We start from the raw sequence: 119,990 nt of genomic DNA, 5'->3' as shown, positions 1-119,990 counted from the left end.
TTTTTATCTTAGTAGCGTGAAAAACAATTACGTAAAATGCAGATAAAGCAATTAAGTATGACGATTGCGTGCGTAAAGTTTACAGATAAGCCACAGCGTGGGCAGTATTTACAAATTGGTAACTATTTGAAGGTCAGGGAATGTTCATTCTGCGCTATTGTATAGTCTATGGACGATGATGCAATAACATTCACATTTGCAAGTTCAAACCGTTAGGTGCGTACACTGGAATGGGGGATAAAGCTTAGGGGTTGAAAAATTAACGATTACAACGTCACCTCGGCGTACAAGTCGGTTGAACTTAAACATTTCTACCCGTGATGTTATATGATTTCAATAAAAAAAAACATGTTTCCGTTATCTGCATTGTGATTGTTTTTTGTTTTTATATAAGGTTAAGATTTATTAATAATATATTATATCTTAGTTTATATATATTTTTTAATACTATACGTATAAATAATATGTTAAGTGATGATTGCAATTGATGAACATAATTAATTATACACTTAAATCAGTTTTGAGCACCGTTAAGATTCGTTAACTAGTCTTGTTGCTAATATTCATATGATACATAACGTAGATACAATTATTATAAGCATGTAATTATAACTTTTGTACGCAACAAGAACAAGTAACATTACAAAACTGTCGGTATTCGTAAAACATAAAATGGTAGGGTATAAAGCGTTCTTAGATATCCGTCCGGATAGTGAAGATACAAGCGGTTTTCTGTACATACATATACGTGTGAATATTTGTAGAGTGTTGATTATTTTTTTTGTTTTACTTAACCTTAGACTTCTAAGATTAATATAATATATTAGTTTTAATAAAATAACAACATGGTATACACTTACGTAATTAATAGAGGAATGCTCGACATGTATCAGAAAAAAAAAAACTATACAATGACTGATTGCTCGATGGCTGATTTAGTATCTGGTAAAAATTAATAAAGATACATACAAGTTAACTATGGCAATAACAGTAGCAATATAATATCAAAATTAAAGCGATAATCGTTCGTGTGACGTTCAACTAAATATAATAAACCTGACAAGAGTTTCTAAATATATAACAGCGGATTACGTCCAACATGTTCAATAATTTACCAAGTTCCACGTGCTTATCTTGAAGTCTATTTTGAATAATAATAGATTTTTCAAATGCGTCAATTTACAATAAAGGTACGTCTTAACTATTAAATTAGATTGGTTATAAATATATATGTGGTCGCCTACGGATTCGCTTGCGTTTTAAGGTTTGGTCGTTAGGTGTTAAGTATAAAAAGTAACCTGTCCTTTCAAGCTCAGTTCATTCTAATTTTTATCATATTCAGTTCATTGGTTTGGCTATGACAGCGTAACAGACAGATTTACTTTCGCAATTATAATGACTCAACCCTTGATAAGGTTTGGAGCTTATCGCACCACACTGCTCCAGTGGGAGTTGGTGGATATAAGATGGGCAACATTCAATGATGAATTTTAATGAAAAAATGAGTTATAAATATAAATGATATTGCGTGAAACTCTAAAGAACCTTTCTCCGCCCGAAAAATGAATGACAAGCATACCATAATAGCACTATTAATGATTTAGATGCTCTAGCTTTATTAATGATTTAGATGTATGTAATTAATTGTTTAAATATATTTTAATGCCGTACATCAACTCACTGCTATTCTAGAGGGCATCAGTTATAAAATTAAATAAATAACTCAGTTCATGCCTGTTGAACCGGTTACCATTTTTCTAGAAAAAATCTTTTTTATATATGATAGGTGGAAAACGAGCAGGAAGCTCACCTGATGGAAAGTGACTACCACCGCCCATGGACATCTGCAACACCGGGGGGCTTGCAGATGCATTGCCGGCCTTTAAGGAAAGAGTATGTTCTTTTTTTGAAGGTTCCCAAGTCGATTTGCGTTCGACTCGAATTGAGTTTGAGCCCCTCGAAGGGGAAAAATCGGTTAAGTTTTATAAATTTCACGCGGGTAAAGCCGTAGGTCCACCTAGTTACAAATAAATTCCTTTCGTCAATTTCGTTACATAACGTAAATTTTGAAGTACAATATTATTATGATAATGGTTGAACAAAATTGGTTATTTTTAGTATTATAGCACATATATGATATGCACGTGTATGAAACATAAAGTGAAATCTATACATCAATATTTTACGTGTACCAAGAACAGAGGTCAATTAAAATTTGTTTCTTCATTAGCTTTTTATGAGAGGCTTTCACAGAATCATTTTTTAGTTATAAAGCTGTATACTATATAGGCTATTTGGCTAAGATTTTTTTTATTAATATACATATCTTGTCTACGAATTAAAGGTGTGGAAAAATCTAGTGTACCGCCTCTTAAATTAATGCTCAGTTTTGTTTATTTATAATATGCAGCTTAAACAGCGTAATTGATTTGAATGCTATCTTTGCTTGAAATCCATTTTTTCTATAAATTAAAAAAGACATGTCTGTAACCTTTTCTGACACACACTTACAAACAATACTCTGACAAACAAATAATTTATCTAATTACAGTCTCAAATAAAACAAAATATCTAGTATACAATAGATAGAGGTGTATTACAAGATTTTAGAAGATAATTTTATTATTGTTTTAAGAAGTTTAAAAAAAAAAGAAAAAAAAACTTCAACTACTACAGAGCTTGAAACGGGAAGTCGATTGTTTGGTAAACAAAAAGGCACCCAAACAATTTTTTTTTAATAAATAGGTTATCATTATCAATTAAGGTTGTCACCTCGACGCATGAGATATTGACGCCGTGAAGAATAAAATATGTTATTACTTTAAGAAATATATTATATTATTTAAAAGTAGTAAATTGTCTATGTCGAAATTTCATTGTCATTGATATATATATGTATAATATTTGATAGTATTCTAGATGGCTATGTTAAAGTCTATGTCGGGGTATTATGTAGTAATAATCAATTTACAGTGCGATAAATCGTTACGCAAGACCATGAACTCACAAATGATAATTAAACAATAAAAGTACAAAGAGTTCTAAGATTCATCAGATGTATAAAATTATATAGCCCATATTATCTGTTTGGCAAGACGTCGGGAGTAGAGAATGATACATATTGTACAAGAGAAATCAATGTAGGTACTACGAATACAATGCAATTGTATTAGCACAGTGTCTTATTAATGAATGTCTTTAAGTATTCGTATCACAAGTACGCAAGCCGGAATACTGTCGCCGCTAAGAATGCTTATACTTACAATTCGTTGTAAAGTTTTTACTGTCAATGATACTGTTATTTCAATGACACACACAAGCATTTCTTACGCTAAGCTCTTCGTTATTGTTCATTTGTACGTAGGCGTGGTATCAATCTATCAGTGTTTTTGAAAATGTGGGCCCGAACTCCAAAGCCTAAAAGGTCACGAAGCGTTGCTCGGCAGGTCGAAGAAAAATACTTTTTGTATTTCCTACACTGGAATAAAAATAACATATAAATGTGAAGCCTATGCCTGTTTATTTTTCATAATAATTTGAGCATCACGGGTGATGAGTCATGGGTCTTTACAAATTATTTTGAACGAATGTTGTGTAGTTTGAAAAGCGTTACGTACATATAATAGTGACCACGATTTGGTCACGCATATTTAAGAAAGTCATTATTAGTATAAGTTATATCTCGGCAATTATATCATACATAATATATATAATTATATGGAAAGAAAATAAATAATCGGGGGATCGCTAGAATATTTTGACTTGAATTGCGTTCTCAAGATGTTTGAAAAACGTACTTATAAAATAACTATTCTGGCTTCGTATGGATTAAATAAGAATCAATTTTTTCTTTTAAAAAGGCACGCAATAACAAAAAAAATTATCATCAAAATCTGTCGAGCCGTTTAGAAGTTCAATGACATACATACATACAGAAGAATTATATATAAGTTATGACTGCGCGCAACACAGAATATATTTCCTTGTATTGATTAAGCTTAACTCGCGCATGCCTGCTTAATAAAAGTACTTAATTATTGTGTAGCTATTTGTTTCTAGAATGCTACATAGCGAAGCAAGCAGTTACATCTTTCTTATATTACCCAAGGTGAATGTTCATTTTTGGGAATAATTGTTGTATCATACAAAATCATATACTTATAATCAATCAATAACCTGATGATTTAACAAAACTTAAAATAAAATTTAAAGACTATAAAAATCTAATGTAATTTCTTTTTTTTTTATTTTATTTGAATAATGCCAAATAGATAAAATCAGCAATCCTTTATTCGTTTTTTTTTAATTATAATAAATATAATTTTCGATAATATTTATAAATATACTTTAATTTCATTTTTTCCTTTAGACTACGATGACATCTATAGGTAAATAATATGTAGGTTACTTTTATTTATGACTCTTTACTTTAACTTCGAAACGAACCATTTTAAATGCTTTTAGATGTTAGTATTTCACAGTACAAAAAAAATTACAGAGGTGTCGCTGTAAAAAATGCAACTAATTTAGTCGCCAGTGCCATCTACAATTGTATAAAAAAAATTAATTACAAAGTTCCTTATTTAATTTCAATTGTTTTTTAGTTTGGAATTATGACAATATTAAAAAAATGCGTATTAAATAAGATAAAAAATAGCAAATTAAATTTCGTAAAATTCCTTGTATACTTGATAATATAATTTCATCAGTTTACAAATCGTCAGCGTTTAGAATTTCAACCGCAACGTAAATCTAGCCTTACCTACCCACTACCGCCCGCAAATGAGAAAGTATACACTATCAAGTACTATTCTTGGATTTCGTGGTACCCACTTACAAATTATAATATTTTTAGCCAAAGTCTTCTCTCTGTAAATTTGATACACAAACTAATAATTCAACACCAAATCACCACGTGACGTTTCACACGGTGTCTGTTGTTCTCTAGATTACAATCTACAATGTTATCGTAAAATTTTGTTACGATAAGCATTCAAAGCTCCTTTTATACTAAGTATACTTTGATAAGATTCTTTTCTATTGCGCACACAAAGCGTCTTTGTGATGTATTTGTAAGGATCCTTTTTCTCTTCATGAAACCGATTATTTGCTTAACAAATAAGTTCACAAAGGCTGCAAAATTTGAATGAGCATGAATGGTGATGACTTATTGAAAAGCGAATCGCTGATCTTACGACCTCTCGCCCGTTTTGCGTTTTGTTACTCCTCGATACTTATACATTATTCACGTTAAAGATACCGTTCATTTGTCTGTTGTGAACTTCAAAGTATTAATGTAACCATGCGAATTAATATTTTTGTAAGATTTTACAGAAATTATAGAGAGCTCAAGCTTATAAAAAGAAACGCTAGAAAGATATAGCAAACACGCCGTCTTAGATATAAAATATTATACGAGGAATATTAAAAATATTATATTAATATTATATTAATCTTTATTAATATACAAAATTCGTAATAACAAAGACGCTACGTACCGTATATATATATAGTTGACTAGGATCAAAACTATCTTAGCTAAGCTATCAAACTGAGCCAAAAACATAGACGTGTTTGTCTAGCGATGTTGTTACCCTATGACTACACATGAACCGAAAATTTGTCAAAATATTGTTACAGTAAAAAATACTACAGATCGAAGTGTGCTTTGTAACTTACAAATGAACGGAATATTTACGGACCGACTATTTATAATATTTACGAACGGTAGGTACTATTTACGGTTTTAGGTATATTTGAGCAAATATAATCAAACATTTTGTCCTTATGTTGTCGTGTTCAAATTATTAATGCAATTATGCGCACGGCGTGATGTAGTTAAAGTGAAGTCCATAATAAACAAATCTATCAGTATATCGTGAGGCCGTCCCGGCTGCCGTCCTCTCTCTTTAGCGTCTACGGCCCGCATGAGTAGAATGAGGTTCCATGGGGCCTTTGATTCAAGCAGGCCCCAGCGAACCACAAACAATGGATTTCAAGAAGGCTTCATAGATAGATCCTCTTCGACAAATCAGTCGCACCACAAAAAAAAAAATTTAAACTTTTATTTTATTATTTACGAAGGACAGCGAAGTATATGATCATATATATGTTATAAAAACAATAAATGCTTAGAGGATCATACTCAGTTTATTCAACACAACTGCAGATATTGATTGTTTTGTATTTAAACTATAACGAGTGATTAAAAATGAATTGCAATTACAGTTTTAATTCAATTATAATAATTACCCAGCTTTCAGGTGACTACAGCCGACTGGCCGACTTATGTCGGTCCTTTGCAATCGTCCAAGATTTTTGCAATGATGCGGTTTATCCGATTTAATGTAAACGTCAATGCTATTAAAAAAGGTTATAAAATAAAAAAGTGATAAGGTTATTTTCTTATAATTGTCAATATTATAAGGCGTTTATTATGTATTTACTGTTTATGCTTAATATGATTTAGTATAACATATATAATTTGAACAGCTCATCTTATCTTAATTTTTTACCTTACTATTATTTTTATATTTTTTATCTCTTATTTGCTTATTTCAACTAGCAAATATTTGATAAGTCATTAGTAAAACAAATGTGTAATTATTTTTATCGAATTTATATAACGACGAAATGTTTTAACAAAAAACTTTAATTTTTACTTCGAATATGGATGTTTATCTTTCATCATTAACAAATTAAATTTCCAATAATGTTGCATCGTAGTAAGATGCTTCAGTCAAAGTCAAAGTCAAAAATCTTTATTCAATATAGAAGTGTTTGCACTTGCTTATTGATTGTCAAAAATCTACCACCGGTTCGGAATTTAGCACCTCGGACCTGAGAAGAACCGGCGAAAGAAACTCACGTATTAAACAAATAATATAATAATATCATTTTTGTTTAGTTAGCGACTCCTTAATTTTCTATCAAATTAAGGAGTCGCTAACTAAACAAATATATACATAGGCAAGTTATATGTCTTATCCGGCAAACTGTAAATTTACGTTAAGTCTTGTATAAGGGCGATTGTATAACTTTACAGTAAGCGGTGAGTCTGATCGCGACTGTAAATCACTCTATTGTTATGCGTCGTACGGCTGCGATGAATACGAAGCCTAACATCAGTGTCATATAAAGTATCAACGTGTGTTGTAGGGCGAGCTAGTTAGACGCCTGGATAGTTAAACGGCTCAAATACTCAATTAAGACCGAAAGGTTAGCCGTGCATGACATATGAAACGATACGCACGTGGCTTTGCTATATCATATTATAATATTGCTTGAATTTCATGACAGAGCGGACGGTGACGGATGCTTTTGGTACTCTACTTGTAAATAAATTTATACAAATAACGCAATACTAATAGGATTTAGTCGGTATATAATATGAAAACACTATTGTTTGATATATTGTCGTCCATCGGTCTGTATATGCATTATGATGTGCTGTTATGTTTGAAAATATCATAAGACTAGCGGTCGCCCGCGGCTTTGCTCGCGTAGATAACGGTTCATAATCAGTCTTCTAATATCCCTACTGCTGAGGCACGGTCACAATTGAAGAATTACTGCAACCGGCGCTTGGATCTATTGTGATAAACCTCAAATTCGTGATCACAACACCTCAGCCAGACCAACATCAGCCACGAATCTGATGAGGTTCTTAGGGTCGGAGGCCATTATGCCCTCTAAGGACCGGAGTGGCCGTTCTAGGTGTTTGGAGTGGCCGTTCTAGGTGTTTGGAGTGCCTCTTAAACACAACAGGGCAATCGAGCATGTGGATGTTCTAGTTATTATACTCTTTTTCAGCTAGCATGGGTTCGGTGACAGCTGTCAACCACGTATTCTTTTTCAACGGACGGACGTGCAGCAGAATAATATTTTAATTTCGCCATAACTTAAAAACCAAACGTCCAATTTTAATCATTCAAAGACCAAATATTATCTACATAAACTTTTCTTAGTGATGAAATAATTTATTTTGATAAGGATTAGTAGCATGAGTAAAATAAACGCGTTTTAATGTAACCCAAAAAAAATTCAATTTTTTTAAATAATAAAATGGTTGTTGTTCTTCACCCGACATAGATAGGTATAGTGTGTCGCGGACTTTTTTGTAGATATTAATGAGATCTACACTTAATTAGAACATTTTATAGTTCTATCTTTTATAGTTTAGGCATCATACGCAAAAAATCAACTTTTCTGGTAGTTTTTTTCCTTTTTTGTCCGAAAAACCCAAAATATCTTACGGAACCCTATTTTTTTTCAAAATAAAATATAGCCTATGTTATGCGGGATTAATTTAGCTTTCGAATGGTGAAAGAATTTTTAAAATCGGTCCAGTAGTTTTTGAGCCTATTCATTACAACCAAACAAACAAACAAAGTTTTCCTCTTTATAATATTAGTGTAGATATTCATTGTTGTAAGCTCTTTACGGCGACTTCAAACTGTTCTTTAATATTTCTGCCACAATTATAGATACTTACAAACTCTTCTCTGTTATATATTCTGCATTGCGCAGCTATACTCATCTTATTGAGAATCAATTCAAAAAAATTGACCGATTTGCTATTGCAAATATAACCATGTTCTATTAAACTATTAAGCTTCCTATAAATCTTCGCCGGAACCTGCAACACACTAGTAGTAACACTAGTTCTACTTCTTATTTAAAGGTAAAATTTGCATTACTTCGGGATCATTTCTTATCGGAATCTATGTGGAAGCTTAGTTATTAAGTGCAAGTATTATTGAGGAAATAATTTGTATGTCAGTGACTGACCACCTCTTTAGAACTGGAATAATCAGTTTTGGCCTGAAAGAGATGAATGGAGAATAAATTAGAGATTTTTTTTGCCTCGGTGGTTTGAAGGTCCCCGATAGATCCCCGAGAAGACCCCGAGTCGCTGACTGTAAACTCCGGGTTGAACCAATTAAAGTTTACACTCCTTGCCTTGGAAAGCACGTAAGCCGTTGATCCTGCGCCTGAACTTTTTCCGGTCGCGTCGGATTCCTCATCTGTGATTGCGCACACAGTTGTGCGCTTTAATATGCCCTGGCCCTGGTCTCCCTCGGGCTTAACTGGCGCGGTCGATATCGGTTAGGACGACGCGTTTGATGTTATTGATGTTATGATAGTATCTTATTATTATATTCGAGGCTTAAAAAACAAAACACTAACATAGTGTGGAATGTAACCGAAGAGGGTCGCGTTTTCTAATCTGAGCCAGACTATTGAGTTTTAGTGTGTTTAATGATTACTATAAAGGGTAGTCAAAATGAAGGGATTAGTGTGGTAGAATAAGCTCAAAGAACTATCCTGTAAATGTCTAAAAAAAGGTCATATTGATACTTAATAGTTTATTAAATTTGTATTTTTTTAATGTAATATTCTGTATTGTTAAATATTGCGGCTTTGCAAAATATTCTTTATTGGCTTTTATCACAGAAGTAGTGGCACGCGGCAGTACTGAACGTGGCACTTGCCAATAGATATTGGCATGTGCCACGTTAAAAGTTATCATATTTAACTTTAAATATGCAATAAAACTTGGGGTGCTAAACAAAGCGAACACTGCTTAACAAAAGTAACTTTACTAATGTAGAGAACTGTTCTAATCTTTGGCCTGGGGCCTATTAATACATCTAGCCACACCCCACCCCGACCACTCAAGATCATACATATACGCACGTGCAGCAAGTGCGCAAGATCATGATGTTTGGCGTTCTATGGAGGCTTTCGTACGGCGTGGATGGCTAAAAACTGAATATATATATATATATAACCATTAGGTTTATTATATATTATTACTATTTATTATTAGGTTTACACTTAAACATAACTTTGTATAATTTTTCAATGCATCTTTTGCATCATCAGAAAAAATAACTTAAAACCTTAAAACATGTTATAAATAGGAATTATGAGTTTTCTTTGTTCTTTATTACCGACATAAATCACTACATAGCTAACGGTGATGTATTGATTTTATTTGTTCTGCGTAGGTGCACCAGGTAGGCAACATCCGATGGAGGTCGGTGGAGGATTGTGGAAGCAGACACCTTTCTCCATACCCATACCAAAATAGGGAGATGCAATGGGGAGTAATAGGACACTAAAATCAATATCTGCACTTGTAGGATGTACTCGAAATTTCTATGCAACTGCATATAAGTTCGTCTCTCTCTGACGAGCTTGGGGAGGTGCGCGACGTCATACGCGCAGATTAAATAAAAGCAATCAACATGTAACTAGGGAGTATATCTAGGTACACTAGATACCGAGGGCAGCTGTATTGATTTATTTGAAATCTGGGAGAGGTCACTCACTAAAGGACAAGGCGTGGTATTTTCCACAGCCGTAACAAAGGATGTACATTCTACATTTTCACAGTGACATTTAACGTCTGAACCCACGCAGCCTTTCTACGTATCACATAAAACAAAAGATGAAAATAAGGTATATTATGTTGAAGTCGTTATTTCCTAAATGATTTATAAAATCAACGACAACATTTTAATAAAAAGCCGTACATTAAATGATTACGTTGTAGAATGTTAAATTTAACAGTAAAAACAATGTGCACACTGTACTTAAAACTTAAACTTTTTATAAGTATGATAGTACTGCTATGATGATGTTACAAGTTCATATAAGGGTAACTTGTGCCTGCCTGTTGCATATTGAGGGCTAGGTCACTGAACCGATTGGATACAATTTAGTACGGAAATATTCAGAACCGTTGGGCAAAGACATAAGACTGTTCTTAACAATATCTACCACATTAAAAGTCGCGATTTAAAGTTAGTCAAGCATGTTTAAATTGTAATACCCATAATAGCTGATGAAATGCTACTATTATATGAATATATTATTCCAATGCCGAGACAAATAGTAAAGTATCAATAGATTAATGGATTCTTTTTTTTTTGTTTTCATTTGCATTTAACCTATAATAAACATTAAGCCTCATACAGGATGGTATGCAAGTCGAGATTAAATGTTCATTGTTAATTTATCAAGGCTGAGATTTCTGCTAACACGAGCTATATTTAAATGCATGTGGTGTCAAAAGTCAATGTATAATTTGAACACGTGGTTAAAGATCATATCATTCTCTTTTGTAATTTGAAGACGATATGTTCGATTTGCGTTAAGTTTGTTTGCAATCGTTATTGTTCGATTTAATTTTATTTCCATATACAAAATGGCGGACGATATTGTTAAATGTTAACATTGATCATTGCGTACGATTTCGATTATCAAGTATTCATGTTTATGAATAAAAAATAACTAGTTACAAATATATTCAAATTATATATTGTAATTAAAGTAAGCAAGGCTGGCTATAACACTTTGTATATATTTTTTTCTTTGAACAAGCAATAAGTGTCAATTATAAATCTATGAAGATCAACGAATAATAACGGTGTAAATGGAGCATGATTTATTATGTCCATGAATACAACTGTCACATAAATTTAAAAAAAAATATCTTTTTCTAGAAAAGTAAAGGAAACAATTATATTTATTTTTGTACGTAATAATTTTATGTTCCAATCGATTTATTTAAATTCATTCATCAGAGGTAATTGTTGTACAAATATAACGTAACAACAAATATTACGTTTTTTTTTTAATTATGGATATATACTCTGTGTATTTAGAAACAACATTTGGTTTGTTTAATCTTTTTCTTTTTAGGATAGACACGACGACATGTTCTGCATGGCAAGCAACAGGGTATTTCATCTTCTTCGCATTGAATTTGTTTGCACGCGTGACTAGCTGGCTTAGCTTTGGCCGGCGCTCGAGGGGTTACTAATTCTACCTGAAAAAATTATTTGTGTTTTATAAGACAAATAAACACATATATACAATAACAATTTTTATTATTTCTTCTTTGATACCTCTATATTGCCTGTACGGTTTGGCTCATCGGTTTGTTTGCCAATTTTAAGCAGGAATACATCTTTATCTGGATGTAGTACTTTTTGTGCTTGAACACCCTTTGGAGCATCACTAGGCGTGACGTTGCAAACGTTACATAGATTATCATGTTCCTCTTTCTTGCTATAAATAAGTTCTGAATTAAGGGCAGTTCTGTTAGTAAGCGATTCGCAGATATCGTCAGGAATCTGTGAACAAGATAACGAAGGTTAAAAATATTCGAACAATTCACCTTCGTTCCTTCGAGGAAACTCCAAACGTCAAAATTACAAAAATAAATTAGAATATTTTTACTAAATTATTCATTCGAATTTTAATTTCACAGAAATGATCTGATGATATTTATATGGACATGCGTGACTTTCGTTTATAATTCCACAGCAACAAGGCTAATTTCACACTGAAAATATTTTGTTTGTGTCTTATTAATGGCCAATGGATTGCGAATTTTCATGCAAATCATATGTTCCCCTCTTTTACTTTTATATACCTCAATAATACGACTTTAATAAATTCCACTTTTTTTTTTATGGCATTGGTTGGCGGACGAGCATATGGGCCACCTGATGCTAAGTGGTCACCACCGCCCATAGACAAAGGCGCCGTAAGAAATATTAACCATTCCTTACATCACCTATGCGCCACCAACCTTGGGACCTAAGATGTAATGTCCCTTGTGCCTGTGATTACACTGTCCCACTCATCCTTCCAACCGGAACACAACAATACAGAGTACTGTTATCTGGCGGTAGAATATCTGATGAGTGGGTGGTACCTACCCAGACGGGCTCGCACAAAGCCCTACCACCAAGTAAACTTAGGATATATTACAATCATCGACCAGAATATGACCACATATTTTAAAATGATTTTAAAATTGAACCTGAAAATTTAGCCTGTTAGCAGGACCGCCGTCATATTCTCCTGGAAAGCCACACGTCTCCGAGCATATTGATTTGTCGTCATCACAGGTGCACTGGTTTTGTAACTTCATTTGGGAAGGAGTCAATTTTGGCGGCTTTGTAGTACTTTTCGGAATTCTTATTTTGACCTTTTAAAACGATAACATGCAGTTACCATTATAATATCCTTCGTAATTCTATACTAACTAATATATTTTTTTATAAAATCATTGTTTTATTTACGAGTCTATTGATAAATAATGTAATGAAGTCAAAATAGTTTTTTATATTACATACTTCGTTTCCATTAAATATAGCGCCGATTTCTTCATACGGTTTTTTTCTCTGGGTCCCATCACCAGCTTTACCCATCATTTTGTAGTCAATGTTAGAAAAAAAACAATACTATGTAATTTTGAGCCAACAGGATATTTAATGAAATATGTCACGGTAATGATATTCATAGAGTACGAGAAGGAATTAAGAACATTAGAATAAATTTATTTTTTATCTGTGAAATAAAGGTTTTTGGAATTAATACATATTTTTATATTAAGCTTCGGAAAAAAAATCTTCTGTTCTACCCAAGAAAATACTTATGCCTTCAGTAAGTTTGTTTTACATAATTTACAATGGAAAATTGAATACAATAATAAATATACTATATAAAATAGAAAAAAATTTATACTTCTGGGAAATAACAATATTTTTTATTACAATTTTTACGAGAACTTGTCTATATTCCGTTCCCCTTATCGCAAGATAGTGTACATTTAAATTATTTTCATTAAAATGGTTACCGTGGTAATAATTAATTTTAGTTTGTGAAATTGGTTAATTTCATTCCCTATAGAAATTAAGATTTTCTAACGTGATCGCTCCGTTTGAACAACATTGAAATAGAATATTAAAGAGTACAGCCTTATTATCTTACATACCAGTGAAAATGTTTTTGAATTAATATTTTTTTTGCCTTGTCGGGTCATCGGCGATGGACTCAAAAATGCTTATGATAGGAGCCCACTAAAGGGGTCAGAAAGTGTCAGGTACTACTACACCGTCTAACCGTCTACGGATAGTCATAAACAAACATGTTATCATTGTTTATTTTTGTTTCGGTTGTTATTCTGAGGGCGGTAGAGGACGTTGTGACGCCTACGAGTCGGAAAAGAAGACTCCGGGGAAATACGAGCAAGTATTTAATGTTTGGCTTCGAGTGCCTTAAGACTTTCTCTAATTAGTATATCGAGATTTTCTTCATCATTTTGGATATGAAATCATGTCGGAACTCTCTATGGAAATCTACTTTACGTTTGTACCACGGATATCTTATTAATTAAATCTGAAAATAACTGAGGTGGGTTGGGATCAAAACAAGCGATCGCTACATCAAACATATAAATTTGTCTCGACGTCTAATATTGACTGAAATAAAGCGATCAAACGTTACTGTGCAAAATGTAGCAAAATATTCCTTTTTATCTATTTATTTTAATTTTAATAAAAAGGTACACATTTATGTTATAATAACATATTTATGAATGGTTTTAGGATGATATATTTAGGGTGATTATTTGCAAATATTGTAAAATGATATAATTATAATTATTAATAGTTGAAAAATAGATGTATACTTGGTGAAAGAGTTTTGTGGTAGGTCGTCAATGTAGGTACCACCCACTAATCAATTATTCTATAACCACTTATAGAGCCATGTACAGCTATGCTGTGTTAAGTTTTGAGACAGTGTATGTACTGGCTAACAAGGGAAATAATGTTATATTAATTGTTCTCATGGTTGATGACGAATAAAAAATGTTAGAACTGGTGTTAGAATTAGCTCTTATTGTGCTAATTTATATGGAACATGGTTACCAGATACTATCATTTGACGCATTCGCCTTCCTATTTTAAACAATATATATATTATTTGTATAAAACTCATTCATGATTTTTCGAAAATAAATTTGGAATAACAATTTTTTGTTAATCGCCGTTTCGTATAGTATTCACTCCTGATCTAAAAACTTTTTATTATTGCTTTAGTAGGTTGGTACTTTTCTATACAAAACGGTCCAGTTATATAAGGAAGACAACTATTACTATTATAATATATAAATATATTTATAATCAAACCACACATCGCGAAGTTACGAGTGACAAATCAACTCGAATACTATTAAAACGGTACATAATGTCTATTACAGAAAACATAACAGGAAGAAAATAGAACAGTGTAATTTTAGGATTATCCTATGTTTATTGTTGAACATTGTAATAGACATAGACTGTGTAGGTAGAATTTTTATCGATCAACTGAAGGCAGACTGAGACGGACTTATAAAGATAATCATAACAAAACCCTTAGGAAATGCAATATGAAAATGAATGAAAATAGCCCAAATAATTGAATAAAATTGTATCGTATATATTACTCTTGTTGTTAAATCTTTTACATTTTTTTCTTCTTCTTTTGTTTTATACAGCAGCAAGGCGTCGATTCCGGTTCGCATTGAGTCTCCCGAGTATCGTAACGATATGGGCTTCTCTTATCGGGACCTTTGGGTGTCACCAGTTCTAGCTCCATCTTGCATCGACGGTCACCATTAGGGCCCACTTTTGCTACCTTATAAAACAACAAATCTTGAGAATCGTTGAACAAATTATAAAAGCAATGTAATTTATCCTTTACATTGGTTACCTTTAATAGAAATACATCCTTTCTCGGGTGCAAGACGGACTGTGCTACTCCAGGGCCAGGTACATTTTTGGGAACTAGGTTACATAAGAACGGACATAGTCCAGGTTTAGTTGAAGATTCCTTGACTTTGGCTTGGACTTGGGTACCCTTAGCGCTCATAGCTTAAATTTTGATACAACAGTCCAAGATTATGTTAGTAGGATGGATGGTAATAATTGTGATAAAACTGACACTACTAAATTTTGTTATTTCTAGAAGACAAGACAGTAATCAAACAACACTTTTTTAAATTGCGTGTGATAGCCCATGACTGTGTATTAAATTTTCTGCCAAATGTCAAATTGATATCATCAAGGAGAATATTGGTTTTAATTATTTACTCTGTAGAAATATAAACAAAATTGTCGACGAATATGAGGATTCTGTACCACACATTAATGAATTTAAAAATCGAAATTTCTCTTATAAATATCAGCCGACTCAAATATAGTAAAAATAATTAATCAATTGTTCAATAGGCAATTACACATCGAACAAAGAACTATTATTAGTCTATTTTTGACACAACACCGAATGTTATATCCTAACATCCTTCCACAAAATACAGAAACAATCGTCTGTATACCCTCACAAGAAGATTTTCATTATATATGGTATATCGGATTTCTTCTAATATCTACCAACTTGAAATTATAACTAACCAGTAAGTTTAGACAGATTAAAAAATGTTACATATTTATGTAACGAACTCTACATACTGGAGAAAAATGGTGAGCAACAAATTTATTTTTTCCTCAACAAAAATGAACCTGATGAGTCAACTATGTCTACTGAGCCATACTAGCCTAAGTAACTTAAATTAAGGCTTACGTTGAGTCAGTTGCTGACTGTTTAATGATTATTTAAAGTACAATACACAATACAATTTTCAGGAACGCTTACAATCCTGCGGGATGGAATCATTTTAAGTAATGGATATTATCACTACATAATATTTTCAGTCCAGGGGCTCGGAACCAACTCAGAAAGCGAATTTGCCAATGTATTATTTATGATTTATGTCGCTCTAACTAGTCTTACAAAAGCCGTTTTAACATATTTTTTTGCCTTCATTTGTTCGTGAATTGTAAGGTATGAAAATGTTATGAAAATCCTCAAAAGGTTACATTGCATTTTGCATTTGCATTCTGCTCCTCTAATATGATAATTATGATGTTAATACTATAGGAACAACATACGTCTATATATAAATACGTAAAGCAGTAACTTTGTACCCCTTATTTACCAAAAAGACAGACAGAGGTGTATAAAATTCAGTACTTTATGTGGAGAGGAGTGCAGAAAGTTACATAAAAAATTATAAAATTTGCTTTAGAAATACGTTTAAATAATTAAAGAAGCGTTACACACACTACGATACGCTTAACACACGCATGTTTATCTAAAAATATTCATATACATATACATGTATATATTATAGTTTCCGTTCATACTACAACCCACGTCATATCAAAGATGAAAGTTAATGACATTTTTTACATTTGAATTTTTTATTTTAGTAGTGACAAGGTATCGTCCTCCGCCTCATTTTTCTGACTTAAATTTCGAATTAACGCATCTAATATTTTTTATGTTTTTATTTACGGTCGAATTTCGAACAATGGGCGACCATTAGTTCTTTTATTTAAGATAATAGTATAATTATCTTTTACTTTAGGTTCATCATTTTGACCCAGTTCATCCTCTTACTTCCGACCGGATAATTCAATTTACTCAATTATGTATTGGTTATTTAAGAAGTTTTCATTAGGTGCATATCTATTTAGGTAAGTTACATCACATTACCGAGAGCATGTGATTCAGAGTGGTACTTTAACTATAAATCGATGATGACATTAAAGATTTGCCACTTGTTGGAGCTAATAATTATTTAATACAGTGACGTATACAATATAGACATATATACAGTCGAACCTATTTTAAAAGTTATATGTCTTAATAAGGCAAAATGTTGCTCTGAATAATCTCCAAGATTTTTTTAGTTACTTCTGCAGTTGTCTAGTGTACAATAACTGTGAACTGAATGGTATAATACTGATGGGGTAGATATAGATATAATGATTCGCTCCAGCACCATTTTAAGATGATATCTTTATCAGAGCCGTCTCCAGCTATGCAGAGGCCCTTGGGCACCAATGAATTTGGGGCCCTTTTGATAGATATTTACTACCATGGACAAATAATTGGCTTATAGCCAGGCCTTAAGTAGTTTCAAATAAACGGTGCGGTAATTTTCGTAAATTCGTAGGAATCTCGATTGGTTGTACAATCTTATGGCTATAGTTTATATATTTCTATCATGATGAGCACGTCTATAGCTTTCTACTTTTAATATCGACTATCGTCACAAACCTTATGATAAATATGTTAGATATTTCTTACAAATATGGCAATTTCGAATATATACACAGCAGTCAACGTGAGCACAAACATGTGGAAGAAAACGAGGTTCTTCAGGGCCCTTTTAGAATGGGAGCCCTGGGGACGTGCCCCATGTGCCCTATGGAAAAGATAGTAATGATCTTTATTATTGATCGATCCTTGTCACTTACAAAACTAATTATGTAAATATACTAGGAATTACTTCTTAATTTATATTATGTAAAATATATTCAAATAAAATAAAAAAAAAATGTTTATTACTTCTCAAATTGTCACCTTTATATATAAATAAAAGGGCAATATAAACAAGACAGCGATATAACAACATACTCGGACTTTAATTTCACTTCCAAAGTTTCTCTAACAACTTTGTCGATGTTCAAAAAGTCACTATTCCACGATGAATATCGTTGTTTATTCAAGCTCTCGAAGAATCTCGCGTCATTTCACCGTCAAATATTGTTTATTTGTCTTTTGTTACACGATGCCAATAATATAGTATCAGAACTGGAGAGGTATTATGTATAAGAAACTCGAAACTCATTGAAGAACACGAGCGAAAAATTCCAGAATGTGATACCCGACAAATATAATTGTAAAATGTATAGTATGTATCCATCACCTTAAGTCGATTGTCACTATTTCACGTGATACGAACCGAATCTACTGTTGACTAGTTTTTAATTTCAAGTCAATAAACTTGCGATGCTAGCTTAATAATTGAGAAAAAAATAAAAAAAACTACTTCGCACATTATAAAATATTTTAATTATTTGCGTCTCAAAAGTACATTTTATTTATAGATATGTATGTATGTAGGAACTATTTTTTATCTATCCTGTTTTATTTTTTACTTAGCAGTTTTACGATAACTTTGTGTACCCTTAGTTTTAATAAAAGTGCTAGTTGAACTATTTGCAATAAATAATAAAAGGGTAAGGGTTGATGCAGAAAATCTATTTATTTTTTATATTTAGCCACAACAGGAAGAACAGCTCTTCAAAGAACATTCTAGACTCGGGAATTTACAGGGAAGAGCTTTACTGCAGCTTCGTGGTAAGCAAAATGGAGGAATACCACAGTACATAGTACACGGCCCAGGTATACTGCGACATCGAACAACAGGACAGGCCTTTGCACGATTATAACAGGGAGAAAGTTTCTTGCGATGAGATTTAATCTTTGGCTGACTTCGTGATTTCCGGGGACGTTTACGCCCAATCGGGCAAGGTTTCAAGCATGGTGAACTTTTGCAAGGTATAGCACAAGGCGTCTTACAAGGTTGAACGCATTGACTACACGGTGAGACTGGACAGCACGATGGTGGTTGTGGAGGACATGGCTTACACGGGCGACACGGGCTCCCACAGCATGTAGATTTGCAACAACTTTTACATGGAAGTATTCGACAACTTGTCTGTCCACATGGCTTTTTTCTGGAGCATTTAGGTCTACAGGGTGAAGGTCGGCATACTATTAATTTGCATTTTGAATGGCGACAAGATCGAGATGGGATATAAGATATTGGACAAGGCACATTACACGGCGCTGTACGAGACGGCGGCGGCGTCCATTCTAGCATTAATTCATTTTTTGCTAAAGGTGCCCCTGTAAGTTTTCGAATAACGATTTCAAAGACACCTTTCCTAGGGTTATTTATATTAGTAACCTTCACTAATCCCTGTTCTTTTCCCGAAGAGGCCAATACACACTTAGGACCTTGACAAGGATCATTTCCATGCACGGGACATGTTTCTTTAGGCCCAATTTTTATATGCGAAACAGTAGCCGTCATATCCCCCTTTGTAGTTCCTCCCAATGCTGGACAAGGTTTTTGTGATTTTTCGTCTTTTATTGTAACGGACTTAGAATTACCAGAAGCGGTTGTTGCTCCTTTTGAAGTTTTTGGTGTGAAATTAGACTTTACGGCAGAACTATTACGCCTTTTAATACTAGTATTTGAACTGGATTGAACACTTGATTTTGAACCACTCTTTACAGCAGTACCTGAAGTCTGACTTGTTTTATGTAGTTTTGCGTAGGATTCCTTTGATCCCATCCCCGTTTTATCAGAGCGTTCTTTCTTCTTTCCAAAAAAATAAATTTCAGGATGAAGTAAATTTCCAGATACTCGATCTCTATATTTACGAAAAGGAACAGTCGATAATGAGCAGGTTGAACAGTAATTTGAAGTAGTCTCAGTCTCGCTTTTAAATGATGTGTTCCATTCCTCAGAAACTTGAAAAGATTTATTAATGGAAGCGGTAGCTTGTGTACCTAATGTTTGAAGACGGCCATAATTATGAGAAAGAGACATGTAAACAGACGTGTCTTTTACTCCAAAAAAGGCAGTCTCCTTTAGATCCTTTAAAGAACCCCAAGATTTCCAAGTACTTTTAACGTTGTTAAAAAATATATCAGTGTGCGTTTCAGATATTTTAGTTTTCACCGAAGCATTATTTGTCGAGTCTGATGAAAAAGATTGTTTACTGAAAACTTGGAAATCATAAATGATATGTTTTATTTTCCTCGATGAAAACTCTCCGACTTCCTTTGTCTGTTCCAGCATGTTTTGTAGATTACCTACGATAAATTAATAAAAACCATTAGTTAAAATAAGCAAGTCATAAAACCACAACCATATAAATATAATTTATTAATTTAGCAAACATTTCTTACAAAAATTACAATAAGAAACGTGAATGCATCAAGGAATTTTTAATTTCTAGTATTAAAGGAGCAGCAGTTAGTACACGCTTGTGCACACTGCGCTGTTCGCGCCTCTCTTACTGGCACTATCTTTTCATGTGTTATCACTGGTGTTATAAATTGATATTCAAGTTTTGACTTCCTTCCCGGCATTTCAATCGTCTTGCCGATTCTCATTTTTATTATTTGTCTAGGGAAATCATATACAACTCCTGGGTAGTGTTCTGAAGTTGTTGAGGTAAGTTGACCTGGCTCATCTCTGGCTAAATCACCTACTCCATCTGAAGTGAACTTGAAGTGCGCTCTTTGCTTGTGGCCGAGTTCACACGAATCCGAAGGCAATTGAAAAACAACCTTGTTTCCAGTCGGACAGCAATCTGCACAACAGGGAATATGCATGCATTTTATAATTTCAATAAAAATAAATTATACTTACAATTTACAAGCAATTCATTCTACTATTTTAAAGTATTTTATAAGAAGTTTTTGTAGGTAAATTTTAACTCCATTTTAACTTCATCACGGTCCATGTGAACGATTACAAAAAAATTAAGCTATGTTTTGCTACAAATATTAAGTGTAAGATATCGAGCTGACCACTGCTATTTTATTAGTGTAATAAATATTAAGGCTTAGATAATGACATATGCATATTCCCTACTGTTTAATACATTTTTTGTTAAATTCATTTGGTAAGTAAGTCATTCGGTAGCTAAAAATTAACTATATGGTAATCCTATGAAATTATCGCTTCTTTTTTCCTTTTGGTTTTTTTAATCTTCGAACACAACATTCACAATCAAGGTCGGACTGTAGACACGTATTAATTTTCTTTATCGGTGCTTTTTTATCTGGTCCTTTTGGAGTTGCTAGTTCGAGTTCAAATTTGCATTTCTTTTCATTTAGAACGGCTGTCTTGGCTACTTTTAATACAAAAACATCCCGGTTAGCTAATTCATGTTGCTTGACATCTCCACGAGCCAAAGCTGCTTGTTGACCGTGTTTTGACGCTTGAAGGCAACCTTCAGTTAAACAGGTGAATTGTGTGCCAGTAGGTTGTGCGCCTTCACAACAAATGTCTTCACAAGGCAATGCTAAACTTATTTGGTTTTTCCCACATGGTGGTTCACAAGGTCCAGTGTCTGTGTTTTTGGAGTAAGGACATTGCATAGAGCAATGTGTCTGACTTATTTTTTTTATAATAGAAGCACTAGCAGGGACTTTTATCTTAAGCTCGTTGCCACCAAGGTTTGTACCTATTTCTTCGAATTGCTTACTGCGACCTGGTCATCAAAATTTTTGATTTTCATACCTAAATATCCTATTAACAATATTTTATAACTTAATTATTTATGCTCACCTTTAGGTACGTGTAAACAATATTGATCAGTATTTCTGCAAACCATCGGTTGTTTTGGTTGTGGTTTAGGGCCAGAACAGTAACAAGGGTCGTCAAGGTCCATACAGGGCATACTGTTATAAGGGTCTTTAGCTGTAATAGTACATATAGTTAAAATAAACTTTTTAAAACTAATATTTTTTTTGTGTTAAGATATAAATCAATATGCATTTTTTTTTAAATATAATCAATGTATATATGGTTAAATAAATCATTTCAAATATTTATATTCATAATTCACTCTTACCTGGTGGGCATACACCACTTCCTCCACCAACATTACAGGGTGGTCCTGCGCTACCTGCAACTCCACTATTAAAATTGCCTCGTGCTGCTCCGCACGCGCATGGATCTTGGATGCTTTGGAATTCTCTTGTAGGAGTGCATGATCTGTCTACGATTGCTGAATTTTTACCGGCTGCTAAATTTGGTGGGCCACCCGGGCCCTGAAATCTAGTAATAATTAATTTTCCAAAACAGGATATACGTAAAAACATTACGATTTCTCCGGTCTCAGAACCATCAGGTCCAACGATTCGAAATGAATCTTTAAGAGCTTGGTAGCTGACAGTGGTTGGATCTTCCAAAAAAGTTTTGCGTGCTTCAACAAATTCTTTTGTCATATCAATTTCACATTCCCCCATTATTATTTTTGTCGGCAAACATCCACACGGTAGAGACTTGTACACACAAACATTTATAGGATATTTAGTCATAGCAGTAGTGATTTCAGATTCATTTAAAGAAAAAAGGCATGATTTCCCATTGTTAAAGGATTTGATAAATGGGCCGGTATTCTTCACTAAGCAAACTCCTGGTTCGTCGTCACAGATCTCTAGTGGTTCAACACCCGGACATTTGATATTAATACACGTCCTAAAATCCTTATCAGAAAAACAGGGACTTTTAATGAAAATTATTTTATCAATAAGGACCTCTAAGAGGAAAAGCCCATCGTTCTGTTTCGTCATTTTCGGTTTTATTTTGGGGATGGGATCTTATATTTTATTTGATTTATTAATATATGTTTATAGACATACTTAAAATTTTGAAAGTGATAGTTAAACAAAAGAATAGTACGTCACGTACATTGTTTTTAATTTCATTTCTTCTAATGGTATATATTGTTCTATCGTAAATGAAACTTAAGGTTGCATATGCTTAGGTCCAGTTAGGTATTCACATAGCTATATCTTAATATTATTATTTTAATATTTATCTATAAGTCGCTCTTAAAAGTTAGGACGGAATCAGAAATCGGAGCGCTTTCACTTAAATATTATTGGATATTTAGTGTTTGCTATTGATTGAAATTTATGTAGTTGCCAGTTTAGAATGTTATTCACCAACGCTTGTTGACCATACCAAAGTCTCGAATATTAGTTGTAAGATTTTCTTGTCTGCTTTGAATAATGAATCTGTTAAACCCTTATATTTTTCCCCAGTATATAGCAGCAGTTCCCAGTAATGGTATCTGACTATTCTGAATAAATATACGTAATTTTACTAAACTTTTTAATAAACGTACTTTAAAGTATGTTAAGCAAACGTGACATTAAAATGACAACAGAATGGTGGCTCACTTTAATAAAAATAACTCTTAAATGTTTTTAATTAAGGCATACACAATAAATGTATGTCAATCATACTTATGGAAATATCATATTAAATTATATTGTATAAAATATACAATCTCTAATATTATTAGACGCAAGTCCTTACAATGATTACACGGGTAGTGGTGACAAATTATTAGATCGCCTTTTTGCTTTTCTGCTTCCATGATAAAATTTCATTTGTAGAATTGCACTTCGACATTTGATCAGTAATTTCATTAAAAAAAATAAACTGTTTTGTTATTCATGAGTGGTGTAAATTTTTATCTGTTTCATATAATAATTTAATTAATTATCATCTCTTGCCCTTATCCCAATTTTATTGGGGGTCGGCAAAAATTAAAAAAAATATATATATAATTTAAGTTTAACCTATGTCAATAGTTAGCTGAAGATGTTATTGTGTCGTGTTGCAATAAAGGCACAGATTTTTTTTTAATTTATTTGTATGTATGTATGTAAAGTAATTATACTAAATGTATCGTATTATTCAGTCTAGTCAGGCCTAGCGCAAATTTAATTCTAGAATATATAAAATTATATGGAGCTTCCAATATTTCATATGACAAATTTGTACTACCAACCAAAGAAATTCAAATTTCTGAAAAATAAATTAGGAGTAAAAATTATTTAAGAAATGAAAATTTACGCGCATAAGTATAGCTTTAATTTTATTTAGAAAATTTACGTATTATACAATCATATTTTACTGAGGGATAATTTTTATAGTACCAATTACAAGCTTCATTCTTAAACGGTCTGCCAACCCTGAAAAAAAAATATACGTAAGCAATTTAGATATTAAATTTTTAGTTTTTGTTAAATAAAACCATTTAGTTTAAATAAGTATAGTTACTTTAAATATGTACTGTGCTCCATCATATTTTTTAATTTGAATAAAACCTATAAAATTATTTTACAATCCGTACCAGCAAAAATAAGCCAAGATTATTCTTATCAATAATAAGGAAATAGAAGAAGACCGTACATAATAATTAAAGAAAACCTTAGCTTATTTTTTACAATATGAAATCAAACATTTGTTAATTCTCGATAATATTGGTCATACTCATTCATCATCAGCTCTCGAATTTCTTTAGATGATAATGTTTTCGTCAGGTCTGGATAATATCTCCATCGCTTCTGCGTTGAGCCTGAAGTGGATGCTGGAGATGGTGCTATTTTAATGTCAATCTTTTTATCACATTCCCGACAATACGCAGCGACTTGTTTCTGTAATATACTCTACTATTTACAGGTAAAAATATTTAAGTCAAGTTTGTAGGTGAAGTTTTCCATCCGGCGCAGAATTTAATTAATGGCATGAAATAGATATTCCATTGATGATATAAGGAATGATTAATGTTGCTTAAACTACCAGTGCATATGGCAGTAGTGACTAATTACGATCAGGACACATTTGCTAATCGGTTTAACTATAACACATAAAAAAAAGTTGAATAACATTTCTTATGTAATGTAACTTTGCATTTTTCAGCTGCGATATTTTTTGGATTTGGATGGATTTACGAAGTAATTTTCAAAAATAAAAAGCGATTCAAATTTTTCTAGAAACAATACAATAACATATTTACCTACAGAATACTAACGTAATCGCTATTAATTAAAAAAAAAAAACTGTTCTCTTTATCTTAACATTAAGTTCAATAGAAAATGTAAAAACCTGTACTCCCTGTGGCTGTTTCAATCCATCACAAGCGTGCTTGCGCCTATACTTAACGCAGTCAAGGTCATACTGATAGGAATGAGGAAAGACGTCCTGATGAGCTGTTAAATAATAATTGTGACGACAGTATGAAAACCTCATAGGATTAAGGAAGGAAATAATTATTTAATTGTATAATATAGTGTACAGTTAGTTACCATTTCATATTGTATTACCTAAGTACATATTTAGATGAAGCATTAAAATTAACGTTACATTTTATCTTATAATATGTTTAACATTGATACATTATTTATGTACCTAATATAAACACTTATTTCAAATACTTTCACTTTTTTTAATCAAGTAAAAGAGTTTTGGTTTAAAGAGAAATGAGACTGGAAAACTGATTGTAGGGTGAGTACATTCGAAACATCATAACGAACTTTTTGGCCTATACAAAATGGAGCTTGCTCTTTCATTCTGTGTTGTTTGTACTCTAAAGAATTATTAATATTGTCCAAATTACATAATATAGAAATGGTTCCTGCAATACTTACGAGTCGACACCTTTTCACTGGTCATACCATAATTGTAATAGGCATCGTGAAGATTGTATGCATTGGCTCCAGGTTTATCAACCCAAAATGCTTTGTCTTTCTTTACCATATTTTCAATCACTGCATCGGGCAGCTCGTCTATGGTTGGTCTGTTTTTTTTTTTTGTTTTATAATTTAATTTTCTAAGTAAGAATACAGTTTTAGCTAACACAAATATTTATTTAAATATAATATAAACCTTGGTGGTATCTCTACCAGTTCTCTAGTTAAAGGCTGCAGAAATTTTCCGATGGTGCGCTGAGTCAACGATGGAGGTTGGTTCGGAGTCAAGCTCTCATCAGTACACAAGGTTGGTGAAACATCATCAATAGCATATCTGTGGTATTGTCAAATTAATATTAATTTATTAGTTAATATTAATAATACGGTGCGCTTTAGTAGCGCGCGTCGATTAGATTTAACTTCTTTTTTTTTAATAAAATGCGTACGATATATTAATGTTCTTACGTTGTTAACATAAAAATATTGTTTATTTTAAATTTGTAATTATTTGCTACGCGGGTTAAAATAAACAAATTGACACAAGTATGGTTGAATTGTATGCATAAAGCTAAGTTATACTTACTTTTCTGGATGATAAGCTTTAAACTTCGCAACATTGCTGCGAGGACAACTTGGATGTGACATTGTTGAGATTTCACTACCTAATTATACCTGATCTTTACATACATACATACATGTATAAATTGAATATTACAATTATATTTTAACACTCTTTTTACGCAAAATGACTAAATTACGAAAGCAAATTTAATCAAGACAACTTTAAGTTATTAAAATATTGTAACTGACTGAGTTTTGTCTGTGTTAAGACTTTTATGAACGCTATTTACCTATTCAACAATCCTAACAAATTATCCTATTTTGATAATTATTTTATTTGTAGATCAATTGACACGAATTGAAATTAAACTTCATATAAATAAAAAAGTAGGATTAATTGGGTTAGGAGTACGACTATCAATGGGGTATGATTGTACCGATCAAATTTTACCGATTGTTGATCATTGCCGATACCAGCGGATTGGAACAACTTTCTATATGTTGGTCTCCAGTCAATAGAAGCAGTTTTATTAGCTTATGGCGTCTGAAACAAAAAAAAGGTACTCGAAATTGTCAGAAATTCGATCGGTACGATTTTACCCCAAGTATATTTAAAAAGGAAATATTTTATTGCACCGTAACGTGAGATATCACATGCTACAAAGTTAAAATAAAAATTTTAGAAGTAATTTTATCTGAAATTAAAAATTTGAAGTTTAAACCGAAAAATTGCAGTTGAATAATACAGATAATACTAATTAAATATCGAAATCGGAAACTGATGTATTTAATTATCACGTGTGATTAAAAAAAAAATAACCAATAATATTTTATTAAAAAACTAATAAAAAAATATAATCTAATCAAAAACTTATAAAAAGTTTAACATTATGCTTTAAAATGTACGCTACTGTCACTATTCAATTACTTATAAGGCCTTGTCGTATCGTACGGATGTACGCACTGCCATTACCTTTCCTGGATGTTTCCTGGACCTACTTTTTATACAGTAGTAGGTATTGTTTCATTCCTGTCAAGCGTTATAAATTTAAAATTATAATTATTTTGAAGAGTGCCCGAAGCACATAATTGACGACCTCATATCATATTGTGATTCGCTAAGTGACCTGCTGTGGAGTTGTGACATTGACACACAGCGTATTTTAATGACTATTTAATTATATTGACATTACAACAATACTTAATATGTAAATTAAATCGGTTATATAAATAAAAGCTACACTGTGATTTTAATATCTATGCTCAGCGAGCATAGATATTAGCAATAAAGCATAAATATTTAATTTTAATAAATCCTCGTTTTGTGAGAGTGTGATTCATACTTTTCTCGTGAATCCATAGAAAATAATAAAATTGTAGTAGGAGAAGTTCTTAATAAAATCCTCAATACTTAATGCTAACAAATGTAATAAATTTAGGAAGTATCTTAACGAAAGCTATTAATTAAAAACCCACACTTTTAGAGGTGCCTGAAAAAATAACAAAATATATTATTTAAGTATCATGAAAGAAACAATAATGAAATATATAAAATAACCAGCTACGAAAGTTTAAGTATTTGGAATTAAGAGATTGAATGGTCTTATAGAATATCTTGTAGTGATGGGATATTATAAAAATCTACAAAACCATTCACGCTCAGTTTATAGTGTAAATTTATTACACGTTAGTTATTCTATTACTAGTACTAAAAATTGACACTATTATAATATGTATAGTTATATATTTTAAACATATTGTTTTATAATGTTAGGACAAGTATACTTACTTAATATTGCTAAAAGAGAATTATAAAACAACATAATAATAAAAAATTGCTGTCTTAAGTTCAATTAATCGTAAATAATTTTTAATATACCACATCACTAAACTTTTGTTCATAAAATTAGATTTTACCGGTTATTCTATTATTGATTCGGTAGTTGAAAGTTGACATTACACTATGTTGCCTGTAACGTGCCTGCGTTTTAAGTAGGAAAGTTTATAATTATCTGTGTTAAATTCAGTCGGTGTCTAGATTCGTGAGTAAAAGGAAATCCATTCATTGGTGTGCGTTATCATACTGTACGTAAATAAATTTTATTCTCTGACTCATAAATTCGGGATAGGCTTTTTTAAAAAAAAAATGTCTAAAAACATAGTGTTCGAGGGTTGGCTTACGAAATCACCACCTTCGAAACGTATTTGGAGAACTGTAAGTAAATTTAATAAACTTCTTTTTATGTTTTAGTTTGTTGACAGATTGGAATTTAGTTGGTTACTTGCGGTAATTTACATTTTAGGAAAAAGTTATTATTTAAAAAAAAAAGTATTTTTTTACGTAAATTTACATGTTAATACATTTTTTGTTGAATCAGAAATGGCGGAGAAGGTGGTTTGCCTTGCGACAGTCGGGTGAGCTCCCAGGGCAATATTTCCTAGATTATTATGCCGACCGTAATTGCAGACGGCTCAAGGGTACGATCAACTTAGATTTCTGTGAGCAGGTACTTATCAGTAACCAGTACACATTTAAACTTAAGTATGTGTAGCTATATAGTTCATGCTTAGTGCATAAATTTTCAGCAAGAATACTTATTATTCAGAATTTATTCATGACTTTAGTATATGGAAATCATATTATCTGAATAAAGTTGTTTACTGTACAATGTTATTGTAGGTGGATGCTGGATTGCATATGGAACGTACAAATCAAGGAGCACCAGACCCAAAGCTACGTGGCTCTGTATTCACAATTCAAACGCAAACACGAACATACCATCTTGAAGCTGATTGTGAATCCGAAATGGAAAAATGGGTCGATGCAATCTGTAGTGTATGTGGTTTACGTGCAACTGATGAAATGCCAAGTTTTTCTGGTAAGTTATAATATATTAATTTCTTCTATTCAAGATTTGTTTTTTTTGTATAAAGAAGTTTCTATAATTATGTTTTAGAAGTGTTTATTAGTAAAACAATATTGAACTAACATAAACATAATATGTACAGTATCAGGCTTGGTTTTTTACATGAACAACATAAAACTTTTATAAAGTAATTGAGCTTTACAACAATATTGATTTGGTTACTATTAATTAAAACATATTCATATTTAATGTGCATGCTTTGATGATTTTTGCTAATTTGATTTTAACCTAACAATGGATAAGTTTGAATTCAATAAAAATAAAAATGGATTGAATATAAAACATAATTTATTTGCGAAGCAAGTTGTTCTTTACGAAATGTAAATAATGTGTAGTTAATAGCTATCTGACAATTTAATATTTTGAGATATGCTACTGCGACTTTTACATCAAACTATATGGATGAAATATTATTGTTTGCAAGTGAATCAAGTTACTAACCTTATTGTATGTTCCATAAACAAATACTTGTTGCTCTTTCAAAATATTTGTATTTTTATAGATAAAAATGCATAACTCTGCAATTGCACATCTTAAATGAATACTAATAATTTTAAGAAATAGATTTAAAAACATATTTGATGTGATTCGTGATGAACTTTTTGGCTTGATGCGAATTAAATTTATAGTATGCAATTTGATATGTTATTATAAAGCTTGTTATTATTGTTTATTACTAGCCAAATGTGAATAAGAAGTGAAAATGAATATTTTTAGGCATATACCAAAACCATGCAGTGGCTGTAGACAATCACCCGCATGCAAGGTCAAGATCTAATTCAAATTTCCAACCAGCAACACCCGCTGTCAATGGTCAAGCTAGCTCATCACCAGCTGTAAATAATGTTCACTACACTGCTGTAGCTACGAATGACCAACATAATTCCTTGGTATCTAATGATCAAGAAATTGCCATTGCCCTCGCAAATGATCAGTATGATTGCGGTGAAAGCACTGGACCATATATTCCAATATCGGAATGCATTACAGGTGTTCGTGCTCCGGTAAATAAATTTTTATTTAATTATTGGATATCTATAAATTATTTTCTTGATTGTAAGATAATTTTTTTTTTATAGGATACTCAAAGAGCATTCACATTTGATCCTAAAAATATTGTAACCAGCACAAAAACCTTTGATAAGTCTGACGCTAGCAACAAATTCAAAACATATTCGTATCACGGCACACCTCAGATACGCATTAACAATGTTGCAGTTGAATCGGAAAACGATTCTAACAGTGAGGACGAATGTAGATCACTGAACGCTAGTCAATATAACATAGGTAAGAAAAAACTCGATACAAATCCTTATTTTTTTTAATATCTTTGCCAGTTTTATAATTATATGAATTTTCTAGGGGAGGTAACGGTGGCGAAAAGTTTCACAAGGTTGAACATAAATTCACAACGCAATAATGGAACTGGTGATGATGGTATATTATTTAGCTAATAATGTAAAGAAAATTATAGTTCGTGTGATTTATGAGTTGCATTACATTGCAAATTATCTCTGACAGGACCGCCGGTACCTCCGCGTCCACCGAAAACGTTCTCATTGAACAAAGATTTAGCGCATCGTGAATCTTTCCATGGACCGAAAGTTCAAGAACCAATCGAATTTCAAGAAAATACTGTAAGTAGTAACTTATACACCTTCAGTATTAATATTATAGAGAGATATTTTTATTGTTTTTTTTTGGATTCAATTTAAAACTGCTTATACAATTGATTTTTATAAATCGAACTTTCCCGTTATGACAGATTACAGTATTTGTGTATGTCTATTATTTATATTCATTGAGAAAAAGCCTAAATGTGTTTACACCAAAATTGGTATGTAAACTTTCCAAATTGTCCTTGTAAATGACATATAATTTTTAAGAGTTTTGTTTTGAAATATTGTCATATATATTTTCTGACTTGGGCCAGTATTTATGACATAACAAGATATTTGAATAAATGCATAATGAGGGTTACAGGCGGTAAGATTAGCACAGTTCGTTCGGAAACTAGTTACAGTGAAGGCGCCTGGTACGAAAATTATTGTTTATAATTTAATTGTTGAAAGATAATATCGTAAATTAAGGTATAATTTAATTTTATTTACCGAATCTCGTTATTATTTGGTTCTATATAACTAAAAATCGTACTTTATTTTAGAGACCGTGATAGTTATTTATCTTAAAAAAATATATTACTTCGGCTAAATTCATATTTAACTATATTTCTATTTAGTTATTGTGTATAAATGTTATTATTTGCCCTTCCTAATGTAGTATTTTCATGTCGTTGTGCTATAATTCAATAAATGCATTGCAACGAAACTGTCACGTTGAAAATAATAGGCACTATTGTAAATAAGTGGTTCATTAAAAATGACTTCCCTTGCCCAACACGGAGACGGCCATCACATCGTTATAACTATATTGATTAATGGTATAATAGATGGTGTTGTGTGTTTTCTCTCTGTATATATAAAGGTGCAGGCAGTTCGGGAAATTCATTTTGAAATAAAACTCGACGTGACGTTACTCAGCGCTACGTCGAGTTTCATTTCACATTTCTAGGTAGAATTCATAGTCGTGGTCGGTTTTGGTTGAATTGGTTTTTTTTTAAACATTGTTTTCTTAAATATCTAATTGTATTTTGAAGTTTATGGATTGATAGTTATTTTTTTGTTTTTATTAGTTCGTCATTGGTTTATGTTTTCACGTGGTTGGCAATCGGTTTTCGAATACGCGATGTAATAATTAGGATGCTATAAGTTAGGACTAACTAGCTTAGTTTGGTTTGGTAAGTTTTACTAGTCGTCCCTAATATTTCTTTTTAGAATTTATAATATATATTAACGTTTAGAATTTGTTTTTTCGTTATTCGGAACGAAATCGAACGAATCGAAAGCTTAGCTATGTTCAGCGAGATAATAAATGTCACATTTATCCTTTATTCGTTCTTTTTTTGTGTTACTTTAGTGCTACTTCAATTTCACCAAATTAAATACATAAAACTATTCCTTGCTTGATAATAATCGAATTATCTTTATTTTCTTCTAATAGCAAAATGTATTTAAATACTCTATAATGGTAACAATTTGAATCATATACGTCTTTTGGGAATCGACTAAATTAATCGATTTGGTTTCGATTGCTGCTTTAATTCCAACAAAACGCGGTTTCTTTTTCCGCGAAGAAGACATAATGGTTTATGTCCTTATTTTTTACTAAGTTCATATTGTTGTTTCTAAATCCTAGTTTATCTTTCAATTTTCGTTAAAATCTAAACTTTAGTTTCTGGAGATCAACGAAATACTTATAACTGATGAGTATCGAAAAAAATTCGATTATTGCTAACACGATGATAATCGAATCGTGATTTCTCTGAATTTGATTTCAATACTATTAACACTAGGCCTCTTAATCACCGTGTAAGTTCTTAAAATATTTCTCTTTCTATAAGCCAACCTCCAAACAATTGCATAATCTTTAAAGAAGATTTTTTTAATTAGTCATAATGTCAGTCTTAACAATGATGGTCATCCTTTAGTCTCCATTCCCCTGGATTTGCTTGCCACGTCAAACGCACCACAACACGGCGCCTTCGTCTCCCGGCCGTTCCGTCATCAGCCACTGCGTCCGGACCACGGATGATGAAGATGATGCCGCTATGGGACATGTGAGTTGTTATATTATTATTATTAAAAGTTGTTTTTTTTTTGATAAAATGAAGAGTTTTTAGCATTGCATCGATGTTGATAACACGAAGTGCTCAGTGCGTCATGTACATATATGATGATAATCTATATTCCACGACGACGAAGGCGTATAGATAAATAAATGCAAGATTTAAATTTATTTCATTGGATTTGCTTATAGTTCTCCTATATTATGCATTACAAACAGTTCTTGATCAATGTGTCTTAATCTATTCTCTATTTATATTACAACAATTCCCCTTAAATCCTTATATCCATTTTAATTTTGTCTCCAAAATTCCGATAGCAGCATCGTCGACGTTCAGAATGTAATTTTTTCGAATACCAGGGATATACGAAATAAACATCTATCCAAAATCGAATAAGATAAAAATAATGTTTATTTAAAAAAATATATATATATATTTTGCATATTGTTGTAGTAATTTGTTATTATACATAATACAGAAATAGTAGCCTACAAATAAAGTCAAATTGTTACTTTTATTTAAGATGTCGCGTCGATTCGATTTCAAAGTTGTTTATTTGACTTTACTCATTTTTTTTTTCATTCTATATATAAAATGCATTGTATTTTTGTTGTGTATTGTATTTTCGCGAGACGGTCTTGAGGTAATAGTCTGTATACGTGTGTTTATGTAAGCCTGTAGGTTTTTGTGCATGTGTGTTGGATTTGCAGTGGTTTTGATGCTGCTGACTGAAGTACTTGGTTATTCAGTATATTTTCAGTTTTGAGTGTGACTTATTCGTTAAGGTTTACTGACATAGATATGTCTTTGCAGTCAATGCAGTACTGCAATCTTTCGACGCTACCGCCGGCTGTCGATAGGGCGTTAAAACCTCGTCATTCAAGTCACAGCATCGGCAATATGTACAACTTCTCTGGATTGGTAATTTGTTTAAATATTTTTTAATTTTTTTTTTTTTTTTTGGTTAAGAATTTTTGAACAGAACAAGTAATCGGAGATGTATTTACAGGGAATATGTGACGAATCGAAACCGGATGTATTGCAGTATTTAGATCTCGATCTTCATACGTCTACACCTCCTTCGTCTAATGTAAGTAATCATAATATGAGAAAAACATGTTTGAAGTTGATTAACTCTTTTATACACTTGAAACGTACTGACATTATCTTTTCTCTTGATTAGTCGCAAGACTTCAAGAAATTAAGCATTATACACGGAAAATCGCATTCCTCTGCTGATGCCGATTCTGCGTATAAAACCGTGGACTTCTTGAAGACAGAGGCGTTCAACATCACACGTCAGGATGCTGAAGCTTCTCGGAGCGTGCAACAATGATTGAGCCCTGACATGGGTAGGATCTATAAACTAGTGATAAACCCTAATGACTTGTTCATACGTTAAGAGATGGACGCTCTCTGACTATGAGACGAACTCTTGGAATTGTGTTGTGTAAATATAGGATATGACCGAACGCGAGGGAACGATCGCAACTGTAAGTTTTATGTTTTATTATATCGACGAGATACCTTAAAGTATTATTTTACATGTGTGCAAATGTTTATCGACATGCATAGTTTAGGACAGCACTAATTGCGTTTTGCCTATTATGATATTCAAAGGTACTTGTAATACTACTTGTAATAAATGTTTGGATTTTGTTCCTTATTTTTTTTCCGAAATTCAGTTGTTTCTCGACCATGATTTTATACTACGAACTTGATCTTTGATTCTCGTTTGGGCAAATTGTTATTAGTGCGTATTTATGACGTCATGTGTGCTCTCTCTTTCTCTCTCTTTACATATTCGTACATGTTGATATTTCACTTCGATATTAAGCACTTTTAGTTCAATGACAATTTATCTGAGTGTAAATTAAAGAACGGATAATGAGTTTCGTGTAATTACGTCACAGAGTATAATAGCATCATATTTATTTAGATTTGTTGAAAAATTTTAAGCTATAATTTTTAATGTTATAACGTTCTTTATCATCAAATTACGATATATAAATTCAAAATTGAAAATTATTTATGCTTTTATTATATTCCGTGGAAGATAAATGATGGCGTATTGAACATCGTTTAATTGGCAACTTCAGTTCTGGCGTCTACTCGCTGAACACAAGAAATGCTTTTAACGGTCTCTTTTTTAGCAATTCCCAGTTTTTATTATAAACGTTCTCTTTGTTCAAATTGTATTGTAGCTGGCAGGATATTCATCCAGATTCTTATGTTCTCGTGATATATTAAATATTTTACAAGACAATTTTACTAACAAATTATTTTATCAAATCATTCAATACAAAACAAACAGACTGAATAAAAATAGATTCTAGTTAAAACGGAACAAGGTTTTAAATCTATTATTCAAACACGAAATGGCGATTGTGCAAAAAATCGTTTTACATAATTGAATGAACTCCGATCGCTTCGACTGCAACAACATCGATCTAAAATCTACTTCATTTTCTTATCTCGAGCTCGCGTAATCGTATTAATTAAAATCGATTCCACGAGATTAAGTTTCTAAAAAAAAAAACTAAAACATATTGGACAGGTTTTTTACGTTCGGACATTTTTTTTCCAGCAACTATCCCATTTTTATAGAAAACTTAATACAATCAATGTAGATTAAAAAACAAAAAGATAACGATTTTTGTATTTTTTTACACCATCAATAGTAATTCTTTGCAAAAGAAAACGTTTCAGTATTACAGAAAAAGATCTTATATGATGACTTTGGTCTCTTCACTTTTTAACGTGGGAGCTGAAGTGACTCCTCCAGTAGTTGTATAATATTGTTTCGAGCAACTAATAAAATGTTCGTATCGATCTATGCGTTTTTTAGTGCATTGGTACAGTTCGTGCGTCCGAAGTAAATTAATAAAAAGTAATATAAATAGGCGATGTCTAGTTTAATTTTGCCTTTGCAGAGGTAAAATAATTTACAAATCTTGTAGCCTCGTTTTAAAAGGGCCAAAGTATATTTCTGTGTAACATTCTAAACATATATTTCCATTTGCCAAATAATTTGAAGGATAATGCATATGTTTATGCTTATATGGCATAACCAAAACATTACTAATCCCAACTATATTACGCATTAAGTTATGTAAACAACCAACATAGTTATCAGAATAAAATCAATGAACAGACATTGAATTTGTTCTGATAACACTAAAGTACTACCCTTACTTTTTTATATTGGCCCTTTTAGGATCAGACCACAGAAAGACTTACTCAGATAAAGCAATGATATTCTCTTCGATTTCTCAGTATTTTAAAGAGTATAACAAGCGCGTGTACTTTAAATATGTAATAATATCGTACAAAATATTTAATTATCAGTTACTTTTTTATATTTTAATGTGTATATTTCACCGTAAAATTGTAAATATTGTTAGATTATAATCTATCTCGCGAGATTATAAACTATCAAAAGTTTACGAACGGTGATTTAGTTTACAATAAAAACGAACACAATTTCGATAGTTTATAACGATACCTTTTGGTTAGGTTAGTTTTTAAAATCTAATTGACTTAGGTAGATTATAATCTACTAAAAATGATTCGTTAATTAGGAAGCAGTAGGTTACGGTTTTCAATCATTCGACAGTTTACAATCTCGCGAGATAGATTACAATCTAACAGTAACATCATAATTATATATCAGTACATTTGACAATACCAACTCCTATATAATTTTATTTTGAGTTATATTCTGAGATTTACTTTGAATCGATATTTAAACTTAACTGTCATTTAGTCTATTAGGGTTTAAATTACTTCGGACGGTAAGAGTAATCTCTTAAAAACGTTATTTGACAATGATATTTATACAAAAAGTTAGACGACGCGTCTTTCGTTTTTTTTTTTAAAACAAAATTCGTCTAGCATTATTTTTATTTTTATCGCATTTGAATGGTTTGATGGCAACGTTATTAATTCAAAATTATTATGTATCTGTGGGACATGGTGTTGCCAGTGACGTTCCTTTTATGTTTAAACAAACATTGAAACATTATACATATTTTATTACTACAGCATTAACACTCTATTTTTATTTATATACCTTCTCGCACTTATATATTTGTCGCTTTGAAAATATTTTAAACTATACTTGTACAACAAAAATACACATTAAAATCATTATATTATTATATAAATTCGATGAAATATTGTATTATAAATATTGTAGTTAATAATTCGTGTGTTATTAAATAATTGAATATAATTATATGTCTACTGTAATTAATATTAAAGCGCTAATATCATAGGACAATATATGTTATATATATATAGATCTAATCACTCGAGAAGCTCGCCGGTCCACGTTTAATTGTTATTTTTTAATAAAATAAATTGAACAAAAATAATTTAATTTGTACTTTACGTTTAAGTAGTCTCACACAGACGAATACCTCTTTGTATAACGCACGCCGATACAAATTTAACGTGGAGAGGAGCGCCTTTGTGATTGAATCGATCTATGTATATGATATATATTCACGTTCATATTACGTTGAAAAGCGATTTTTGACGGTATTAAAATATATCAGAAATTATTGTGTAGATGTATAATGACGTTATATATTTAACAATTGGCTTATTATACATTCTTAGGTTCAGGATACAGATGACTAAAATAAAATAAATAATAACATTTATTACATAATATTATGGCAAAATTGATTTTGGAAAAAGCCAACACGATTTTTGATTTGAAAACATTTCGTGAAATTTAAAAAATGTAAATTCTTAAAGATTGGAGTTTTTCACATATATTTCTTATAGTTTATTTTTATTAAAATCCCAATAACTCCGAAATCAAACAAAATACTTTATCAGATATTTTTGTTGCTTATTGCGTTTCCACACGATGTTTATGGTCATACTTTAAACGTATATATTATATGTAGTTAATATTTATTACATTATTATTAATAATACTATCGAATCTATTATTATTCATGTTATATCTAAGTAATAAATAGATTCATATATAACAGTATATTATAAATGTATAGGTACTAATTGTCTTAAAATAATGTCACGGTTAATATGGCATTGTTGTGCCTTAGATATGTTAGTATCATTTCTATCTATTGTAAATTTAATACACCACTATTATTATAGTTTATATTTATGTAAATATGAATGAAAAAGTGAAAATGTTGTATTTGAGTAACAGATGTGTAAAAGTTATAATATTAATAATATCGACGAAAACTATACAACCGTTCTACCAAATTAATTCAAATAGTGTGTATAGTAAGTTTAAAATTTAAATTAGGGATAGTTTTATAGAACGCACATAAATGATGTCCTACACGATTAAAAACTTAGTATTCGAAGTTGTTAAGTTCGAAAGCGGGTTTCGATAACAGATATCAGATATGCCCCCGATCATTAACGATTCTATCTCGAATTATTTCTTCTATACGGATTCTTGAACGATGATTTTAACTTTTTAATTCGAAAACGATACGATTATTCATATCTAGTAGAGAACGTAAAATAAAATTATTGTACATTTTATGTTTTGATGAGAAGGGAGCACCAGTAGTACAGACTCCAGTTGATCAACTCTAGTAATCTTAAATCTTATATCGTATATATAACATTTAAATTTACAATTTTAATGATAGAAATGAGGGTATGCAACAATTCTATAGTACTTAAAAATATTTGAATGTCTAACATAGACATTCTGAAATAGTAGGCTTGACTATAGCGTACAATAGTTTCGTAGGCCGCAATACATAGTTCTATGTCTCAAATTCAGAATAAACATTAATACATGAATATACCATATATATATATTTCTTCATGTCGATTAAAAGGTGTAAAATAAAATACGTTTGTTGAGTATACGTACAATTATTGTAAAGCGATTTATGAACGTCGATTTGTAGTGTCTTCGTGTGTACCGCGATCGTATAGCGCGTGCACATTTGTCTAAAGTTATACGCTGCGATTTACACGTAACAGATCTATGCAAACTGTCATCATCATCAAATTAGGTAATAAATATATTATTTTGTCGAGTGTGTGTTATATTGTATGCTATGCGATCAATTTAATAAAGATTAACTAAAAAGTCGACCGTATGAATGTATTGTATATAAACTGTAACTAATATTAGCCTAAAATTAATAAATACACACAGACTTAGGTGAACGAAACATAAGTTCGTCTAGGTTATCTGTGAATGCAAATCGCTGGCATGCACAACTATATCGTATATCTGACATTTCACCTGTTACACATATATACAAGTATTCACTTATAATAAAAACATGCCTAAACTCTATTTATACTTTTGTATATAAGTATTACTCCAGTATTACTCCAAATTGACTATTTCACAATAGAACATTTGAACGTTAAGAACGATAAGTCGACAAATCTATATATTACGTGATGAGAAAACTTTGTATCACTTTTTAATCAAATTGTGCGCACAGAGGTGTGTGTAATTTGCTATAGTTAAAATGTATAGGGAAAAGCTGTTCAGAAAACTAAAACGTCTTTGTGTGTGATATAATACTTAATGAACTAAAATATTAAGAGTTTATGTTAAACTTAAAAATCAATAACGAGTTTTTTTGACATTTTTTTTTTTATTATATAATTGAAAAGGTATCGTGTAACTGAGCCTCATTTTTTTTCTTTCGAATAAATGTATCTTATATTTTTATTAACAAATAATTAAATAGAGAATTTAACACTTTTTCAACGGTTACGAGTTATTCTCGTATTACATATATTTTAGGTTCGTTATGAATTTACTATTTAATTACCTTGTTTCTGGTATTTAAAAAAAATACAAGTTATTTAAAAAAAATGCAGGATAATTAAAATCAATGAAGCATTCTCAGTCAGTTTTCCGGTACTTACGAGTGATCTTATGGATCTTTGGCTATTGAAATTGAAAATTAATTTAGAAAAAATTGTTACGCGGTATAAATATATCATAATTTTTTTTTCGAGTATTTTAAAGAGACTAGATTCGATTTTTTTACGCACAATCTTAAAATATTTTTAATATTGTGTAAGACACGTTACAACATCACACACAATACTTATTTATTAATATAATATGTGTGTTTAGTATTAGTCTTTTGAAATCTAGTAAAATTAATTGGTTAATTGTACCATGGGGCTTGTAGCATTAATACTTAATTTTTTAAAAACATCATGACATTTTCGTTGGATGGGTTAGTTGTTAAACTTTAGAACTTGTATTATTTATTTATAATGTTAATAGTATTAGAAAAATATTTAATAATAGGCGTTCGTTCCGGTATTAACGGTGAAACTGTTTAATGATTAAATATAATATATATGCTTTTGTGAATATAACAAGTCCCATGAATTGCAGCTTTACTTCAGCTTTACGATTTTAAATAAAAAAAGAAAATGAATCATTTCATCGGAATGAATATATTATCATGTCATGTTTGGAACATAAATATTAATGAATATAATTCAATAAAAAAAAGTAATACTTTTCGAAACATTAAAATAAAAAGGTTTTTTTTTTTTAATCCAGTGTATAATTTTAATGATTCTTCATTGGAAAAACGTATATGGATAATACCACGTTAGACATGATAATAACGACATGAGATTGTTATAATTCGCTCAAATTATTGCAATATCGTTAAAATCGTATCGTCTAAATAGACAAGCGATAAAAAGGGATTCCAACCGATACATACCATTGCATAAGTTTAATAAATTACGTGAATTCATTGGTTATCGTAATCTTAGTAGTCGCCAATAAGTTGTTGTGCAATATCTAATATTTGTGGTTCGCTGTTTGATATAGAAAAATATATCCTGTTAGGACTTACTCTATTTAGTATATTTGTTACTGTACAAGCTCGAATTACGGTAAATCTCAAGGTTTAAGATTAAGTCTTAGGATTTACCGACATGAGTTGGTAAATGTAAGTATTTCTGAAAATGGTTTTTCGGGTTTTTACCATTCGAATTCAGTATATACTAGGTTTCACCGCTGTCAGCTTTTAGATGTTGGTTTTAGGAATAAAAAGAGTTTTTGAACTATTCGTCAAAACCTTAGGTAAAAATGGGTATCAAACGATAGTATTATTTTTTCAACATTTACCGTGCCCTTGATGTAAATCCTGAGATTTACCAAGTGAATGGTGGTAAGAGTTCGAATCCGAAACCGTTTTCTACATATATCATCACGAATTGGTAAATCTTAGGTTTTACTGGAAAATCTTAGGAATTTACGTAGTTCGAGCTCTTACAGTAACATAAATTCTTGACCCTTTAATCTTCACTCTTCGTATTATATGTTAAAAATACTTCGCGTATATTACTAAATTATTATTATTTAGTAATATTACTAAATAATAATAATGTTACTGAAAATGTCTATAGTATTGACTATTAAAGTATGTCGATATCTTCCATAATCGTTTATGAAAATCTAATTTGCGTGTTTTAAATGTTCTCATTAAGAGGTCTAGGCGATGCTTACTGTTTCTTATTATATGTAATTCAAATTATATTATACGTAAATGTGATTTTCGATGTATTTGATGTGACTAGCACTTATTGATGCCGCAATAACAATATCTATTTAATATTATTTTATTTCGACCTAGTTTAGTTTTGAAAACGTCAACTGTATATTTTATATCATTAAAATTGACTTGCATTTTTGTAATTATTTATGTTTAGTATGTAATACGTAAGCATATATTTTGTTGTCTAATTAAAAAAAAAAAACATATTTTCAGCAGCCTAAATTCTAATGTTGTTCGATAGCAAAATATTTGTTTAATGAAGTAGTTTAGGTGATTAGCAAACTATTAAATGTTGGTATTGTTTATTTATTAATTAATTATTATTAATTATACGTTAGATTAGTATAAGGGCAAGAATTGTATTAATTAATTTTATTTGAGCGCGGATTTATTTCGAATTGTAATTAGTTATAAGTAAGTTGGACCACACATTTTTATGATTTAAGTTGTATTTTGTTATTGAGCTTTATAATTATAATTGTTTATTATTATATAATATATATATTATAAGTGAAATTGACTTGTTTATTATGTACCATTCAAAGTGAATAATTATCCTTGAAATAAATATTGTAGTGTGAAAAGTTGTTTTATTTTATAATACGTGGCGATTGTTACGTCGATAGTCTAAATTTAAACAGGTGGGTATGTGATGCGCCCCCTCTTACGTATAAAATAATATTATACACTTTTCCGAAACATCCTAGTATAATTTTTTTTTTTATTTAATTTATTGGTCTACAACAAAAGATGCACACTTAATACATATTCTTAAACAATATAAGGATTACAAGTTGTGTGCTCCTTCATTTATAAGAGACCACAGAGTGCACTATTAAGCAAAACATATTTTAATACAGTTAAAATAAAAAGTGAAAAAATAATACATAGCAGTAAAAATCAATTTTAAAATAGAAACATTAAAATTAAGAAAAAGGTTTGTTAATTAAACGTTTTTCTTGTTTTAGCTTAAATGTTTAGTGAGACACACTCTGAATTTGGACAAGCTGTTACTAGAAAGCGTGTTATATTGTCTACAGAGCCTTGGAAATGCAGCGTTATATTCTAAGTTTAATTCAAATGTAGGAATATTAAATACATAGGTTATATGCTTTTATATGGGGCATGCGAGAAGGAGCATTAACAAACTTGATTCTTTTGTAGCAGATTACTACAATTTATTTTACGCAGAAATATAAGATCTGTAATATTCTAAAAGAGGTTATGTGATAATATTTAAGTCTGCCGTTTTAACTCGCGATATTTTTAGTCTGTAAATCGTTGAAAGAGATACGGTAAAGAAAGCGTTTTTGATCTAATCTATTGATGTGGACATCAAACTATTGATTCCGTATTATTGCTATTGTATTCCAGTTTGGGAAGAATTAAAGTGATGAATATTTTAATTTTGGTAGATATTTTCTTGAAATTCTTCCTTTTACGGAGTATAAAATTTAAACCCCTTAGATACAATATTAAACATATGTGTGTCGTATCTCAGTATAGAATCTAAAGTAACTCCAAACTCTCGTATACAGTGGAATGGTGAATTTTGTTGTCTGTTAATGTAATATATGCTTGGATCAGCCTTTATATTGCGGGTAAACGTAACGTAGTGACATTTTTTATATTTAGTATCATATTGTTAGCGCTACACCAAATCTCCAATCAGTTAATATCTTATGAGCAAATAAATCTATCTATCAAAGCAAATAAATAGCTTTCGTGGTAAAAACCTAGTAGTAGTTATGTCATTAATAAATACGTTAAAAAATAATTGGTCCGAGATGTGAGCCCTGCGGAAGGCCCGACACCACTTCAAAGTTAACCGAACAATGACCACTGATGACAACCTTAAAAGTTCTATCTTCCCTGCATATATAATGTAAACCAATTGAGGAGCGCTCCATCAACACCGAGAAATTTGTGAAAGTTTGTGCATTAAAAGCAGTTCGGTTATCAACATTCTCGGATAAAGCAGTAGTAAAACTCAATAAGTTAGTAGTAGTTGATCTGGACTTTATAAATCTGTGTAGGTGGGGATTGATTTGATGTTTCAGATACCATGATAATCTTTCAGAGACCATATTTTCAAAAACTCTGCTTAATGTTGAAAGAAACGATATTGGTCTGTAATTACATACTAACATGCAAAAAAGATGTGATTTTGCCTTTTTAGGTCTAATACCTAAAAAGGCAACTTCACATCTAGAATTCATCCGCTAGAATTAGAATTTTATACAGTTCTTATTTATTGAATACCACCGGCCATCGACCCAAACTGCAAGTGCAATTCATTAAAAAAGTAAATCAGAAATGCATTTAATAAGAAAATATGAAGTGCTTTGGTGTGATTATTTAAAACGTTTATTTATTTATCAGCTTATGTATGGCGTAATGTGTTATAAGAAATACGAATTTCGTAACAAATAGTTCGAGTCGTTATTTTGTTGTGAAACACTGATCAAAATCGTCGATTGCTTTTAGATTCAAATTTGGGTAATTTTAGCTCCAAGGATAAAATTTAATTATTATCACGTAAGACGGATTCTTTTAAATCTAACGTCTATATTAGCCAATTACAAATCACTGCTTGACATAGGCCTCTCCGAAAGTGCGCCAAAGCTCCCAATTCTTCCGCATCCAGTCGGGTCCCGCCACCTTCTTCAGGGCAGCGGTTACCTGGGTGGGGGCATCCTACATCTACGCCATCGGTCCTATAACATACGTACATACCTGCCTACTGCCTTACTATAAAGTATTCATTCGAACAATGCTTAAGTGTAGAAAACTATTTAATCTATATTAACTGTCAAAGGTTCCTAATATTTATCTCAAAAGCAATTAATAATAAATTGTAGAAAATCGCTTCGCAAATAACCTTGATTTGACTAATTTGTAATAAAAATAGTTATTCAGATTGTACCTTAAAAAAATGGTTCCATGCTATTTTTCTGCTATCTAGGCAACTTTTCTATAGATCTTTTACAGACCTGCATTTTTTTTCTACATTGTTTTGAGGTATCACCTAAGGTTGAGAGCCAGCGTAAGCGTAGAGAAGAAGATACAGAAAGGGACAGAAAGTGACTTTGTTTTATGCTATTTATGGAGCTGGCAAAAATTTACTTCAATTGAAAAGTAGAAGCGAAATTTCTTCCTGACATTTTCAAATTTCATCCAAAGGTTGAGTTATGCGTAAGAGCGCCTCTTGTTTTTTAGCATATTTATTTTCCTCATCTAGAACAATATTTATTCTTCAAAAGTATAATAATAAGCTATGTTTCAAGGTTTCTTGTGCTATTTTTATGGAAAAAATATGTATTCCAAATCCATGGCTATTTCCAAACATCAAGCCAAAGTTATCGTTCACGCATTTTATGAATATTTAAGTGTCATCTATTTGATACTTTTTACAAGAAAAGACTGTTCTTACTTCACCTGATATGTTCTATCCATCTAAAATAATATGGTAGATCCAAAATCTACAAGACATAGGAACTTTTTCAAAATGTTTTCTACTTAGAGCAATGTTCCGTGTACTGAGTTTCCTATTTAATTTTCAATACTTTGTCGTATAACCATGGGCCCAGTAACAGATGAGTATTGATATTTGTATTTATATCAAATCCCTATTTTCACCCTGTTCGCCATCCACCCACAGTCGAATCCACCCGACCCCACTTCCATCCCAATCGCCTTCCGCCCACTTATATAATGCGCTCTGCTAGACTTGCGCATGTCTGGACCTACCTATGCCCGGGTTAAATCTAGACATTCTACGTATCTGATTCCCAAAGTGCTGACGTGTAAATGTTTAAAATATTGGATATTACATGGTGTAAATTAAACAAATAAGTGTACTGAAGTTCAGTGGTAATTGGTTTGGGATATCGTAAGTATTTTTGTTTAAAATATAATTTAATTATGTTATATTTAAATTCCATTTGCTATTGCTTATTTATAAAATTCAAAAAATAGTTTTTAACTTATATAAGCTGGCTGCAATAAATCGTGCGAATTAATAGCTTGCTGTGTTTTTTAAGAATACGCCGCTCTAGCGAATATATTTTCATGTCAAAAAGTTAATAATTTAAGTTGACACAGACGGAACCCGTTACAATACAAACGCCTGTAATTATAACGAAGCCATTATATTTTATTTTGCTTTGACCGTTTATTTCTTCTCATCACTGTTCGTACTTAGACGGTCGCTATTAACAATCGTTTCATTTTTAGGTCGAGAAAAATGACTGTTTATAGAAAACAGAAACCTGTCAAAAAATTGATCATTCCCGCTAAGCGAAATATGAACCATACTGTGTATACTGGCACCACCGACTTTAACCGAATGTTGGTCGGCTATCAGCAGATAATGGAATACCAGAGGAATAGCGAAGGTATAAATCGTTGTAATATATATATACAATACAGATACAAGCGCGCATGCGTATATCCTTAGGGTCACACACCTGTCAGTTTACAGTACACGTATGCTCATGCGCGTGTCATGTATCAATAAATACATCTCTAGGATGATATTGCAAAATAGATTACATCGCAAAATCAGCCCGTATAATATTTTCGTGGAATAAAGGCCCTCAAACTCATTGAGTAAAGTAGTTCAAAGTTTTCAACATTCAGTGAGATCTGCCTCTCAGGTTTATCTCACTGAATTTGCGCAGAATATAAAAACATCTATCTATTTCAGGGGAAGCGACTGCAAGTCAGCATTTCAACCAATTGGCTATGGAATGGAGTGAACATGATGGTGAAATTCCATGTATGTATATTTAGAGGACGAATATTATGAATATTATTATTGTTATTTCAAAAAGCAAAAAAAAAGACAATTTTACTTAAAATGGTAATTCTTACAGCATCTTCGACATCCCCTTATCCCGCACGGCAAGTATACAGCATGGCTGCTTACAAGCATCACTTAATTGTCGAAGGAAAAGTCAACGATCTCGTCACGGCTTTTGACAATATAGTAAGTAGTATTTTACACACAAACACATAGACACCCTCTCACACACACACATTTATATAATTATATATACATAATGGTTTATCGAGCTGCTGAAACAATATATTTCTTTGTTCAACCGTCATCTCTTGGTCGTCCATCCACCTGTACCTGCAGGTGACTTGAAAATGAAAACCCTCGAAAATATTTCGTTACAAGTACTGAACAGGATATCTTTTAAGATAACAAATATAAATTTATATTAATAAATTAAACTTGGAGATAATAGTTTTAATGCGTGGCGACACCGAAAAGCGTCCTCGTCAACGTTGTTAGGCCAGAAATAAATATATTTGTAATTATTCGTTCTAGATTACAATTTGACAACATTACATAAATAGTAAATAAAGTGCCTTTTATAGATAGTAGTTGTTTTAATGTTAAATACTTAACAAATTATATAATTTAAGGTACTGCGACAATCTACGCGCCCAAACATTAAGTCTGCGGTCTGCGCCTCCACGAATTAGGATACAAGGTATTTATACTTACTGCCTCAGTTATCACGTTTTTTTAAATCACCTGTTCTCCATCAAGAAATTATTTTTATTTTTAAAATTATTTTAAAAGTATTATTTTTAGCTGGACATTTTTAATTCTATCTAATCAATATTAGCGCATCAACTAGCTGTCATTATGATTGGAGTCAATGAACGATTTCGATGTTATATTTTTGATGTTTGTTATATTCGATAATAACAAAATCGCAGCATACAGTACAGGGATTTTTTTTAATCAATACTAATAAAAAATAATAAGAAAAAAATAATCGCATATTTAAATAATACACGCGTTAAAAGTTCTTCGTATGTATATCGTGCTGTCTTTTTTGACGTCATTTCATTCCGCGATACGTTAGATTTAGTCAAAAGTATATACTATAGCAATAAACAAGGAGATGTTTTTTTCTAAAGCCTAACTAATATTTAAAATTATAAAAGTTTTGACCAGAAGATAAATAAAAACAAATATATATATATATATGCAGTTTCCGCTTTCAATTTGGACTTGACAAGCATATTTTTTATGATGATGCCTAGATGCGCATACGCAGCGATAGTTTTATTTAATCAATCATCTATATGATTTTAGGCGATGATATATGTGAAATCTGTTACGTTAATTGATTATATTTAATTAAATTTCATCAAATTCGGTTCAGTGCCTTGGCCGCGAGGAACAAACAGACAGAAAGACAGCGTTACTTTCACATTTATTATATTAGCATATTTAGGAGTTATGATTGAATATCACGAACATTTACAAAATAATGATGTTTGTAACTATCTGTGGGTTTTTGTTAATTCATTCATTGACTCTTCACAATTATATTTGAAGTAAAAACAGACATACCTATAACTTCTTATGTCTAAGCAGTAAATAAATTCGTTTGTAGATTAATAAAATCGACCACCGGCTTGAAAAGGATACCTAGAAGGAATTTGGCGAAAGAAACCAGCGCAATTTCGTTTACTAATATAATTCATTAAATAAAAAACAGTTTTGTCTTCTAAATATTTCAACTAGAACAACCAATCTACAAAAGATATAACACAGTATCTTAAACTACAAATTTGTTTAATAATTCATTCAAAGCAGATAAGTAATGGATTATATTTGTAATCAACGATTATTTATCTTTGGACATCTTTAGTTTTCTTCGAGTATTTGTATATTTATCAATATGTATAAGACTAATAGAGCTTAGTAACGTATTGATGTACTTAAATTGTATTAAACTGGAGATTAATGACTATTGCAATTATGATGTTACTCTTAAATATTACTGAATATATACTTATGCCGAAAATGTATAAGTAAAATTTGCAACAACTGACCTCAGTATAATACAAATGTAGTAGGTACTATATAATGTAAACTATAAATATACTCTGCATATACTATACATGCGTACCAAAGTTACTTTCGACTTTTCGATCATACGAATGACAGCGATATCAGTTTTGAAAAAATGACAATGACGGAAATCTATCATATATTTTTATTTAATTTGATATATACGGGTTTATTCTTAATTTGAAATCCATTCAATTCGAATTTATTGTTTGTAGTTTCAGCTGGTCATGACAATATTCTAATACTCAGCGACAGTATTTTGTATACGTATTACGTCAAGTCACGGTTATCTGCGCACGCGCAGTGCGCAAACGCGTATCTTGTTTTATGCATTTTGTATACGTACTTTTTTAAATATTGAAAACATCGAACGTCAAAGTGAATTCAAAATGCATATTAAATATTATATTCTGATATATTTTTCATACTGTAGATGTTTGTCATCAATAATTATATTTTTATGTTGTCTAAGACGATCCATATATTGTATATAAATCTGATTGGATTATTGTTAATATCTGACAGAAATTTTACAGTCACTTTTATATTTCGAATTCCTTTCGGATTGAATATTTGGAATTGAATCGAAGTTCTGTAATTTCTATTTAACGAGTTGTTGGCTAAGCTAAACATATTACTATTAGTAGCATTATCTTCCTTTTGGATAGACAGTCCCCCCAAACTTTAAGGTGGCCCCTTAGCTTTCATAATTTCGTCCTAACTACTATCTAATTTGCTCTTTCATTGACATTAAGCGTACGTATCAAGTACCTCAAGAAAAGTTATATACACGTATACTCTTTATTACCGACAAGACAATTTTAATAAAGATTGTACATCATCAATTTACATTTGGACTATTTATTGTAGTAGAATAGTAAGTCTATATATTTATGTTTTTAATGTTATACTTTCCAATGAACCAGCAGTGCTAGTTTCTAATTTTATTGAAATATTTTTCACAGTCAACGACGAAAAAAGTCCCGAAGGATCTAGGATTATGAGTACGATGCCGGCTTTACGAATACGATCGATCTAACAATCCAATAACTTTAATTTATAAAATAGTGTTTTAAAAGTAATATAGACAACGAACATTATAACAAATAGGGATTAATATCTATCATATAATATGTTTCAATAATACAAAGAAAAATGAATTGAGATTCAGCATAGTATGTAATTAACATACTTAATACAATTACCACTTACGATTATGGGTGCATTATATTATTGTATACTAAGCTTAACCTTTTAGCTAAGTAGTTATAATTATCAATAATTTAAATATAAAAAAAAAAAAAAAACAAAAAAGAAAAACAAAATAAAAAAATACAAAAATTAAAAATATATAAAAAAATATGTAGTATGTACATAGTTGTTATAATATTAATAAGATCACGCAGTTACCGAAGTCTGAGCGTGTGAATTTTTAAGAGGGTGAATCAAGTCGTTGGAAGTGCAGTAATTTATTACTAGCGGAGCCTGCGGCTTTACCCGTGCGAAATTCATAAAACTTTATAATAACTAATAACACACAAACCGTCACACCCATGTAGGTCCACGTCGGTCGTCGGTCCCTACTTTTATATTAGTACAAATTTGAGCCGAGATGGCCCCGTGAGCCGAGATGGTGGTTAGAACGCGTGCATCTTAACTGATGATTGCCAGTTCAAAGCTGGCCAGCACCACTGAATTTTCATGTGCTTAATTTGTGTTTATAACTCATCTCGTGCTCGGCGGTGAAGGAAAACATCGAGGGAAACCGGTATATGTCTTATTTCAACGAAATTCTGCCACATGTGTATTCCACCAACCCGCAACTGGAACAGTGTGGTGGAATAAGCTCCAAACCTTCTCCTCAAAGGGAGAGCAGGCCTCGGTCAGCAGACTGTTAATGGTAATGTAAGCACACACCATACGTCCGTTATCACGACGGTTGGCAATCTATTTCCGAAGAGAAGTTGAGAAGTTTTTTCTTTATCTCTGCTGTAATGTCCTAATCGATGGTCTACAGCTGTAGACTATCGATTGGGAGATTACAGCAGATTACAGATGATTACAGACATTACCGAAGTTTCGTAATAAAACTTTTTTGAATACTGCTGTATTAAAAAAAGTTTTATTACGAAACATGCACATGCACAATCACATGATTGTGCATGTGCATGTTTCGTGACGCATACAAAATAAAATAATTCAACACTCGAAAATAAGTCGATTTCGCCTTATGCGGATAAAATTAAAAAAAATCAAAACTATATCATCAAAAATAGGAAATTAAGATTGCGAATTGTTATGTTACAAGAAAACTGTTACTCAAATTTTTGAAATCCACTGCATAAGGCAAACATTGATTCAACAATAAAAGGGTATTTAAAGATTCTTCGTCATACATAATAATACAGAGACCCAACCTGACAATGACTATTCTTGTTTGGCAATTTTATCCTCGAAAATTTCTTTATTACTAGATATCAAGATTAAGATTAATATAGTAGAAATAAATTAAGCTAAATCGATTTGACCTGAGGATATACCACCCGCCAAAACGTGTTGCCATTTAATTATATTCTAATTATAAGCGGTAGTGAAGTAAGTACTTGTGAAGTAGCTATAATTACTATTTCATAAATACTTATAATTTAAAAAAAAAAACGGAACACTAAGTAGTAGATATATGAGAACGTGTTATAACTTCTGGTGGTAGGGCTTTCTGAAGAACTGCCCCGGTAGGTCCCATCAGATTATCGGATAATGTACTGTCGAGTCGAGCAATATCGTGCATTGATGTGACTCGACCACCAGAGACTGCATAACGCCTCTCACGGTGACATCAAAATAATATTCAGGCTAGTCTTTCTATGAAAGTATATTTGCAAAATCATTGCATGTATATTTTTTAAATTAGCGATAAGAAAAGATAGGTAAGTATATATATTAAATAGTTGTAGGTAGGTAATCATGTTTTAATAATTTTTAAATTTTACCCCCGACAAAGGTCAATGCTCTGTGCCCAGTGCATTTATTAATTTTACCTCAACTTATTTTATGAATACCTTTCATCACTGAAATAGTCTTTCTATAATCCTAACGGAACATGATGCTCACTATCTGTGTCATTACACACTCTACTTTAAACACCCGAGTAAGCGAGCTACTTTGGTTAACAGCTAAAGAACCTTAAAACATCAGTTAGATATACGCAGAAAGCAGAACATTTGAACCAAAATTAACTAAAGGTTTTGAACTTAAATAACTATTTTTGAAAATTTAAATATTGTCTCCGGAAATCTCCGTTCTTTAACTGATTTCGTTCTATTTTACCATTGTAACATGCGCAGTCTATGGAAACCCATAGTGGTTTAATTATGATCTAAGCATAGTACAGCTAAAGCAGATGATTGGGCGTTCCAATAATTACGAATGCTACGGTTGATAAAGACAATTATTTAATTTTAAAATAAATAATACTTTTAGTTGTTCTTTTCGTTTATATATATTTTGACATCCTGAAGTTTTATTCGATTTTCATTACTTTGGTATAAGTTATTTGCGTTGAAGTTCGTAACTAGAAAAACTAGTTTATGTTGTAATAAAAATTAAAAGAGATATATTTTTAGAGCAATAAAAACCCGATAGGTTTTCGAGGAAACCTGCTTGGGTAGGTACCACCAGCTTACATTTATGTACCGTCGAACAACAAGCAATACAAAGTAAAGAAAACATATGGGAATTTAGTATATAAGCGCATGTTTATCAATGTACTGCAATTATCTATACTATAACTCTGTTCTTAATATTACTGACGACGTCTATACCAGTTTAACGTTTAGAGGTTATGTGTGAATGCGGTTGTGAACGGGGATGTAAAATCTGCCTACTTTAGTTCTCGCTTAGTTTGAACTGTCCATGTGCAATCATTTTAGATCAGAATTCACATTGATGTAGTATTTCTAGAAAAATCTCATCTTTGGGTTCAATGTCATTCGTTTTGTGATCATTGTTCAACCACGTTGTAAGTCAAGATTAATAGAATCTCCTGAAATCGAGCATGAATAGTAGGAAGTGAGTGTGTTATTCCCACCACTCACTAATCACGATTAGCAGTGCATTAGTGATTCGAGTTAAGTAGTAGAACGCTATTCATGCATATGATATGTACTTAAAGTAAATCGTTGTTATGAGAGGATGAAACGTGTTGTATTTTTAAAGGTATATTGTTATATATTATTTCCTTATTATAAGATTTAATGACATATATATATATAATACGATGAATATGATTTAGGCGGCTCGTAAGTTACCGCTTATCAAGTTAAATTTTGATTATACGATCGCGTGAGACTTAATAACTGAAATATGTTTCAAAGTAATCATGGCATCGATGTTATCTGTTTATGTTTATGCAAGCTGTGCGAAGATTAGATATTTGTATTAATTAAATATACACATTACACATTAATGTGTTTGTGTTTTTTTTTATCCGAAATGAAGCATAAATGGGTCCGTTGAGTATAATTGCAGGCACTGCAGACAAGACTAGTAAGTAGATTGTAAGACATGTTCTATCTAAGTTATACTGACGAGACGTATTGTATGTCTACTAACTTATTACTAATTTAAGTTTGGGTATTGATATTGCATAAACACAAGCCACTCAACGTCTCATACGTCATAGAGTAAAGCTATTTGAAAAAGAATTCCATTTAATGCCCTTTGGAAATTCCGTGGACGTGGACGTGGTTATTTATTTCTTGTCTGTGGTAGACTGATAATAGTACTTAGAATTCCGTAAATGTCGTCTTTAGTAGTTAGTCACATTTTAGAGGCCATGTAGTATAGTAAATATATCTTCGAAATAATCGTTACGTCCATGGAAACTAAATACATTATTAAGTACGTTGTGTTTTTTGCAAAATGGAGGCAAAAATCTCGAAACCGCGGATGTCATAAAACACGAAGTAAATCTTATCAAAGCGGTCCTAGGGAGGGGTGGTTATGTACTGGCGGCCGCCGGTAAATCTGTGAAATTCTCTCGTTTGCAACATCACGCGTTGTATCTGAAATAGACAAATACTCTGTATCTAATTGTTCTGGATCTAATCACTCACAAGCAGGTCATGTTATGGTAACTGAACCACTATGATACAAGATACAAGCACTTGTGTGTACTACACATAAACATGAACAACAATTTATCAGTGGAAATAATATGTGAGATGTTCTTTTGTTTTGAAAATTGTCTTTACTTAATATTTTTGCCGTAATTACTTTAAAATATATTTAAATATAACAACAACGATAAAAAACAAGGGATTTTCGCTTTTAGAGTACTTTGAAGGCCTGTCTGGGTAGAGGTATCCTTCACTCAATATGATTTATTCCATACACAATCACACTATATGTCTTTGTGTAGTGACGTTGAGTGAGCCAATATGGTTACAGGTACTATGTCACTTAACATCTTAGTATTTACAATAGATATCTCTAAATTTATATTGTTAGCTTATAATTATGGTTATATAACTTGTCGCTTGTGTTGATTAATGATGAATAAATCCAGCAATAAGGCTGTTTATATTAATGGTGCTATATAATATATCTTACAATTGGAACACACAAATAGAATGTATTGATATTAGAAATCTATAAACACAGTAGTAATCATTTACACTGAAGTTTCCTGTCTATAATGTAAAGGTTTAAATCCTTAGAGTAACTGTTCGGACTCTGTGAAGTTGTGTAGTTACTCACTCGCTGAGTCTAATTATGAAATAAGTTCGAGTGAGTAAATAAAAACCCTTTTTGTGGTGATGTCGCTGGTTTGATCCACACTTTTCAAGGTATTTTCGTCTGTACTCCTATCACAAGTTTTATACGTAAAACTTATGATAGTGTGTGTAAGCAACATTCGTAATTCCTCGAACATCGAAAAAAAAACAAAAAAAAGATCGATATCGATAGTCATCGAGTATATTTATTCAGTGATAGAAATAAGATGGTAATATAGAAAACGTCCTCGGGAACTTTCGTCATTGACATTTAAAATTGTGTGAAATTATGTTTTCGAAATATTACCTAACATGATGAAACATTAACCTTTCCGTTTCAATATATTCCTCCTTAATTCTGATATGTTCTTCATATATTATTTAAAAATAGGTAGGACATGCAAATGGGCCACCTGATGGTAAGTGGACGCGCCCGCCCGTTGATATTCGCACTGTAAAATTTAAACTGTATGTTCTTATAACACAAGTTAAATTAAATTAAAAATATTATAATAGAAATAGCTGGAACTGACTACATAATCGAATCGTTAATGGAAATATTATAGATCGTCAAAGTAACTTTGGTATGCGAAATTATTCAGATCAAACTTATTATAACACATCTATGGACGGAAACCGTAAGACATTAAGATTACTACGTAAAATCAAAATATGTATTACGTCCTTCGTATTCGTTTTTCCTACTTGAAATGTATTTTTGTACACGTGATATGATAATAAAAACAATAATCACATTAATAATAAAGAAAAGAAAAGTAACTTTTATTAATTTCACTAATTCTGATGATAACTCATATGTTTTTCGCAATTAAAGTACCTCTTTTAACTAAATTGCAATGAAATGTCCTAACTTTAAATCGTAACTTGATAAGTTTTGCTTTAGCAGAGCTCAATCAACGCTAATCTAAACTCTTAATATTGTGTTAGAGTACAATGAAAAAGAATGATTAAATTCTTGAATTTTTTATATTATATAATTTAATTCAATCCGAAGACTCTTTAAAATTAAAAGACCTATGTTAAATGTTTAATTAATTACGCATTTCTTAATCAAAAATAAATGGATCGTGTGTTTGTTTTTATTAACATGTTACCCAATATTTGATTACATAAAATGTATTTGTATACGAATTTTACAATTATAACATAAATTTTGTAATAGTGTATATAGGATTTTATGTAGTTATCAAATGTTTCTAGACGAATTTGTAAAAATGTATTATTCGAGTATTATAAAAACGGTCACTACAGCACCTTAATGAATTTATTATAGATAGCTACTGAATTATATGTATAGTATATATACTACGTAAAACTAAAAACAGTTTCCATATTTCAATTTATTTCGTATAACGTTAATTGAAAAAAATGGAAATTTGAGACATAATTTTTTATTTAATTATAATAAAACAATTTGTATCTTAATATTGTATGAATAATAATAATTCGTTATAAACCATTAAAACGTAAAAGTATGTAAATAATACTATTTGTTGGGTATTTACATTATAAAATATAATTGTATCTATTAAAGTATTAGTCAATCAATGTCTATATGTATTGGATATAATTAATAAAATAAACGAATCTTACAGTAATCTGTGTGACATTTAACTTATTATATATAGTTAAATAAACCACGCGCACTTATTAAATTTTTAGTAAGTATATGTTTTCGTCGTATTCACGTAATATTTTCCTTAGATCGGCCCATAGCGCAAGCTAAGATGTTATACGTTCTAAAGGCCTATGAATGCCACCTTGTGGTACTAGTATTTATAGTCCATATAATATCAATATCGTTGTTTTTGTGTCATTAACGTATATATTACAAAATCAGTAACATTATGATACTGGTAGTTTATAAGAAATAGTATAGGAACTCTTTCAATTACATTTAAAAAAAATAATTTAAATACGAGCTGAATTACTCGTAAGTGTATCGTGATTGAAATTCCATATCCTCGATAACGTCTTTGGAATGATTGACATTAATTAATAAAATGATTTGTTTGATTTTAAGGATTAATGTATTCTAATTTGTATTATTACGTAGGAATGAAGAATTATGTTTAACTTATTAATTATTATTGTAATTCGCCTTATTCTATTGTTTCCTTCTAAGTAGGAATAGTTCTTGTTTGAAAAAAACATGTGTTATACATTTGTACGTCTGTTGAAATGATATTAAATGACAAAAAGAAAAAAATACCTACTAATATATTCATTTGTTTTATTTAATTTTTCCTTTGGAAACCGCACACTAGTTATAGAATTTTTTTAATATCTTTTAAATCGAGGGCGAGGAAAATAATTTTGCTCAACATATTATTGATTGGTCTTGATATGATAATCATACTGACTTTTGATTATCATGTGTTTTCTAGTAATTCCATTTTCAAATCATGATATTGCGATGAAGGCTAGTTTAAAGATAAAAGAATATTTTTTCATCTTAAAATTAGATGTGGCTATATCAAGATATATATACATATATCTTGATATAGCTTTTATTTAACTTGTAAATCAATTTATTAGCATCTCTTTAACTGTTTGAGCTGAAATTTTATATACACGTTCAGTTTGGAAGACAATGTATGGTTAAGTGTGTAACGTCATTCTAAATTCAACATGGCGGCATATCCCAGAAGGCGTATATTTTCAATGCACTCCTACAATATGGGTATCAAATAAAAGGGCTTGCTAACAATAACTCGAAAAATAATGTGACGTCATTCTTAATTCAATATAGCGGACTTCTAAAGCTTGAAAATCAATTTTGAAGCAAATATCTTTAATACATATGGTAACTTATTGTGGTTTTCCCAGTATTTGTCGAATTAAAATATTAATTGATAACTCTCCTAACCAAAGACTACTACATAATATAGTACATTCTTTGGAAAAATATTTTTAGTATAAAAACAAATTATTACTTTACCATTAACATTACAATTAAAATATTTTTTGGTAAATATAATACTCAATCCTCCATCTATATATTATACATCTATAGCCCAATACACATACACTTACTTGACATGTCCACAAACAATTTGTTTAAATTCTCAAGACATTAATTACATGTTTTAGTTTTTCACACAAAATAATCACTTTGACTCTCATTTAATTTCTATATTTAAATAATGCTTTATTGATGATTACTGGCGAGTAACATGAAATACAAGAGAGAGGAAAAAATGGCTATACGTGATTGTACAATTATGTGTTTAGGTACAATTCGAAGAGAGAATATTACTTTAAAAAAGTAAATACAAAAGTAAACTGAGAGTATACTATAGAGTAGTACGACCCGTAGAACGGTGAAATGACATCAAAGTGCTACGCTTTTTGGGCGTAGCCCGTAGTTCTACGCCTCTACAAATGAACGAGTTATTTTTTTGGAGTGGTGGTGGCAGGTTTGTTCTTAGTCACTCACAAACACTCAACCAAATATTGTTAACTTTTAAATTAAATAAAATAACAAAATCACTAACATAACAGAACATGCAGCGTGTTTCGGACAAAGTTTTAGAATATAGCACATGATCAAACAGACCAAAATCTATCGATGGTGCTTACTTGGTGGTAGGGCTTTGTGCAAGCCCGTCTGGGTAGGTACCACCCACTCATCAGATATTCTACCGCCAAACAGCAGTACTCAGTATTGTTGTGTTCCGGTTTGAAGGGTGAGTGAGTCAGTGTAACTACAGGCACAAGGGACGTAACATCTTAGTTCCCAAGGTTGGTGGCGCATTGGTGATGTAAGGAATGGTTAATATTTCTTAAAACGCCATTGTCTATGGGTGGTCGTGACCACTTACCATCAGGTGGCCCATTTGCTCGTCCGCCTACCGATATGATAAAAAAAAAGATGGTTTTATATATTTTTTTTCACAAAGGAGGAATAAATAAGACAAATGCTTGATTTAACAATACGATTTTTCAATGTAGTGCTTTTTTATCTGTGAGAGTTTTTCTCATGCCGTTTGTCGAAGCCGAAGTTGACAGATAATAATTTGTCACAAGTTATTGAAATAATTTAAATGTTTTTCTCGATACTTAGTTATTGATTATATACTATATAAAGCAATGACATGACATTCACTGTTCCCTTAGCCATCATTAAATATGAATTCGAGAAAATTAATGTGGGCTGAAACCAGTTAAAAAAAATTATGAAACCGATAGTCAGTTCCGTAATGTACCGCTAGATGGCTCTCCCCAATGAATAATAAAATTTTATTATTTTAAATATGATAGATTATGTAAACGATTAAATATATATAAATATTTATTTCGATAATGTATTATTTCTTTAAGAGTGGGTGGATAGAATACTTAATATTTATACACTTATCCTCTTCCAACTTATAACAGCTTGTAAATGTCTTAGCGTAACAGCTTTGCAATCTTTCATAAATACACTATGAATCTATCTTTCATCCCGGCTTTGTGCGGATAGAATAAAGGTTTATTTCGTAGAACGTAATATATGTTTCTTATGGTTTAGGCGGCGCAAGCCTGTAAAGCCGTTGATTAGTATGTTGTCGAGTTAAGGAGATTAGCTGAAATACCCAAATTCCAACAGTTCATAAATGACCGAAACAGACTAGTGTGCATTCGTAAATGTTTGCTAATAGTGGATTGATTAAAAAAGTCTTTGGATATCTTTCGTCCCGCACTTATTTAGACATAATTAAACTATAACGCAGAGAGAGACATATAAAATACATTAACTCTATAAGATACTTTTTTTTATCATCTAAGAGTTCATCACGGATCGGATTGCAGAACAACAGATTCAACAGAGTATGTGAATTCCCTCCCACGCTCGCTCGACCTACGCTCGCTCGTCCCACGCCCGCTCGTCCCACGCCCGCTCGTCCCACGCCCGTTCGTCCCACGCCCGCTCGTCTCACGCCTGCGCGTTATCTTGCACCCCCTAGTGACCGTTCTCTAGCTAATGTAGTTCAACAAGTAGCAGCGGCGTTCGGTCCCAGGTTCAAGCAGGTTGTGTATTTTTGTGGAAATGTGTATAAAGACTTACTAGTACGGTCAGAAGTGTATACTGTTGTACACCGATGAACTATTTTGCCTGATTTAATGGCTTACTTTGAATTAGAAAGATCAAACGAGGGTCATAAGACAAATAAGACAGCTAGTTAAGTAATAAAATCCGTATAAAAATCTCTGTACTCATAATGTAATTAAAACCATTAAAACAGCAATTTTAATCTTAATAGCCTTTTTTTGTTCTGTTCGTAGTTTTTAAAGTTATAAATTTTAAAACAACAAACCAAACAATATTAACAATAACGTGTATTGTTGGCACATCACAGGCGCGTGGTAAAATACAACTGTTGCTTCTATTGACGACGTGTAAATACAAAATAAACTAAACTAATGATTTTCTTATATTAAATTCAACAACTGTCTTAAATATATCATATTTTATTGTGTAGTTAATAGTAATATTTATTATAATAAATTTTAGTTAACCTATTAATGACTTTTTTTTGATATTCCTTAAACACTCAGTACAATAATATCCGCGACTATGGACTACACTGTAGAACTCATTCTAACTAATTATAAATTAATAAATTTGGGTGACTTTGTTACACTTTCACGAGTTAAAATAATTAGTAATCTTAATAAAATGAATTACTTTATTAGGGGTGCAAAAGAAGATACATGGTACCTAACACCTGACCTACCCCACACACGCGGGAAGAGCCGCGGCCGCAGACTATTTTAGTATAGGGCAGACTTTTGTTCGCACAATACAAGCTTGATTGATAAGCTTCATTTGTTTTTAGCACTCGCAAATTTAGAAGTACGTAATGATATATTATATATGATATTCAAATAAGTAACTATATCTCAATTTTCCGCCCTCAGATTGCTTTGTATTGTATTGATTTAAAGCTAGACATGCGCAGACTGACGACCTGGGTCTAGCTCGCTAGCCCCGGTGAAAATCTAGGGATTGCTCATTCTACCTTCAAAGTATGATGACGTGTGGTTAAATTCTCCCTTGTTTTTATTAGTGCATAAAATAAATACCATCATCGAGTACCTAATATAAAAAGAACCTCAAATAAGCTTTTATCTTCGGCAGACGCTTAGCGACGGTTGGATTTAAATACTGCAAGTATTGACTTTGTGATTTTTAAAAACAACATATATTTTTAAATACAAAATCGATGTTCTTGTTGTCTTTATTATAAACATCTATTTTAAAGATATATCTTTCTAAGATTTATCAATCTGGTTAAAATTATATTCGTTGACTTTCGATTTGATAATTTTGGTGAAGGTGAAATTAGCTTTTGCGAAATTTATTCACATTCAATCTATTCAGATCTAGAAATTGCGAATTATTATTAAATCGTCAATATAGATGAAATTAATTAATATAAATAAGAGTACCTAAGCTATGCCTTTGTTTAATATAATAATCTGAAGCGGTAATCTTTCTGCATATATCTAGATAGAGTACGTATCCGTTTTGAGGGTTATATCAAAAATTTGCAGACGAAAGAATTGATTACTATGTACTTGTTGCGCGAATCTTGGTTTGTCTTTGTATATAAGAGGCACGTTACACGACATAGCGTGTTTGTGACGTTTGAGCCAACACGTTTGACATTTGTGATATTATAATATACTACCTGCTTTATGATATTTGCTTAATATGCACGAATACAACAAACAACACAAATAGACTTGCCATACTTTGTTTAGTAGCTTTGCATTGTCATTGCAAAATAGCATTTTTTAATTATTTGCGTATTAACAAGTATTTGTAATGTAAACGGGGTACAAACAAAACGGTATCACTACGCGAACACGCTAGGCTACGCGATGTCTCGTATTGATGTATGATTCCGTAAAATTGACGATTTACATTTTAATTACAGAAAATGGCGCGAATAATACTAGAGGTGAAGCAGGAGCTTCCTGATGATGACTATGGTATGCATTTTAGTATATTTTATATATATTACGGTATTCATAGCTAGAAATATATTTGTAAATGGTATACATATTTTTTATTGAAAAAATATTGGAAACAAGACTTTAAAGTCTATTAATAATTTTTGGCATAGCATTAAGTGTGGCCATATAAATTGTCCGCTAAATTTCATGTCATTTTTATATTCAATTAACAGTGTTTATATATACAGTTCTATAAAGCTAATGAAATTATATGATTCAAGTTACGATGACGTCCAATTCTTCCGCAACATCAAGTGACACGGATGATACAAAGGATAACATCCGCCTTCCGATCATGGAGAGATTGGATAGAGTTTTTAAACAACTAGACGAAATCGTACGTCTCATTTTATAATAATTTCTCATAAAAAAACTTTAATAACTTTAAATATTTCAATAATGTTTCAAAGGTTAAACCAAACACTCCAGAACCACGCGAATATTTGGAAATGGTCGATGATCCCGATTGCGATATAGCACAAACAAGGGTAAATAATACATAGGTTTACTATTTGTAATGCTCAAAGTAAATATGTAAAATAATCAAACCATTTCTATTTAACAGGCCGAAGCATGGGCGAGACAGAATCAAGAATACCAAAATAAATGCCCCGACTATGAATGGTTCCACAAATATAGGGAGCCACGACGACGTAAACAAACTTAAATTATAAAATATATTTAATTTTAGAACGAAATAAACAGTAGTACATTAAAATTATGTTTAAATGAATTATTATTAAAAGATCATAATTTTTCAGAGGCTGCGTCACCTCCCCCGCAGCCAAGAAAAGGGTGTGACATAAAAACCAGTGCTGACCGGGAGGCCGCTGTTAACAAGATCTATGCTTTGGTGAAGGACATAGATAATGTAGTATGTATCTTTTCATATACTTTAATGCATAACAATTATTATTTTACTAGATATCTTCAAAACGTAGTCTAAGGGTTGTTTGTCATTTCAAGTATAAATTTTCTTTCACAGATATACCGTAAGCCCAACATAAAGATAAATCGCCCTCCGATGTACTTCAGCTCACGTCACGGTGGCTCGAACACGGCCTCGACCTCGACGTCGACTCGCCCCCGACGTGATAAGAGACATCTGAATATTTCTCCGGCGTCAGTAATTATACATTGTTCTAAATGCAAGTCTTTAAATAGACACATCACGTACTTACGGAATCGGTAACAATTTATTAATTCAAGATATTTATTTCGTCTACATTTTGTGTAGAGAAGGAGTAATCATATATTTTTTTTCTTACAGACACCAAGCTAGCCGACGGAATAGGATATTTTTTTAATCATCGCACGGTAACAAACAACAACAAAGATATTAGACTTTTGGTTATACTTAATTTTGAAATTGACCTCTCTTTTAAATAATCACATTCTAGGAACTAAAAGCTACATATTTCTTACTCTGTAAAGGTAAGTTACTATAAGATGTATATAAATAGCAGTCGAAATGGAGTTGGAAATCGCAGCGTTTTAAGTCGTGGATATACGTCAAATTGCTTCATTTAAGATTGATCCCTTTTTTCCTGGTTGTTATTGGAAAATCTTAAATATATATATATATGCTAACTTACATGTTATTATTGTTATTAGCATTTTATATTAGAAGTAATAAATTAATATGCAAAGTATCCTTTGAATTTGTTTTTCTCATTTTTACAAAACTCGAAAATTGTTTTCATTTACATCGGAGTGTCAGGTTACACAATAGTAAACTTGGGCTTATTTTCGCAGAATACCTTAACTTATATTTTTTAATGAGTTTTTACGAAATGAATACGCGCAATTTGCAATCAGCTTAGTTGCCTAATCAATCAGTGTGGGATGAAACTATGTGCTGAAAGGTTCTCCGCAATTACAGGGCACGGAAGATGATGGTAACGCCTAATCGAGCAAGATCAACGACGTATATCCACCTCTTAATGAAAGCAATTAAAATTAACCAATACATTGTATATTATATTTTTTCACAGACTGGAGACATATTGCCTCGTCATCAATCCGCTATTACCTGAAGATTCGCCCGTAATGTAGGAGGCGGCTTCGTAATTTGGTTTTAAAATAATATAGGGATTCAGTTATAACCACTTTAAACCAGTAACGTTATTTAAGCTTCATGTATTCATTTCGATGTTAGTGTAGCTCGTATAATGGATGTTTTTGTCATTTCAAATATGTATCGTAGTGTATACTTGATGTTATGCATACATAGGTTACAATATAGTAGAAATAAAACAAAAAGAAATAAAAAAGAAAATGAAAAAAAAATAGTGGTTAGAAAAAAAATACAAAAAAAAAATAAAAAAATAAAAAATGAAGAAAAAAATAAATATATAAGCACAAAAACAAAAAAAAAGTCTGTAAAACCACCAAAAACTCATTATGTTAGTTTATGTAGCACAAATATTGTTTAGTAATTAGTTACTATTTCACTTTTAAAATGGGTATTCATATTATATTATATTAAATGTAACTACTTTAAGTTATTCTTTACGTGCACTTCTAATTACTCATTACAAAATGATTTATTACATAATGATAGTATAAAAAATACTACATAGTATTTTCATTAAATGATGTGATAACATCATTAAAATGATTTTATGTTCCTCTAGCACAAAGCTTTTTAAAAGCTTAGCTTTTACTATTTCATGATCAATGTATATGAATATATATGTATAACTTTGTAAACATTTGAAAATTATAATTCTTTCTTGATTGTTATATTATTTTATAAAATTTATCTTATTGTAATAATTAAAAGCTATTTTAGGTAATAAACTTTTAAATCTCTCAGTGTCATAAATTGTTTTATTTTGTCATTTTAATTTATGATAGTGAAATAAAAATATAAAATATTAGAACAACTATAAATAAAAGGTAGGACTTTGTGCAAGCCAGTAAGGCTAGGTTGGTTGGTAGATACCACCCACTTACCAGATATGCTACCGTCAAACAGTATTACTTAGACCCTATGTGTTCTGGTTTGAAGGGAGAGTGAGCAACCGAGTATACATGCACAAGTGACATAACACCTTAGCTTCTTAGGTTGGCGACGTATTGGTGCTGTAAGGAATCCTTAATATTTCTTTCAGCCAATGTCTATGGGTGGTAATGACCACTTACAAACAGGTGGGTCATTTAGGCGCCTGTCTAATTATAACTAAAATAAAAATTCAAATTGATAACATTGTATTTGGATTCCCGATACAAGTTAAATCAATGTACACAAACAAATTACAAAATCCTTCCACTAATAAAATAGTCATTGTTAGATTTAGGTATAAAGTAATGAACCACACATGTTTTTTTATGCCAGTGGTTCCTATCAGATCAGGTTAATTAATCTGTCAAATAAAAATTCAGAAAAACAAGACGTTTTCATTGGTTATTGATTTTATAAGTATCAGAATTAGCTGAAATTATGTATAGTATTTATAAACAAAAACGATATATAATGTAACAAAACCTCTAAACAAGGAATCGATAGTAGTAACTATCGTTTTTTACATATTTTTATTTATTAATTAGTTTCCAAAGCTGAATAGACCGTGAGTACGTCTTAACCGAAGAGTAAGTGGTACTTTCAGTTTCTGAACAAGAATTGACAATTACTTTGACCAAAATAATCAAGTTTTCAAAACTATAAATCTTGTATGACCTCTACTTAATCATACAAATGTACAGTAACTATAATATACTATAGCTATTAAATACTATATAATATACGGTAGCAAGCAAGTATTGATTTTACTGGTGCCTGGACAGCGAATGCATTTATGCATATGTACAATTAATTGGTATTTGAATGTGTGAATACATGTCGGATATATTGTATACGTAATTTGCTTGTGTGCGTCGGCGGGGACTTTTGATTGGTTTCTGGTACATTATGGACATATTGAATATGGTTTTGGCTGACACAAAACAAAGGGCTTGAATTATTTGTTACCAGCTACCACTTTAGTTTTTGACCATACCTGTACCTCAAGATATTTAACAAATAAATTGGTGTCGTTATCATAAAGAAAATATCTAAAAATTTGTCTCTAGGACAACACTAAGATACACGCTTTATTTTTCATTCGGTGCATTTTTAGTCAAATTAATGACAGAAAGATGTTATGATGAGGTATTCTACCTCACTGGTCTATAGACTTGATATGAGGGAACAAATCCCGAGGTCTTAATTATAAACTATGTCGACAAGTTAATGGTTATTGGGTCCTGTAGCAACCGGTCAGGAAACATCATATTTATACTCATCAAGGCCTTTAACTATCAGCAAATAATTGTATTTGTAAACTAGCCTTTTGAGATCTAGTTTATTATTTAGGGAAAAGAAGACAGAAAGTCACCAGAAGAAATCAAATCCATTTATTGCGACGCTGTCAAATCTCGGGAAAACCCATTGGATTAATACTAAGTGATAACTACTATTAATATTAAGGAAGATTAAGGATGAGTAAACAAGAGACATATAACCATAGAACCAGTAAAAAAATAAAAGTTTTAATAAAATATGATACATGAGTTTCTTATAAACAATACAAAAGAAATCAATATTTTTTTTCTTAACGTTGACCCAAGAACCAACAGGTGTCTGCCATTATTTTTTTCTATATTTTTTAAGATATACAAACGTTTTATGTCTTAAAATACAAATATATTTTAAGACATAAAACGGCAGACATGCTGCGATCACGTTTTGAAAGTAAATTGTTGTGCCTTTCTACTCCTTGGACGCTCAAAGGAACCCTCGATGGGAATAGTGAACCTCCATTTCCCCAACAGCAGGTGAAGCAGTATACCTGGCAGTAATGTGGAGTTTGCTACTATACTGTAAGTCTGCCGATCACTAGCTCTTAGACTATATAGTCTCATCTCAAGATGAGTGAAGTAAAATAAACTACTTTGACGTGTTTTGGATTTCAGCGAAGTTTTCATCGAAACTTTCCTTTTTAAAGTGAAATTGAAGTGGTCATAAGTAGTGAAATGGAATACTTTTGCATTACATCTGAACTTCCATTAATTAAAAATTGTCAGTAGTGCAAAATTGCAGATATATAAGAAAATCACATAGAATTCGTAAATCTAAGGTTGTTCAACACATGAATAGGTATGTGTTGAACAATGTTTTTCGATGGAAATACGGTACAATCTTTTAAATGAACTTCGTACAATGAGTTGCTTAATGAATGATACTAAATTTAATTAAATTGAAATAGGAAATGTTACATTAAATTATTATATTTAAGTCAAATATAATTATTTTTAAAAAAAAATATTTTTATTTATGCAAGTATGTCAAGAAAGTTGTCAATATCATCATCGGCCAACCCTCATAGATCAACAAAAAATCACATTTATGATAGACCGGAACTATGTTATTGGACCTTCGAAATGTATTGATTGTATGTTAGGCATGCGCACTTATGCCGTCTGAACCTAACTACCTAGAAAAATCTAGGCAATATATTTTCAGCATTGAGTCTTTGACGACGTTTTTATTGTGTTATTATTATACTTGGTATATAATAATCATACCAATAAATAGTTTGAAGCCAAATTCCTAAAGTGTATTGATAGATGGAATTCACCGTCGTGAGTATTATTATAGCATATTAACGGAATTATTTTATTTGCGTGCGAGCAAAATAGATATATTAAATTAATAAACATTTTTGATTTTTCTTATAAATGAACTAGATCATTGTTAAGTTGTAGGTATAACATAAATTAATAAATTATTTAATAAGAAAAATGTAATGATTACAGATATCTCCCGATCAATCCCATTGGGGCATGGATCGTAAGAATAAAGATGAGGGTAAGTATCTTCCACAAAGTATAACTATATAAAGTAAGTCAATAGACGAGATAAGTAAAATATTGAACCAACTGTTACAGGGAATGGAGCCAAAGATGGAGAGATACTGCATCGAATTAAAATAAATGAATACCTCAGTAAGCTCCCTAAGATGTTTGAGTCTATTGACGAAGAAGTATGTCTAAACTATTTTTGTTCCATGTATGAAATAGGCATAGGTTTTTTTTTTAAATATTTTTCATGTCGTAGGTAAAGGCAGCCGTTATCCCTCCCAACGCTGACGAAGAAACTAAAAAAAGGCTATATGCTAATCTCCAAATTTGCAAAGACAATGTCATGAGCAAGGTATATTATGTGCTTTTTAATTAAAATAATAGTAATAGAAAAAAAAAGGAATTTGATTGAACGCGTTCCTTGTTTTAGATATTAAAGGCGATGGAAATGTCTCAAGTGACGGGTCATGAATGCACTGCCGGCGCACCCACCCAAGCTGTCGGCTCAGTATCAACAATAAATACTTAATTATTTATTGGTTTAAAAAAAAATGTACTAGGTACGAAGATTGTCCAATTAATGAATGTAAGTGGTTTTAGATGGTGAAATTGTAATTTGTACTATTCAGAAATTTCTTAGGTTTGTCTTCAAACTATCAGCTCAATAACCGTGTAAACAGTGAAACTTAAGCCAATTTGGCGACAATTTTGATATACTAAAAAATATACTTTTTTATTACATTTAAAATTATAGTAATATTTGGAATTTGGATTTTCTATATAATCCTAAAAAATAATAATGTGATAATGAAAAATAGCGACATGTGAAACTATATTTTATTTTAGAAACTGACTGATAAATTAGTAAATAAAAAAAATACAATGTAAAGGGAGGCTGTAAAGCTATAACTTTTTATGTCTGTATATTTTTAAAAGTTTTTCAAAATTTTAATTTTATTAAAAAAAAAAATTACGAAATTGTTTATCATTTATATTTACAACTACATTTATAAATTTATTATTAAGTATTTGGAAATTAGTGTAATTGTAAAAAAGAATGTTAGAGATTGAAGTACCTAGTGTGTTTTATTAGTAAGTAGTGAGTAGTTAAAAAAGAGTAGCTTAGAAGTTTTATTGATTTATTAAATGGCGGCGATGGCGAATGATGAATATGTTTTTATTATCCATGCTATACCTTTGAGCAAGAATTTTATACAATATATTTTTTCTTAAAAGTGTAGAGTGATAGATTTATCAAGATTTATCCATAAATGAATTACTGGCGAATGTACATGACACCCTACGTCCCAATTTTTATCCTTGTTCCCATTACGTGATGTTCGCTTTGCATAAGACGAATAATCAATTATAGATTTCTTAATGGCAATTACATTTCTGTCCGTATAATGATACTTTAGCAGAGAGATAGAAAGAAGATAGTTAGCCTCCTGACAAAAGTACTAAGTTTTATTATCTTTTCTACCTCTCTGCTAAAATATATTTTAGCAACAAATTGTGTGTGAGTGTCGGCTTATCACTAAGCCAATAAAATCGATCTAAATGCTAACATTTAGTATTAGTAAGCTCTTGTAAGCTAAGTCTTATGTTAAGTGATTTTCTACTAAGTCTTTAGTCTGTCAGATATTATTTAATATATTGTATCTCACTTTGCTTAGCCTCCCTTTTTATTTTTTATTTAGCTTCAAAAACGCGTTTACACATTTCTACCAAATGAAGAGCTGGTTGGTATGAGGGTATACCTACTAAAGAACCAGCTGAACCCATTCCGTTTCTTCAAGGAACTGTCGCCACAGGATTGCTTGAGTATGCTACCATGACATCCCAACCGTTAACTAGCCTGTGTTAAGGCCTTACCTAAGCGGTACTCGGGTACTAGAAAACCTCCTTAGCCCCGGTCAACCACCAACGCCTTCTCTTTGGTCTTTTTGGCGGAGTAGGTCAATATAGGAGGTTAGGGTAAAATAAAAGAGTGAGCTCGTTTCAATTTGAATTTATTTCACCTTAAGTTGACAATACACTGAAGTAAGTATTAGAGGCCAGTAGCAAAATACATAAAATACTTCTTACAAGAGATTAAGGTTTGCCTATGAAAATCAATTTATAATAATTAAAACAATAATAAAACAATCAACGAATCAACGTTTTCACCCTCACGCAACCTCTCCACCATCCAAGAACCAGACCACCTCTTTCCGACAGCGCGAGGTCTCCACCAATATTTGGCGCCAAGGAATTGCGTTGGTGCTGCTGTGGCGCGTCGTGTCAACAGATGTACCAAGGTATGAGCGTGTTATATCTCGCTTGGCTAATTTCGTGTGCAAGTAAAAGTCACTGTGCCGTGACTCCTCGCGACTCATGTGGGGTAAATTTCGCCAGAGATTATATTAGAATGATTAAGCAACATTTTGGTAAATATACAGAAGAGTATTTTAAAGTTTCTTTTTCTGGAAAATAAAACATAAAACATATTTTTTACATTTTTTCTATATTGTTTTCCTTCAAGAAATCACCACCAGTTAGTTAGTCTAGGTTTCATTTTATCTCATCGTTTTTTACCTGAAATATCGGTCGCTTGATACAAAATGAGTTCGATTCGTTTTTATTTGGAAACAGAATAAATTATTCAAGCATCAATAAATTGAAATTTTTGGGTCAGGATAATATTTAATAATAAGTAATATACATATCATGATTTAATTGGCATTTAGGTACTATAGTGTAAAGATAAATGAGTTAACAATTCACTGATATAAAAAAAGGAACAGGGTAATCAGCGTAATCACCTGAAGTATCATAAAGCAGACTAAAATGACTTATTTAGCACTTCACACTAAAAGTGAATTGTTTAAAATTACAGTAAAATAGTGTGTATAATAAAGATTGGCGCCTAGAATAAAGAGATTTTCCAGTATTATAAAATATGTGGAATATATTTCAATAAAATGTAACAATTAATAAATAAATATTTAATTGTTTATACACATAACATCAGAGTCAATCACAATCCACTTCTGATATAGGCCTATCAGTATAACTTTGCTGATTCGCGGTTTCCACTCATGGACTTGGTTGCTCCAGAATTTCGAAATAAGTGATTACCTCTTTAAATCAAATTAAATCAAAAAATCTTTATTTAGACATACACATTTTACAGATCATAGATCATAGAAACAAAGACAGAATTTGATACCCAAATTGGTAAACAACTCAGCTTATGTTGAAATCATTGTAAAATTTATTTGAAGTTACCGCTGGTATTCTGTGGTCGCCAGTCAATACTTACGTCACGTCGCATGTAGTGAATAAATACAAGATAAATAAAAAAAGAAAAAAAATATAAAGATTTGTGTGATTATATATAAATAAAAAAAAAGTGAACTCCTCAGTTAAAGTCCGGATGCTCGCTTGATCGAGCGTTAACAAACGTCACGGGACTTATCGAGATACTCGTATGTATGTACTAATACATGTATGTACTAGTACAAATATAATATATAATAATTTAATATTACAGTGTTTCTCTAGTGTCTAGTTTCTCCTAAATCTTCAGTCTACTAACTACTCTGGTACTTCTTCGGATAACCGCATATCCGATTTTATCCATAAAGCTTTCCGAGCATAGCTCGAACTATAACCGCAGTTAGTATCCACGTTTCACCGTAAGTTATGGTAGGTGAAATGCATTGGGGCGCCCATTAAAACCCGATTAAAAAAGGTAGCTGGTACGGGATGGATACGGCCTGCCCAAGATAGGGATGGTTGGCGTTCTATCGGGAGGCTTTTATCCAGCAGTGAACGACAAAAGGTTGAAAAAATAAACGTGACTTAACAAATATCTATTTCGATTGATTTTCGCCCCGATACTTACAGCACCGCTGTTTAAAGTTGCCCTCGCCAAAAACACTGTCTTAGCTGAAACCGTAATTCAAGTATAAAGTAGAAAAAATGTTTGAATTTCCACCATTTACAATTTTGTGATGTCAGATATAACAGATGATTATTGAATTGATTTATGAAAATGTGTTATACCATCAAGTAAAAAGAAAATGGATTAAAGATCAAAGTGTATTAAGGGCTTATTCGAATTAATATTTGATGCTGGATAAAAGTTTTAAGCCACCTGAAATTCATTATGGATTTCAGGTGCAGCCTGAATGTTTAAAGCGACATCAAGAATGCATTTCAGATGCAGGCGTAAAGATTCAAGCGCTCAATTCTACAAAAATGTCAGGAAAAACCGCTTAAGTCAAAATCACAAAATACATGTCTGTCTTCGTGATTTTTAGTTGTCTGTGTTTTGCCGCGTCTGCTTTCATCTGTCTTTTTTGGTTACAAAGTCTTCAGTCTAGTCATTATAGAAAAAAAAACGGGCCAAGAAATATAAATGAACGGAGAATGCTGATTTTTGGATATGTTCTATGCTTTTCTAGCATTTCATTTAACATGTTTTGATTGGCACAATATCAGTACACGTGACAGTTAAGCCCCTACAATAAATCTTTTTACTTTCAAAGAAATTTTGAAACTTACAATAACTTCCTTATTCTTGCCTATTGTATTCATTTTGATTGAAATTTAATTCAGATTATTTGTATTTCATTTATTTACATTATATTACTTTTTCTGTATTTCAAGGTTTTGTACGGTCGCTTATAATTATATATATTAAGCAACTAACAACAAGTTATTAAATAATAGTATTTAATTGAAATACCTACGTAAACTTAATTTCATATCACAAGGGCCTAAACCAAACATTTCAGTATTTTTTTGTCCTCTATTTGTCCAATACCACTCACATTATGTACGCATATTCAACTGCATACGATCAGCAGTCGTGGCCGAGAGGTTAAGGCGCCTGAGTTCCATCAGGTTCCCTTTGGGGGCGTAGGTTCAAATCCTACCGACTGCAAAATATGACTTATTGGCACTCTTTTAATGTTTTATTTTTTTATCTTTTTAGTTAAATCATTTCCATTAATCCAATAGTAAAAATTCTACCGTCATTCATTTAATTTTAAAGGTACAGAATTTGACATCCGTAAATATCCGTAAAACAAAACCCTGAAAGCTCGTTATATATCTGTATTTTATTGTTCTAGTACATATAATAAAGTGTTAAAGAAATTAACGTTAGTATAAATTATTTTCTAAACTTTAACAAAAATAAACTCAACACATCATTCTACTCGGAGAAAAGTATTCGTTATATCAATAGAAATGATTATGGTCAAATTTTGAGCACTGGGCGAACACTAGTTATAATTAGTAACTTCAATTGTTGGTAAATTAATAGTTATTGACCAAAACGTTAAAAGTGGCTCAGTTGGCTTCAAAGTGGAAACGAAATCAACAGATTAAAATTTGAAGTTAATAACTTTAAAATGTTAATATAAAAATTTGCCTAACCCGTATAACATTATTACGTGAAGAGAAAAGTGAAGGTGTCGTCATGTCATTATTCCTAATTTATTTGGAGAAGCGCTATGAGAGATGTTTCTAAACGAAACCTTAAATTTATATATAACTTATATTATACAAACACACTATATTAAATAAATCAAAACGTTCATATTTTATGTTCGTAATGCCAATATCGACACAATGCGAATATAAGACCTACGTCTCAATAAAGGTTTTTAGAAATTTTCTTGGGTTAAATTATCGTAACAATGACAAGCTTTCAGGGTTTTGTTTTACGGGTATTTACGGAAGTCAAATTCTGTACCTTTTAAATTAAATGAATGACGGTAGAATTTTCACCATTGGAGTAATGGAAATGCTTTAACTAAAAAGATAAAAAAATAAAACAAAAAAGTGCCAATTAGTCATATTTTGCAGTCGGTAGGATTTGAACCTACGCTCCCAAAGGGAACCTGATGAATCTCAGGCGCCTTAACCTCTCGGCCACGACTGCTGATCGTATGCAGTTGAATATGCGTACATAATGTGAGTTTTATTGGACAAACAAAGGACAAAAAATTACTGAAATGGTTTTTTTTAGGCCTTTGTGATATGAAATTAAATTTACGTAGATATTTCAATTAAATACTATTATTTTCTAACTTGCTTAATACATATAATTTTAAGCAACCCTACTAAACCTTAAAATATGGAAAAAGTCCAAAAAATACTTTATAAAATTTCAAACAAAATTAATACAATAGGCAAGAATAAGGAAGTTATTGCAAGTTTCAAAATTTCTTTGAAAGTGAGAAGATATATTGTAGGGGCTTAAACTGTCACGTGTACTGAGATTGTGCCAATCAAAACATGTTAAATGAAGTTTGATATTTCCCTCCCTGGAGAGGAAGCGTTTCATCGATTGTATCGGAGGTACGTGACATGCGCAAGTCTAGCTGGGCTAGCCCTACCTGAAATTCTAGGCATTCTTGTTTCTGCGTTGACACTATGATGAAGTATAATATATATATTTTTTAATAAAAAATAAATATGTGTTAGAAATAAAATAACATAGTATTTAAAGGACTGATGTATGTGTGAAAGTTTTATCAGTGAAATTCGTGAGTATATTTTTTTAAATAATTTTAAATAGTTGAAACGTATTTTTTTTTGAAAATTGGCCTTACAAAATTTGAGCTAATTTGAAGTTAGATAGTTAGATTTTGAAGTTTTTATTAGTTTTATACGTTTAATTTTTTTTATGGCATATAAAAACTTTTTATCTATTAAAAATACATATCATCAATTTGAAGGAAGAAAAGCTAAACCGCCAAAACTGTACTATTGGGAAATGAGGTTTAAAGTTTTTACTTCAAGTCTCATTTTTCAATAGTTCACGTTTTTGTCTCTTTAGGAATTCCTCCTTCCCTCTGACAATATGTATATCGATAAGTATTCTAGTGTGAGTATCATTTTATCCATATTTGATGAGGCGTCTGGTTTTTGTATGCCTTAGGTTATATGGGATCATATTTTATGAATGCATATGTAAGGATGCTGTATCGAGGCGTACTTCTTTGTATTTATGTTGAACGTCGATTTTCATGAAAGGAATACTTAGACCAGTCTCAATATACAATATACAGATAATAATTAAATCGTTCGTAACTTTATTATCCATACAATTTTCTTTACTAATATTATAAATGCAAAAGTTATTCTGTCAACCAAACCATGAATCGAATTTGGTTAAATTTGGCATGAAGTCATGTAATAACTCAAAGGAAGGACAATAGCAACTTTCCTATGCAAAACACTGTCTGACCTGACCGACAAAGGCGCGGACGACAACTAGTATTTTTTAAATGTATTTTTAGAGATATTTTAATGAAGCGTAATTATTTGCTTGCTTAAAATAAAATGATGGGTGATGAGGGACGGATGAAAATGTAGTAGATGCAACACACACAACACTGTACAGATAAAGCTGTAATAATAATTTAAGATGTACATTTTATATATTTAATATTATATTTTACAGCGAAATACCGAGATTAGCACAGTTCAATAACGGGCATACAAATATTTAGACCAGTCTCACTTTATGTGAACAAAATATTTTTAACAAATTGTATCTAACCTACATACCATATCAATTATCAAATTAAATATTTTTATTGTATACAGAGTACTCTAATATATATTTTTTTTTATATAAGGAAGATGAGGGGAGAAACGCTCCTTCCTTTGTACCGGACGAAAAAGCCAGTAAAGATGAGAGATTTTAAACGGGCATACATGAGACCGAATACCCAATTACATCAACACCTTTACTCCACTTTCAAAGAAAAGAAAGATTCCGTTTCAGTAAAGGTAGGTAGCTAAGAAAGTTTACAGCAGATTAAACCTATAATATACTTTAACTTTTAAAATGAACAACATGAACATATAAATAAATTGAAAAATGGTGTTTTATAGATGCAGTTGTCATTAGGTCAGCTCGCAGGAAGCTTACTGAATATCTCACATACATCACAGGAACCACGAGAGATCTATAAAACTTCGAACGAAAACGACATTTGATATAATGTAGGATAAATAGTAGTAGGAAAAAACAAAACAGTTTACTAGCCTGCATATATTTGTACTTAATATTTATAATTTTGAATAAAAAAAAAATACACAAGGCATACTGTCAGGATATTTCATTTTAAATTTTATTGTATAACAATGTTCTATACAGCCACAATAATATTTATTGGGCGAATAGAAATTTTGTTAATACATCAAACAAATAAGGACGATAGATGAGTATGAAATTTGATACCCGGATTATAAATAAGCAATATAATACAGGCTGGGAGGCTTATTTGTTATGAACATTGCTATTGTCTCACAAGACAATAGTAATATAGTATTAAGATATAAAGAGTAAGTTAGTCGTAAACCCAAACAAAGTTCACTTAGCTATTAATGAGTAGAATTTTTGTAAGAAAAAGATATCTCTGTACATATAGATAGAGGAGAAGTCAGACATTTACTTTGAAATCAGTTGTTTGGTTAAGTCAAATCATTGGTCAGTATTAGTGGTCACTTATGTTAGTTTGATTACTTGTTTATGACATTACGTAGATTTCAGCAATTAGAGCAACAAAAACGGTTCTTTTTTAGTTTTGGTTTAATAATGCGTTGTATTTTAAATGCTGATTATATCAAAGAATGTGAGGCTTCTTCTGAGATAATCTTTACATTTTTTGTTCTTAGCTTCTTATTATATTAATAAACATCTTAACTTGCAAATCGTCTGTTAAATTCTTATTAAACGTAGTATCTTTTTTTTTTAGTCTAAGATCAATGTACTGTTGTACATGAAGACATGTGTTCTAAAACAATATTTTTGTATGTGATAGAAGTTGAATCGCCAAAACAAGGGTTTTTTTTTTTTTTTTTTATTTTACGTCACGTCATCATTCTATCCAAATCATGATAGTTTCAGCCTCCACAGTTTCATCGGTACTTTTGGGTTCTGTGTGTGACTGTAGATTAAAAAAATAGTGGAATAAACTTGAATGAAAACCAAAAACACAAAGAGATAAATTTGAAAGAATTTTCACATTTTCGGGGTTAAATACTTTCATATCGGGAATATGTTTTTAAATATATGCCTCGTGTACTCAGTACATTTAGGATTAGTCTTAAATAAAAGTAGGCGGCACAGTGGTGGTATTTGCAGTGTATATTAGCGATCCAGAGACTAATATTTAAAAAACAAAGCATCTGCAGTTTGCACATAATAAAATATCTCGATTAAATATTTAAAGATCTTGTTTATAAATATGCTTTATTTATGTATCCAGATTTCAGTTTCGGCTTACGTTTAATTACTCATTCTATACGTAAGACGAACATTATTTAATCTTAGAGTTTCGTGTGTGTTTATATGATTTAAATTGTGACTTTAATTTAATCACAAAAGTACTACCTAAAAAATAATGTTTTTTAACGATTATGTGCAATATATACAATCAAAATGTATCTCCTGTGTGGCTGAATCGACTACCTCTATTGTTAAGTTTATTAAGTATACTTAGGTAAGGGTTACATTAAATAATTAAGGTAGTCTTAATGACCTAGGTTAATAATTCTGCTAAGATCTAAAGGGATGATCTAGCAGAAATGAGTAGCCTGTAAATAAATAGTTAAATATGATAGATTAATTCTGTATATAGTACCTTATTGATTTGTTCAAAGTGATCGATCACCTTATGTTATATCAGAAGCATTTCGATTTTAACAGTTGTCACACCTGTTTATAAATGAATATTATTTGTTATCAAAAAATACTCTTAAATTAATTGATTAAATTTCACGTACGTTATAAAGAGGTACATTTGCCTCTGTAGAGTTATTCTGCAAGAAGAAAATCGAAACTCACACTTAAAATATGTAATCGATCTCTTGTTTAATTGTAATTGACGTATATGTTTTACTTATAAATGTTTCTTAGCGGGTGCTTAGTTAAACGCAGATTTCACTCTTAATGTCATCATTGATGCATTGGAAGAAGACAGTTATATTTTCCTAATCACCCCCTAAAATCATTTGTAGGTAAATCAGTAAGCTTTTTTTGCTATTATAATTATTGTAAATAAGCTTCTTGAAATGTAATTATACCACAAATCGTCCCCATAGAGCGAAAATTCATATAATCCTAGAATTCCAATATTGAGTTAAAGTGTGATAAAACTCTCCTAAATTTTCTTAAACTTTTGTTTTAAGTTGTTACAAATATATATTAACATCATAATTTTTTAAATATGTAAACCAAACAAAATATCAATATCATCATGCAACCAAACAAAACCATAATATGTATGAATTTTTTAATAAAGACTTTCTTTACCCACTTAAATTTATTGATGTTTCGCTCTACGGAACGAAATGGTATATTTGCTTAATAATTAATGGATTATTTAATATTGTTCTAGCTTAGAAAATAAATATATTTATCTAATTAAAAATGAAAAAAAATCATACAAAAAAATAATAAAAAAGTTTAAAAAATAATAAAAATAACATATGGAAAGGTTAGTTAATGCAGAGTTTATGTAAGTTGAGAATAGTTTTAAAAATAGTTAGTTAAAACTCGTATTAGTATATTTTCGATAAATGGTCGTTAAAATATACTAAATACGACTCACCTTTAAGCGGTGATGAATCTTTAGGTTAAGATTTATTTCGCTTTAGTTACTTGAGTAGGTTAAGTATCATATTATATATCTATTATACTGCCACACTCAAGGACAATCCAGGGGTTCCCGGAGTACAGAAAAACTTCCTGATCCCTGCAACGCTTACGGCTGGCGAAGAAGGTGCCCATAGCGTTGACGCCTTCTCTCCGGTTTTCTGCGGCGGAGCGAGTTAGCGGAGGCACTCACCTCACGAATCCACTTCGCGGCCTGATTCTGCGGCCGTGCTCAGCAGCAAGATGTCTCCACCGGTAATGACCACTATAGAAAAGCGGACTATGTCCTCTAATGCCTCTCGAGTTGCAAATTCCACGAGAGTGTGGCGCGCTGTGTTCGAAGGCTCGTACCGTACTCGCGGCAGGATGGTATCACCTTAAATATCCATTGAATGTCTCTGAGTTTGGCAGATAGTCTTATTTTAATAATTATGCGGATATCATAGTGTCAAACAGAAACAATTGACTTAAACATTGTAAGAATAGGACTTGAATGATGTTATTCTTACAATATTTTGAAGCTTTGAATATTATGGAGGATATTTATCGTTGAAAATTCGGTGGCAATGTTTATTCAATTTCGACTTTGCACGAAGCCGAAATATGAGTAAAAGACTAATTCCAATGAAAGTTGGGACTTTTTGTCTCAATTGAAAGCTCTGGCTAACTCCTTAGGGTAAAAGTTTTTGAGGTGTTTTCGAAATTTTTCTTTTTTGTACTTTGTCAATTTAAAGATAAAGGATAATTTCACTTTCAGTGGAGTGCAACAGAGAAATGGGAGTTTTATACTTTAATTTTTACTATTTCTCTATTTCCTCTTGCATCTTTCTCTAACTAGTAATTGGGTTCATTAGATTTTTCTATTGTCTTTATTAACTTCATCTCTTTTTAATTATTCTGTCTTTTCTTTATTCTGATTAAATATCAGTATCGATGTTAGGATAATTGGTGTTCAGTGTTAGTTTGTAATGAGTCTCTTGTAGTTCTGTCTTTATTGCATTATATTTCACCCTGTTAGAAAATTATGCTTCCATACCATATTTAGAAATAAGACAAACTGTAATTGTAGAATGAGTATCTAAGGAAGGCAACACCTATCATAGACTCATTTTGCTTCTATCTGAAAGAATAATTTGATCTCTATTTCGAACAATTTCATACTTATTTCTTTTGCAGATGTAGTTTTATTTTACAATATATTTTTGTCAAAATTTTTATTGTATTAGAAGTCATAGCCCATAAGTTTTTAGTTCATTGATGTCTATAGGGACTTGTATGATTCTGTAAACGTAGATAGATGTCTTATTATAGGAATTTAATTAATTAATTTCTGTTCGATATAATTAATTCTATTTATTAAAAATAATTAGATCAAATATATTTACGTTGTATCTACACGTTGCAATTATTTTACACTTTATATTCTTTACGGATGCGTTTTATGTAATGTAACTTATTTTATAGAAAGTAATATATGTCGTGACTGTATTTCTTGGTTTTATTTTTATCACCGCTTACATAAGATTTTATATTCAACGATCAAATTATAACATTTAATAAAATATTCAGTTCAGTTATCTTGTTTAAACAAACAGAAACTTCAAGCGAAGGTTACATAGAAATATTAATTTAGATTAAGAAGATTACGATAAAAGTAACACATTTTTAGTTCAAAGAAACAAGTCAAGTCAATTGTTTTAGCCACAGTTAGCCAATTATCTCGACTTCGTTTATACTGGTATTCGATAATTACTAGCTAAGTTATTATCGATTACCAGTAAGAAACGTTTCAAATAATTATATCATTTTTTAGAACTAAAATTTTTAAAACTAAAATTTTGTACACACGTTCAGTTTGGGTGACAATGCATGGTTAACTGTGTACTAACTAATCTAACATGGCTGCATACATAAGGTATGCGGACTCATTATTTTCAATGCAGTCCTACAATATGTGACGTCACTCTTAATTCAATATGGCGGACTTATTAAACTTGAAAATTTGGAAGCTGAAATCTTTAACCAATTCAGCTGAAATTTTGTATACACGTTCAGTTTGGTTAACTGTGTGATGTCATTCTAAATCCTGCATGGCAAAACATCCAAAAAGCGGATTTTTTTTTAATTAATTCCAACAATGTCCAATGAAAGGACGCACTGAGAATACGAATGCGAACTTAAAAAGAAAAAAAAAAAAAAAAAAGTAAAAAACCTTTTTAAAAACAAGCTTTTATTTTAATGCGCTGAAAAGAAAAAGAAATAACTATTACACAAAACCTTTTACTGTTAACTTATAACGTCATTTCACATTTGACACATTTAACGGTTTGATTTAATTTACTTGTATAGATAAACATGTTAATTAAATAATTTGGTGTAAATAATTCTATTAATATTTTCAAACTCAGTAAATACGAGTACTTTTTTAAAAAAAAGGTTTTTTACTTTTAATTAGTTTCATTGACTTTTTCGTAGATATTTTGAAGAGATATTTTAAATCTAATTAATTTTTTTAATTATCTGATTAAAAATTTGGAACGCAAATTTTTTTTTGTCTTTTATATCATCCTTCCACGGCAAGCACGAGATGAATTACAAATAAATAAAACACAAGTAAATTCATAAGTGCACTCATAAGTTTGAATTGTTATAATTCACTGAAACTAAACCATAGGTGTAGCTGACAAAGTAACGACTGGTAGCAGATGTTCCAGTTTTAAAATTTCCGGTTGGGTTCTTCAGATCGTCGCTCCATCTGGCTGGATGACTAGATATCTATATCTGAAGGACAAATTTTATCGAAATTTTATTGGTTCGAAATTTAAGTGAATACTATAAACAATCCAGTAAAGGTATCCGAACATAAATAAATAAGAATTGCCATGTATCAAATTGTTAATCATAGAAATATTATATATTTTTACGTCTTTTATTAGTTAAATAAATAATTATTTTATTTTAATTTTACAGACGTTTTTAAATAGAGTACAAAGCGCAGTCCAAAAATAAAAATATCTCAATTGATCAGACTATTGAAATAAAAAAAAAACATGTCTTGCTGATCCTGAAGTATTTTGTAAATAAAGTCTTAAAAACATAGGAATAGAAGTCAATTAAGGTCACAAGTAGAGGCTAACTTATTTATAATCGCAACTTTAATCGATTTTAGGCTAGACATGCGCAGACTGACATATTCAGTGGAGTTTGCTGTCCTACTCTGGTAGTAGAAAGACGTACATTACGCGCTGGCTTTTAATAGATGCAAAAATAATATTTAATTGCTTGTAATTAAACAAAGAAGTTTTCTTAAATTGAAACGTAACTGTCGTAAAGTGATTGTTGGATTTGAACATCGTAAGTATTTTTTAGTTTTTTTTTTTTTATAGAAATATTAATGTTATATTAAGCAAAATCTATTTTTTATTTTAACAATAATTATTTATATGGCTAAATGAAAGGCGAGGTTTTGACGATGAAGCTTGCATTTAACGCTATGCGCGTAGTGATTTTGTCAATACTTAAAACTGTTTAGGACGACTTGTTTCTTATATATATTTGTGGTCTAAATTAGTCCCACCTAGGCGATTGATTAAGGGTGTATAAAGTATCCGCTAATCTTTGATTAGGTACATTAAGCAAATTGCTCGCGCATTTAACCCTCCTCGCGATTTCGCCCGCGTTAAACGCTACTTCTGCTCCCGTAGGTCGTAGCATTATGTTTTGTGCTGCCCGTGACTCCGTGCCGTTATTATATGTATATATATCTAATTTTTATAATGTTATTTTAATATAGTTGCATTTTTTGCCAGACAGCGTTATACGTAGGATTATTTTATATTTTTTATAATAATTTTTTTTAATAAATACTGGACTAGCAGATCTTGAGATTAGCGCGTTCAAACGAATAAATAAACCCTTTAGCTTCAGCAACAGCTACATAATAATATAAATTAATCATAAATAATCATTATAACTAATGTGTAGTATTCTTTTATAACGCATTGAATTGTATATGTAGGCATATGGAAAAATGTTTTAAGCGAAGTAACTTTTTAAATATATGTCAATATTATTCTTACCTCACTGCCATATTCCAACTTAAAATAACTATGTCATACAGCAGATGCTTAATGTCTTTATTAAATATTTTTAATTTAAATAATGAAGTGTTTGCTAATGCGAACTAAAGTGTTTAACTTACTATCGTAAAATTTATGATATTATTATTATCATGAAGTCAGCAAGCTACGTATTTGAATCCAATTAAAATATTCGATTATGGCTTTTCGAAATAGTATATGATGCAGTTCCATGAATAATTTTAAGTGTTTTATTGTCTTGTCGGTCTAGAGCCTTAATGTATCGCTGCTACAAATAATTTTGAGTCTCGGTTTGAGCCACTCTTAAGTGCCCAGCTTAACTTTTTTATAAAATATCAGTAGCAGAGCAATAAATTATCATATTAATCAATAAAATAAATAAATAATAAATTATTTTATTTAATTGAGAATTTTAAAAAGGATAATTTATCAATTAGGTCGAAATTCAATTTAATTAATAATTGTTTTGTTTGTACTGTACTTGAATTAACACTTATCATTATAATATTATAATATAATGGTACCATATTATGGTATCGCATCATTTTATGGTGGAATTTATATCGGAAAATATTTAATATGTTTTTTTATAAAAATCGTTAGTCGTTCGACGTTAGATGTTAGATGTTAGATGTTCGTTGACGAAGAAACAGACATGGTAAACTAATGTATTCTTTAAACATTTTTAAAGCGAAATCAACTTGTAAATAAAAACAAAAAAATTGGCATCACGCTTTCTTACGTCTTCCTCATTCTTCATTCCGTCTTTCCACCACCACTCTCTAATCCCCTGTGTGGCGAGCACACTATATACGTAGTTGTTATATATTACATAATAAATAAGATGATATATTTATTTTACTAACGAAACTCTACTTTTTATTCATTTTATTACAAATATATTTAATGGTTTTCTTTAGTTATAATATAATAAACATAAATTTCACCGTATTGGGCATACCGTGATGTCTTACTTTTTGTTCTGTAATAATGCATAAATTACTCTTAAGGTTCTATAATGTTTTTAATTACTGTTGTGTTCTTTCAAGAAAGTTACATTAAATTTATAATTACAAATACATATCGTCTTCCGAATGTTTTTTAAATGTCTGTAACTATAATTATAAAAAAGTCAACCCCTGGAGTAAAAATAATGATGCCCTGACGGAAGATAATAGATTTGAAACAACCAAACTTATAAAAAAGAAGGATATCTTTAAAAATCTATACTGGACTGTATTTATATAATTATTTAAACAAATTGTGTTATATGGGGGCCCCTTTAAATATCCATTTTATTCTGTATTTTTAGTATTTCTTATAACAGCGGCAACAGAAATATCCTACCTACCTACCTAGGTACTTACATCAACTGTGACAGGTTCAAGTGTCTAACTATCACGGTTCATGAGATATAAGCCCGGTGACAGCGGAGTCAGTGGGTACGGAACCCTAAAAACAAGGCGTGCAAACCTAACCTTGTAATTGATTACAAGGTTATTATCTGTATCATTCCTCCCTATACTATTATAATGACCAGCTGTCTGTCCATTCTATAAAGAACGTGATTCGACCACATCTTTTTAGGACGGGTTTCCTTTCATACTAGTCAATGAACAAGGTCATCAGTTTATTTAAATGTTATACTTTTATAATATAAAATATTTTTTAACGATCTATGCATATGATATATAGTAATTAATCATTTTTATTGCCTACCTGAAAATATTTCTAGATCAATATATTTAAATAAATCATATCATAAAATGTAACCCATTTCTGTGAATGTTTCTATCACTAAAAATATTTAAAATGGTGATCACTTTAGATAAAAAACACGTGTGCGTCTGGATGCCCGTTAGAAGTGATAACTTAAGCAAATCTAACTATTTAATATTTAAATTGTAAATTGAAGTCAAACAGATTGGCGCCGTAACGCGTTACGTAACGAATCCGTTTACCCTCCCATAAGAAGTTATCACTTCAAAATAGCACATAAAGAAAACGTTTTTAATCTCCATGAAATTGATATTTTTCGAAAGATACATCATTTTATCGTATTATTTATGTTTAAATTAGACGACCTAACTTCGTATCACCTACAATTTTTATGTATACAATATAGGTGGGACCCAGAGCTTACAACTGTTATATCTTGTTCCCAACGCTCAAACGATTTCGATGATGCGATCCATGTGTGTTAACATGGAATTTCAGTTCACAGATAAGTGAGAGCGAAAGCATGCGCTTGACAAACCGAGAAAAAGATTATTACTGTTGTCCACGATGGCCGTGCCGATCTGTCCGCTGCGTGCCAGATTTACTGTCAAATAGATTACTGCAGGGTGTCTTTCGTGAATCGCAAATGAAACCATGTACCGAATCGCTTCGTTGCACAGCGACTCATCTGAGATATTTCGCCATTCGCATTTTTGAATAGGACCATATCGTTGATGTTATTTCCATATTTACACATATATTTGACCGACTTAACGAAGTAGTATTCAACATTAATGCGAGCTTCAAAGCTTTGGATCACAATGTTGGTGAACACAGCACAATCCAAGAATTGTCAACATCAATATCTTGTCCTCTGATTTTCAAAACTATAGATAAGGTATCACTTGGAACACTTTCTGTTAATCACACGGGGTATCGTTGTCCAAAATTTCGCAGTCTGTGAAGTATGTTCCTATACACCACTGCAATTTCGGATCAACAGTGTCATTGGGGATTTCAACTGAAATTGGTCTCAATAAATAGTGCGTGCTAACCCTTATATATCAATTATTGATATGGTACCTAATAATTTTTTTTTTTTATGGCATTGGTTGGCGGACGAGCATATGGGCCACCTGATGGTAAGTGGTCACCACCGCCCATAGACAAAGGCGCTGTAAGAAATATTAACCATTCCTTACATCACCTATGCGCCACCAACCTCGGGAACTAAGATGTTATGTCCCTTGTGCCTGTGATTACACTGGCTCAAATTGGTATAAATATTATTGATATACCTTCCGAGATGTAGTATACATAGATTAAATTTTTCTGTTGTAATTTGCTCTAAGGTTGAATCAAAACGGTTACGTGCATTTAATAAGAATACAAATCTCATATTTATTTTACCTTATTTTTAATGATATCACCACAAACAATAATACATTTATAAAAATTATTCATATAACCCTCTAGGAGGTCTGTTTCCTTATACAATAGTGCCTCAGACTTTGCACAGGCAACTACAATGGTTTACTTAATAGAAAGACAACATCATTATGTTAATTTAAATTTTATTTAAGACGTTCGTGTCCCTGTTCTTATCAGGCAATTTCGGGTAAATCTTATCTGAAGATTGGGGTCAAACCGAGGCGAGCATCTCTGAAATTTCATGTAGTAAATATGGTTTTATAAGTCACCTTTTACTCTGTAATTGTCGTGTTAAAACATCCATTTGTCCGATTAAATTTTGTCACTTGTTTATCAAACAAAATCCTAAGGAGTAGTTTAATAGTATTCATGAGCAAATGCATATAATTTATAGCATTCCTATTGAGTACATTATAATATACTCTAGCTATCTATGTTTTTTTTTTATTTAAAAAACTTGGAACCGATTCCAAAATGAGTGAAGACATGTATTGTACCGTTGAATAAAAAAAATGGTCTGGTCTGGCTAAGCTTACGATAGTTAATAAGTATATTTGTTGCCTTAAATATATTTCTTTACATTTCATTACTATATATTTTAGTATAACTTTTGGAAGAATTATGATGGGTTATGAAAGATGGCTGGCAGCTATGAGTTACACCAGACTAAGATGGAAACACTATATCAACACAAATATTTTTTTTGTAAGTGAGACAAAATTATCTACCTCGCTCTCTGTTATATTTAATTATGTCATGTCAGGTCGTTCAAGGCAGTATGATCAGATATTTTTTTTTGTACCGTTTCATATTTTTTTTAAATAATCTATATGCCTTTGTGTTCTTTGTAACAAATTACTATTAATTGTACCCTAAAATTTGAGGAGACTTATTAAATGTAGGTACTTTCTCAAACTATAATGTTTACTTCGAAAGCAGCTGCAAGTCAAAAGGTTCATAACCTCTTTTAAATTTCTTTACGATGACCCGTCTTTGAGCCGAGTTCAACAAACTAATTACTCAGAGTGGCTCATTTAAATATTTTAGCTTAAAAGGATGGATCTCAAGCACTATTTTAAAATCAAAATATATTTAGTTCAAGTCAAACAAAATAATTTATAAATAAGATTAGGGCTGCTTAATGGGTTTAAGTTATACCTGAAAGTCTCAACAACAAACACAATAATATAACGTAAATTAAACTTAAGATAAAATGAGTTGCATTTAAAATTTGCAATTAAATCACTTTTGTCGGTGATACGTAGACCTAGATTTCCGCTTTTATTGATTCACCGTAAGGTCAGACATGCGCAGCGCTAGCTGTGCCTGGAAATCTAGGCATTCTGGATATTGCATTCAGCCTCGAGAAACGTATATTGTGAATTTAGGTTTTTGAAAATTTTGAAGTGCAGTTTGTAATAACAAGGTTTGTAATAATTGATTTGGTTTAGTGTTGGTCGTTGTTTTTAAGTATAAGTCGTAAGTAACTCTAAGCATGTTTATTTTTTTATAATTTTCTTTATTTGAATCTATCTTTTATTTTGCTTATATTAGATTAAGGTTTTGTTTTGCTAGATAAAAATTACAATTATTATAAACAAAAATTGGTCCGCATACAAATTATTTAATTGATCATACAACAATATTGTCTTACAAGAAGTATTTGAAATACAATTAATAATGTTTTTATCAGATAATATCAACATTGAAACTCGTAATTGTCAAGTTATAACAATTTTTTATTGATTTCGAGGAAAATTCTGGAATCGGAAGTGATGGGTTAACTGCGCAGTTGCAATACCCGGGGTGGAGGGGGAATGCATTATTTTCTAATAGCTATGCGCATATTCGAATTTTTCACATCGATTGAATTGAACATCATTCATCATCTTCAACCATTTTGATTTCAGATCAGAATGATCAACAACGACGATCATAAGAAGGAGAAACCTGTAGGCGCTGGATTTTATTCATCGCATAGTCCTCCTCCAGATACCAATGTCATATGCGAATCTTTGGTATATAAAATTAAGATTTTTTTTTTACTCGATAAGAGATAACAGTAACTACAGTTAGATAATGTTTCAAATTGGATTTTTGTAGGTCTCCAAATTGACCGATAAAAGTGACGAACCGTCGCCATCCCAACCGAAGCCTCTGATCCCGATACGACCAATTAAGGACCACTCCTTATCTGGTAAGGACAATGACACGAATACCTACAATTCTAATAGAAAGTAAGGTAGCATCTGAAGACTTAAAATCTAGTTTCAGATCAACTCTCGGATTCCGATAATTTGGAGATCGCGGATGACGAAAGCGACTGTAAGTATTTTGTTCATTATACATTATGGGAGATACAATTGTATGTTATATTATTCTCTTATTATTTTTGGTCAGGGTCGTCTGGACCTCCTTCTCCGGCACCACTGAAGGCACCACGGGCGTTTGAGAAAAGTGATAATTTATACGAAAAGCAAACCGCTGCAGAAAAAGAACAAGAGGTAATTCAAGATTTTTTCGTTAGTTACAAATTCATGCTTTTATATTTACATTACTAAGTTAATATGAATTTCATCAAAAAAAAAAAAAAATGTTTTGTAAACAAAAATTATTTGAAACCTTTTACAGGCGGAGGAATTGTCGTGGGACGCTGAAAACTTTCAACAGGAAGGCTTACCTATACCAAAAACGGAAAACACGTACCAGCCCTAAGCTAATTCTTGGAGCAATGATCCTCTCTATTCCTGATCAACCAAATCTCGACTTGATCTAATAACATATATATTTGAATAAAATCGATCAAATATACATTTCATGTGTCTATTAAAATATTAACCTTAAATGTTTAGCTGTAATTTTTAAAATATCTGAATGTACTAGAAGCTTCTGTAACATTGTAAGGTTGGTTGTATTAACCTTAATTTGAATAATTATTTGTTTTAACATTTGATTACAAAATTTGAAACTCATTACAGTTCTATGTATACGTACGTTATTTAAATTGTCTCTTTTTAAAAAGACTTCAAACATCAAAACAACGATTATATTTTTTTTATACATTTGTATTTTTAATATACTTTGGATAGTTTGGTACACTTTTGACTAGCATTTCTATGTTGGTATATCTCATAATGCTGTTATGTTAACTAGAATAACTTTTTGACAATTTTCGTCAAATTATGATATTGTGGGTAGATTTATCGTCCAGTAACAAATGTCTCTGTAAATATAAAATTAAAAGTGACCTGATATTTTCATTTTGAATTCATGATAGTATTGTAAGTCCGCAGCGAAGCTGCAGAAGATGAACGATCGGGTCGCTTTTAAAGATATCTTCATATTTAAGTTTGTTGCTTCTATTTGCGTTTTGCAAAAAAAAAAACTTTGTTTAAGTATAGTCAGTAGAGTTTGTTATCTGAGGATTCTTTAAGAATGGAATAATACAAGGTTTTGATAAGGTGGTTCGTTAGGGTGTACGAAAGCAACGACGGGGTACTAAATCGCGTACTTAAGAGAATAAAAAAAAAAAGATAAGTAAATATTGGGAAATTCCATTTAAACATTGACTTAAAGAAGTCATTTTCGCATTTTTTTATAGTTGGTATGTACATCTTTAAATTTGGAAAATGCAAAATATTGAAATGAATATAACTGTAACTTTGTTTGGATTATATAATGAAAATTTTAAAGTAATCCAAGAGTTAAGTGAGAGAGCGGAATAACAATATAATACATATATGAGTAGTGTGTAAATAAATACGTCAACTGACTAGCGATAAGTTAAAATCAAAGTTTATTTATGGACTTGTTTATATTCGAGTTGTATTTCTAAAATACTATTATTATTACAGGCGAAAGAGTTTTCTCGATCCCTTTAGATTAGTTACTTACACCCGCGGTTGCTCTGTAAACTTGCCGTAACGGAGTAATAGGGTGTCAGTTTTCCTACTATAAACCAAAAGCATCACGTATTTCCGGTATCTGCTTAACATATTTTATATCTTTAACCATTCATTGTTATAATATTGTTGTTTGTTTTGAAAACTTTATATATATTTTAAAACTTTGACTTTAATTGACATATTGAAGCGTTAATGTATCGGTGTTCAGTGTCGTCTTCTAGTATTTGTTCTTCAGACAGATCGCACAGTAAGATCAAGTCATATCTTTTCGATGTATGTGTTTAGATAGGTTACTCTTCACATGACACGGTTATAATTTAAGTTACAATTCAAAACGAATACATGAAGGTGTCAAGTAAAAAAAAGCGAAAGACTTATACATATTGTATCTATATATACATTTTTATATCTTTACTATTATTAGGAAGGAATATTTAAAGGTATTTGTTTTTAAATTTAGGAATTTTGATATTTATATTGTTTTAACTAAAACGAGTACTATACTCATATATTTTGTTAGTAATCACATTATTTTGCTAAAATGTTCTTTTAAAAAACTGTTTATAACTTTATCTTGAACTTGTACCTTAATATATACTGGAGTGGCGCAAGGAATGTCAATGTAGGATTTAATAAATGTATTAAATGTCAAACTGTTTCAATTACTACGAATTCATGATATTATTACAGAATCGATAGAAGTTTGGTGTGTATCCTAACACTTGTTTTTCTAAAAGCGGGCCTTGCATTGCCTCAGCTTGAAAGGAAATGGTACTAGTATTCTGTTATCCTAACTAATATATAAGAATAATATACAATAACATAACTGCGGAAGTGAGTTTGTTTATATAAATATTTGTTAAGTTTTCTCGATTTGAATGACCATTATGTAATTTTGTATACATGTTTCAGGAGTTCAGAAAAGGTTAAGATTACGTTACACTTCTCTTCAGCCCCGCAGACAGGAAGTATTCACTAAAACCTTGATTAACTCGACTTTACATATTCCGACTTTATATAGCACTCATGTTATAAAAAGTGCACTAAAGTGACGAAGATATTTTAATAGATGTAGTAATATGTTATTCTGAATATTATTAAACAAAAATAAGTTGAATAAATCTCATTAAATCCTGTTTATATATACGTAAATAAACCTTGAAAATACTGAAAAATGTAATGTAATAATATATGTATCGTTACCATGTTAACCTCACCTGAGGTCAATTTTATGTATCCAAACGTGAAATTTTCCCACATCTCACAAATATCATCGTAGAAAAAAAAAACATTTTATTTGTAGATTTGTTCAATCAATCAAGATATATCTAAATGTTTTTTTGCAGAGCTTACTACCAGGTTAAGAAAAAAAAATTATAACAGGAAAAATTTACAGGACCAGTGTTACTCGACTACGTAGAGATAGTGAATCTTTTGTGGTATTCGTAATATATATCACAGTAAATCGGAAAGCGTTCAATTTATTTTGAGTTGCTAAATTCAAGTTTTTGTGAGGAAATTTATTATGTCATAAGAATTCATGGATATTAACGATACGTACGTACTTCCCTTAGTTGAGCCATCCAGGTATCTGCTTTACGTATTCGTTAAAATTATTTAGACTATAATTAATACTGTACTCATACATTTTGCTAGTAATCATACAATTTTGTTAAAATTCTATTAAATCGTACGGTAATCTCAAGTTTTAATAAATTATTGGCTTAATATTAAATATACATAAAATACGTGTTTATAAACGATCCTAGAATAAGAGCTAGCCTGCACTGCGAAAATTATAATCCTTTACAATGTTGTGAATGTACACGCACTGGCGATTCGCGCGAAAAAGGCAAAACAAATTTAACACGCTGCGGTGCGGGCTTATATTGAGCGAATATTTTTGTGGCTTACTATATTTTAAGTTAAAACCACGTAAAACTAGTTCGTAAGGGCGTTGCTCACTGCATTCTAAAAAAAATAATGAATAAATATAATGACGTGTGGATGCGAACTGTTGTCGCGCTTCTTGTCTGCCGCTTTGATTGCATTGGTACCACACAATTAACGTAATATATTTTCAGATACCACTTCATAATTTATATAAATATATCCCTCAGTAGGTCTTAAAGTCGTTAGCCGTTTATGATTATTCTCTTACAGGTAAATTAAGTTTTAACTTCTACTGTCAATTTAAGACAACTATCTCAGTCGAGAACTAAAATAAAAACATTATAATTATGTTATGTAAAGTTACCACAGGATCGGGAAGTAGATGAGAACTTTGCAATAAATGGGATTTTATTCAAAACACACTGCACAAGAAACTTGTGCATTTATTCCTTATAAATAGTGCAATTATAAAAATTATTTATTAAAACGCATTTGTCTTTTAGTGCTTTTTCAACGACAGGTACTCATTTAATAAAATCATATTAGTATTTTATTTCACCTTATTAGGAAAAAATAAAGAATTTATTTTACACAAAAAACAAAACAGGTAAATATTAAATTTATTAATAGTTAATAAACTACAAATTGATCCGATTTAGGGTGTAAAAATTCCTCTTTAGAAAACAAACACAACTACAATAATAAACATATATGTATGTATATACAGAATACACATATACATTGAATTAAATGTCATGTAAAATTAGTACAACAACATAAATATTTAAACGACTATGCATGCAATGACAAATAATAAATATGTAAATGACTCTTAAAAATTCGTAAGGATTGCGTATTACGACTTTCCTCCAGGAGCTTGTTGCTCAGATTTACAGACTTATCCGTAGAGGGGTTTTGGTGAGCATTCGTTTTGCAACATGGTAATTCTAAGTGATTTTCCTTCCATAATCCGATATCGATTCATGGATCGGTTCATGTGTAAATCACAATAAGACCCTAGGTGACAGAAACATTTTTTAGATATACAGGAGAAGGAGTCTTGTGAAGAAAAGAGACAAAAAGAAATTAACTGCGTAGTCCATAATAGGAAGGCGAAGAGTGCTGGGAAGAGTATTTTTTGTTTTAATAGGAAGAATTTTTCACCGAATTAAATATTCTATTGTATGGCAAATATTTTATTATTCACTTCGGCAACTTGTAGTGTCTAAAAGAATGTACTATCAACAAGAGGCCAACATTTTTAATCAAAGTACAAAGACCAAAAACTATATTCCCTCCGATAAGTAAGTCCAAATAGCTATGAAACCAGCAGAAGCCACCGGAGGTAATTTTGAGGTTTATTAAAGCAACTAAGAGGATATCAAAATAAATAGTATTAAAGGCATTAGTAAAGTCTAGTGTCGCCGCGGCAGTAATCAATTGATTACTGCTGCGGTAGGTAGGTGGATATCGTCACAGGCTATTACAAGGCAGTCAGGCTTTAGGTGGTCATATTACTAATATGACTATCTAAAGCGTGACAGGAATAGATAGAGAATGTTATTTTCGAACAAGAACAGCTTAACTTGGTGGAGAATAATTCTTTGTAATACTTTGTAAAGAAATGGAAGAATGCAGATATGACGGTAGTGAGGAAAGATTGTAGGAACTGTACTGACCCATAGAAGATTGGTATATTATAACAGTTTGCTTTTAAAGCTTTATAGAAGATTTCTTTGTTGTATCCATACAATACACAAATTTATGGACAACGTTGAAATATCATCTGAATTATTTTTTTTCTCTTTCTGGCTTTTATCTGCTAGTTAACCACAAAGTAGCTGCCAATGTCATGTAAATTATTCAATTCAATTCGATTCTTAGTTTAATGGCTTGTGCCGACATACACACAGTGGGCACACATGTAAATTATTTTTAAAATCAAGTTGCTGTCAATAACTGTCATTTGTCAATTTGTCAAAAAAAAAATATGGCACAGCTTGTCAAATAATACAGATATATATTTTTCAAATTATTGACTTGGTTTTAAGGGTTTCTAAATAAATATGTCTAAAAAGATCTCATTCTGTGTCATTTAGTAATTATTACAAAGTATGTTTGGTAATCATTATAATGTTATCAACGAATCCGCTTCCGCACTTTGTGATTTCCATCACGATGAAGACATATTTAAATAATTATAAGAGGAAAGGGAGAGTCACAACATTCAACGATTCGTTCTAAAAAATAAACATGAATATAATGTTTGCTCATATTTACATTTAGTACAAATAAAAATAAACATTTGAAAAAATGACTAAATTTTGAGTATTTTTTTCGATAATTTATACGAGAATTTGAAAAGATTGCTCATATTTTTAGACGACATCCCTAATCGATATTCATTTTTGATATATTACAATGCATTCGGGTCCTGCATTCAGACTGGAGTGACGTCTTGTGAATTAATATATTTTTAACATACAAATTTTAGTGCAGTTCGTAAACAAGGTAACATATTATTTTAATGTTTAACTTTATGTTTAATTTTGTATCAAAATAAGAATTGTAGGTAATATATTTCTACTGAATTCCGTTTTTGTTTGTTATTCGTATGTTCATATTTTATTTTCTTTGTTATTTATTAATATTGTCGTGTAACTATATTCAAGTTATCAATATAAATATCACGTAATTCGAATAAAATTACATTTGAATTATTAATTGATTCGATTCAACGTTTAAATTTGTATTGAAATTTATTAAGTTACGACTTATTTGACTTTGAGAATAATATATGAACAGAAAGGATGAGGTGTTCTGCGCAAATGGCGAGGTGAGGAACTACTTTCACATGCAGTTGCCTTGCGCATAAAGACAATATTATTGATTTTCATAAAATATTTTTCACTCTGAAAACTTATTATCAAAAAAAAACCTTAGTAATAACAGAAAAATTAACACCGATTAATGTAATCATTTTTGATAATTTATAGAAGAAAAAATAAGACAATGAGCAATAACGACGATCAAAAGGAAGAGGAAGCTGGGGTCGCTGAACAACCCCAACAACTTCCAGATCCAAGCACTATTGGAAAAACATTGGTATTTATGCAATTTTTAATTGATTTTATAGCTTCTTGTAAGAGATATATAAATATCGCTCTTATTTTGTAGATCGCTAAATTGATCGATAAAAGTGACGGACCGCCGCAATGCCGGTTGAAACACAAATCCCTCCAAAAGAAGAAAAATTCTGGACAGGGTAAGAGCAATAATACAAATTACAATTCGACCAACAAAGTGAGCTAACAAGTACAGAAATCTTGGATGACATGTGTGCACAATTATAGTATGTGTTACTATTTTCGTATTATTTTCTCCAGGGTCCTCAGAACTTTCGTCACCGTCATCAGCGAATGCACCTCGACCTTTCGAAAAGAGTAACGTCTTATATGAAAAGAAATCTAAGAAGAAATACAAACAAGAGGTAAACAATTATTCAATGGCGATGGCTTCAGCTTTACATGACTAAGATCATACATAATTTAAAAATGAGTTATTTGCGATGTTAACTTTTAAAAAGTTTATCGGTAGTTATTTTATTTAAATGCAATTTATGGTTTTTTACAGAAGGAAGATTGGTGGAGAGATGATGACGTTCAACGAGACAAACGTTTGCCTGACGCTGAAACAGATCGCAAGTATAAGCCATAAGCCCCTCCTTGAAGACTCAATCCTCGTCTTTGATCAAGTATCATCATGCATATTTATATTTAAAAACTGAGTTTCGTTTAAAATTGTATTTATAACTGTCTACCGAGATTTTAAACTGATTGGTAGCTAAGCTAAGCTCTAAAATATTCTGAATGTACTAAAATTTCTATCACTACGTTTGTATAAAATGAGTTCTTTTATATATGTACATCTGTAGGTACTATTCTATACATCATTATTTTGAGTTTTTCTTTAATATTGGTATTTAATTCGATCGAATTGTTTCGAAATGTTATTAAATTACGTTAACAGCCTGTAAATTTCCCACTGCTGGGCTAAGGCCTCCTCTCCCTTTGAAGAGAAGTCTTTGGAGCATATTCTATCAAGCTGCTCTAGTGCGGGTTGGTGGAATACACATGTGGCTGAATTTCGTTGAAATTAGACATATGCAGGTTTCCTCACGATGCTTTCCACCGAGCACGAGATGAATTATTACAAATTAACCACATGAAAATTCAGCTTGCCTGGGTTTGAACTCGAAACCATCGGTTAAGATGCACGCGTTCTAACCACTGGGCCATCTCAGCTCTATTATTATATTCAGTATTATTTTTTAAAATTAAATATTGTTTATTATATTTATTAAACTATAATTTGTTAACACTGAATAGAATTAATTTGTTATAGCTACTTTATATATATTATTTGGTATATTTTAAAGTAGGATATTATATTACTATTATTGAATAGGATAAATTTAAAAAAATGTTGTGAAGTATAAATAGTCTAAGTAAACATTGCACAAAAAAAGGTGTCTGTGTAAGTATAAAGTTAGAAGCTCTCTGTCGATTTTGGAGTTTCGCTATTTTGGAGATAACTATTGTATACAAGTGGATATTGATAATAATATTTAAAGAACATATTTTTATCATTGTAAAACTATTTCATATACCATTTTTAAAGATTTCGTAGGGAACAGCGCATGATTAGCCAATCTTTATCAGCTCGGGTTACTTCTATTACCTTTCCTAGATGAGTTTTTAGATTCTTCTTTTGTTTCTATATACACGTAAGAACGGAATACTGGATATTTTGACGCGATCGTATTTGTATCGTATTTATTAACGAAGGTCCCTCCACTTTTAACTACGCGTAAAACTTAAAAGCAAGGTTTTTTACGAAGATATTATGATCTTTTTTTATTTTCTTGCTGTTTTTGCTCTTATTTAATCCTCTCACGTACAATTAGACACCTTGTTAGCACGAACGTCCCTAAATAATAATTAATTAGTGGTCTCCCGCGAAACTTCAAATATTATTCAAAAGATCTTTTAGAAATCTATGATTATTTTGATTTAATTTCATTGTAAATCCGTCTACATTTGGCGCCAAAACTATAAAACCTTATTTAAATTAAATTTTTACTGTCAAATAGTACAGATACAGAATTGGAGTTTGTCAAAAACAATTTACTTTTATTTTGTTCATTTCTTATGCATCCGTTGGCTTGTAACTTTTTCGGCTCTCTAAAATGAATTCTTTGTTAAATCGCAAAAATTTAGTGAATCGCAATCAAGAATCTTCTTTTAATTTCTGCACATTTACGATTGGAGCTCTTCAGAATGAGACCATAACCAATCTTTTATGTGCAATTATCGTCCAATATAATCACTGGGACAAAAATCGGCTTACGCTATTAATATATAAGGTGAACGCCGATTATTTAACGTGGAGGGCGTTCCTTTCTGAGTGAATAATTATATGAGTATGAAGTATAAACACAAGATTATAATAATATGTAAAAAACTATATTGAAGGAAACTATGTGGAACGGAGTAGTGTCTAAATGTTAACTAGCGATAAATTAAAATCAAAGGTTATTTATGGACTTGTTTATATACGAGTTGTATTTCTAAAGGATATTATTGCTACAGGCGAAAGAGTTTTCTCGATCCCTTTAGATTAGTTACTCCCACGGTTACACTCTCTAAACTAGCCGTAACGCTGTAAGAGGGTATCAGAATTTCTATTATAAATTCTTTTATAATCATTTTCATAAATTCAGATAATTATCAATCTACTTTACATATATTATTTCTTTACCGGTTTATTATTTAAAAAGCTTTTTATTTAACATCACCACTAAGTGTACATGTAGTTAATCGACTCTAATTATAATAATGAATCGATGTGTTAAGTTATTATTGTTGACTATATATGTGTATAATGTGACATGTTTCTGATTTAGGGGATACGATTACATTTGCAGGGCAAGTGTGATATGGAAAAAAAAAACTTAGTATAATTTTATATTTATATTTATTATTAGGAACGAATTTGAAACTATTTATTTTTAATCAGGTTTTTGATATTTAAATTGTTTTAGCTAGAATTAATAATTTCGTCCTATATGTTGTTATTATTAGTATGAAGTATTGTTTTATAAATTATCAAATATTATTGTACAATCGAATGGAATGGAAACAGGGAACGAGAAATTAAATATTAATAAATGTTTTGAATGTAAAATTGTTTCAATATCTGCAATATACTAATTATATGATAATATAAAAAAAAAAAAAATTAACTAATAACCAGACTTTATGTGTTTGTAAAAGTGCTTATCTGCAATGCGATTTTTTTTAAATGTTATGAGTATATTGTATATTTTATGTTTATTTTTAAAAATAATAATATACTTATAGTATATTATAATATATCATCGAAAGTGAATTCAGCAAAGGGATTCAAATAAAATTCCTGTGATTACACAGTGCGACCTCACTGATTTCAACCACGGGTATTCTAAAGGAAGACCAGTCAACTCTACCGGATTTGTTGTAGTGCACAAATTTGCAAACATAGGTGCACTATTATAGTCCGACAGGACGGTAAAAACGACACGACCAGAAACAATTCGGGCTCAAGACCAACGCTGTACGTTCTATTCGAGGCAAGGAATGTTAACATTTCCAATTTTCAGACTCCGGATCGATACTGAGAACTTTTTTAATTTAACACAAAAACCCAATAACTTTTTATCGTCCCGACTTGGGGTTTGAACCAAGGACCTCCAGATCAATGGCCTTATATCTAGCTAACGAAACAGCCAATATCTGTGCCCGTATTATTTTATGTATGATCATGTAAATTAACACACATCGAAAATGAACACGCGCTGCTTGATATCCTTATAGGTACTTAGTTAGTATTAAGAAGACAATAATCTTACTAATATTTGGTATATTATAAATGCGAAGTTAGGATGGATGGATGTTTGTTAATCAATCACGCCTAAGCGGCCACACGGACCTGAATGAAATTAGGTACAGGTATAGATTTAAGAATAAAATAGTACATGTATATTATAAAATAATTATGTTCTACTTTTGTATCTGTTTGTTACTTTTAAATTTATATTATTAATCGTAAAACGGAACACTTTGCGTTGTTTGTCGGGTCAGGTTCAATAATTCTGTTGTTATGTGACAATGATTAGCTACTCAGATGCATAGTAAGCTAAAGCGGCTTATTGAGATTATATGCTTATATGTATTAAGACTTATTATGTACGCTTTTTACTAAGAAACATACATACAAGTAATATTACCATTAACAGCCTGTAAATTGCCCACTGCTGGGCTAAGGCCTCCACTCCCTTTGAGGAGAAGATTTGTATATTTATTAGAAGATGGAGTATATTTCTCCACGCTGCTCCAAAGCGGGCTGGTGGATACATTTGTAGCAGAATTTCGTTGAAATTAGAGACAGGTTTCCTCATAATGTTTTCCTTCACCAATTATAAACACAAATTAAGCACATGATAATTCAGTGGTGCTTGCCTGGGTTAGAACCCGCAATCGTCGGTTAAGATGCATGCTTTCTAACCATTGTGCCGTCTCGGCTCTCTCGGGTGGTATTCGTCTCTGAGTAATTGTATCTCTCGAAGTAAGTGTTATGATTAAAAATCCTTTGAAGTAAATGTAGAATGACCTCTCCTTCTTTAAAATTTGTAAGTAACATGTACATGACATATCATTCAATATATAAAAATATATTTCTTTCCTAATTTTTCATATTAAAAAATCAAATTATATATATAAGTAAATATCAATTTTGCGCATTTTAGTAGGCAATTTGGCGATTTGTTCCAAGTTATTTGCATATTTTAAATAAAATATTTTAAAATTAGTTTAAGTTTTAAAAACAATTTATTACTTTGAATTAATTCATTTTAACAACACGAACGGAAACAGAAACTGAGAAAAAGAAGCATTTATTTAAATAATATAATTTAATTAAATGTATTAAATGCAAAATTATTTTAGTAATTTCACGCTTTTAATGATTATATATATATAAAAAAAATAGTGACATTATTTGTAAACGACCTTGTTAATTGTAATGCTATAAAACGTACACGCACTGGCGATTTAATTATTGCACGAATAAAATGATTCCATACAAGGCTCTAAAATGCGGATTTTATTAAAACAATTTTTTTTACTACATTGTGCATAAATAGATTTTACAGCTACATGATATTCTACATATTTGCATGTTGCACAACGCAAAACGTTGCGATATAAATATAAGCAGAAATATACATTTATGAGGCCTCGTCGTTAAGTGCTCAGTATGTTATATGAGATGAAGAGCTTAGTAACAGATGAAATAAGACTTTACTTCTACTGTCCAGCTTAGATCAGTTTAGATGTGTCTCAGTCGAAAATTGAAAAGGATTTTATGCCAAGTGCATGTAACGTGAAATTGAGTAACGAAAGAAAAATAGATTTTACAATTTATTTATTTTACAATAAGAAGGTAATTTACTTATAAATGAAATAGACGTCACAATCTCTTGTGCTGTGAATTCGATTAAATGTATGTGATAAAAGTTACCATGAAAATTCTTCGTTGCCATCTATTGATAGCATTAGGTCACAACAAATTCTACGATAATAATATTTTCTAATAAGATTATTTTACTGATAATAAAGGAAGGATAAGTATTATAAATGTTTGCATGTTTTAATTTTTATTAAAGACTACTACTTATTAAAGACTCATTCTTTAATTTTTGGTTTAATTAAAGAAAAATATAGTTTACCTCCTTGATATTATTCAATGAACTGATTTATACATGATTTATATATAATTAAAATTCCCAGTTTTTAAATATTATCATTCACTTTTGTATTTGTTTGGTTTATTTGATGATTATTAAACGTGAAACGGAACATGTGCGCACGCATGACGTTTCAGAATCAATAAATCCATGTAGCCCGTGGCCACGACGAGAACACCGTTTCAGCGATGTGATTTACATAATATGCTTACGGGTAATGTAAACTGTATGATCAGGTTTGTCACATAATGTGCTTGTTTCTATCCAAGAACTACGGGAAAATCCGGTCATGAGTGATTGTGTTTCTGAAACATAATGTCATGAAATGAACACTTTAAAAATAAAGGGGAATGTCCGTTCCAGTCTGGCACTGAGTTTAAAATTTTGTGTCAGTATGAAATTACTTTTCTTCTATTTCCTTCGGTACGGTTTTTTTGATAAGTTGTTGTATCGTGAGAACTACTAAAAAAGTCATAAATCTTGCTGTCAGTAATTGTCATTTGTCATTGCTTGTCAAATAATATTAGAGCTTTTTCTGATTATTTGCCCGGCTGCATATAAGGGTTTTAAGCTTGATTTAACAAGATCTTATTACTCATAAAATGATGTCATTTAGTATCAATTCTAGATATTTTTGGTAATAATCACTGTTTTATCGTTTCTTTTGAGGACTCTTGATTTTATTTTTTAGTAAAAAATGTATCTTAATAAGTATATATATATTAATAAATAATTATCAGATTGAGAGAGACGTGAAGGAAAGGCTTACAATTGCTTCTAAATAATAATACATCTTCATCAAATTTAAATTAGCTTATTTTAAATGGCTTTATTTTTCATCGGTTCATGTTTAAATTTACATCTTGTTATAGAAATCAAAATAATAATTTGTAAAAAGTGGTAAAATTAATGCCATATTTTTGGCATCTTATTACATCTTGTCTATGAAAGAATGCTATTTTATAAATTTAGTAATTTTTTTATATGACATCCTTAAAAATCGATAGTCATTTTTAATAAGTGCAACATATGCATTCTGGTTCCATATTCAGTCTTGAGCGACGTCCCGTGAAATTAATATGTTGAACATTGTAAAGTGCAGTTTGAAATAAAGGCGATAATTCATTTATTGTATATGTATTTATACAATATAATTTACAATGTGTTTAAGTTTGAATAAAACTGTAAGTAATTCATTCTATTAAATTTCTATAATTATTAATGTTATTCGTATTCGTCTTTGTAGTTAATTTGTTTTGTTATTTGCAAATATTGTTTTGCTTAATATATTCATATTATAAATTCAAAAAAAGAAACAAAAAAACAGTTCTATTTTAATTAATTCTTAATAATATTTATTAGATAGTTTAGTATATTAAAAATTAAAAGAAATATTTATTGTTTTTATTATTTGAGTAACTCGAGCTTCAAATAACTATATTAACGTTTTCATTCGACTATTAAAACATTCAAACCAATAATGCAATTGATTTGGTTACGGTTAATTTTATCGACGTCGAGGATAATATAGGTGCAAAAAGGGCGGGGTGATCTGCGCAGATGCAACACCCGGGAAGGTAGCACCTTCATCGAACTGCATTAACCTTGCAATAGCTTTGCGCATGTACATATTATTGACATCGATAAAATATATTTTACCTTGAGAACCAAAACCTTTTTTGATTTCAACTTTTTAAACAAATAAAATAAATTGTACACATTAAAAATTAACGCATATATTTTTTTTCTAATTTAGTAGAATAAATACGAAATCATGAGCGACAAAGACGAGCTTATGGAGATTAGTGGAAGTGATGGACAATGTTCGTCGAATCAATGTCTTCCGGATTCAAGCATGATCTGCGAATCAGTGGTATATGCATTTCTTGATTGATGTCTTTGTTGTTTATAAATAAAAATTGTTAACATTTTTTTTTTTTTTTCAGGTCGATAATAGTGCCGGCCAGTCGCAATCCACCACGGAAGAGCAATCATGCCCAGATAAGGACAATTCTGGCCATGGTAAGGAAACTACTAAACTCTATTAATAATATTTCCAATTCTATTTACAAAGTCAGAAAACAACTGAAATTGTAAACTTTAATTTCAGATGAGCCCTCAGATTCTGCTATTATAGAGATCTCGGATGAGGAAAGTAATGGTAAGTGTCGTACGTAATGCATCGTCTAGAGTTATCCATGCAATTATATGTAATATATTTCAATTGTTTTTTCAGCTTCTCCAGGACCTTCGAATGCAACTCTACCCGCCGAAAGAAAGTAATTAAATATTTAATTATTATTATTTCAATTGTTTTTCAGCGTCTTCAGGACCTTCGAATGCTGCTCAAGCCGCCGAAAGAAAGTAATTAAATATTTAATTAAATAATCATCTTTTCCGTATTAATCTCACACAGTTTTATGCAGACTTGTAATGTTAATTTGGAAACGAATTAATTTTGATGTTAATTTTTAAACATTTTACTATAAATTTTTTTTTATTTTTATATTCTAGAATAATGTTTGTGTTTTTTGTTTTTTTTTTTACAGAAGGTTGTATGGTGCGAAAATGACTATCTACAAAGTACTCTTTAATTTAATCGGCCTTGATTCAACGGTCACTGATCAGGTATGATTTTTTTAAATTGGGAACTAATTTTAATTATACGTCTTTATCTGCCTAAGAAGTTTAAAAGTTATAAAATTTTCGGAATCTAACAAGACCTTCAAGGACTATAATTCTATAGAATTTTATGGTATTATTTTTTTTTTATTAAAATATTAATACATTTTCAAATATTCTTAAACATATAACGTTAATATTAAGTTCACTAAAAATATTTTGGATTATTGAGCTTGATATAAAAATTACGTTCATGTATTTTTGTAAATAGGAGTTAAGGATATTATACATTTTATTTAATACATATTTTATTATTTTTTAGGAAATAAGATGAATATACTATGTATATATATAACTACCTAATAATACCCTAATGCTAATTGTAGGACAAATTTATCAATAAAAAAAAAATAGAGTAGATTTTCCGCCACAAGAAACTTCTCAATGATTCTTGGATTGCCATTATAGATAATTTGATATCTGAATATAAGAAAATATCCCATACCATCACAGTTTTAATGAATTTCATAGCGACGACAATATGTCTTGTTAATGAAAAATCTTGTACCTTCTATAATTACATTTGACTTTTTGTCTTTACTCCTGCTGGAGTCTTCAGTCAATAGGTGACCAACAAAACTCCTTAAACTAATTATATATCATTATAAGCCTATTAATTTTGAACTCAATTATATTATATGAATGAGACCTTACTTCAAAACTGGCGCCCGTACAGGGACATCAGATCAGTTTTTTCATGAATACTATTTATTTGTATTGTTTCATCATAATCACTTAGCTACTTTAGCCTATATTACACATCACTGAAATAACTACTAATCCATAATTGAGGGTCCATCATCACCGTTGACCATCTGCGGTTCTCATCATCAATTCCACTTCACTTACTTTCTAAATGCAAATGCCTAATGTTTCGTTAACGATGCCAATACTGCTATATGTATGATAACAACATTGTAGGTTCCTTCAGTTCCTTATCAATATCATCATCAGACATGGATAAATATAAGACTTATAGTCTATCCTTTCCAAAAAAGAAAATTTTTATAAATCGATTCATAAATGAAGTAGTTCTGAGTAAACAAGCATAAAATACTACGAACAGAATTTGGATCTCAATTCAATTGTATTATATTAAGGGCTTAATCTGACCCGCTCTTCCTTTCCCAACCCTGGAAGTTTACCTCTTGATTTCGTTTCCAACCGAAACATTAACATTTCCTTTTGCACTTCTGCAAGTACCTCCGCCTGTAGTTCCCAGGGTGGATCAATCGCGAGAAATGTTGCCGCCATCCATGACGCCGTACGGTATGCTCGTTTCGCTCAGACCCCTTTGACTCTCTGCAGTCTCCGCAGAAGATTGATTCCAGCCTGGTGGGTCGCCTCATAGAAATGTTCTGTCATCGTATAGCATAACACTATACCGGGAAGGACGGGGCATGTATGGGTCCGTCAAATACGACGTTCTTTAATGCTTTGCTGTTGGAAAGAGACAGGCTGGTGGCCACGCTTGGCAGCCCTCTTTCTAGGGTTTTTGGTAGCTTTTCCCAATCTATATGAACTACGGATCCGAAATATCCACACAGAACGCTACATATAATTATTGATATTGATCCAATATAAATCACCCCATTTTCCTAATTTATAGATTAGGAACAGAAGAACGCCCAACGACGACGACACTGGAAGAGCCGAACAATCTTCGTCAACAAGTCGTGTTCCGGATTCAAACATGAGCCGCGAACCATTGGTATATGTTTATGCAATTATTGATTTATGTGTTTGTTGTTTATAAATAATAATTGTAACATAAGTTATATCTTTTTTTTTTCAGGTCGATAATAGTGCCGGCCCCTCGCAATCTACAACGGAAGAGCAATCACACCAATCAGGCAATACTGGTCATGGTAAGGAACATACTAAAAATAATATCTCCAATACTAATAACCAAGTCAGGAACTGAAGTTGTAAACTTTAATTTCAGCTGAGCCGTCAGGTTCTGCTATTATCGAGATCTCGGATGAGGAAAGTAATGGTAAGTATCTTGTTCGTAATTCATTGTCTAAAGTTATACATGCAATGATATGTAATATATTTCTCTTATTTTATTTCCAGGGCCTTCAGGATCTTCGAATGCAGCACTACCCGCCGAAAGAAAGTAATAAAATATTTAATGTCGTCATCTTTCCCTTACTAAGCACACACGGTTTTGTTAATTTGGAAACGAATTAATTTTGATGTTAATTTTAACACAATTTATCATAGTTTTATTCTAGAACAATGTTTTTTTTTTATTTTCAGAAGGAAGATTGGCGGTGAAATGACCCTTTACAAATTGCGTTTTAGTCTAGTTGGGACAAATTCGACGGTCAATGATCAGGTACGTTTTTTTTTTAAAATTGGGAACTAATTTTAATTATACGTCTTTGTCTGCCTAAGGAGTTATCATTAGAATATTAGGATGAAAGTTATAAAATTTTCGGAATGCATCAAGACCTTCAAGGATTATAATTCTGTAGAATTTGTTGTAGGTATTGATGGTATTATTTTATTTTAATTAAAATTTTAATAAATATTCCAAATATTCTTAAACATTAATATTAATATTGAGTTCAATAAAATTATTTTGGAATATTGAGCATAATATAAAAGCTACGTTCATTTATTTTTTTTAGTTAAGGATATTATACAATTTTATTTTATTAATATATATTTATTTGTTAGTTTTTATGTTAGCATGACATGAAAAAACAACTTAAAATATATGCTTCTTTAAAAATGACAACATAATAAAAGAAATATAAGTAGGAGTATTTATATTACAATCTTTATTATTGAATCTTTATTATTTTTTTGTTATTAGATTAATTCATATACAATTACTATACTAAAGCTTTAAATCGACTCATACACTATTTGAAACTGTAGTGCAATCGTTCTAATTGTGATTAATTTTATTGATTTCGCAAATATTATTATAGTAACAGCACATGATAGTTCCTGTCAGAGGGGAATTGTACATGTAATAGATTGACACATAGACGCACATTTTATTAACATATTTATAAATAATAATTATAAAATAGCACACCAATTAATGAAATACAATTTGCAAAACTGTAGACTGGATCTACGATAAATAACAACGACGAGAATAGGGAGGACACCGGGAGAGCTGGACAACATACGTCACCGACTAGTGTTTCACGTCCAAACGTGACCAGCGCGTCCAATCAAAACGTGAGATGCAATTATTGACGTATTTTTTTTTTTTGTCTGATGTTGACAAAAAAATAATAGTAAATCATTCAAACGTTTTATTTTGCAGATCCGTAAATTGACGGATCGAATTAACAGCGTACAATGCTGGGTGACAAATAGGCCACTCCCAAATAACTTCAATTCTGGGCAGAGTAAGGGCAATAAAACAAATACCTAAAATTTTGCTAACAAAGTCAGATAACAACTGAAGTTGTGAACTTTGATTTCAGATCAGCGTTCGGATTCTAATATTATAGAGATCTCGGATGAGGAGAGTAATGGTGAGTATCCTGTGCGCTATACATCGCCTGAGATCCAATTATATTTAATGATATTATCTTCTAATTTTTTCAGCATCCGCAGCAGGACCTTCGTCTCGGGCATCAGTTAATGCACAACGCCCGATCGAAAATACGTATGGCGTCAATTTACGTTACTAATTTTGCACAGTAATATGTCGACTTGTAAAATTTAATTTGAAGTGTAAAATAATTTGAAAACGAATTACTTTTGATGTTAATTCGTTGTTGTCATTGTTGTTGTACGCTGTTGTTAAATAGTTTACCATAAATTAATTTTATTATAGAAAAATGTTTGTCGTTTTTTACAGAAGGAATGACGAAATGACGTTATACTCCTATTCGTTAAAACTAAAAGTCGCTCGTGAAAACACGAATTTTTTCACTGACCAGGTATGATGTATGAATATTTTAAGTATACGACAAATTTTACACACTCATGTGTCGTTATATCAGCCTACAAAGTTTTATTACGTTATTAAACTGATTCACATCAAATATAAATTTATAACTTATATTAAGCCTTGAAGAATAATGAATATCGATACACGATCGATATTCGAGATCGGCATAATGGACTATAAACATGTATTCATTTGATAAATACAAAATTTAAACCTGTAATGACGTTGGCTTATGATCACTTAGTCTGAGTAGCAAAACGTCCAAGTACCCATAGTGCTTCATTTTTTATTTCTTCGTTTACTCTAATTAAACATTTTTAAGCAATTGAAACAGAAAATGTACTTACTATAATATTTTTTTTTCAAATTGGTAGAGTACATACAGGTTAAGGAACAGGAACGAAGAAAGTGAAGAAGAAACTGAGGAAATTGTTCCGCCACAAAATGTGATCTCTCAAGAAGTGGTAAATACGTTTCTTGTTTATGTTTTTGTTAGGAAATTATACTGTGCTAAATTAAGAATTTTCATCTGTCGTTTTCATTTTGTAGATCAATAAATTGATCGATTCATGCGATGAACTGTCTCAGTCAAATATTAGATCAGAAACACAGCCAGCCAATTCACAGGGTAAGGACAATAAAACAACTTTATACAGTTTTAACCACTAAGACAGAAAACAACTAATTTTTAAACTTTGATTTTAGGTCCACAATCGGATACAAATGTTATAGAAATCTCGGATGATGAGAGTAAGCATCCTTTACATTAGTAATTGTGTGATACGATATTGTTTGTAATATTATTGTCTTATTATTATCTGATACCAGCGTCCTCAGGACCTTCTGCAATGGCACCACCGAATGCTTCACAAACTATCGAAAAGGGTAACTCCTCGCATGAAAAAAAAATTAAACAAGAGGTACTTCAATCTTTAATGACATTTGCTTACCGTCATAAGCTCCGGCTTATAAAATTTATTTTCAATTTAACAGTACAATGAACATTAGTTACTTGTGTAACTCATGTTTATTTTTAAAAATTTATTGCAGAAGGAAGATTCCGAGCAAGATGACGATGCTCAAGCTTAAACTTGTTTTCGAAGACGCGATGCTCGTCCCTTCATTAAGTATGATTTATGAATATTTTAAGTTTAAAATCAATTTTACTTTTATGTTCAAGATCTTACAATGGTATTGAATTGATTGTTAGCTATAAGTTAAAAAATATTCTCAGTGTATTAGAACTTCTATGTCAATATTTCTATAGAATCGGTTGTATTTAGGGTATATATTTTTTTTCATTTTAAATTTTATAAAATTTTACAATATATATTAACATAATAAAATCGCTCAAATAGGGATTATTAATCTTGATACAAAATAACGTTAATCAATCTTTGTTTATACGGGTTTAAGTTATTAAAACTATTTAAATACATAATTATATAGTTTGGTATATTTTAAGTAGCATATATAACATAGGTACAGCCGATAAAGATTCAAAGATACTAGTAGGTTAATATTTGTCTATTGAAAAACAAGTGTAGAATTGTTGCCAAGTAAAATATGTCCCTTTAAATATAAAGTTCTAAGAAGCTCTAAGTGGATTTTTGATGTAGGACTCTCTATTTTAAAGATAAGATATTATACTCGTGTTAGTGGATATGTAAATAGTTAAAATAAAAAAAAAACATTATTATCAATATATACACTATTCCGTCATTGTATTAATAAATTTCATAGCGAAAATCGCATGTCTAATTTGGTGAAGGATCAAGTTACTACTATTCTTTAAAATACTAGTTTGTAGTTTCTCTTTTTGATTCGTGAAAATTATAACATTAATAGTTTAACGTAGCACACGCTCTACTATCTACCAAAATAAAATCGGATTAATACAAGGTATTTTGATATAATGTCATTACGATCATACAGATTTTTCATATCGTTTGATGCCACAATTTAAATCGAGAATTGCCAGAGTAAATTTTATGCTTATTTCAGGATTAGTTACAATTACTAATCTTGTAACTTTTGATCTACAAATATTATGACTATACAAGATTTTAATAAAAAATAAAAATATCATTGTAAGAAGCTATGTGGCACAGAGTGATATGTACATAAAAAGTTTACTAACGATAAATTAAAAGCAAAGGGTATTTATGGACTTATTTATATTCGAGTTGTATTTCAAAAATACTATTATTATTACAGGCGAAAGAGTTTTCTCGATCCCTTTTAGATTAGCAATTCACGCGTTAACACTTTCTAACCTTGTTGACTCTTCAAGTGTCATGTAAAAAAAAATTTAGAGACTGTCACTTTTTCTACTACAAACCAAAAGTATATTCACCTATTTGACCCTTAAGGTGACTTATTTTATAGCTCAAACGGTCCATTGCTTTAAATGATAATTATTTAACTTCACAACTAATTACACTTTAACATGTAGTTAATCGACTTTAATAATAATTGGTGTATTGATGTATTTATATTACGATTGTTGGTGTATTGATGTTAACTAAATAGTGATAAGTTAATATCAAAAGTAATTTATGATATAGTGTATCATCGTATTGTTCATCTTAAATAAGAGTACTCGATCCAAATTTGGATTGGTTAATAAAGCGCGGTGACCGCGTTTTCTGAATTTGTCGGTGCTTCACGTGTCATGTATGAGAGACTGTTTTCCTACAACAAACCAAAAGCATCTTCATGTATTTTACTGCTATTGTTATATAGTACTTTTATTTAACTTGACATCTATATGTATATATTAATTGCTAGGGTATTGACATTAGTAATAAAATTGATGTTACGTATTGATGATGCAATTAGTGTCGGTTTGTTTCTTTGTTCCGTAGGCTGGTCGCACGGTATGATAATCCGACTAATATTTAATAAAGGTTTGTGCCGAGAAATGACTGTGTTTAGAAATTAATCGAGCGAGAAATGGAAAGACTTCTTTTTATAGTATTGTATATCTTTATTTTTAATAATAAGTGCTCTATATAATTATATATTTTGATTTGTGATAATTATTATGTATACAGGGTTAATTGACCATATTACTGACATAAGCAACAATCTCGGTTCTATGACTTGATTTATTTTATTTTCTTAATTAAAAATTGATTGTTCTGAATATTAATAACTTCTCGCAATTTACACTATAAAAAATACTATAAAAATGTACACAATAACAAATACGATGTTAGAGTTAAAGATGTAGGTAATTTTTATGATAATTATACAGAAAAAAATGTCATTTATATATCCTATATTTCGTGAATCACAACGCACGAGAAAAGAAGAAAATCTGGAAAATCCATTTTTGGCAAAAAAATTATGATATGAAAAGTCATAGAACCTATTTTTTATGTTGTTAGTGATATAGTTCTACGAGGTGATTAGTGTTTTTAAATAACTATATTGTTTTTATTAGAACGAAAACTTTAATCAATTTTTCTGTTAGTATAATGTTATTTTACTAAACTTTTTTTGTAAAACTAGTTTGAACTTATTAAATTTAATATGAACGGAATGGCAACAGGGAAAGTCAATTTAATTTTAATAAATGTTTTAATTATTAAATTGTTTTAATAATGGCAAGCTTATAGTATTTTATTAAATACAAACCGTAGAATAAGAGCTGGCCCGCACTGCGAATGATACCATGACTTGCAATGCTATGTATGTATACGCACTGGCGATTTGGTATTTGCGCGAAAAGGGGACTCCTTAATTCAGCATATATATTTGGATACTGTCATATTATTTATGACCACTATTTTCTATATATTTTATATAATTATCCATATTTTTTTAATGAATTCAGATAGAATCTGTTTTTCATAGTGAATGTAAAATGTGAGTTTTTATTTTGGTGTAATATTTCATTTCCGATAAATTAAATGTATTTGTGACTTGCAAGTAACTACGTTGTTACTTTAAGTTTGTAAAATTCATTATTAATTAAGTGAGTTTTTTTTTATAATTGACGCATTTATCTATCTATTTTATTAAATTCCAGTGCGGGCAATATTCACTTACACTACAGTAGTAAAGAAATATTTTACAAATATATTTTAAGTATGGCAACACTTTTATGTAGTTATTATTTAAGACGATTTCATAATTAACATTCTTGATTTTTATGAATGCATAATAACGAAGTGACTATTTATCTATTTAATTTTTTTATGATATATGATTGTACGGTATGTTTGCTATTGCTTTTGTAAATTGTGCTTAAATGTGTAATAGTATCGCGAACATAAACTCATGTATTTCTTCAAATTCGGTGTCATTTATGTAGCCTGTGACAACGATGTGGTATTGTTCCGTAATAGATTGAAGCGATTTGATTGCCATAATTTAGTGTTTTAATTACTAAAATAATAGTTACTAAGGAGAAATTTAGAAATAATATATGTCTTAAAATAAATAAAATCCTTGTAATGAAATAATCTGCTTTTATTTGAATGTATTCATGGCTATGGTAAAAAATTTATTAACTTCACAATGTTTGTTACATTCATTGTCAATCTGGAACTTATCGACAAGATGGCAGGCATCCATTATTTTATAAAAATTATTTCTAAACATGTTACACGTTAAAGAATGTAATAAACAATAAAACCTTTTTAACGTTCTAAAATTACTATAGTCTATTCCAATCAAAGAAAGATAAACAAACTTTAGATAATTTTATCTATGCAATTTGCTAATGGCTCAGCGATATTGTACGTGACTAACAATTCTTGATTTATATATCTTTGTTTATAATACAACTTTATTTCACTTAACATATTCGTCGATATTAAAAACACATTTTTTTTTTAAATTCATATTGACTGTCATTATTTATTCAAGTTTTCGGCTCTATAATATTCATAAAATTCCCAAAGAGGACTTTTTGGACTTGGCTATTAGGATTTTTAAGTTATGATGACTCATATGATTTTGATCATTATGATAGTTATATCATGAGTCATCATCATCATTTCTATAGATACATCTGTTAATAATCACTATTTTATAAATCAAATAAAGCTTCCTCTATGGACTGTCAATCCTAATATAAATGTATAAAGCTAATTATAACTTTCTCTGACAGCAAAAGAGAACGGTAATGGACTTGGTGTTCAACTTTCATCAGAATAATACTTATTCATCGTCTTGTAATCATTTTAGATTTTCTCAAATACCATTATTGCTATATTATTATTGGCTCAATTCAAGATTAATATTCAGGTGCAAATATCCAGAAGCATTTTAGACGAGATTTCGAATCGATAGTTATTATTGATAAGTTTGTAATTTATTCTAAATTCTGTTTTTAACATAGTGACGTAAATTGTTAAATTAATAACATTTGTAGTTTGTACGGAAAGGTGAAAAAATAATTTAATTAAGTGTACATTGTTGTGTGTAAAATGAAAATCGTAAGTAATGCTTTATGATATGATCTTCTTATTATTATTTACGTTATTCATTACATTATTTATACAAAAATATGTTTACTACGAACTGCGAAACCAATACCTGGCGAGATGGGGTCTACATTAACCTTGTTGCTTGGCGCATGCACAGATTATTATGTTCATAGTCATATAAGATTCTCAATTTTTAGAGGGAAAATAATGCAATGGGCGACAACGATGACTAAAAGAGGATGCTGAGGAAGTTGGTGTATGTTCGTCACTCGGATCCTTGCCTAATCAGCAAAACATTGGTATATGCAGTTATTCTTTCATGTTCAATACCAACTTTTTGTAAGAAGTAATCAAATGTAGTTTTTTTTTGTAGATCGAGTCACACGCAAATAAGGCCAACTCGGGACAGGGTAAGTAAAATAATTTGGACAAATTAATAACAATAAAAAATTTAAGTAACAACTGAAGTCTCTAACTTTGATTTCAGGTCAACTCACAGATTCTACTGTTATAGAGAATACGGCTACTATGACGAGTACATCAGTAAGTATATTGTACATTATGTATTGTTTTCGGTGCAATTTGTTTGTAAAATTATGTGTTATTTTGGCAGTGTCAAGATCGACCATCTTCACCAGCACCATGACCCTTTGAAAAGATCAACTCCTTATAAGAAAAGCAATACAAACAAGAGGTAACGCTATCTCTTTAATGGCGTCACATTTACATTTGTAAACTCACACTAACTCGCGACTCTTTTTTTGCAGACATGTAATGTTAATTTGAAAATGAATGACTTGGTATACTTATTAATTTTTCGGAAAATTAATTTTATTCCAGAGCAGTGTTTAATTTTTTTACAGATGAAATATTGGTGATAATGTGACTAAGTTTAACGTGAGCAACGCTTGCCTGACACTGAAAAAGATAAAGGATTAGCCTTAAGGTCGACCTTAAAGACTCGATTTTCGTCATGGGTCAAGTATGATTTATGAATATCTTAAGTTTAAATAATAAATAAATAATACTGGACAACATCACATACATTACTCTGATCCCAATGTAAGAAGCTAAAGCACTTGTGTTATGGAAAATCAGAAGTAACGACGGTACCACAAACACCCAGACCCAAGACAACATAGAAAACTAATAAACTTTTTCTACATCGACTCGGCCGGGAATCAAACCCGAGACCTCGGAGTGGCGTACCCATGAAAACCGGTGTACACACTACTCGACCACGGAGGTCGTCGAAATTTTAAATTAATGTTAGTTTTATGCGTTCGTGAAGGGATAGTTGCAAAATATTTTATATTTACTAGAACATCTCTTTTTTTATAGAATTGGTGTTTTTATTTTTGTAGTTTTTAATTTTGAAAATGTTTTTAATATTGATATTTGTTTAATTCGCTGAAATTATTTCATCGGAATATGAAGTTTTGTAAATCTATCTTTATTAATCTAGTTTATTTTGTTATACTACTACTACTTTATATTAATTGAAGAAGTTGGTATAGTTTTAAGTATGAAACTTCTATATGTATGAAATAGATCAATGCTTCTATAGGAAAACTTTTGTCAAATTTAGTTTAGCAAAACAAAATGTAAGTTGATTTTTTTGCCAATGAAAATATGTCTCTCTATAAAAATAAAAGCTAAAATCTCTTTGTGGAATCTTAATGTTGAAGTTGCGTTGCTTGTGTTTGACTATTATACGTAAGATGATATGTACAAATTCCGAATATAGATTTTTTAATATTAAAAAAAAAAATAAAGGCATCATAGTAATCAGCTTCACAGTGGTTACAGCTATAATGGATAATACTATTTTAAATTTGTATGTACGAAATTTTCTAAAATGACTTTTATTTGATATTATTTGTGTTCCGCATAAGATGATTATTAAAAAAAAATATTATAAACAACAAATATAACAAGAAAATGTGCGGCGCAGGATAGTGTAAATAAGTCAACAACAGTGTTTGTTATCAGGGCCGGACCGTGTGTTTAGGGGGCCCTGGGCTACTCAGGGGTCCCACTTAAGATACCTGAACGTAGACTTGAATTAAATTAATTGAATGGGTTTGATTAATTGCAGGATTCGCAGGGCTGCAAACAATACGATCTGTTTAATTTAATAAAATGATGGATTCTTTCGCATTATCGTCTATCTATTTTTGACTTTGACTTGACTTCGCTGGGGCCCCTTGAATCCGGTAGATCCGGCCCTGTTTGTTACTATGTACCTACTTGTTTATGTTCATTGTATTTCTAAAGGACTATTACTATTACAGTCGAAATGGTTTTCTCGATCACTTTAGATTAGTTATTGACTCACTTTACACCGTGGTATGGTTGATCGAAGCTTAACACTCTCTAAACTGGCCGATGCATCACTTGTCATGTAACTGTCTAAAAGAAACTATTTCAGCCGTTAGACTGAAATAAAACAATTGAAGCAGATGCTTTAATTGCTTTATTTCATTGTTTTAATGAATTTTGCAACTTAACAATGAAACATAATCTAACATGAAATTATAATAAATTGTTTTAATGTATAGTTGATGTATAGGTTCTCAGTATAGTATTTCAGTATTCATGTTCAGTATTTAGTATTTGTTCCTTGGATGTTAAGATGGCATGTTAAGATAATTCAACTACTAGATAATTCGACGAAAAATTATGAAACAGAAATAAATTAAAAGTTGAAACTAGACATAGCAAGGACATTTATATATTTGAAAAGATTTATATCTTATCTATTAATGTTGTAAATCTCTTGCCTATGGCATCGTTAACAAGGAATTTCACTGAAGTTCAAGTTCATTGACACCTCAACACCACAAGTCAACTCTTTACAATATTGCGAAGAATATACTTCTACTTCGATAAAAGTTGTTTCTATAAGCACAAGAAAACTATCAAGAAAAAATATACCCTTGAAGGTTAGGTAAAACAATGTTTTTAAACACGCTTTCCATTGGTGACATTTCAGACAGCATGAACGAAATGGTCTCTTAGAGGTGGATTTATTTTTCCTGATCGCTGAACAGAAGATGTATGTGAATGAATGTGAATGAATGAATGAATTTCATACATACAAGGCAAATAAAAATATAAAGACTGAAGAATAAATACAAAATCAAGCAAAGGATATTAAAAACAAAAGAAAGATAAATTAAAGTAAAATATAAAAGCTTTTGACATAAATTTTGATAAAAATAATTAAAGATATCACCACGGTAATTTTGATATCTCTTATTATAAAAAATAATAATTAAGAGGAATTTAGAGGAATATTACTATTGAATGTGGGACTTGTGAAGTAGTTAGTTGTTTGTTATAATTTATTAACCTTAATTTACTTGGTGGCAGGGCTTTGTGCAAGCCCGTCTGGGTAGGTACTACCCACTCATCAGATATTCTACCACCAAACAGCAATACTTAGTATTGTTGTGTTCCGGTTCGAAAGGTAAGTGAGACAGTGTAACTATAGGCACAAGGAACATAACATCTTAGTTTCCAAGATTGGTGGCGCGTTGGCGATGTAAGGAATCGTGAATATTTCTTACAGCGTCAATGTAATGTAACAATGTAAAGACTCGCTGTTTTTTATCAGTATAAGGTAGCTGCAGCTAGAATAAAGTTGCAAGTCTTTATTTTTACTAATTTTACTTTATTTTTTATTTTTGTTAGTATTCTAAACTATATATAACAATATATGACACTCAGTTGGACTATTTACTGCTTATTTTTATTATATTTACATAAGAATAAACAAAATTGGCCAAAAAACATCAACATAGATTCAACATTTTCAGGACGAGGGACTTTAGAAGGGAGAATGTCCTAAAGACATTATTTTGTAATCTGAGTCAACATTCAAAGTAATTTGTCATAAAATGTCAAATGTTATAGGGTTGCCGATTGTAATATTTTTCTTGGCTCCTATGATTTTAAGCAGTTTGTTTTTATGATATTTGAAGTGCTAGCTTCTCATGGAAGGGTAAACCTCCTCGTGTCTGGCTTCCCTTCTCTTAAGCATATGGCAATGGTGAGCAGGCTCGTCGTCTCCCACTCTAACTCACAGCGTATGATCAATAAAATATTTTATTAATAAATAACCTTTCCTTATTATCATATTTATATACATTAAATTTTAGTAAGAACCCAAGCTTGTCTCGAGTACAATATATATTTCAACTTAGATTAGTTTAATTTATTACTTCTGTCAGACGTATTTTTTTTTTATCATCCTAATCTTTTAGATTAATAAACTGTTCTTAAAAACACCGAATAAATATTTAATGCTTCCAAAACTACATAAGCTTAAATTTGTGATTTAATATTCACGTCAAGTGTATGGGGTCTTTGATTTACAAATTAAAAAGTTAAATCAAGTTCTATGGAAATAGCATACAGTTCTGTCGAAATTCTTAGCCTATATTATATTAAACTTTTTAGATTTTTATTTAAATAACCCTTTAAATTGTTTATTAGCGAATTTGTAACTTTGACAGATTTTTTTAGACGACATCCCCAATCAAAAGTCATTATTGTTATGTTAGCATTCTGGATTCTGGAATCAAGCAAGAGTGACATATCTTGTTTACAAGTAAATATTTTGAACATATAATATATTATGGTTTATATTAATGGTGAAAAAATAATCTAAATTCGTGTTGAGCAGTGATCAGTGACTTAAGTAAATATCGTACAAGTGAGTAATACTCAGTATTATATCTAATTTTCTTTTTTTAATTTTTTTTTCGTATGTATTTATTATTTTATTTATAAATATTATTGGAGTCATTTTAAATATAAAAAAAAAACATGACCCGACTCAAATTTAATTTTAATGAGCATTTTTTTATTCATTATATTTTCATATTATTATTAATAATATTTTCATTTGATAATTTACCGAACCGGTATAGTATTTACCAGATTATGACTTCCTGTTATTGATTTCGAGGATAATTTAAGAGTAGAAAAGGATGTTGGGATCTGCGCAGATGCAAAACCTGGCGAGGTGGGGAACTGCATTTACCTGCATTTGCTTTGCGCATATACATATTATTGACATTCAAATATATTTCACATTGATAAGTTATCGTCAAAAAATATTTTTATCTTTAAATTGGAAATCGGAAACAAAAATAAGAAAAAATATCAACAAATTTGTGTAATACAATTTCGCAATTTGTAGAATAAAAACAAAAAAAATGAGCAACAGCGACGAGCAAAAGGAGGAAGCTGGGGGAGCTGAACCATGTTCGTCACCCAAACCTCTTCCGGATCCAAACATTATCTGCAAAGCATTGGTATATGCGATTATTGATTTTTTGTTAGTTGATAAGAATCAATTGTAACTTAATTTAAGAAATATTCAAATGTGGGTTTTTGCAGATCGCTAAATTGATTGATAAAAATGACGGACCGTCGCAACCCCGGCTAAAAAGAAAATCGAAACCAAAGAAGAACAATTCTGGAAATGGTAAAAACAAAACAAACGTCTACTATTCTAATAAAATTGTCAGGTAACTAAAGTAAATAACTGAAGTTGTAAACTTTGATTTCAGATCAACGCTCAGGTTCTGTTATAGAAATCTCGGAAGACGAGAGCAACAGTAAGTGTTCTGAACATTAAACATTGTGTAAGATGCAATTATTTTGTAATATTAAACTCTATTTTTTGTTTAGCGTCCTCGGGACCTTCTTCACCCGCACCACCAAATGCACCACGACCTTTTGAGAAGAGCAACTTCTTATATGAAAAGAAATCCAAGAAGAAATACAAACAAGAGGTAATGAAATCTTAACTCACAGTTTTAAGAAGAATGTGATTTTAATTTAAAAAATTAGTGACAGTGATATAAACTAAACCACTTATTGTAAATTAATTGCATAAACAATATTTACTTTTTACAGAAGGAAGATTGGTGGAGAGACGATGATGTTCAACGTGAGAAACGCTTGCCGGACACTGGAACTGATCACACTTATAGTAAGCCTTAAGCTCGTTCTTGAAAACACTCGTTTTGATCAAGTATGATTTATGAATATTTATATTATAAAATCAATTTTAATTATACTTCTTTGTGTCTACATACAGAGCTATTATTAGGATATTAAACTCATTGTTAGCGGTAAGTTATAAAATATTCTGAATGTACTAAAACTTCTTCATCAATGTTCATAGTTGTTGGTTGTAATGTTTATAGAATCGGTTGTACTTACGGCATTGTTTTTTGGTGGTGTTCCAATAATATTTCACATATATGTTTGGTCGTAATAGGTTTCTTCGTATGAATGATGTTATAATGATCAAAGGATAATATTGTAATAAAATAGAATGTTCCAATCATAAAGACACAATTTTACTAGAAAATTACCAGCGCAAAAAATATTTTGTTTTGGGATTCTTTCATTTTAGTTTAATATGATGTAAAGATGATCAGCATCACAGTATTAATAACGGTAATGTACAATGACTCTTGTTGTGCATTCATTTGATTAACAAAAAATATGATTACATATGATTGTAACAATAATTAAAAAAAAATTGAAGGTAACTTTGTGGAACAGAGTAGTGTGTAAATGAATACGATTACTAATTAGATATAAGTTTAAATCAAAGGTTATTTATGGACTTGTTTATATTCGAGTTGTATTTCTAAAAGACTATTATTGCTACAGGCGAAAGAGTTTTCTCGATCCCTTTAGATTAGTTACTTTACCGCGGTTACTCTCTAAACTTGCCGTAACGGAGTAAAAGGGTGTCACTTCTCTTACTGTACCAATGTCATATTCACGTATTTCAGCCCTTTAAGTTATTTTTTTTATATATTATTGCATTAACAGATTTTTAATATATGTATATGTGTATTTTAAATAGACAACTAATTATACTTTACTTCATAGGTTTAGTATTAGATTGATAAATTGATTGTATGGATGTATTAAGCTGTTCATACTCGTCTAGTAGTTTATAGTCGGCAAGTTAAGATATTTCAAGTAATGTTTATTCGATGTTGCGCTTATATATATTATACATTATTATTATATATATTTATAACAATTTAAGCGAAACGATTAAAAGACGGGGACAGAATTAATGGGAAAGACTTCTACGTATTATTAGAAAGTTTTATATCTTTATTATTAGGAATAAATATTAGAATATATTTATTTTTTACATAGAATTTTTGACAATTGAATTGTTTTAACAAAAACGTACGTATACTCATTTAATTTGTTACTAAATAGTATAATTTTGCTAAAATGTTGTTTTAAATAACTATTTTACATCTTGTATTATTATTCTACAACTTGTACTTAACTATATTAAAGGAATGGAGACAGGGAATAGAATTTTAAAGATTTAATAAATGTGTTATATTTAAAATTGTTATTATTACCACCTTTATATAAATAGTCTTTATTAATTAAAATTAAGTTCTTAGATATATACAAATACGAATTAAAAATAGTAAGGTCCTGTGTAAATCTTTAAAGCCTGTTGGTAAGAATTCTAGTAGCATTTCCCCGTTGAATAGCAGTTCCGATCCTCTGGGAATAAACGAATCAGCCCTCCTGTCACAAGTAGAGGCAATGAGGCGAGGCGTTATACTTTTAATGAAGCTTTAACACTACTACTCCAAGGTGCAAGTGTTTCAACAGCAAATGGGCAAAAAAATAAATGAATAGTATTAATAAAACAGAAGTTTCTATTCTGCCATGCAACTTTACCACGGGTTGAGGGATATTTAAACATGTAACCAAAGCATCTGATTTATGCAAGTTACTGTAAATATATTCAAATTCCACGCGAGCAAAGTCGCGGGCAACAGCTATTATTTTATAAAAATAAATGCGATTATAAATTCAATCGTTTTTATTTTAGTGCTATTTTGTCAATTCATTAATGAGAGAGCGTAAGTTTACTTGTAACTTAACTGCATGTCTGAATATCATTTAGGTTATTGAAGATGTTTTTAAATTTGCTTTATTTTATCTCAATAATAAAAAGTGCATACTTTAGTCATCTTATGTATCCAGTCTGTATTAGATTGTCTAGTATAATTGAGTAAAAAAAATTAAAATGAGATATCAACTAAA

General features: G+C 30.7%; 11 protein-coding genes and 1 long non-coding RNA gene across 19 annotated transcripts; 8 read left to right on the top strand and 4 right to left on the bottom strand.

Moving 5' to 3' along the window:
- Nucleotides 1-11,603: 11,603 nt before the first annotated feature.
- On the bottom strand, nucleotides 11,604-13,264 carry LOC125076262. The gene is made up of 4 exons (XM_047688358.1): nucleotides 13,158-13,264; nucleotides 12,842-13,009; nucleotides 11,919-12,146; nucleotides 11,604-11,839 (listed from the first exon to the last, which is right to left on the bottom strand). Exons 1-4 carry the CDS (start codon nucleotides 13,233-13,235, stop codon nucleotides 11,672-11,674), a joined length of 642 nt encoding a protein of 213 aa, XP_047544314.1. The 5' UTR covers nucleotides 13,236-13,264; the 3' UTR covers nucleotides 11,604-11,671.
- Nucleotides 13,265-15,199: 1,935 nt separating this feature from the next.
- Nucleotides 15,200-15,850, bottom strand: LOC125076277. Its single transcript, XM_047688381.1, has 2 exons — nucleotides 15,562-15,850; nucleotides 15,200-15,486 (listed from the first exon to the last, which is right to left on the bottom strand). Exons 1-2 carry the CDS (start codon nucleotides 15,718-15,720, stop codon nucleotides 15,313-15,315), a joined length of 333 nt encoding a protein of 110 aa, XP_047544337.1. The 5' UTR covers nucleotides 15,721-15,850; the 3' UTR covers nucleotides 15,200-15,312.
- A 3,103-nt stretch (nucleotides 15,851-18,953) lies between these two features.
- On the bottom strand, nucleotides 18,954-23,129 carry LOC125076238. Its single transcript, XM_047688307.1, has 3 exons — nucleotides 22,359-23,129; nucleotides 22,073-22,204; nucleotides 18,954-20,586 (listed from the first exon to the last, which is right to left on the bottom strand). Exons 1-3 carry the CDS (start codon nucleotides 23,080-23,082, stop codon nucleotides 18,977-18,979), a joined length of 2,466 nt encoding a protein of 821 aa, XP_047544263.1. The 5' UTR covers nucleotides 23,083-23,129; the 3' UTR covers nucleotides 18,954-18,976.
- Nucleotides 23,130-24,377: 1,248 nt separating this feature from the next.
- On the bottom strand, nucleotides 24,378-27,250 carry LOC125076260. Of its 3 annotated transcripts, XM_047688355.1 has the most exons (8): nucleotides 27,193-27,250; nucleotides 27,008-27,100; nucleotides 26,579-26,657; nucleotides 26,192-26,329; nucleotides 25,954-26,102; nucleotides 25,412-25,515; nucleotides 24,797-24,960; nucleotides 24,378-24,495 (listed from the first exon to the last, which is right to left on the bottom strand). In XM_047688355.1, exons 3-8 carry the CDS (start codon nucleotides 26,638-26,640, stop codon nucleotides 24,399-24,401), a joined length of 714 nt encoding a protein of 237 aa, XP_047544311.1. In that variant the 5' UTR covers nucleotides 26,641-26,657; nucleotides 27,008-27,100; nucleotides 27,193-27,250; the 3' UTR covers nucleotides 24,378-24,398. The 3 variants fall into 3 exon arrangements, with proteins under 3 accessions (XP_047544311.1, XP_047544310.1, XP_047544309.1); XM_047688354.1 differs by lacking the exon at nucleotides 27,008-27,100 and having other exon boundaries at nucleotides 26,579-26,672; nucleotides 27,193-27,229; XM_047688353.1 differs by lacking the exons at nucleotides 27,008-27,100; nucleotides 27,193-27,250 and having other exon boundaries at nucleotides 26,579-26,740.
- Nucleotides 27,251-28,613: 1,363 nt separating this feature from the next.
- LOC125076249 lies at nucleotides 28,614-39,765 on the top strand. Its single transcript, XM_047688337.1, has 11 exons — nucleotides 28,614-28,771; nucleotides 28,935-29,063; nucleotides 29,237-29,435; nucleotides 30,201-30,487; nucleotides 30,563-30,770; nucleotides 30,846-30,920; nucleotides 31,005-31,120; nucleotides 33,031-33,159; nucleotides 33,982-34,089; nucleotides 34,178-34,258; nucleotides 34,352-39,765. The coding sequence occupies exons 1-11, from the start codon at nucleotides 28,703-28,705 to the stop codon at nucleotides 34,502-34,504; spliced, it is 1,554 nt and encodes a 517-aa protein (XP_047544293.1). The 5' UTR covers nucleotides 28,614-28,702; the 3' UTR covers nucleotides 34,505-39,765.
- A 5,772-nt stretch (nucleotides 39,766-45,537) lies between these two features.
- On the top strand, nucleotides 45,538-48,360 carry LOC125076275. The gene is made up of 6 exons (XM_047688378.1): nucleotides 45,538-45,624; nucleotides 45,969-46,129; nucleotides 46,441-46,512; nucleotides 46,610-46,722; nucleotides 47,169-47,236; nucleotides 48,155-48,360. Exons 2-5 carry the CDS (start codon nucleotides 45,979-45,981, stop codon nucleotides 47,226-47,228), a joined length of 396 nt encoding a protein of 131 aa, XP_047544334.1. The 5' UTR covers nucleotides 45,538-45,624; nucleotides 45,969-45,978; the 3' UTR covers nucleotides 47,229-47,236; nucleotides 48,155-48,360.
- Nucleotides 48,361-60,421: 12,061 nt separating this feature from the next.
- On the top strand, nucleotides 60,422-63,693 carry LOC125076261. 3 transcript variants are annotated; one of them, XR_007120297.1, is made up of 9 exons: nucleotides 60,422-60,563; nucleotides 61,337-61,391; nucleotides 61,637-61,752; nucleotides 61,826-61,903; nucleotides 61,981-62,068; nucleotides 62,177-62,289; nucleotides 62,401-62,603; nucleotides 62,686-62,849; nucleotides 63,410-63,693. XR_007120297.1 is itself a non-coding variant. In XM_047688356.1 (9 exons), exons 2-8 carry the CDS (start codon nucleotides 61,340-61,342, stop codon nucleotides 62,720-62,722), a joined length of 687 nt encoding a protein of 228 aa, XP_047544312.1. In that variant the 5' UTR covers nucleotides 60,422-60,563; nucleotides 61,337-61,339; the 3' UTR covers nucleotides 62,723-62,732; nucleotides 63,410-63,693. The 3 variants fall into 3 exon arrangements, 2 of the variants coding, with proteins under 2 accessions (XP_047544312.1, XP_047544313.1); XM_047688356.1 differs by having other exon boundaries at nucleotides 62,686-62,732; XM_047688357.1 differs by having other exon boundaries at nucleotides 60,422-60,567; nucleotides 62,686-62,732.
- Nucleotides 63,694-66,929: 3,236 nt separating this feature from the next.
- Nucleotides 66,930-67,801, top strand: LOC125076276. The gene is made up of 5 exons (XM_047688379.1): nucleotides 66,930-67,040; nucleotides 67,215-67,266; nucleotides 67,347-67,441; nucleotides 67,516-67,611; nucleotides 67,690-67,801. Exons 1-5 carry the CDS (start codon nucleotides 67,026-67,028, stop codon nucleotides 67,786-67,788), a joined length of 357 nt encoding a protein of 118 aa, XP_047544335.1. The 5' UTR covers nucleotides 66,930-67,025; the 3' UTR covers nucleotides 67,789-67,801.
- A 5,955-nt stretch (nucleotides 67,802-73,756) lies between these two features.
- Nucleotides 73,757-75,270, top strand: LOC125076292. The gene is made up of 3 exons (XR_007120311.1): nucleotides 73,757-73,804; nucleotides 74,903-75,056; nucleotides 75,162-75,270. It is a non-coding gene; the product is annotated as an uncharacterized LOC125076292 (long non-coding RNA).
- A 5,877-nt stretch (nucleotides 75,271-81,147) lies between these two features.
- Nucleotides 81,148-88,259, top strand: LOC125076269. 4 transcript variants are annotated; one of them, XM_047688367.1, is made up of 7 exons: nucleotides 81,148-81,282; nucleotides 85,781-85,883; nucleotides 87,089-87,196; nucleotides 87,282-87,375; nucleotides 87,447-87,503; nucleotides 87,579-87,682; nucleotides 87,810-88,259. In XM_047688367.1, the coding sequence occupies exons 2-7, from the start codon at nucleotides 85,800-85,802 to the stop codon at nucleotides 87,891-87,893; spliced, it is 531 nt and encodes a 176-aa protein (XP_047544323.1). In that variant the 5' UTR covers nucleotides 81,148-81,282; nucleotides 85,781-85,799; the 3' UTR covers nucleotides 87,894-88,259. The 4 variants fall into 4 exon arrangements, with proteins under 4 accessions (XP_047544323.1, XP_047544325.1, XP_047544327.1 ...); XM_047688369.1 differs by lacking the exon at nucleotides 85,781-85,883; XM_047688371.1 differs by lacking the exons at nucleotides 81,148-81,282; nucleotides 85,781-85,883 and adding an exon at nucleotides 86,530-86,657.
- Nucleotides 88,260-102,385: 14,126 nt separating this feature from the next.
- LOC125076255 lies at nucleotides 102,386-112,850 on the top strand. The gene is made up of 21 exons (XM_047688347.1): nucleotides 102,386-102,449; nucleotides 104,113-104,214; nucleotides 104,299-104,371; nucleotides 104,449-104,499; nucleotides 104,580-104,622; nucleotides 104,766-104,844; nucleotides 105,588-105,704; nucleotides 105,793-105,877; nucleotides 105,956-106,006; nucleotides 106,080-106,140; nucleotides 106,336-106,417; nucleotides 106,803-106,892; nucleotides 106,978-107,056; nucleotides 107,134-107,178; nucleotides 107,257-107,348; nucleotides 107,479-107,555; nucleotides 112,067-112,168; nucleotides 112,243-112,279; nucleotides 112,357-112,412; nucleotides 112,483-112,563; nucleotides 112,733-112,850. The coding sequence occupies exons 1-16, from the start codon at nucleotides 102,390-102,392 to the stop codon at nucleotides 107,515-107,517; spliced, it is 1,149 nt and encodes a 382-aa protein (XP_047544303.1). The 5' UTR covers nucleotides 102,386-102,389; the 3' UTR covers nucleotides 107,518-107,555; nucleotides 112,067-112,168; nucleotides 112,243-112,279; nucleotides 112,357-112,412; nucleotides 112,483-112,563; nucleotides 112,733-112,850.
- A 3,608-nt stretch (nucleotides 112,851-116,458) lies between these two features.
- Nucleotides 116,459-118,660, top strand: LOC125076274. Its single transcript, XM_047688377.1, has 6 exons — nucleotides 116,459-116,589; nucleotides 117,079-117,193; nucleotides 117,279-117,366; nucleotides 117,452-117,499; nucleotides 117,573-117,676; nucleotides 117,801-118,660. Exons 2-6 carry the CDS (start codon nucleotides 117,095-117,097, stop codon nucleotides 117,885-117,887), a joined length of 426 nt encoding a protein of 141 aa, XP_047544333.1. The 5' UTR covers nucleotides 116,459-116,589; nucleotides 117,079-117,094; the 3' UTR covers nucleotides 117,888-118,660.
- Nucleotides 118,661-119,990: the final 1,330 nt, after the last annotated feature.

Source organism: Vanessa atalanta, chromosome Z, assembly GCF_905147765.1.
Source record: "Vanessa atalanta chromosome Z, ilVanAtal1.2, whole genome shotgun sequence".
NCBI classification, from domain to species: domain Eukaryota; kingdom Metazoa; phylum Arthropoda; class Insecta; order Lepidoptera; family Nymphalidae; genus Vanessa; species Vanessa atalanta.
This window is presented reverse-complemented; position numbering and strand designations above follow the sequence as displayed.

What these genes read in the sequence shown, in the direction of transcription:
- LOC125076262 (XM_047688358.1), bottom strand. Translation starts at nt 13,235, where the DNA reads ATGATGGGTAAAGCTGGTGATGGGACCCAGAGAAAAAAACCGTATGAA. An exon ending in CTATATTTAATGGAAACGAA is followed by an intron (nt 13,010 to 13,157) that starts GTATGTAATATA and finishes TCGTTTTAAAAG; the next exon opens with GTCAAAATAAGAATTCCGAA. An exon ending in CTAACAGGCTAAATTTTCAG is followed by an intron (nt 12,147 to 12,841) that starts GTTCAATTTTAA and finishes TCTTGTTCACAG; the next exon opens with ATTCCTGACGATATCTGCGA.
- LOC125076277 (XM_047688381.1), bottom strand. Translation starts at nt 15,720, where the DNA reads ATGAGCGCTAAGGGTACCCAAGTCCAAGCCAAAGTCAAGGAATCTTCA. An exon ending in AGGATGTATTTCTATTAAAG is followed by an intron (nt 15,487 to 15,561) that starts GTAACCAATGTA and finishes TTGTTTTATAAG; the next exon opens with GTAGCAAAAGTGGGCCCTAA.
- LOC125076238 (XM_047688307.1), bottom strand. Translation starts at nt 23,082, where the DNA reads ATGACGAAACAGAACGATGGGCTTTTCCTCTTAGAGGTCCTTATTGAT. An exon ending in AAGTGGTGTATGCCCACCAG is followed by an intron (nt 22,205 to 22,358) that starts GTAAGAGTGAAT and finishes GTACTATTACAG; the next exon opens with CTAAAGACCCTTATAACAGT. An exon ending in TTGTTTACACGTACCTAAAG is followed by an intron (nt 20,587 to 22,072) that starts GTGAGCATAAAT and finishes AATTTATCGTAG; the next exon opens with GTAATCTACAAAACATGCTG.
- LOC125076260 (XM_047688355.1), bottom strand. Translation starts at nt 26,640, where the DNA reads ATGTCACATCCAAGTTGTCCTCGCAGCAATGTTGCGAAGTTTAAAGCT. An exon ending in CTGGTAGAGATACCACCAAG is followed by an intron (nt 26,103 to 26,191) that starts GTTTATATTATA and finishes AAAAAAAAACAG; the next exon opens with ACCAACCATAGACGAGCTGC. An exon ending in AACAGCCACAGGGAGTACAG is followed by an intron (nt 24,961 to 25,411) that starts GTTTTTACATTT and finishes AGTATATTACAG; the next exon opens with AAACAAGTCGCTGCGTATTG.
- LOC125076249 (XM_047688337.1), top strand. Translation starts at nt 28,703, where the DNA reads ATGTCTAAAAACATAGTGTTCGAGGGTTGGCTTACGAAATCACCACCT. An exon ending in TCGAATTTCAAGAAAATACT is followed by an intron (nt 31,121 to 33,030) that starts GTAAGTAGTAAC and finishes GTCATCCTTTAG; the next exon opens with TCTCCATTCCCCTGGATTTG. An exon ending in TGTACAACTTCTCTGGATTG is followed by an intron (nt 34,090 to 34,177) that starts GTAATTTGTTTA and finishes ATGTATTTACAG; the next exon opens with GGAATATGTGACGAATCGAA.
- LOC125076275 (XM_047688378.1), top strand. Translation starts at nt 45,979, where the DNA reads ATGACTGTTTATAGAAAACAGAAACCTGTCAAAAAATTGATCATTCCC. An exon ending in ATACCAGAGGAATAGCGAAG is followed by an intron (nt 46,130 to 46,440) that starts GTATAAATCGTT and finishes TATCTATTTCAG; the next exon opens with GGGAAGCGACTGCAAGTCAG. An exon ending in ACATGATGGTGAAATTCCAT is followed by an intron (nt 46,513 to 46,609) that starts GTATGTATATTT and finishes TAATTCTTACAG; the next exon opens with CATCTTCGACATCCCCTTAT.
- LOC125076261 (XM_047688356.1), top strand. Translation starts at nt 61,340, where the DNA reads ATGGCGCGAATAATACTAGAGGTGAAGCAGGAGCTTCCTGATGATGAC. An exon ending in TTAAACAACTAGACGAAATC is followed by an intron (nt 61,753 to 61,825) that starts GTACGTCTCATT and finishes AATGTTTCAAAG; the next exon opens with GTTAAACCAAACACTCCAGA. An exon ending in ATATAGGGAGCCACGACGAC is followed by an intron (nt 62,069 to 62,176) that starts GTAAACAAACTT and finishes ATAATTTTTCAG; the next exon opens with AGGCTGCGTCACCTCCCCCG.
- LOC125076276 (XM_047688379.1), top strand. An exon ending in TCGTAAGAATAAAGATGAGG is followed by an intron (nt 67,267 to 67,346) that starts GTAAGTATCTTC and finishes CAACTGTTACAG; the next exon opens with GGAATGGAGCCAAAGATGGA. An exon ending in TTGAGTCTATTGACGAAGAA is followed by an intron (nt 67,442 to 67,515) that starts GTATGTCTAAAC and finishes TTCATGTCGTAG; the next exon opens with GTAAAGGCAGCCGTTATCCC.
- LOC125076269 (XM_047688367.1), top strand. Translation starts at nt 85,800, where the DNA reads ATGATGGGTTATGAAAGATGGCTGGCAGCTATGAGTTACACCAGACTA. An exon ending in CGCGGATGACGAAAGCGACT is followed by an intron (nt 87,504 to 87,578) that starts GTAAGTATTTTG and finishes ATTTTTGGTCAG; the next exon opens with GGTCGTCTGGACCTCCTTCT. An exon ending in CTGCAGAAAAAGAACAAGAG is followed by an intron (nt 87,683 to 87,809) that starts GTAATTCAAGAT and finishes AACCTTTTACAG; the next exon opens with GCGGAGGAATTGTCGTGGGA.
- LOC125076255 (XM_047688347.1), top strand. Translation starts at nt 102,390, where the DNA reads ATGACTATCTACAAAGTACTCTTTAATTTAATCGGCCTTGATTCAACG. An exon ending in ATCAGGCAATACTGGTCATG is followed by an intron (nt 104,372 to 104,448) that starts GTAAGGAACATA and finishes CTTTAATTTCAG; the next exon opens with CTGAGCCGTCAGGTTCTGCT. An exon ending in CAACGCCCGATCGAAAATAC is followed by an intron (nt 106,141 to 106,335) that starts GTATGGCGTCAA and finishes CGTTTTTTACAG; the next exon opens with AAGGAATGACGAAATGACGT.
- LOC125076274 (XM_047688377.1), top strand. Translation starts at nt 117,095, where the DNA reads ATGAGCAACAGCGACGAGCAAAAGGAGGAAGCTGGGGGAGCTGAACCA. An exon ending in ACATTATCTGCAAAGCATTG is followed by an intron (nt 117,194 to 117,278) that starts GTATATGCGATT and finishes GGGTTTTTGCAG; the next exon opens with ATCGCTAAATTGATTGATAA. An exon ending in CTCGGAAGACGAGAGCAACA is followed by an intron (nt 117,500 to 117,572) that starts GTAAGTGTTCTG and finishes TTTTTTGTTTAG; the next exon opens with CGTCCTCGGGACCTTCTTCA.